This window comes from Pelecanus crispus, chromosome Z (assembly GCF_030463565.1).
Source record: "Pelecanus crispus isolate bPelCri1 chromosome Z, bPelCri1.pri, whole genome shotgun sequence".
NCBI classification, from domain to species: domain Eukaryota; kingdom Metazoa; phylum Chordata; class Aves; order Pelecaniformes; family Pelecanidae; genus Pelecanus; species Pelecanus crispus.
In genome coordinates, this window is record NC_134676.1 from 29,114,662 (window position 1) to 29,258,840 (window position 144,179).

At 42.2% G+C, this 144,179-nt stretch overlaps 2 protein-coding genes across 2 annotated transcripts; both read right to left on the minus strand.

The window, feature by feature from the left end:
* Nucleotides 1-23,250: 23,250 nt before the first annotated feature.
* On the minus strand, nucleotides 23,251-85,620 carry ARHGEF28 (Rho guanine nucleotide exchange factor 28). The gene is made up of 28 exons (XM_075726134.1): nucleotides 85,536-85,620; nucleotides 77,871-78,001; nucleotides 75,156-75,457; nucleotides 70,914-71,058; nucleotides 69,504-69,615; nucleotides 66,119-66,158; nucleotides 65,422-65,545; nucleotides 63,906-64,038; nucleotides 63,472-63,527; nucleotides 62,274-62,325; nucleotides 61,546-61,693; nucleotides 61,322-61,443; nucleotides 60,365-60,505; nucleotides 59,649-59,899; nucleotides 58,600-58,722; nucleotides 58,090-58,207; nucleotides 56,958-57,212; nucleotides 55,921-55,997; nucleotides 55,048-55,226; nucleotides 54,278-54,372; nucleotides 53,227-53,409; nucleotides 50,421-50,552; nucleotides 49,608-49,693; nucleotides 45,950-45,988; nucleotides 45,813-45,860; nucleotides 43,514-43,993; nucleotides 40,185-40,485; nucleotides 23,251-23,411 (listed from the first exon to the last, which is right to left on the minus strand). The coding sequence occupies exons 1-28, from the start codon at nucleotides 85,618-85,620 to the stop codon at nucleotides 23,251-23,253; spliced, it is 4,119 nt and encodes a 1,372-aa protein (XP_075582249.1).
* A 17,084-nt stretch (nucleotides 85,621-102,704) lies between these two features.
* LOC142596649 (rho guanine nucleotide exchange factor 28-like) lies at nucleotides 102,705-125,836 on the minus strand. The gene is made up of 5 exons (XM_075726438.1): nucleotides 125,638-125,836; nucleotides 110,252-110,435; nucleotides 108,801-108,981; nucleotides 103,973-104,045; nucleotides 102,705-102,820 (listed from the first exon to the last, which is right to left on the minus strand). The coding sequence occupies exons 1-5, from the start codon at nucleotides 125,834-125,836 to the stop codon at nucleotides 102,705-102,707; spliced, it is 753 nt and encodes a 250-aa protein (XP_075582553.1).
* Nucleotides 125,837-144,179: the final 18,343 nt, after the last annotated feature.

Genomic DNA, 144,179 nt, shown 5'->3' on the forward strand with positions numbered 1-144,179 from the left:
ATTCAATCACGTGTATGAGAGAGATATATGAAGATGTGGCAGGCTTCGTATGAGATCTCCATGCTGCATATTGCATGTAGTGTCTAATAAAATATGAAACATTTAATTACAGTGAGTGATTACTCTCATTTCTTCAGGACCCCTAGAGCTGTGGTAATTTGATGAGGGAAAATTTGAAAAATGATGCATGAGAGCAGGAATGATGAAACACACTTCATGAAAAAAACCTGCTACCTAAACAAGGACACTGCAGTACTTTTAAAAGAAACCTCCAAGTTTTGATCCAAAATAAAAGCATCCGTTAAAAAGAATTCCATGCTTCTGGACAAAGATACAACAAATGGCACTGGTTACACTTACAGGCTTCTCTGTGGATTCATTATTTTTCGGGATTGAAACAGACTTACTGGTAAAACCCAGTAGGATGTGATCTCTGTGTTTAATCAAAATTATTATTCACTTGAAAGTCTTCTACAAGGCAGCCTCACTGTATTATCTCTCCTAAGCCCTGCTTATGCCTTTAGACGATCAGGGTTACAACAAACGTGTGAGTTATTGTTCTATCACCCATGAGCATACTTTAAAAGGGAATTAAGAGAGAAGGAGTTAAACTAACAAGGAGCTAACTAGACCTGTTTGGCTCTTTTGCGGAAGAGCTGCCTCCCTCGTCAGGGCTCCGAGAAGAGTATGGAGGGCTACAAGCTGGGAAGGACACAGAAGACCACCTTATGGTCCTTTACAGAGCACTCACACTGATGTGGCAGCTCTGAGATGGCCCAAGAAGGAAGGCCAGGAAAGGGAGCCATGAAGGACGTTAATGCCGCAGTCACCTCTCTCCTTTGATGAGCTTTGCTTTTCGGTCTCCCCTCTCTTGCAAGATGCCACTAACTGATGACAGCTGCTGAACAGCAGCATAGTCTGTTTCTTCACAAGTGACTACTCGACTTATGCACATTAATCTACCACTGGGCATGTAATGGTGTAGCAGGGCAAGAACAAAAGCAGCTACAATTGCTTTCAAATGCCAGTTTGCTTATTTAAATGGGTAAAGCTTTGCATGCTCCTGAAGTAGCCAGTTTTATAAATGAGACTGGTAATGACTCAGATTTGCAAGAAATGATGCAGCTGTGATGGCATCTGTCCAAATGTCCTTAGTGCTCATCACCTAGCTACTAGTAGATCCAACCTCTGTTTCCCAGGGGGCCTGCAGGCATCTGGAGTCTAGCCCTTGTCTAGGCACCTGCCTTTTAACCCTGGGGCCTCTGGCATATGACCACAGTGCAACATCTGCCCAGCAGCCCCTTTCCTATTCTGTGTTCCTCAGGTGCAGTTCTGGCTCTTAAGCACATCCTCTTCCAAAAGGCTGAATATTCTGTCCTACAAAATATCTTTATGAAGCCTTGGACCGAGAGGAGCAAGCAGACATGCAGATATAAATAGCCTTTGCAAAGACTGGGTAAAGACATTGTTGTGTTTCCTTACAAAATAAAACACAACAGATCAGATGTCATCAGGAAAAATAACATAGCCCTTAAGTGTAAAATCCACCAGCCCAGCTACTCCCTCCTCAGAGATCGCTGGGACTCTATGAGAATCTGGCTTCTCCAGCTTAGAATGATACCCTAAGTCAAGTTTGCATGATCACCAAGCCCCCACCTGTCTATGGCCTTAGCTTCTCCTGTGTCCCTCCCAGTGACACTTTTTAGTTTGCCTCTCTTTGTCTTGAGGTTGGCAATTTTTCATTTTCTCCAGTCCTTCAGACAACAGGATGGGCCACCTCCCCACAGCTTTGGCAAAAGCACTGTCCCCAAGCCCATCATTGTCTGTAGGCGATGACAGAGTTAATGCCATCACCTCTGGCTTGGTGCAGACCTGGCCCAGCTTGCCTGTCTGCGCAGCTTACTTTGGCAGTGACAAGTATAGCAATTCCTGGGGCAAAAATCTCATTGCACCTGTCAGGATCAGGGACCACCCTGTACAAAGGGGGTCCCCAAATTGCTGCAGCAGTCCTGGTGTATTAACTGCATCTTTGCCTAAAAGGCCATAGACTCCACACATCGGTGGGATTTCTTAGCCTGCTTTTTTCATTTGCCTGTCAAATGGGACTTAACATAGCTTAACTGATAGAACTAAAAGGTAAATAAATTAAAAAAAAAATAGCATAGATGTACACCACAGGCAGTTCAACAGCTAGCTGACTGAAAGACGCTATTACAGGAACCTGAATTTGTAGTCTATTATCAGTGAAAAATACTGAAGCCACTGAAATGTTTTTATCAGCTATTTGCACGGGATTTTTTTTTTATGAGATCAAAAACATTTATAAAGCATGATCTGTCAGATCCTATCAGGTGTATTTTTGATTTGTGAATATATATCTCATTTTTATTGCACAATGAAAAAAGGCAAAGGGAAAGCATTTAAGTTTACTCTTGCATTAAGGTGAGATATTTTTGCCCATATGCCTGTGAGCATAATATAACACTCTGTATAGAGTACCCTTTTCAGGAATGAGTTTCATTGAAAAGTACCTTGTCTTCTACACAAATACAGATCAACAAACTTTTTCAGTGAGAGTTTGACATACAAATTAGATACACATACTTCAACTGTACTGTTAATATTACTCTATGGTTATTTGCTATTTGTGTTATTGTAGCACTTGTAAGCTGCAGTCCTGAAACAAGAGCCATTTGGTGGGCACAGCTATCACAGACAAGCCTTATCCCAAAGACCTGGCAAGCCAAATATAAAAACAAGAGACAAGAGACATTGAAATAGGTGCTGAGTACAAAGAAACAAGACAACAGTGTTGGTCAACATTACATACAGTGGTTGTGGCCCTCGGGCAACCTAGCAGCCGTCATGTCTTTGCAAGACACCATGGAAAAGAGGAGTTTTAAAGAGGTCTAGCCAAAATTTTAGCTTGGACTGATAGAGTTGGTTCTGCAACACAGATGTAGCTCAGGAAACATTGTAGAGCCAACAGGGTTAAATTTATGTTCCTGGCTAGGACTGCTCAGAGATAAGAGGTAGGGAGAAACAAGAAGGCAGACAAGAGCAGAGCTGTACAGGGTACTGCAGAAAGTTGACGAGGCACCAGGAGCATCCCCTGAAGGATGTACCTCACTAGGTAATTAGGGGATGACAAATTACAAGGGAATCAGAGGAGGATGTTCGCGTTCCATCATTAGTGTTAAGACATTTTCTTAAAATGAAAAAATTTAGTTTAATGGTCTATGAGGTAGTTTATTCTGAGAGTGATCTCCTCCCACAGCTCTGTGCCAGCAGGTGGTACCATCAGACACTCTCACATCAGTTTCAGGGCAATTACACAACAGAGAATAATAACCTGCGGAGATAGGCTGGTTACTTATTTTTAGCATTACTACTTAGACCGGTTAGAATGCCAGAACATAATCTCTAAGAGGGATTTTGCTATGGCTTAATCCCAAAACACAACATCTAAGGTACACACCTATTGGCCACCACGAAATTTTCTTTCTGAGCCCTACACTGCTCCCTTTTCATCGAAAATTTACAAGCTTTGTAAAAGCTTATCAACAAGTTTCAAGGTGTTGTGATTTTATAATTTGAGATCTTGAGTGCTTGGTATTTGTTAGTCATGGGCTTCACTGAGCTAAATTTGCCTTACCACAAGGAATGTACATACCCAGACGATTTCCTCCCACCTTTCCATCACACGCCTAGGCAGGCACCCAGTTTTGGGAGATGCTGAATTAGTCATGTGACGCTGCCTGTGGCTATTAGGAAATAACTCTCACATCTGTTTTTCTGGCATCAGACAAAAAAATGCACTTACACATCTGAAACCTGGCTCTTAGGAATATTAAAGGTGTGCACTGTTTTTAAACCTAACCACTGCTGTTGAGGCAGCTTTTGATGCTTCTCTTCCTTGGACTTCACGTTCCAGCTGTGTTTTTCCTCTAGTGAAAGGAAGCCTCACTCCCAACACCAGCGCCTGCTCCTATTGAAGTCAGAAAGGAACATGCCATTACCTTGGGCTAGAGTCTCAAAGGGTATAAATCAGCATAACTTCTGTCTCCACTATACGGGAGATACGCCAATACACACTGGTTGCAGATCTGCCCTTGCAAGTTCATACATCATTGGCTCTGCAGTTTGCTGATTTCCCGGATTAAGAACAGGAAGACAGGAAGACACTCTCAGAGGTGATGGGTGCAGTCCTAACAATGTGTGGCATGGCCATATTTATCTTGCAGTGTTAGACAAGCTGCAAGTTGCCAGAGAGAGAGTGATGTCATCCGGGAGTAAAAATCTGTAGGAACTTGCCAGCTTCCTGCTATATCAGAAGCAAGGGCTTGCACTTCTCTTTCAGGTTCATTCACTCTATGACATGCCAATGTTGGTAGACTTCAAAGTCTTCCCTTTTTTCTGTGGGGATCAGCAGTTTCTCAGCTTGGGGTGGGATGAGTAGTCAAAGCTTTGTAAGCATGCCATAGCATTTGCAGGGGATATAATTCATACAGAAATAATATATATATTCATGGATTTGATTTCTGAGCTTTCTGCAGTCCATATGCAATGAAAGAAGAGAATTCATATAAAACCTCACCAACCTGATGTGACGTGTTTTACAGCCAGAGCTCACTCTTCCCAAAAGTGTAAATAACTTTGTATGATACAACCAGGTGAATGAATCAGATACAAATATCTAAGAATCACTACTGCAGGCCTAAGTCTTAATGAATCCCCTGTGAATGGAGCAAACTGTATAGCTGGATCCGAAAAACTTTCTGCCTGCTTCAGTAGCATTTGCAATATAATTTCTAATTTTAAAAAATCATGCAATAAGGCACTAGGGTAAGTTAATCCAGCAGAACTGAGACACACAATGTGTTGGCCACACCTTTCCCTCAGTCCCAATGCTTGGTGTTTTTTTCCCCTGCTTACTTCATGCCAGCTCTCAGCCTTTGCATTTCCCTCATAACAGTCCCTGCTTTTCCATGGCAGTAAGTGCCAGTACTGGCAAGAGAGAAAATTTAGCCCCTTCTTCAGCACATTTTCCCAGTTCAAGCTGGCAAGATGATTCATTTTAAGCACCATATTATGCTGTCCATCCAGTAATCAAATGTGATTAACAGCAAATCTTTGCAGACTTACTGCTTTCTTTTTTTTTCCTGAAGCAGAATATGTGTGGTGACAAAAACTAAATTACTTCAGACTGGCCCTAAGAAAACTAAACACAGTTACGGTAAAAGTAAAGACTCATGTCCTGGTCCCTTATGATGATTTAACTATGTGCAGAGCACTAAACAGGGATTTTTGCCCTAAATGTGTCTCTCTCCAATTTTTCTAAGGGGGATTACCATCTTCTCAATCTATCCACCTCATTTAGGAGTTTCTCTTGCTTGGAAAGCACTGCTCTGTTTCAGTCCCAGTTCCCAAAGTAGCACAGAGAGGGGCAACTTACTTCCCCGGGCTGGAATAAACCTGGCCTGGCTTGAGGAGCTGGAAGCTGATTTGCAAAACCAGGAGCTGACCAGACCCTGCTCAAAGCTTTATCACTCCCTTTCAGGCAATGGCAAAGACCTGGTCCCCATGAAAATGAGTGGCAACTTTTCTGCTAATAATCTGAGGCCACAGTTTTAACCCAGCAGCATTATAACTGGCCATTCATTTCCTAGGCCAGCAATCAAATACAAATGCTTTGCCATGTTGTCATGAGAGGGGGAAAACTGATAAATGGATTTAAAGAGCATTCACCCATACGGAAATAAAATGTTAAGGGGCAGGCATGCATGCTGCGAGGAGATGGGTTAGAAAATGTTCAAGCCCTGCCAATACATCCCAGCACTTTTGACTCAGCTCCTGGTGCGTGGAGAATCTTTGTTATGGATTGAGGGGAGCTGATTCCTGGAGGAAAGAGGCCTCTGAATCTTCGAGGACCCTTCTTGAGGGTCTCCTCCACCTCAGGTATATCAAGAAAATCATGCATCAACAAAGCAAGAGTAGCAGAAGAGATGCCCTGAAGGCCCTGTGATCAAATTGCAGTTCGTATTTTCCAGGATTTTTTAGTCTCTTAAGTTGCCCTGGTGAGGAGGGCAAACTGGTGCTAGGCTTCTTTGATGCCATGGTACTTGTTTGTAGGGCTGTGCCAAGACCTGCTTTAGCAAACAGAAATGATCCCACAAGCAGAGGATCCCAGCCCTGAGCAGAAACTCAGCCTTGAATCCTGATGATCAAGGACCACAAGCTTACTCAGCTCATCCCTGAACCCACCTAGACTTACAGACCCTGATCTAAGCCTCCCCTCCTGCTGTTCATTCAGTTGAGCTGCAAGAGCGAAGGACCCCATATCCTGTCTGTGCAGACAGGACTTTTAAGCTGCTTTTTGCTTCCTTGTGGCTAGGCTGCTGCAAAGCACCCAGCACACACTCCCCTGGGCCTTCAGTATGCAGCCAAAGCTCCAAGTCTGCAAGGCAGAGAAACGTCCAGGTGGCCAATCTGCAAAAGAAGATTGTGAGGATGGGACCCAAACAGTGCAGGAGTTGCCTGTTTGCAGTGTCACAGCTTAGACCTTGGGGTGGTGTAGTGGGGGATGTCTGGGCTTTTTTTGTGCCCAGGAACAGCCCCACTGCTGACAGGGTACAGTCCTGCCCCTGACTCCTGCTTTTCTAGGTATTAGATGGAGGCATGCTGCAGCCCTTGACTCAAGCAATTAATCATGTTCTTTAAACAATGTCGACAGAGGCTTGTTTCTCATTAAACCACCTGAAAGCAGATCTACTGACAGTCCCAAGAGGAAAATAAAGAAGAAAGGTATTTGTTTCCAGACACAGTTCAAAGGCAACAAAACTAAGAACTGCTGAAACAGAAACAATTATCATTATTTTTTTTTCTGCAGCCTGAGATAAATTCCCCAGGCAACTTCCTACTGAGGCAGAGCAGCACAGCAGAGATACTAGTGTACTGTTTCATGTCTTCCACATGGGGTGACAGGAGGTAGCTTGAGAAGTGGCAAATTAGTGGGACAAAAATCTCACTCTCAACTCCAGAGATGTAGATAGGCATGAACTCATTGAGGTCAAAGATAGAGTTACGGGCTTGCACCAGCATAATCAAGACTCTGGTCCCACAGCTGCTCAGTGAAACAAGCAAATACAGATGTGTTTAGACATTGACAGGCAGACAGACAGACAGACAGATAGATAGATAGATAGATAGAGCAATGCATCTGAATTTTCATGTCCCCTCTCTGCCAGCAGGTCCAGCTGACCCAGTGCAATGCTGACCTGAATTAGCAGAGCAGTGAACATTTCTAGTCGGAAGCATCAGCTCTCTTCTGCAAATATCAAGTTAAAACCCTTGCAGCTGTTTGAGGTTACAGGAGGTTTTATGTTGGCTGCAAGCCTGCTTTTTTTCTTATTTTTTTGTTTGTTTATATGTATTCCCTCTATATAAGTAAAATGCACCTGTTTTTGTGAAAGGACACAGCTGTACTTCGTCAGTCTGGACTTTGAATTCATTTTTTCCCAGAGTGTATCTTATCTCTGTGCTTTCTGAAAAATTGCTGCATTCTGGCATGCCAAAGAGCTAGGCTGTGATCAGGCAGATAGGAGAGTCTTGGGAAATTCATATAGAAGAGTTCCTGGCTGTTAGCCCTTCAGTGGCCTCAGGAACTCCATTACAACTTTCCCAGGCCCTTGCTTTTCTAGCATACAGCATTCATGTCCTCCCAATGGCTCTCTGCTTGGGGAGGGTTGGCTGCATGGCCATATGATGAATATGACCAGACCTCTGAGATCAGTCATAGGTGCTGCTGAAAACTTTGTCACTGCTTGGTTTAGTAAATCAGTACTTCCTCAACTCCCACCATTAAAATGGAAATGAGCTTCCCTTGCTCCTGCAGTTGCACCCAGTTTGGCTCTGCAGCTAGGCATCCAGGTAACCCTGCAACGAGAAGGGAGACTGATCATACCCCCTATTTCCTGCAGGCAGTGAGCACTGGTGGTGGGAGAAGGATCACATGAGGATTGGCCAGGATGAGTCAGGAATGAGGCAGATGCCTCCCTTCCTGCCCTTCTTGCAGCCACAGAAAGACTGAAACCATGAGGTCCCTCATTTCACTCTAGCACATGGACGGTTGAATGACACCCCATCACTAAACCAGTTTCCCATCTTTCTCTCTTTCTCACATCTTTAGTCCACTTGGGCTTGGTGGGGAGAGGCGTGCAGCTATGTTGGCCAGACTCCCATGAATCTTTAAAGTTTGTTATTTGCTTTTGTTTTCCAAATAATTTTTCCTGGCTGTCAACAGGGAAAGTCACTCAGATTTTGATACTAGAATATCAAAAGAAGCAGTGACATTTAAGAAACTGAACAAATGGGTACATCATCCTCAGATGTGAAAGACACCAGACACACCCCCCTTATCCTTTACTCTTTCCTTTAGCAAGGCTGAAAAAAACCCAAACTTTCATGATTAATGAGAAAAAACATATTGAAAATACCAAATAATACATCATGTCAGGTCACTGCAGCCCTGACATCCTGCTCTTCATAGCGAGGAATACCAGAGGTGATTTGATTTTCCAAGAAATTTTTCTAATGGCTCTCAGTCTGTCAGAAAGCTCATTATCTCCTCTCTGCTATTATTTACTAATCAGCCACATCCATTCCTACAGCCTATCCTTAAACCATCAGCTAGGAACAGTTCAGTACCCAAATACTGGAGTCTTTGCTGGCATGCCCTGACCCTTAGCAGCATCTCTTAATGTCCATGTGCTAACTCCCAGGGTAGAAGGTGCACACTGTGGCAGGAGGAGTCTGAAAAATTTCTCCCCAGAAGCTGTCTTAACGCTTAGAGTGCAGGATGTGGCATTCTTTTTGCTGCATGGTGCTTCTCAGGCTCTGCCTTTCTAAACTGGCCCTAGGAGCAGTGGCCAAACACTTTGACCTCCTTGAGAAAGAAATGCCTCACAACACTACCTGGCTGGTCATTAATCATATGATACCATCCTCTTCTGCCAGTACTGGATGGGAGCTGGGGACCTCCATGCCACTCCTGGGAGGCAGATGCTTGCCTTCCCCCCGAGCCATGGCTGCAGGCAGCAGTCCCAGGCAGCCTCACCAAGGTCAACAGAAGAAGGACCAAACACCCCTACCCTCTTTGTCAGCCCCATGGGTGACACGCTGTGTGGTCTGCCAATGGCTTTTGCACCACTAGTGCTTCTGTCCCTGGTAAATAAAGTGACACATGTATGTCTGGCTGGCACTTTTCCCAAACACTCACAAGGGCATTTGTCCTGGGCCCGTTAAAGCCAATGCAAGTCTTCCCCTTCATTTCAATGGGTTTCTTAAAAAGCTTAAAGAAAACCCCACACAACCTCAAATTACACTTCAGTGCAAGTGAAAGAACTTGAAAATCAATTCTCTGTGTTTTAAAAATAATCGGGAGGATTTAAATGATAAAAAAGAGCCACAAATTGTTCGGAGTATGTATCATAGCTTGTGTGCAAAAATACCTATTAGAGCACAGGTTTTCAGCAGCAAATTCTATGTTAGCTAAGATTTATTCCGTAGCTTTGATAAACAACTGAAACAATGTGGACTGATGTTTATCACTATTCAGATCCTTGGTTGCCTTATGTATTATTTCTAGACAGCATATGAAGCCAAGGCTTGTGTTCTTCAGTCCAAGAAGAATATTTTAAGAAAAGAAATTCCAGCCCATCTCCTGAACCTACCGCCTGCAGAACATCTGCTAAAGTGAAGGTGAAACAAAACAAATAATCCAGAGAAGGAAAACGCCTTTTCAGTGTTATTAGTTAAGGTAACACAGTTACATATCATCCCCTACAGAGAGCACTGAGTGTGTAATAAAATCCAGGGTAAAGAACAGTGACCACTAGAATTGCATTGATAGGAAATAATTCTGTGTAATTGCGGAGTATGGAATTTGAAATAACAGTAGAAACTTGTTTGTTCACAGCAGTAAATATCTGTTACATGCTTTCTAAGTCAGAATCAGAATCAAGGAGGTGGTAAAACCCAAATGAAATACCAAGGCTCTAGTGGAGCAAAGCAGACAACAAAGCTTTTATATGCTGGTAGACAGGGTGAGATGGGATAGATTCAATAGTAATTCTCACAAAATCAGAGAGTAATTTAAGTTGAAGGAGATCTCTAGAAGTGGCTGGTCCTATCTCCTTCTCAAAGCAGGGCTAACTCCAGGTTAAGTCAGGTTATTCAGGGTCTTGGCTAGATACATTTTGAAAATATCCAAGGATGGAGATGCAACAGCCTCTCTGCACAATCTGTCCCAGCATGTGTCCCCCCACCATGGTGAAGAGTTTTTCCTTTAAATGCAGTAGGAATTCCCCTTGCTGCCATTTGCATCTGCTGCCTCCTGTCCTTTCACTGGGCAACTCTGAGAGAAGTCTGGCTCCATCTCCTCTATATCCCCCATTAGGCAGGTGAAGGCAGCAGTAAGATCCCAGCTCAGCTCTCTCTTCCATGGACTAAGCCGTTGTGGTTGCCTTAGAATCTCCTTGTATAGTAACTACTCCATCTTCCTCTGGACCCCAAACTCCAGTTTCCAATAACTGTCTTGTACTGGGTCCCCAAGCTGGGCATGGTATCCTTGAAGTAGCCTCACAAGCACTCAGTAGAGGGAAATAATTACTTCCCTGGACCTGCTGGCTCTACTTTTGCTACCACTGCTGAATTTGCAGCTCTGCCTTCCCCACTGCAAGAGTACCTTGCTGACTCAGCTCAACTGGTCCACTGGGGACCAGCACTCCTTCTCTGGGTCTCCAGGTCCCTTCAGTCTGGTTCTCCCAGATTCCAGCCTCTGCTGCTGTCTAACATTACTCCAGTACAGATGCAAGACTCTAGTTTATCTTTATTGACAAATACCCTGCCCAACTTGGTTTCAGGAGTGATAGGAGAAGCCATATCAAAAGCCTTGTTAAAGAAGTCAAGTCATAAATTCAGTAATAAGTGCTAGGCAAAGAAATTAAGTCATGAATATAGAATATGAATGCCTATCCCTGCCTTATTCAATAGTTTTAGCACCAAACAACTCCTGAGAAAGCCCTGGGCTTTTTTGACATGGGAGATGCAAAACACCTTAACAATGTCCAAGCTTAACAATGTTCAGCAAGTTAGCTTGGATACCACAAACACTTCAGATGCAGCTGTATGGCACTCACTACAGGTCATTCTCCCTGTGAAGGAGTTCAGCACATGTGAGGCTTGAGGTTGTCACAGCTACATTTTTTCTAGCGTCCCAACTAGTTGATTTATACCTAGCTGAAGGTTCTTAATGGTGTTGGTTGGTGTAGGCATATTCCAAGAATCTTCAGATACAAAAGATCAAGAGTTATCATTCAGTTATTGTTTCATGAAGCAAGACAGACAATTAAGGACCTCAGGGAAAATAAAGACTAATTTGAAGGCCAGGAAGGGAGACTGGTATGTGAAAGTCATCTAATAAGGAAGTGTAGGAAGGCTTTCATGTTAATTTAAAAACATAGCAACATTTCGCTGTGTGTTACTAATGAAAAGGAAAAATAGCTCTTGACAGAAAAAGATGGCAAATAATTGTAAGATCAGCCAACAACATACAAAACCAAAGAGCCAAGGAGCAGGGACTGGGGGCAAAATGGTATCTGGGCATCTACCTAAAACTGAGAAAGCATCTAAATTGCCATTGAAATCAAGTAGCTGATAACTAAATGCATGTGTTCAGAAACTATTATATAAGGAAAGTCTGGAGTAGTGTAATAGGAAAGTATACTCTGGATGAAACAGTTCTATGTGTCTAAAAAGACAAGTTTGCATGTACTTACAGAAATGGTACAGGTTTCATTTGCTTAAAGGTTCAGGATTGGGGCAGAGACAAGAGCAAATTTACTTGAACCAAATTCACTTGAATTTCATCATAAATCTGGGGACACTCCTGCTAGATGGTTCATTGAATTTCTGCTTTTTCCTACTGACTTGGTAGCTGAATCAATACTTCCAGTCTATTTCAGTCCTCTCTGTTTAAAAGGTTATCTATGTTTTATTTAAGCATATTCATTTGATAAAAACCACTCAGCCATTTCTGTTGATTTTTTACCTTTCTTTCAAAGATTTATTTTTTCATATTGTGGATTACATTGTACTTACTTTCTTTCTGCAAAAAAGTTTTCTAAATCAAAGTAAGAACAAGCAAGCCTCTCATTAGCAACAAGAAGAACAGAAATAAATCTAGACTCATTCAAAAAGCAGGCTGTAATCCTTTCTAATTATTTCCATAACCCTAAGGAAGCCACATTTCTCAAGAGAGCATCTGAGATAATCCTTGAATATTAAGAAACGAGAGGAAAATGCAGCAGATTTAGCAGGCAAATTGGAGAGAGAGGGGGGGGATCGAGCACCTGGGAAAGAGACATACTTCAGCATTCATTAGACAGGCTGTTGTTTCTCAAAATCCGGAAAAAAACCATCCATCACCTTTCATTCCTCAGCCACACAGATGATTCAGAAAGTTTTACACTACAAATAATTCTATTTTAAAAATAAGTATTTCAAGTACGTGATTGTTATATGAGCAGCAGACTTGGGTATGAAATTTTGCCAAAAGTGCTAAGAAAATAATTTTTTAAAATAGGATGAGAATTATGCCACAGAAATCTTTTATTTAATAGCTCTCAGCAAGTTAATATCCTTGCTCTTGCCCTCTATCTCTTTAGATGAAAATTACTCATTTTTTCTTACTACTAGGAATGGTAGGAACACATTTTCTAATCAAGAAATGCTGGACACTTGTCCTCTTAAAACATGGAGCTGTGGGCTTTTGCAAAATTTCACTTGAAAACACTACAAAGACTTTTCCTCCGCTGTAGAAAATGTGTGCAGTTCTGAGAAGCTGATTTCTTTTCAATGAAATACTTTCAGAAAACACTGTGAACACTTTTTGCATTTCTTTTTCAAGCAGCTGCAGTCTGATTGCAACCAGTTATTCATGAATCAACCATGGTTGCTCTGATTCCCACTTCCTAAAGGCTCAAAAGACCAAGTTCAGGCAATGTTTTTTCCATGGGATAGCTTACAATGTTTTTCCTCCCTCTTGCTTTTGGATGAGGCTTTGAAAATTTGAGACTGTCCACCTCCCCGTGTGAAGGTGGCAGGAGAAGAGGAACAGCAGTGGAAGAGCAGATGCCCACCACCATGTCCACATCCCTCTTTGGAGGGTGCCACTCCTATGTGCAGTGTCTTATGCCCAAAAACCTTCCCCGTGAAGCTCAGGGCATGTGCTGAAACACCGGTAGAGAACTGGGCACTACTCACTCACTGTTAGGCAAAGAGGAAAGAATTTCACACCATCTTAAAAGATCTCAAGCCCTGCTATAGCAATAGAGCAAATGCTCATTGAGCACAGGGAGAGAAAGGGGTTTGAAATGGTGTTTCAGTGCTTCCTTTGAGCTCAGCAGTACCCAACGGACTTCAGTAAAACAGCAAGGAAGCCTGAACTTTGCATACACATGCATGTGTATAAGCTATCCCCTCTCTCTTCGCATGCATAAATTTATGTGTGCATATAAATGCCCCCAAAAGCTATGATATGTTTGAGCTTTCTAGGCTAACATTAAATGCTACTCTTTAATCTTAATCTACTTCACAGGTGAACCAGCTCTTTTGAATTCCTGGATTTTGTAGGAAGAAGGAGGGAAGCTTGTGTCTGATTCTGGCATTTTCATGTGAAACATGATGACCCAGCCAGATGCTGATTTTGCTAGTCCCTTTTTTCTTTCTTTTTTAATTTGTATTTTTAGCATGTATAGAGGCATCACTTTTCATATACCAAAAATTCATTTTACCTGAAAAGCTGTCACACACAAATTAAGGCGGGTATCTCTCTCTTCCTGTGTTTCTCCCCTCCACACACACATGTTAATTACAAGCAGAAAGCACAAATGACACTATGTACTCCACAGCATCTTCTCAAGCCTTAATTAATCCAACCTTCACACAGTCCCCATGGCAACGATGCTCAACAGACTCTCCTGACTTGGAATATTCAATAGAGCATCTTACACTACATATTTTATTCAAATTATGGCCACAGAATTACTTCTGTGTTAGCAATGTAGTGTCGGTGTCGATGGGAACAGAACGAGTCCTTGCGCTACTTGACCCTCCTTATGCATTACCTCATTAAAATGTATAATAGTGTTCAAGCTAAGTCACATTAAAACAGACACACTCCTTTTCAAAGCCTAGAAAGAAGCCCATTACTACTTTTTTATGTTTAAAAGAAACTCTCAGGCTTCAGAAAATGAATAGGAATATTTTGCAGTGCTGCACCTGCAACTCATATGATAAAGGTGATTATGAAAATATCAATAGCAAAAAAGTATTTCCTTGGTGTAATTCCTATATCTCTAGTCCTGCTATCTTATCAGCTTAGGCTCCACGCATGTGTTTTGGCAAGGTGTGATCCCCATTATTTAAATCTTAATGGAGGCTGGAGTAACTGCAGCTGTTACAGCTAATGGAAGAGCTGCTTATTTCAGTGGTTGGGTGGGCAAAGGACCCCCATTCTTGGTTTTCGGTTGCACCTTCTCTAGCTGCATTGAACAAGGCACTAGACTGGATGTCTCCATCACAATAGTGTCCGGCTAATCTGCCAGCTGGGACCCCATGCTTCCCAGGAATGAAAAGCTTGTCTCAGCCTCCCGGAGAAGGCAGTCCTGATGGCCAAAGGCCAGGAGCAACCCATTGCTAACCCAGCCTCTCCCACAGCCAGCAAGGCAATGGGAGGCTGTTTGGATAAAACCTCTTAGGCCAGCCTCAAAGAGGGAAGCATGAGCTGTCCCTGCTGTTTTCCACCTCACACATGCCCAGCAAGCCCCTTCCCGAGGACTGGCTGTGGGAAGGGGCTGGCAGAGGACCCCTCTGCCACCAGGCCAGCCTCCCTTGGTGGGGCTGGAGCAGGGTGCTGCTTGGGGCCAGAGTAACACCCACCAGTTATCATCCCGTAAACCCACAAATTATCCCTGTGTAAAAAACAAAACAAAAAAAGTGACAAGTGACTCAGGAAGGGACTTGGGTATAATAGCGGGTGGGGAGGAGGCAGGAGCAGGTTGCTTCAGGCCATAACTGTGCACCAGTGGCAAGGGCATGGAGGGCACATTGGCTTGGAAAACCTTTGCGTGTTTGCATCTCATGCACTGCCATATCTTTCCTCTGGGTATTAAATTACAACTCTAAACACTGACAGCATACACACAGAGTTGAAAAGAAGTATTTTGCTGTTGTATGCAGACAACTATGTTGCTCTGAAAGTACATACAAATTAAATGTTATTCTGAGTCCAGGGATAATCTAATTATTGCTTCCTTTTGAAGTAAGAGGAACAATATTTACTGAGTAAATTATGGACCTCTAAAGGTAAAACTTGCTTTGAAGATTAAATAACACACATGTTGCTACTTACTATAATCATACTTGACCCTTGTTGCTTTGTAAAAATTTAAATGAATTTTGAATTTTCAGAGAGATGTTGCATTTCAGAAGGCACTACTTCATATCCTTGTCAAATGTCTTTTAACAGTAGCTGAAATGGCAACGTAACAGAGAGCACCAAATATATGAGAAGCTGCTTGTGTGATATGTGCAGTGCACAGCTACTCTGCAATACTGAAGAAATCCTCATTTTAGCATAGAGGGGACACTGGCAGCATGGGGAAACCATCCTCACCACCATGGGCCAGGCTTGTGGGCCAGCTCCCCACACGCTCTCACCTCTGCCCTTGGGGAGAAGAGCACAGGCCAGATGCCTGCTGGAAAGGGCCCACAGCATCCTGGTTTTGTGCTGGGGGAGCGATCATGCCGTAGCAATGGACCTAGAGGCAGGACCTGGCATCTCCAGGAAAGTTTAGCAGCTCCAGTGGGACCAGACTGCAATCTCACACTCCTCCTCTGCCAGTTGTAGATCCTCAGTCTATGAAAAGCCTTTCCATGGATGAAGATAATCCTTCCTGCTACCTGGCTGTGAATTCTTGCACCATATTGAACCCAGTCCATCATATTCAGCTTTACTTTCAGCACTAGAGCTACCCAATAATTGAATTACATACTAAACCTCAGTTAACAAAACCCCCAATCAAATAATAATAAATTATTGTTATGATAATGTCATTTCATAGAATGCCTCTATGGACTTTTTTCATCAGTAACTCCCTGAACACTGTACAGAAGAAGTGGTTTCCACTGTTACTTGTGCTGTTTATTTCCCCAGTCACTTATTTTTGAGTCCTTATCACTTTGCCTGACTGTTCATAACCTGAGTTTGAAAAACATCATGTTGTAGTGAAGCATTTTGTCTGAGTCTTTCAAGCTTGGATTCAGGTCTGCATGTTCCAAATATCTGATGGCCTTCAGATCTCTTTTATGTTCAGGCCCATCTCTGTAATTACCCCAGAATCGCTGACAGAAGTTGCAGAAATAATAGGTTGGAAACACCTGAGCAATGTTTAGGGAAATGCTTCTGCTTATCAGAAGGCAATCAGGAAATTAGGTGGTGAGCACTAATTGAGTTACACTTAATTGAAATTATAGATGGAAGGACTGCATTTGGGGAATTTCAGTCACCCAGATGTTCTGAGCTCCCAATTTCCCAGAAGGAAGAATATTTTGAGTTTGGTATCTGTAAACCATGTTCTGTTAGCCGTGTTCACAATATTGGAGAAACATATTGGAGTCCCAGCCATCTCACGGGGTTTTTAATTCATGAGACTCCAACTCAGTCCTGCCCACAGGACAAGCAGAAGTGACTAACCCCTTAAAAATAAATTAAACTGCTTACCGTCTTTTTGGCAGTCTCATGCAATGCTGCTATATCGTCCTTGAAAGTTGTTATCCTGATCTCTTTGAAGAATTGTGCTGTAAATCAAATGAGAACAGCTGGAGTCAGAATTAGAAATGGAACTGTTTCTGCTGTGCAAACCAAGATTTCCAGTAAAACAGCTGATGAGCCCTACCCTTTGTCAATAATTACTTTGAATTGTGAAATACCCTTCAGCATTCAGCATTCATTTTACATGTCAAGAGTGGTTACCCAGGGCTGTAAGCCACTTCTTGCAACCTGCACACAACCATTCAACCTCAAGGCAGGTACCGTAGGGATGAGAGCCAGACTGGGGGGGTGACCTGACTGACGCAAAGGCTCCCTGGCGCCCCACCACCCCACTGTGCAGCAAAGCAGCACTGAACATGCAGCCGGCTCCCAGCACAGCTTGTGACATCAGCTTCAGTGCTACCGAATGGCTCAGTCCTTCCACAGCTGGGTCTTCTGGATTACCAAGCTGCCAGCACTGTCCAGCTGATAGCCATATACCAGCCCCAGAGCTGGAACCTTTCCCTCCTCTATTGGGTTTGCGTGGCAAGGTTTTGGGAGCAGGGGGGCTACAGGGGTGCCCTCTGTGAGAAGCTGCTAGAGGCTTCCTCTATGTCCAACAGAGCCAATGCCAGCCGGCTCCAAGACGGACACGCTGCTGGCCAAGGCTGAGCCCATCAGCCACGGTGGTAGCGCCTCTGTGATAACATATTTAAGAAGGGGCGGCAGGGAGGGAAACATGGCGCAACTGCAGCCGGAGAGAGGAGTGAGAATATATGGGAGGAACAACTCTGCAGACACAAGGTCAGTGAAGAAGGAGGGGGAGGAGGTGCTCCAGGCTCTGGAGTAGAGATTCCCCGGCACCCCATGAAGACCATGGTGAGGCAGGCTGTGCCCCTGCAGCCCATGGAGGTCCACAGTGGAGCAGATATCCACCTGCAGCCCGGGGAGGACCCCACACTGGAGCAGGTGGGTGCGCCCAAAGGAGGCTGTGACCCCGTGGGAAGCCCGGGCTGGAGCTGGTTCCTGGCAGAACCTGTGGACCCATTGAGAGAGAGAGGAGCCCACGCTGGAGCAGGTTTGCTGGCAGGACTTGTGATCCTGTGGAGGACCCACACTGGAGCAGTCTGCTCCTGAAGGACTGCACCCCAGGGAAGGGACCCATGCTGGAGCAGGGGAAGAGTGTGAGGAGTCCTCCCCCTGAGGAGGAAGGAGCGGCAGAGACGACATGTGATGAACTGACCGCAACCCCCATTCCCTGTCCCCCTGTGCCGCTCAGGGGGAGGAGGTAGAGAAAATTGGGAGTGAAGTTGAGCCCAGGAAGAAGGGAGAGGTGGGGAGAAGGTGTTTTAAGATTTAGTTTTTATTTCTCTGATTTGACTGGTAATAAATTAAACTGACTTCCCAAGTTGAGTCTATTCTGCCTGTGACAGTGACTGAGTGAGTGCTCTCTCCCTGTCCTTATCTCAACCCACGAGCTTTTCATTATGCTTTTCTCTCCCCTGTCCAGTTAAGGAGGGGAGTGACAGAGTGGCTTTGGCTGGCATCTGGCATCCAGCCAGGGTCAAGGCACAGACCTCCGCACCCACTGTTGCTGTTAAAGGCCATCCAGAGGAACATGCCTCGTAGCTCACCTGAACCATTAGCGAGCACCTGTAGTTTCTCAAGGAGTTCACGCCCCATCCATGGATGAGCCACAAGCAAGCTTTGCCTCCTGTACCCCTGAGTTTCACCTGATGGTAAAAATTCTACTGAGCCAGACATAGACAAATATCAACCATGCCCTATAGTCTAGAGCTTTAGATGTTTACTGAGGACTTAAAACTAAAGAAAATTACCTTGATAAATCCTCCTACAGAAAGCCTGGGCTGCAACTGGAAGGTAGTCTGATATGCTTAAGACATGTTCCACAGCATTCAATAGCATCAACAGGATTTCCTAGTCTCATGACTTACTGCCCAGACATTTTGCATGGCTGTAGTCAAGATATCAAATGAAGGTCAGCTGAGGCCAGGACTTCATTTCCATGGTGGGAGAGAGTCTTCAAACCATCTGGAAGAAGGAAGGGAATCTTACTCATAGATACAACTGTGTGCAAGCTTTTTCTGTCCATAGGGTATGTAGAAGCACTGCCAGATCTCAATGTAAATGACTTATTTGATGCATGCTTCCAAGGAGGCCACAACTTAACTTTGGATCCTCAAAGTCCTTCCTTTGCCTGCAGCATTGACACTGTCCAGCCTTCACTGAGAAACAAGCTTTCCTCTTGTCCTACATTGTCCTGAAAAGAGGAAAACTTTAATTTCAAGTGAGGTGTTACTTACTTTAACCAGGAGCAACATTTTTCCTCTATATTGAGGAAGTGAAACACTCTGGTTTCACATCAGCCTGTCAAAGACAGCCTGTATGCAAAATTCAAGCCATTGAGTTCAGGCCATCCTCACAGTCTTATCTCAGAACCTGAGAGCCAGTGAGACAGGAAAACCTTTTTGGAGGTTAACATATAGCTGTCCTTATGACTAAGATGACCAAGAATAGTCACAGCTACTTTTGCACTGCTTCTACATACAGAGCTTTACTAGGGATGAGAAAACAATAAATACATCCATTTACCTTGGCAAAAAAGTCACAAAGCAACTGCAATTCCATAAGAAAGAGCAGACATCCAACCTGTTACAGTATGCTAATGCCCCATAACGAATGCTGTTTCTACCTCTGTAATACAATCTGGGCATAGTGAGGACTTTGGATGGGAAGGATTTGGAGTTGGAATTCTTTTCAAACAGGATAATCATTAGAGGGTATCCGAGCAGTCATGCTATCTCCCCATTTGTCATCAAATGCATAAGGAAAACTGCCTCACCTGCAACTCTCCTTACTTTCAAAATTTAGTCGGAGCAAGTTGTACACATTACTTACCAGAGCACAGCCTCTTTGCTTTTCTCTGAATGAACACCACCATGAACATGATTTTACCCGTGTTATGGCACATTACTACAGAATTTGCGCCCACTTGATTAAGAAGCAGTGAAAAATCTTACTCACTTTTTTAACTTAAATGGGTGACATATAAATTAATGCAGCCCACAGGGCACTCTAAGTAAAATGATTCATGTTCCTTACATGGCAAAAATTAACAGGTATTTTTTTTAATCACCTTAGTAAACAATCTTTGGGGAGTTTTGCTGAGAGCCTAATCTGTATTTAATTTAGTCATTTGAAAATTACATGGATGAGCTTTGTGAAAAATCTCTTAAAAATGCAGCTGTGTTGTTTACCTTAATAAACAGCAGCAAAGTAAAGTGTTTGCTCTATTTTGGCCTCATCCTGTAAATGACTGAATGCATAAATCCAAGGTTCTGGATCCAGCCCACTGTAAGCTTGAGCCTTTCATTAATTCCTTCTTTACCTTTTTTATAGATTTGCTGAAAAAAGCTTTGTTGTGAGTTTCCCTTAAAAATCTCTCAAAGCTGTCAGATATGAGAGCTTTACTAGCATACAACAACATTAAGGAGAAAATGCTGGATAAAGTCTAGGTATTAGAGTAAAGAAATACCCCCTTTGTTAAATGATGGAAGAAAGTTTAAAAAAGAAAAAACAAAGAGAAAGCCCAGACCAGTGCAGTGGAGATTTGCAGTACAACAGCTGCTCCTTTAATTTAAACACTGAAATGAATGACTATATTTGATTTTGAGCTTTCAGAGGCAAGATGCCTTGAGAAGCATGGCAAGAACAAAACACAATGTATGGGATGAGTTAAAAATGAAAACAACAGGCCTTGCAAATAAGCCCACTTCAAAACAATGTAATAAAGGTCAAGGGGAGATTTTCCTATTAAAAAAGAAGACGAATCATTAATATATGCCTGACAATGACTGAAAATGCAGCCTTCTAAAATGGCTGAGTCTCATTGGGGCTGCATTTAAATTCTGCTAAGTATTAAGAAATGCCTAAATAATGGCCAGAGTTCAGAGGTGCATAATACATCTTGTTATAAAGAGCACCTGCCGAGACCATACTGGCCTATAGTTTAAACATTTTCTGCAATTAAAATACCTAAATCTAGAGGCCACCTGTTTCCTGCCTTTGCCTTCCTCGAGTGCCAGAAGTTTTACTGTAAGCACAGGTGAGCAAAATAAGATGCTGTCTGATGTTAGGGGACTCAAGGAATTTGCACAACAGCTGAAGTCCCAGCCAGCCGCTTTTTGACTCCCAGCCCCTCAATTAAAACCGATGAGAGAAGCAGTATCCTCTCTTCCTCTCCCAGTGGCAAGATGCTTACATGGGAATTCCCACACCGGGCTGGGACAGCAGCTATCTATCTAGCAGCTTGGATTTGACAGTAACCAGTACCAGATGTTTCAGCGAAGGCATAATAAAATGCAGAGAGTGTAATTGTGGAGAAAACGACTCAGTTTTTCCCATTTCCCACTGGTCCCTGGGCAATACACATATCCTGGGACATACTACATCCCAAGAAACTTGTCTGGCTATTCAGAAATTGGCCAAAAAGCTGTCCAGATGGCAACCCTGAATTCAGTGCTGACTGGTAAAATAGAGAAGCTGTGGACTGTCCTTACTGTAGGGCCCTTAAGAGAGTTTGGATTCCCATTTTAGTTTTAGTCTAGCTGTGAAATGTAAAGAAGGTAAAACATTTCCAGAAATTTTAAAAAGGTTTTTTCTCTTATAAGGAGACATACTAAATAAGTGCTGTCAGGTGAGCATGAGTCTTGAAGGCTGGAAATAGAAACTTGAAAATACATCTGCAGGACCAGTCTTTCCCTGATGACTGTGGCACACCAGTTAATACCAGCTGGGAATCAGGTCCCGCTCATCAAGAAGGTCAATTGCACCATTGTTAGCCCAAGACAGCAACTGAACAGCTACTCTGGTAGCCCAGTAAGATGCAACTCAGAAAGCTCTGCTTTTGAATATTCCCAACAGCACACCAGTCCCTGGAAGAGAATCCTCTGCATCAGGGAACTCTTGCTGACAAACATCTACTGTCTAAAACTCTGCCCCCTGCAAGACATTTTGCACCACACAAGGTTTAGGGTAAAATGGAAACCATATGATGCTTGGGGCTGATCCAGACAAACATGCAGGGGCAATCCTGCGCTCCTGTGCCCTGTGAGCTGGGCAGATGTGAGGCAGCTCTGATTCAGGAGCTGTGCAGCTGCATCCCTGCTGCACCACTGCCAATACCGTCAGCCACACTAAGCAGCACCTGGCCAGTCCAGAGGGCTGCCCACGCCTGCTCAAATAGGCACGTCCTTGGTTTTGCCAGCTGAGGTGCCTGGAGCCCAGCATTGGCTGCCCTGGACCAAGACAGGCACATCTGCAGCAGGGCAGAGTGCAAACCAGGCAGAGAGATTTTTTTTTTTTCCCCCCTTGCTGTTTTCAAACTTCTTTGGAGGACCTGACAATGAATCGAAGTCACAGTTTTGCAGAAATGCACAGAACATTTATTCAATCCGACAGAAGTGTACAAATGTTTCTGAAAGACAAAAAGGCACAAAACAGGTCCTGGTTTCTTACTGCCTAGCATACAGATGATCCCGTGAACCTGAAAGCAGGAAGCTAGCTGGCTCCTACATGGGAAAGCAGTGGAGTTTCAGAAGGATTCAGTTCACTAAAAGCCTACTATTTTTCCCCTTTCTTTTCTTTTGACCAGTGAGATGGTTTCATCTGGTAAATTTTAATGCATAAGGGCACTTACTGAAATGAGGTACAGTTATAATACAACAACAAACTCATTTACAGCATCTCTGCGCAGAAACTGGCAGTAGTACCAAAATGATGATAAGCTTTGGGACATGAACAAACACTTAACAATTATGCAATTATGTTGAGACCATAAAAAACATCCTCTTCTGAGCAGTTCCTGAGCAAGGGGATAAGGAATATGACATGATAGTTAAGGGTACATAGCATATTTCAGTGAAGATACAGCCATCATTCTTACATTGCTGTCTTCTCATGTTGTATCACAACTGTTAGAAGGTTACTGATCCATACTGTGAAATCTCAAACAGCAGGCCCATCTCTCTTAGCTTGCCCTTTTAAAAAGAGGACTCAAGAGAAAATCAACACTAGCTTTCACAGTTCTTGGTGGCATCTTTACAATGACAAATGTTACATCTCCCCTGCTACCCATTGCTTCTTGCAAAGCATTTGAAATCATGTCATAAATTAAAGATTATAAAACAAAGGTTTCAAAATAACTTAATTGTTACATTTATCATGGGGAAAATCTTGCATTGAATATTAAATACTATCCTTAAAGCCATTTGGTCATACAGAGAGCAACTATGGACATTTAGAAAAGCAAATGCAATTATATTTCCGAAGTGCTACTGAGATTAGAGAATGAGCCATCAGAGGTAAACAATCTTCTCCTCTACTCCGCCTCCACTTTCTGCATCCTGCAGGCTCTCAGGCTGGTGGTTCAGCAGCAGTGCGTCCACCTGTGGTGGCTGGCTGGATGCCTGTTTTTGAATGCTTGTTTGGGGACCCTGGGTCTGCGATGCATTCAGATCTGTAACAAACGAGACAAGGACATGTGACAATGCATCTTCCGCCATGCCTGTGCCATCGTAAAGAGCAAATTCTGACTTTTTCATTAGCACCATTTTCTAGTTTGCTGCATCTGTCTAGAAAGGAAAACAATGCTGTATTACAAATTATACTACAGCCTGGTGAGAGGCACCTTACCCAAATTTACTGGAATCTGTTCAAGTCTGTCCACTGTCATCCAACGGATGGTCACTGTCACTATTTTTACAATAGAAGAGATTTATACGCATAACCAGACACACAATAATGCAAAGGCATAAATGCTGTCATAGTTGGGCTGGAGGGAAACATACAGCACATAATTAGCACCTTTATTAGTAATAATAAATTGTAAAATTAATACAGTTTCCACTATTACATGGAATTTTATTTGCAAGCCGCCCTTTTATGGATGAAAAAGAATCAACTGAGTAAACCCAGTTAAAAGTCAACTTGACTGGCACTTGCAGTCTGTAACAGATGTATAACCATTCAGCTTCTTCTGCCAAGTTTAACTGTGTTTATTTGCACAAACTACCTACTCTGTTCTTGTCTCAATCCTTTAAGTGTGACGTGGAGGTAATACCTGCACCCAAACACTAAGAAATTATTTCACAACAGTCTTCATTTGTTATCTTTCCAATTATCTCCTGCACATCCAGAGAATCAGGTACTTGTTTTCCAGCATTGAGCTCTGAAGGCTTTTGTGATGATCTGTGCACTACTTAAAAAAAAAAAAAAACAACTACGGTTGGGTTTTCTCCCTCGTCAGCTTTCTGTACCACTTCAGGCCCTCAGGAGCTACACCTTAGTAGCTGGCTTTTCTACATCTTTATTTCTGCAAAGCAATTTTTACCATAAAAACAAGCTGCATAACACGGGAGCATGTATCTTCGTACCTAGAGATGAGAAAAGTTTGCAACAGACAGGCTGTAATACTTTTCACTGCAATCTTGGCCCGACTGACCTCTGCTATTACATCAGGAGAGTTAACTTTCCATTCTTCCCCCTGTAAAAAGGACTCTGTAGGAAGAAGGGGAGCTTGGCACCCCTCCCACAACATGGGTAACGCCAGGAGCAAGCAAACCCAGCACTGGGGTCCTTTGAGCCTTGGTCATTCATGCAGAGAGCTAGAAAGACATTTCATGCCTGCTCTGGTCCCTACCCCTTCTCACATGTATGTGCAAAGAAAATCTATTATAAAGGAGTCATTCGGTTCTTTACACACCATGTCACTCTAACTCGTGGCAATTCAAAATGACACCTGCCCACATCTGGCATTCCCCCGATGCATGTGGCTTTCACCAGTCTTGTTCACTGAGGCAGGAGTTTAAGGCAAAACAAGCTTGCTGGCACCCTCCAAAGCCTAGGTTCCCCGGCTGCTCCCCGCCACGGGGCATGTGGAGCAGTGGTAGATGATTATGCGATGGGCATGTGAGAACACATCGTGTTGCTGCCTCTGCCTTCAGCGTCTTCTCCTCTTTGATATTCACACAGCTGGGGAGAGCAAACAGGCTTTGGGACTTTGGCTCCCATCATAAGCCACACATATGTTATACCTGCTGCTCAGACTGCAGCAGGAGCTGTGGCAGGAGCAAGGTATGCTTGCAAGCAGTGCTTGGTCATACTAGGATGACACAGGATGTTAAGAAAATTAATCCCAAATTCCCTTGTTTTTACTGTTTTAAACTGGATTTAAAGGATCAAGTTTTGGTCTTGGTGAAAATCCAGAGTAAGTCTTGATCACAGGTGAGTTATTTGTAATACATAACACAGCAGGATTTAACTCCCTAACTTACTCGAATAGCCCTGCTTTGTTAAAGATTACTTTTGCATTAATTTCTTTTTGATAGCCATATTAGAAAAAGATTACAATTTGCAGCAACAGAAGAAACCAGAAAGACCCTACGTCTGCTTTTCTTTATGGAAACTGTATATTTCAGTTTTATTTATTTATTAAAAAGAGCCCTACTGATGAAAGGTCCCCAACCTCAAAACACTTACATTTCGGGGTAATTTTACCCACATTAATATTCCTTTTAAGTCCTGTGAGTCTATTCACCTTAACAAAGTTATGTGCATAAGAATACCAGGCAGTAAGTACTTATTTGAAAGATCTGTTTCCAAAGTTTATGAAGTACATAATTGGAGAAGCCTAATTACAAATTTGAAAAAACCCAGAAAAGAAACACCTTACATGCCATTATTTTCCACCATCAAAACTAAACAGTAATTGCTTCACCAATTAAAACAGTAGCTGTTTCCAAACCATTTCTCATTAACTGTTACAACTCTAAGCTGAGCAGTGGAAACTGTCAGAGTTCTGGAAAAACAAATCAGATTCTGTCACTATCGAAACAAATGATTTATCACTAGTTTAGCTGGGGTTTTATTCTTTTTTTTTTTTTAAATTCTTTTTTTTTAATTTTTAATTTTTTTTTTTTTTAAATTCTGTTGCATCCAGAGAACCTGAACAGCAGGAGAGCACCCAGCAGGTGAGATCCCAGCTGCCACTAGGGTGACAAGTGGCTTCTTGGGCTGGAAAGATTGTGCTTAATGCAGCAGAGGAGGGAAAGGGCTGATTTTGGCTGTGCTTCGGGTGGCACTCAACACAGGCTCTGCCTATTAAAAGCACAATATGTCCCCGGGCCGACATAGTCAGCCTGCCGGCAGGGAGGGGTGCCTGCTGCCTCCCTGCCCGGTGCCCTGCTGGCAGCAGCCGAGCCAGGAGACCAGCTGGCATCGCAGGCGGCAGCACGGTGCACCCCAAGAGCAGCTGCTCAGGGAGGGTGGAAGAACTGCCAGAATTGGTAATAACAGCCTCAGGTGAAGGGAGAGTGGGGAAAGCAGCCCAATCTGCCAGCCAGCACTGGTTCTTGTTATGGAGAGCATCAACAGCTGCCAAGAAGCTTCCCCTGAGCTCCCCAGTGCAGCATGGAGAAATGAGCTGCCCTTGGCCCCAAGCAGGAGAATGGTGGGAGAAATCCTCCTCATTAAATGCTCTCCCAAAACAGGGATGAACCCTCCACAACCAACGTTAAAAGCATCAGCTGCTGCCTACTAAAAAACCCTGAGAGCTGAGGATGCTCAAAAAAAAAAAAAAAAAAAAGGAAACCAAACCAATTACTCATGTAGACAGCAAGGCAGAGGAGGGCTGGCAAAGGGGGTGCTACTAGAAGGCAATGGCGGGGAAGCTCTCCTGCACTCCCCAGGCAGCCAGGGCACCCCTGGGAACCTCCCCAGTCCCTCTCCAGGCCCATTCTCTGCTGCACTACGGCTGACAGTCAGAACTCAGCATGGATCAAGAGCCAGGTAAATAGGGACCATCGGCCTTTTATGAGCCTTCTTCGCTGTGACTGTAACTCACCTGCCAATATCAGCCACAAAATTTTATTATTCCTTTTCTTTAAATTCAGCATTTATTTATCCTTTCTTCTGCTCCCTTCCAACCTGCAGAGTGATGGACCGGCAGGCTGTGTTCAGCTCAACAGCGCGCCCACCAGACCAGCACCCACATCACCAGCACTCAGCAACCGTGCTCCCACTGCCCCTGCCTGCACCCCTCCTGCCTGGGCTAGGCTCTGCCCAGTGCCTCAGTCCTGCACCCCTTGCACGGAAAGGACAAGCGATGGTGACTGTATGTGGCCTCAGCCTTCCTCTTGCTTACGCCTAAGGCACACGATTTTTCCTTCATATTTATATAAGTGCAGAAAATATTCCCAGATTTCCAAAGCTTTATCAAAGCTGAACTGTAGCTCAGACCCTTCCACAGGGTCTTCTGTGAGACTCCCAGGTGCCCGATCCCTCTCACTTCTGCAGCTGCCAAAGGCTGTCAGCATCTCACCACATCCCAGCCCCTAGTTTATGTGCAAACTGAAACACCCTTTAACTGCTTCTCAGTTATGCAAAATTCATTTCTCCTACAACATTCCAGGTAACTCTTTCCTCAAGCACCAGAGCCAGATCTTCAGCTGCACCATGTATACCCTAGACAAAACTGAACAGCAGACAGAAAAATCCACTCTTTCAGCGTTGGGCTGGTCAAACTCCCCAGCAAAGAGGGATGTGCTTGAGGCTGGATGCCAGGTATTAGGTGATCTGTGACAGCACTTCAACATTTTGGGGTCACCTAGCCTGTTCAGCCCAGCAGTGCCACACCACAGCACAAAATACCACTTAAGTCCAGCTTTTTCTCCTTTTTATCTCAGCTGAGACCATTTCATTAAATGAAGAAAACTCAGGCATTCCCTGTTGTCTCCCCCACCAATTTTCTCAAAAGGAGTTAGAGGCTCTTTCTACCAAATTCTAGAAAAAATCACAAATTGTCTCACGCACACAGACACATGCTGCCAAATCCAACACTAAAAACAAATCTGATTTTTCCCCCTTTTTCCATGAGTTTAGCTCTAGTACCATAGGATAGGTATCAGGAAACTGCAGAGGGACACTCCACTCCTGCAAAATAAAAATACTTTTCTAGGAAACCTAAATATAACAATAATGGCAGACCGCAGGCCCCCAGCACATTGAGCCAGCTTTCATGGGAGTTTCTAAAGGGACCTCAGTTCTCCAAACAGGGTCTGGGTCGAAACTCAGAGAAATGACAGCTCCTGGCTAAAAACATGCTAATGTTGTACGGGAAATGGAACACAACAGGCATTCTGCATCCTAACTACTTTACCCTACACTTCCTGTAGCTCTAAGAGACAGGATTAGTGGCATCACATAAACTGCTCGGAAGGTGAAGGACAAAGCAATGGCATTTGCAGGAATCTGAGATCAATACATACTAAAACAAACACAGCCCATGCTCTGGGGGGGGTGGGGATACAAAAGCCAAGTAAACAACTCATTAGTCACACTGATTCTCACCTTCTGGCTGTTGCCATAGGATGCAAGCACTTCCACATCAAATAAATGCCATGGATTTTCTCCTTCACCCCTCCTCTCTCTCCCCAGAGGATCAGAGCTCTTCAGGTAAGCCTGGAGTGCCCACAGTGGTGATTATGGGAAGGATAGGAAGACATTATCAGGGCACTAGGAAACACTCCAGGCAAAAAAACCTTCTTAAGTCTCTGTGGTTTTAATAGCAAGCCCTCAGTTTTTCTCCTCCAGCTCTGACCCTAATTTCACAGCATCACAGGATAATTCAAGTTGGAAGGGATCTTAGGAGGCCTCTGATTCAAACTCCTCCTCAAAGCTGGGTCAGCTCTGAGGTCAGGCCAGGTTGGATACTCGAGGTTTTTTCCTTCCCAGCTGTTTCAACAAGAAAAAAAAAAGGCGGGGGGGGAGGGGACTTTGGCGGGAAGTCACTGCACAGATCTTGCAGAAACTGCATATACACACTGAATTAATTTGCTGTGACTTTCAGAGATCTGCGTCACGTTGGCCGCCTTTACAAAATAAAATTTCATTAAATGAAGAGAGAGTTATGCCACTTTTAGCAAAAAATATGTTAAGGATTCTCAAAACCATCACTCCTCTGAAAATAATATATAGAGTTAGATTTTTGATATAACCATTTATTCATAATAACTGGTACTGGTTTTTATACTAAGTTCATCTGGACTGACAGCTGACACATCAACTTCAGGCCAAAGCTATTTGAAATGGCAGAGCTGCTGTATTTAATCCCCCCACTGGCACTCATGCATAATGCAAAGCACAAGCAGACACCTAAAAACCAGTGCTAAGTCTACTGGGTCTGGGATATTCAAAGGAATTCAAGGGTAAAAGGCTCTCATTTGCCATTACAGCTCAACAGCAAACAGCAGCCTAGCTCCCATGAGCTCCACTGAAGCCCCCACCCGCAAATACCACAGCACCTCTTTGTCTCTAATGATGCTTCCAGTGGTTTACATGCAGATTCATTAGCGACAGCTGATTCCCCAGGGAACTCCAGGCACTTCAGCCTCTCTGCCTTTCCTCCTGGAGAAGGCACTATGATCGGTTTCGATTGCTTTTCTTAGTACCTACTAAGACTTTCTCAATTTGCGATGGATTGTCCATACTGCAGGTTCAGTTGTTTAGGGAGCTGATGGTTGGTGGCGGAAAGGGGAGACCACTTGGCAGCACCGGACCTGCCAGGGCAGCACAGCCCTTCACCCTGGAGCAGCCAGGACACCTGCCGTGCAGGTTCAGACCACTTGGTATAGCAAAGGCATCTGTAAGCTTCGAGGATCTGAGGACAATTCCCAGCAGTTTCACTGGGAGTCAAGATCTCAAATACCATCAAGAAACCAGGCCTTTGCACCTCAGTAAATCTGATTTCACAGTGGGAACTGAATTTGGTACTGGGTCTCAAACACCACCAGGAAAAATATTTTGACCCTAAAGCTACCAAGGAAAGAGAAGCCTAATCCATTTCCCAGCTGACTGAATAAGGCAGGAAATCAGTCTGAGAACTTTAATGCTGCTAGTTACTTTTAACCAGCCTAACCCCATGAAAAAGCAGCATTTCTTAGGCAAACAAGCACCTTCATGAATAAGAGGTCTTTTCACAAAAAGCAAATGAGCAATTAGATCATAATAGATCCTACATTAATTAGTCTCATCTGCTTCTGCTTTTTTTTTTTTGTTACTGTCTTGTAAGAAACAAAAGAACACAAAGAATTCAAAGTCTATGATGAATAAGGTCTGCAACATAACTCTTCTTCACGTCTGTACTTTGGATTTTTGATGATGGTAAAATTACTGGAAACACCATTATTCTGCATGTTTCTGTTCTTTGTTTAGTTGTTAGCTTAGGTAAAAACAACGCAATTCAGTTTTCAGGTTTTGCCTAATAATTCTTTAGAAAAGTTTGGTCTAGAGAATTTGGACCAAATTCTTGGCTAAGACAAAATTTACATTTATTCCACTGAAACTGCTTTATCATAAAGCTCCATAATGGTTCCAACTCATTTATTTGATACTTGTCTTAAAGCTTCAGGTTTTGGAGTCACGTGAAGATGCAGCCGTCTTTTCTTTTATTAAAGCCCAGTAAACACACCATTTCTAACTCTGCTGTTATCAAATAAAAGATTTTAAAAATATCTCAAGCTCAGACACTCCCAGTGATACTACTTTAACATCAAGTTCATAGTATGCCCCTAGGTTGAAATAATTTAAAATTTTAACCTACTTACATGGCTATGTTACCAGTTGTGTTGGCTTTAAAGCACACAGCTTCTAAACTATTTTTGGCATGTTGTTTTTTAATGCATATCAATAAGAGAGACTTAAAAATAGGTCTGACTTGAAATCATAACTTGTCTGTGCATTAAATACCCACAGTCTCACCTTGGCAGGGCATACTGCCTGCCAGCTGTCTGCTGCTGCTTAATATTAATTTATTTAGGTATGAATTCCCTATTAAATTGTCTTTGTGCTAAGCTTTGAAGCTTTAGATGGTCAATTACAGACACACACACAGTCCAACAGGTATTCTGCTAACAACGAACACATGTTTTATTGACCTACTTCTTTTCCAGCTCATTAAACACAGCTGCACTCAAATGATCAAGAGAAAATAACCATAAAACCCCAAGAACACCCTTCCTACAAAGGATCACAGGGAAGGTGACCAGCTGCTAGTGCGGGCCTGCTACTCCACCCAGCGCAGCAGTCTGCCCGCGCAGGGCACCTCTGCAGGGGCAGGGGCGACTCGCCGCTCCGCTGGCAACAGCAGGGAAGCACGGGGAAACTCCCGCAAGCCTCTTCATTCCCGCGTCTCATGCGGGCGTACCTGAAGTGGGCTGCCACTGCTTCCCCCTGCCCCATAATCTGCAGAAGACAGATCTGGTCAGCAGGCTGAAGTCCAAACAAACTTCAGTCAGTGGGTTAATGCTCCTGCTTGAATGTTTGCTGGAGAAACAGAAATCCCATAAAGTTACAGACCCAAACAGCATTTCCAAAGACTCGGCAAATGATGAAACCGGCCCCCCTTTCTGCTGCCAGCCAGCGCATCCCTGTGCCACCCTTGCCCGCTGTCCCAATTTGCACCAAGCAGGTAAACACTGCAGTGATGCTCCCTCTCCTTCCCTCTGGAAGAGAGAAACAGTTAGCATTAACCCTGAAAAAACAGCGTCTCTGGCACATAAATTCACTGCCTTTGAAACAAAAGGGGACATTTACACATCAAAACTATTCTTTGGAGTTCACTGTTACCACAGACAGACATTATTGTGCTGATTAGCTTTGCTTCATATTCTGTGGACGGTTTGGGGTTTTTTTAACTACAATTTTGCTTTGAAATAAACATTAAATCAAAGTCTATGGCAAACAACTAGTTTTGTCCCCAGCTTTTGGACAATCTTTCAGGTGCAACACAAAGGAGCATGCTCTGGACTTTGTCAAATATTTTCCTGAGTAGCAGAAGGGCACAACTCTCTTACAAAAGCCGGAACGGGGGAGGTCATTTATAAAACACTCTCAAGTCTCTTCCTAATTACCTCAGTTTCATTTGGTAGTTCCCCAACAACAGACCGGATCCATCACTTCTTTCTCATAAAAGCTGACAAGATCAAAACTGGAAGTAAGTGGCAGAGGAATACTAAGCCAATATACAGAATTGCTGCAGAAGCAAAAATTAAGGCAAAGCACCTGTTTCAAATCAATTACATGCTAATCTTACCCTTCAATAGAAGCTGCTGCTTATTGATTAATGCAGGAAAAAATATGGGCATTACTGTAAGAGTAAGCATCTGAGAGAAGCCTCTTATCTGATAGTCACAGAGATACTTGGTCTCCCCTAAGTTCAAAACACAGGGAAGTACTCACTAGTTTTTGACTGCAGTTTGAGTATTAGCACAGCCATTTTTATCCATTTTTAGTCAGGCTGGCAGGAAGTCTATGCACTGATGTTTGCTTCTTGCAGTCATTAGAAAAACCTCAGCAAACATTGAAAAGCTGCACATTCTTCAAGGTTTGCATTACAAGCACAGGAAGTTTCAGGGTGTGATCAAATATTTTGAAATGGGTGCCCTTTTTAATTGTTTGCTAAATGCTCTGTGAACAGTGATTGAATATTTTGAAATGGGTGCCCTTTTTGTTTGTTAAACGCTCTGTGAACATATAACTGCTGTGAAAACAGTTTGCATAAAAGCTAAAGGGAAAACTGTACATCAAAGGCAGAAAAAAGCACAATTATCAAATAAGCATGTGCCTTCATCCCTTCAGCCAAGTGCCTTCCTTGAGTGCACGGAACGTACTCGGATCCACTTCCCTTTCTTCTGCTCCCACTTCTGTCCGCTATGGGCAACACTGGTCTTACCCTTAAGTCTGAATTCATCACCACTTCCATCTACCTTGCCTTTACTACAAGTTTTCTTTGTCTCTAGTCCCACAGCTGCACCTCTGTAGACTCCAGCTCTGCTTTGGTCTGACTCTCTCCAGTGCCTTCCCACCCCCTTGCTTCATGCACCACAGCTCTGCCGCGGTCCTATCCCACCACTCCAGAGAGTTGGCCGCTTCCCCACGGCAGAAAAAAAGTGATACTATGCTTTAAAACACCCTCCTGCATTCATTTTCACCTTCAGTTCAAAACTGCCTGTGTTTAACACAGAAGTCTTTCTAAGGACCTTCACCCCCTTCCCGTTGCCACTGTGCTGTAATGGCAAGTTCCTCTGCATAGGAGAAAGCTTCTCTGCAGTTCTTGCTGTCAGCAACAACTATCCTGCAACTCTCAACCTCAATTAAAAAAAAAAAAGCCACAACTTTTCATCCTTGCCAAATATACTGGTTTCCCTATCTGTCATGTATTCTTTAACATGGAATATATTCAATGACTTTTAAAGACACACAGGTTTCTTTGATTTTTCTATGGCAGACCCTAAACAAATACAGCCAAATCACATTCATTTTGGTACTATTTATGTTCCAGCTCTAGATCAAACTTCCAAGGGACACTCAAGGAATCTCAGCAGGTGACTGCTGGAAGTCTTCCTATTTATTTAAACTAAAAACTACTTCCATACCAGCACCAAAGCTCCTCCCCTCTACTGCCCCACCAAAACTTTACACCCAAAGGAAAGTTTTCTATAGCATCTGGGGAGGCAGAACAAGATACTCCATGAAATCTCCTCTAGCAGTTTGGCTATGACCAATATAATTTATGTGGAAAGCAATTGGGTGCTCCTGTGATGAATGCCAGTAAAAGACAGACAGACAATCTTCCCCAGTTTCTCAATAAATATTTAACAGCAGGTGCTGCTGAGGAGGTTTCATATTACTAAGACTTCATTACTTTTACACAACATGCTACAGGCCATTTCCTCGAATATGTAAAGCATTATACAAAATAATTAAAATGAGATTGTACTTTTCAAAATAAGCCAGACAGATACACTTGGTGATTCAGCTACATGATTTTACAGGGCGTGTTTGCATACTCAGTATCTTGCAAAATTTGATCATCCATAAACGGCTTCTCCCAGCCATTAGGATGCATTATTTATTCATACTTGTGCATCTATTTCAGGCTCTACCTCCATTACAAAACATATACAAAACATTTTTAATGTACTAAAGCAGGGCACGCAACCAGGTCTCCACCCACAGATCACATTACCTGAGGAAAACACAGACCTCCCAAGGTATCTTCCTGACATCAAACAACAATTAGCAAGACTCTTGTTTTGTGACTGCTTTTCCTGAGAGATCACCTCTTTCCCTGAGGACTTGCTGCCAAAGTCACAGCTCTGCACAACCCTGAGCTGGAGCTGCTTCCCTACAAACCAGCTGTCTGGCAAAAGACCCCCTGCCCAGGGTCTCCTGCTTTGAAACATGCTCCTTTCCCTCCTTCTAATTCCCTGAAACCCGTATGTATCGAACAACATTACCTAAGTAAAGAATAAACCTGCATGTAAGAGATATGGTCCAAAGCATTCCAGTTTCATTGATGCCAGTAATTCCACTGACTTCAAAAAACACTGCACTGAAGTTGCTGGAACTGTAAATATAAGGAAAATGAGAAAGATTTGGCCATCATCCTGTCATTGTTTAAGAGGTCTGCAGGCAATGAAACCCTGAGAATGGTGTGCAGATTTACACCAACACCAGTGGTACCTCAAAAGACAGGGATGGACAATCTCTTCATTCCATTCATCACCTTAAAGATGTGCACTGTTTTAAACATCCCTCCTAATGAGTAAGTTCTAAATGAGAAGATATTAGAAAGAATAAAATCAGACAGGCTTTACACAGTAAATTGCATGCTTATGTTAGCGTACAAAATAAAACCAGAACATCATTAACTGCCTTAATTAAAAGATTATGTAATACGGCTGCATCTACTGTGGTTATATTCAGAAATGAGAAAAAGTATTTTGAGAATTTTGAGATGAGAAAATTAGTAACAGAACTAAAAAGCCCTAGCACTGCAGAGCTGAAAAGTAAGTGTTACTTGAAATATACTAATTGCAGATGACATATAACGACATATTTTTCACTTTGGTATCACACTGCCATGTGATTTGATCCCTTTTGCCATCTGCTTTAAACAAATGGCAGTGTTATTCCCAAGAGGAAAAAAATACTTCCCCTGTGATTCACTTCCACCAAGTATCCCACAGACACTGATATCTTACAGCAGAGCATGAAACTCAGTGTTCTGCGGTATGGAAAGGAGGCAAATTTGCTATTATCTGTTGCAGAATTAAAAGTAAGATCTTACTTGTTCTAATAAATCGATGCAATTTTGAACTTGGGAGATGCAGGTGCTGATGTTACTCAACTTCATATTCTTATATCTTTCCATTTCATTTTATTCTCATAAATTATGCTCAGCACTGAATGGGCTCTGTGTTCACCTATGCAGCCATCCATGCTAAGAGTAGAAGGGATATGTTGAACACAGAAAGTGCAATTTGGAATTAATTGCATGTTCTCAACTTGGCATCTACTCAATAAAAAAAGACAAAAAGTTTGAAGTAGCTCGATATATCACATCTGCTCAGGAGGCTCCCTGACAAACCAGGAGCTCCACAGTCATGCCATCCTTTACTTTTAAAAGATTTCCCTCCTTCTCTCTTTCTCAAGTGAAAGAACAACAGAAAGAATTCGCTCACTGTGCAGGGCAAATAGTGAAAAAATGGCACTATTAAAAATATTGTGAAACGCACCAGAAAAGCTCAAAATGGGCAGAAAAGCATCTTCACATGCCATTCCACAGGTGGTATGGAGTTGGCCTCCCGTTGGCTATGAAGGATGCTGTTTAAACAGGAGACATGTAAAGTGTGTGCTGTACAGGGCACAACTATGTTCCAGGTCAGAAGATGAGCTCGTCAGGTGTACTCAGAAGGCATTTATACAGCAGGAACAGTACAGAAATTGTCTCACAACAGTCACATTTGCAGAACTGTGAGGATTTTTTTGTGGGAGCTAGTCATTATTTAACAGGTTTCAAGTGATGAAAGCAATCTTATTCAACAAAGTCCTCAATATGTGATCCCATTAACCACCTCCAGCACTGACAGCAGTAGCTATGCTTATTTGAATAAGGTCCTGAGTTACTGAGCTTTGCCCTTTGCCAAAATCCTGTGCTGACTTGGAACCACAGGGAAACAACTTGTATGTCTTCAGATGGCTTTTTAACACTGTAGTGCAAAGTGTATTTCACTTGGTTTTTATCACACTTGCATCAGCTTTACACTGTATACCTCTTCTGACTGCAACAAATTCATCTTACACAAATATGAGAAAAGAGCCAGTCCCATATAGCACCATTCTCAACCTCCTTGATGCAAACATATGCAGGTACTTTTATACAATGTCATTAGGCCATGATCGATTTTAAGGTAGCCAAAAAACAACATGTTGTTCTAAAACTCATCTCAATTACCAATGGGAAACTAAAACAAATTAATCTGATCTGAACCTGTTTTAAAAACAGGTTCAATAGAACAGTCACCATTAGCACAATCTGCCTTAAGGAATAGGAAGGGGATTTCTTATAAAGAATAAGGAAAAAAACCAGAGTTATAGGATCATACACATTGTTCCTGGGTCTTTTGCTTTTTCTATTGCAAATTAAATATTTTACATCTCTAGAAACCACTTTCTTTGCTGAAAACCACTATAAATTGATTATTTTGCCAAAAACAAACTATGTCATTTGCTTATATGCATATATGTACATTTCTGTCCTTTAAAAAAGATTAAAATCACATTACTCATATAGAACCCTATTTTTGCTCCCTGTTTTTGCATCTAGCTGTTTATGGAGATCACAGGTTTTTCTATGTTCCCCATAAAGATTTAAACTATATTTTTCACTACATCATGCATAAAGATCCTTCATACTAGCACTGCAAATGTCTGGAGGGAAAAAAACTCCCACAATCAAATTTCCATGCAGTTTTCCAGATCTATCACTTTTCAGCTCTATTTCTGCAGCTACATCTGAATTAAAAAAATGAAAGGCAGTACCAGCAAACAATGCTGTTCACTTCAAAGCTTAAAAGAATTAAATTTGCACTGAGTCCTGAAATCAAAGAGGTGAATCCATAGGTAAATCCTTAGGCATCACTTCGGCTAGTTAACCTGACATGTCAATTAAATGCAAGAGTAATTTATTCAATTCTCAGTCTAGTCTGACACAAAACCTATACTTCCCCTGATTCCTAATTAGCCAAAGTACTTGTCTTCTTTCATGCAGATAATTTCATAAACATTAGTGTAAAGCATTAACAGATTTTTCTTTCAATCATGTTTTCCTCCTGTTGACTGACACACCTTTTCTAGTGAGTGTACTTGTGCCAGTTTCAGCTTTGTGGGAACTTGCCCCAAGGTCTTCAGTAAAGTTCCCTCCCATACACATAAAACAATGATATATAATCATGATGCTAGCTATGTGAAGAGACACATGTCTTACCTTAGAAAATATGAATGGAAAATTATGCACTAGAGGAATGTAGCCATTTCCATTTGAGTATATTTATGAAGCTAAATTGCATAGTACTTAACATATGGTAGAATGCAGCATGATTAACTCCTTGACAACATGTTCAGGTGGTGCTTCTCATTAAATAATTTAAGGTGTTTTTGACAGACCAGACTTCTTACAGGTTGCCTAATAATTCTAGGAAAATTAATCAAAACCAAGAAATTCCTTTTGTCTATACACAAAACTTACTATATGCAATATCTGGCCATATATGCATCTGGTGCATGGCTATTTCCAGTAAACCATACTCAGTATTTGTTTCTTAGTTCTATTTTGACTTATTATTTAGGATGTTTTTTCAAAATTATTATGAGGCTTTATACATAGAACTTGTTGAAAAATGCAGGAAAATGTCATGAAACATTCATCCACATGAAAATATTAAAAGTTTCAGCTAACTTCCAATTTTTTTCTAGCCTTTCCCTCATTGCATCTCTGTTAGTTTTCCTTCACAGTGATCGGAAATGACTATATCCTGCAGAGGTGTCAGGAAATGGAGGCACAAGGTCAGAGATCTTCTTAAACTTTGCTAGACTCTCTAGGGAAAAAGCACAGGAAAAAAAAAAAAAAACAACAAAAAGGAAATCAGCTCCCTTGTATGAAACATTCGTATGGCTCAGCTTGATTCACATTGCTCAGGAACAAGTGATTTACTTCATTTCCATGTGTAGAGCCATTTGCTAGGGCTTTGGATGCCATCTGTCTTTCAGGGAGAAGTTTAGCGTTCTTCTCATTCCCCACTCACCATAGTGGCACCTGATGCATGACAGAAGCAAGTCTAAATCATGCAGATTCATGCACTGCACGATCAGGGCACAAAATACTTGTCACCCTCCGAATTACAAATGCGACTGTGGAATGTGATGGCACATCTTTCTGAGGGGAGGCTCCCAGCCCTGCCTGCTCGAAGCAACATGCTGGGGGCTTCATCGCACCATCTGCCTCATCAGGATGCTGCAAGGATTTGCTGCACTGCTTTGCCAAAGGCACCCTGTGAATCAATCAAGGCAGTAACTGCAGGTTTTACAGACACGACTTAGCCAGAGAGACTTATACTAGCCTGTTACTCTACCTCTTGGGCAGGCTTCGTAGCCAGTGCTGGTCCCCAAGCTGCTGGGACTGCACTGGTGCCCTGTTACCAGAGCAAGATAACAATGTCTACACAAGAGGCAGTAACAGCAGCTGAACGCAAAGCTGGCCTGTTGTGGGTGAAGGGCATCTTTACATACAGAAGCTCCACTAGCTTATCTTAGAATCAGTGCAATTAAACTGGTACAAGCCAGTTTAATTAAACCAGACACTCTCATGTGGGCTCAACAGAAAGTATCCTGGTTAGCTTGCATCTGAACATTTGCCAGTGCAAGCTAATCCACTTTTGAGAGGTTTAAACCCACATATGTGTTCCCTTTCAAATTTGCACTAGCGTAGCTAACCTATTACTAAAATGACAACTTCAGTCAAACTAGAACAAGTTTCACCAGGCTAATTATTTAGGCATTTTTAGAAATATTAATCTCTTTTACTAATCAGCTTGGTTTGCTGATTGTGGTGATGAGACTAGCCTGCCCTACCTTTGATTATAAAATGCTATTTTGGCAATCCATGTACCAATGACTAGTAAGGCTGTAGTGGATGCCTGTTTAATACATTACAAGCAGTACTAAGGAGCAAGTTCCTTAATCAAGGACTCTTTTATTTGAACAACTTGCAGATTTGACTTAAGACAATTAAAAACCATTGTACCTGTGTATGTTTTCAATTTCTGATCCTGCTGCCCACTGGTCTTTGCTGTGACCTGACCTGCATGCAGCTAGTGGGAGGACAGAAGTCACCCTGCACTGCCAGCTGCAGAAACATGGGAGCTTGGGCACTGTTGCAGTGCTGACTTGCCCTGTCTCACCTAAATTTCACAACTGTGCAGGAAAATTCCACCAGATTACTTCATCTACTACACCAAAAGCGCACCGTTGTCCCCTAAGACCTCAAGCTGTTGTGTTTTTACATGCTGCTCTACAACTCGCACAATAATGAAAGAATGAAAACACCAACTCAGATCAAAACTAGCACTGTGCAACATGAGAAATAAACCCCACATAGTTTAGTTTCTTGTTAGCATGTTTTTAAGTCCTTCAGGGAATTTTCAGTGGAATGCAGTGCTCAGATAGGTGGCCTCTTCCACTCATTTTGGTAGCCACCATCAATAACTGCCATATAATCTACATATCTTTGGGGGTTCTGGTAAAATACAAGAATAAAGAAAGGTAATGTAGTAAGAGCTGTTTTTACTAACATGGAAACTTATTGTCAAAGATTATATTATCCCTTAGAAGTGATGTAATTTTCTTTCCACAACTACAGAGTCTTTGAAGATATTTTCATTTCATTCTCAATGAAGAAAGAAGAGGGTGTTTGACCACTGATTATCATTTTAAGATGGTAAATCAAAAGCTATTCTAACTAGAAATCACCAAGTAATGCATGTATGGTCTAAAACAGCCAATAAAATGCACTTGGAACAGCAAGAGTGACTTCAGTTCACAAAAAAAAACCCCGAGTCAAAAAGCATTGGGAAAGGATTTGGAGAGAACAACATTCTGAGTACTGTTACACAGACACAAACAGGGGTTTTGTGGTTTTTTTTGTAAGTTTTCTGTATTTCTCTTCTGCTTATTTTCTCACCTGCCCTCAACAAGCTTGCAAAGCAGAATGCAATTGTTTTAGCAAAATCTATTGCTTCCACCGCTATCAAGCTGTCTTCATTCCTAAGACTATTTGTTCTGAGAGGTGGCAAACTGCCCATACTACTTGTTAATTAAATGAAGCGTTAATTACCATTATTAAAGGCATCCTTGTTGTTTTTGCAGGAAAAAGACATCTGCTGGTAAGGACCAGTGGATTTCCACAGGGCACTGGTTAACGATGGCTGACAAGAAGTGTCCATTTTGAGGTCCACCTGATTTTCACTAGTCCTTGCTATATCAGAATTTGAGATGTTCAGCCCATGCACACCATCCTCATAAATGAGAGAAGAATCTGATCTGTTGAGACTGCTTAGAGACACACACACTACAGCTTCATTTAAGTAGAACGTGTTTTCGCCATGTAAGCTGTCCGATTGATTATGTCCCATTATCTGCAGAAGGGGGGAAAAAAAACCAGAGAACAGCATTTTCACCTTTGTCCAGCACCAGAATCATAGATTCACAGAGTATCTTGAGTTGGAAGTGAGCCATAAGGGTCATCAAGTCCAACTCCCTGCTCCTTGCAGGACTACCTAAAACTAAACCATAGACTACAAGCATCATTCTGAAGAATCCTTTTACCAGGACACAAAAAATTAACTGCCAGACAGAATGGGGATTCATAGCAAACAGTCACCTAATTTCCCAGAAGTTAACCTCAAAACATGTTAAATTGGATGCATGTATAGGAATAAACAGCAATAACGTAGTACATTTTGCCTTAGCTCCCCTCAAAACACAGGAAACCTCACTATTTATCACAAAATAGCAAATAATGAAGGGCCACTACCTGGGATGCACTGAGCTCTGCTGACTCCTTTCAGGGGGTTAATATTTTGCCCCATGGCTCAACGAGGTACCACTTCACATATGTAAATCTGTGTACATTGCAATCCAAAAGTAACACATAGAGAGGTAATCATAGAGAAAGAACTACAGCAGTCAAATTGGGGATGGCAAACAGCATTCAGCAAGCAGGCATGGCTCACAGGGGCTGAAAATCCAACTCCTGCAAAGACTCCCTGCCTGCAGCTGTTTATCAAGGCCAAGCTCACAAAAAAAACAGGAGCAGTAGTGTGAAATACCGCAACGTTTGGCCATCCAAAACATCCAAAAAACATCCAAAAAGCCATCAAAAAAAAAAAAAAAGGTTCAGTGTAATGACAAAAACACTGGGCTGGGAATACTGGCTGACTGGCAACCACTCAGCCAACTCTGCTGCTGCAAGGAGTATGATAGTGGAAAACAGAGGACAACGATGATCCCAAGACCTGGAATGCATACAAAGCCATGTAGTTTACTTGAAATAAAAATACAACTAGTATTACACATGAAATAACAGATTACGAACTACTTCTTTTTGACACTGAGCATTTCATTATTTTGCCTCTCTGCCTGTGCGATCCTGGCCATCCCTGCATCAGGCTATCGCCCTTCAACTTCCTCTCCCCAAAAGATTTCAGAAGTCCCATCCATTAAAACTGACGGGCAAGTTCAGTTTTGGCTTTATCAATCACTTCTTAAGCACTGCCAAACAAGTCAAAATTGTACTGCAAGCTATACTAGTAAGAAGTGCCTTCGTTGTTTGGGCTGGGCAAGCATATACGGATAAGTCATGTTCACACGGTGTTCACAAAAGCTGGATGAAAAGGGGGAGGTCAGAGGCCAATCCTCCACCACCTCATGCAGACACAGGCTTAGACGCTGAATGGTCACTGCCCGTTATGGGTCAGTTGCCAGCTGAAAAACTAGGGAGGTGATGGCCTGAAGAAAGGCTCTACAGATTTTCTTGTGAAAATGAAAACCTGAGGAAAAAAGAAGCTGTTTGGGTCAGTGAGCTTCCAATATACACAAAAGCCAGCAAAATGTTTTGATTTTCAGGTGCGTTAGAGAGCAGTAATGGAAATCAAGTCCGTACCCAATGAGGCAGGGACTAGAGACCAGGTCCCACCTGGCAGGTGAGCACCTAGACAGTGGAGTTCAGAGTCAGCCTCTATCCTTCACCCTCAACAAAAACGTGATCATTTTTAGTATTAAATGCTTAAGTAGCTTCAGAGCCACTTTAAATTGCATCCCCTAATAATGACCATTTCCAAAGAATTATACTGTCAGGGATGGAGCCACCAACTTCTTCCCCTAAGGAGCTGCTTGTTTCAGGGGAGCAGGACAGCAGGGCCTGACAGGTAGGGTTCACAGGAGCCTGGTGTTTCCCACTCCTGGAGCAGCCACTGTTCCTCAATGGAGACAGTGCTGTTGTCCAGGAACAATGACAGCAGCCAAAGACTTTAAAAGCTTTATACGCCTCAACCATTACAATAATTTAGCTACAAGAGGCAGGAGACACAATCTTTCTTGCAAACACAGCAGCAAAGCAGAATAAAACACAGATTCTCACACTTACAATTTCCATCTCAGTTTAATACCCGTCAGTCTGAGCTGGCTTCTGTAGGGCACCCAGCTTAAAATCACAGAATGGTTGAGATTGGAAGGGACCTCTGGAGGTCATCTGGTCCAACCCCTCTGCTCAAGCAGGGCCACCCAGAGCCAGTTGCCCAGGACCATGTCCAGACAGCTTTTGAATATCAACAAGGAAGGAGACTCCACAACCTCCCTGGGCAACCTGTGCCAGTGCTTGGTCACCCTCACAGGAAAAAAAGTGTTTCCTGATGTTCAGAGGGAACCTCCTGTGTTTCTGTTTGTGCCCATTGCCTCTGGTGCTGTGACTGGGCACCACTGAAGACAGCCTGGCTCCATCCTCTTTAGACCCTCCATTTAGGTATTTATATACATTAATAAGAATCCCCTTGAGCCTTTTCTCTTCCAGGCTGAACAGTCCCAGCCTTTCCCCACAGGAGAGATGCTCCAGTCCCTCAAACATCTTTGTGGCCCTTCACTGGACACCCACCCCACCCCCTCTATCCCCACTCCACACCCCGCCACCCCATAGCTCTATGTCTCTCTTGTACTGGGGAGCCAGAACTGGACATAGTACTCCAGGTGTGGCCACAGTAGAGGGGAAGGATCACCTCCCTTGACCTACTAGCAATACCTTGCCTAATGCAGTCCAGGAGACTATTAGCCTTCTTTGTGGCCAGGGCACATTGCTGGCTTATGTTCAGCCTGGTGTCCATCAGGCCCCACAGGTCCTTTTCTGGAAAGCTGCTTTCCACATGGGTGGCCCCCAGCATATATCAGTGCATTGGGATGTTCCTTCCCGAGGGCAGGACTTTGCACTTCCCCTGGTTAAACTTCATGAGGTTCGACAAAGCCATTGGATATGATTCTATGCCTGAACCTCAGCTTCCCACATGCTCACTCGTTATGTTACCAGCCAACAAAACCCAGACGTACTAGTCTATTCGTCAAGGAAAGTCTCTAGGTCTGCAGTCATGGATATAATTACAGTGGGGAACCACACACCTCATAGCTCTCTGTGGATGACAACAGGCTACTTTGTTGACCATGCTTCCAGTGCCAGAGGAGCTTCTTCTGCATTTTCACACTCTCTCGTTCTCTCTCCACCATTTTCTGGCCCTCCTGGAGCCTCTCCAGGTTCTGCTGGTACTCCTGCAGCTGCAGCACCAGTCCCTGTCGGCTCCTCTCCAGCAGCTCCTCCTGGCATCCGCATTCCCTCTCCCGCTGTCCCAGCTGGCCCTCCCTCACCTCCTGCTCCCGCTGCCGCTGGTCACATTCACGGAGCCACCGCTGCTGCTCTTGCTGAAACTGCTGCTTCAGTTTGTGTATGTTGGCCAGCTCCACCCTTTGTTTTTCCAGATTCCGGTACTTTTCTTGTTCCAGAAGGAGGTTTAGCCGAGCACCATGGCCCCGACTGGTCTTCTCATTCTCTTGCAGGAGTAACCTATGGAGCTCTCTGTGGCTGTCCTGGATAGCTAGTGCTGCCTAGACACCACAATAAAATCAGACACAAATGTTTAAATATTAGCATTATCCCATTTCTGTATTTTTACATAGAGGCATTATATAAAAATGCTTCAACCTCCGGTAATATCAACACTTAATGCTTTTTTGGAGGCTATTCCTCATGCAAGTAGAGAAAATTCTGTGTTCATGCCTTTACCAAGAGATACTTCTAAAAGCATTCAAGCATTGCAAGCACTTTTAACATGGCTTCTGGTTTACACTTAGTATTATTATATATGTTTATATTACATCTGCACATATGCACTTCAGTTACAGCTGGGGTCCTGTTATGTCCAAGGATGTAAGACACAAAGGAAAAATGATTTTTCATAGTTAAAGAGGGCATTGAGGCACTGGGAATGCTACACTCAACAAAGTATTACTAACACAGATGTGGCTTATACAGATAAAACTGTACTGTCTCCAGTACAGCTCACTCCAACCCTAAGGCTCTCCTTGCCAACCTGCAACAGCACAGTCCTACTAACATCAGTCCTACAGGCACCTGCCAACATAGCCATGTCATCAGGACCATACTGCTACATGCACCTGACCAAGATATTTATGCCGGCAGAAATCTGCAGCGTAAGAATGACTTTGGTTTTGATATTTCAATAGTTTATTTTAAAACCAAGAGCATTATATTCCATCCTTCACAAGGATGTCGTGATGTTATTTGCATTAAAGATTGTGACATCCTCCAATAACATAAAAATAAATAGCTGGGATTAAGAAGAAAGAAAAGCAAGAAAGCCCTAGATCTGCTAAGGCACTTACTGCACAGCCTATCTTCAAAAGCTGACATGGGAATCTACTTCAGCAGACATTCCCATGGAATTCCCACAGCCCCGTTACCCCATGCCATCCAACCCAGAAAGAGGTTTTAACTTTATGCAATGTGCAGTTCCCACTTTTCTTGGCTCTTCCTCCAGTATTGGGTCAGTTCCAGTGATTTGTAAACAGGGCCAGGACAGGATCCTCTGCTTGTTTCTCTGCACCTGTGCTGCCAATTCATGATCTGAACAATTAAGGCATGATCCTAAGCCTTACTTTACTGCCCCTCTGGTGTTAAGCTATCTGTTTTTCAATTTTTCAAAAGTTTTTCCTGAATTACAAGCTTTTTGTTTTGCTTTTCTATTGCTTCAATCCACTTCACTTCTAAGCCCAAGGTTTCCAGGATTATTATGAAATATGCTAATGTCAAGAGGGTCTAAAAATTAAACATACTCAAATAAAACATTTTAAAATAAAACTATAAAACTGCACCTAAATAAGAAAAAATAAGTTAAAACATTCAAACTTAGCATGAGAGGGGCAAAAACCTTCAGACTAAGGCCCTACGGAATACACACAATAATTAACTGAGATTGAAATATCTAAAATGTGTTGAGTTTGCTACCTAAGTGGCAGAGACACTGTTTACTGGTAGCCAGGAGAATATTCTAAACAAAATACTAAAAATTCTTCAGTATTTTGAACTATAGTTTCAGAAATCTGTACATGAAATCACATCAGTTCAGTTAGAGCCATCATTTTACTTTCCCCCTAAATTTTTGGACTGCACACACGTCCCTTTTTGGGAGGGATTGATCTCCAAGCAAGCAAGCATTATTCAGTTCTTAAAATAAACCTACCACTGATGTAGAATAAATATATATTATATGACAACTCACGCAACAGTCGGTAGAGATAAGTATCCACTGACATAATGTCTAAAAGTAGGGCAAGATGAAAACAAACCTTAAAAAGTAAATTATTAAGACTAATTACTCTACAAAGTTAGCAGTGGAGTAGTCACCTGTATGCTGTACAAGAGACGGGTTAAGTTCTGGATTGCTTGTACAATCTAGAAAATAAAAGACAAGGATTTTCAAAGGTTTGACCACTGTTAACTAAATAGTTACTACAGTGTGTCTGGGGTTTAAATAAACTCACCTCTGTCCCTGTAGATCCTGGGAAACTCATACTTCCTCCCTAAAATAAACACATGTTGCTTTAAAAAGTAGTTTTTAAATTTAGAATTGTATCATCTAGGTAATTTATTTTTTTTTTAAACTAGTGGAGACATTCATATTGCTAATACATGCAGTGCTGAATCAAATCTTTTGTGGGTATGTGAAAAAAGACAGAAGCAATAACCTATGAAGACTAATAATTCATCAATGCTGGAGTTTCCGTAGAAATCACTAGAGGTTCTAAGCACAACTGTAAAAACAAAAATATTTCATCCACAATTTTAATCCTCTTGTGACTAATGCTACACAGAAAAGACATTTCCATTCATTCTTTGTTTACTTGACAGTTTTGAAATACAGTAACCAGACTTCTGTACATACAGCACAGTGAGTTTAGATTACCTATAGTAGGATGAAACACCACAAGACTCTTCAAAAATACATATTCATGTAGCAAGAAGCTAGCAGAAGTCACATGAGTGGGTTACAGCGGATACCTTGGATGTGCTGTGAGGCGCTGAGCAAAGAGTGCGTGCCCACTATACTCTGCAAAACGCACCAGTGTGGTTACTATTGTCCACTGCAGCGAGGTTCAGCCACTTCACACTTTCCACCCTGCTCCCTTTTCCTAAGCAGCTTTCTAAATTTATGGAGTGAAGCCACCCATAATCCCTTCAGCATGAAGAACAGCTCCTCTGAGAAAGATAAGGTGAAACAGTGGAGAAATAAAACACAATCCCTTCTGAGGCTATGCTGAAAGGACTTCCTGTATGATTTTTCTCATTTTTTCTTTCAGAGGAGCAGAGGAGGGTTTGGGAAATATTTGTGCTCTCTCTGATTCTCCTAAATTCTCTACTGTGTCTCATTTTCCACCAGAGAGACCAAAGCAGCTGCTCCATTTGGCTGTGATAACTGAAAATGAAGGTGAAAAAGGCTAGGCCCCGAAACGCAGCTCAAAGCAGACAAGCTAGGGGGAAAGGGAGCACCAGCTGCAGCATTTCCTCCACTCCTCTCTCTCTCTCATTATCCCCCTTCAGTATTTCCCTCCATTCCCTATCCACATCTTTACTTCCTCCTCTGCTGCTCACTGTACCCACAAGCCACATAACTGCTCAGCTCTGCTGTGCGAAGCAGAGGACTTTGCACAGACGTCTCTGTGCAGCACAAGGACTGACACAAGGGAGCTCCACTTTGCCTTTGCTGGCGGCCAAGATGAGCACCGGGCAAGGAGGAAGAAGAGGGAGAGAGAGGAGAAGGAGATGCTGGCAGGGTGAGGGAGAGTGAGTGTACAAAGGAGAGCCAGCCCGCATGCTGAACAAGAGTGGGGTTTCTTTCAGTTTTTAAAGCCCTTTTTAATTTAATAAAGGAGGTGTACAGGGGGATTGAAGGCTTAACTGGCTTTGGCACAGCCAAGGGGTAGCCAGTGGCCAGCCCAAGCGCCTGTGGTCTCTTCACTGCAGCACCACTTGAGCACTGGGGAATAAGCCCAAGGCAGGTTTAGTCAATCTAGCCCGGGTGACAACAGCATTGTAGCTGCACCCCTGCAGTTTCAGCACAAGCCCTGTAAGTCTGGCTAGGTCTGAATCAATATATATATTCAGCTGTTCAACCTGTGTTGTGGGCCACCGTCACCTCCCTGCCACTCTTCCCTAGAGTGGTTCACAGTCATGAGCAGCACCTTGGTTCACAGTCATGAGCAGCAGTGGAGATGAGGACAGTCAGATCCCAGGACAGTCAGATCCCAGGGCAGGCTGCGTGCACCCTGCCTCAGACAACGCCCCCGGAGATGTGATTACAAGGCAGGAGCAGGGGGGAACAAGATGGGGACCACGCCCACTGCTGCCTGCTTGGGACCCCACGTGTTGCACAGGCAACGATCTTCCTTCTGACACTTGGTCAGCAATTAAAGCCCGAGCTGGGGGCTTTCATTCAGTCTTTCTGGCTCTTGGTTTCCCAGGCTAGCTGCTCTGAGTGCACTGCTGCCCCCCCACAACCCCAGGACTGCACACCCAGCGACCCAAGGCAGGCAGGAGAGCATCCTCCGCTCCTGAAAGCCCTTGCCTTGCCTCTTTTGTTTGCTCATTCTGCCACCTCCTGGTTAAATCTGATTCTGACATGGTAAGAGGTGACACGAGTCTTGCCCAAATAATACGCCAGACCAAAACAATAAGTTAGGGTGGAAGTTTGGTGTAGATCCCTCTAGCCCAGCTGCACCTTAAGGCAAGACTAATTTCAAAGTTAGATGAGTCTGCTCAGGGCTTTCTCCAGTCAAATCCAAGAAACCTCCAATGATGGAGACCCCACAACCTCTCTGGACAACCTGTTGCTGCTTGATCACCCCCATGGTGACTGTTTTTTTCCTTACATATAGTCAGAATTTCCCTTGCTGCAACCCATAACCTTGGATGCTGATCCTTTTGCTGTGACCTCTGAGAAAAGCCTGGCTCTGTCTTGTCTATAACCCCAATGGCAATGTTTTCATGTGGAGCGACTGGAACTTTTAATGGGCTAGATCTGAGCAGATCAGATTCCCTGTTAGGTTATTTTATTTCCCCTCACCTGTCTTCTGTGCTCCCTCATTTGGACTTTTGTTTTCATCCCATTTTTCCCACACACACTGTTCTTCCTACTCCCTTCTAACACAGCAGCCTGGTAAGTAAGATGACCTAGAGCTGAACATGAGGCGAGGTTGAGGTTATAGAGAGATTAGTGTATTAGCAAGAGTCTTAGAGAAATAGCTAAGAAAAAAAAACCCCAAGGTTTCAGGCACACAAGCCGTCTTTCAGTTCTGAGGCAAAGACAGTACGCTAACACCAAGTATCTCCTTTTCTAGCAAACTTTGCATTCCATGTATCTTCTAGTCTTGTCTTTCCCCTTTACTCCTTTCATGGTCCTGCTTCTCCACCTAAAGACTCCAAAATTACAATTCAGTCTATTTTCACACAGTAATTCATACTGCTCTTACTTTAACACTCTGCTGCTACATGAAATCTGCTATTCCTAATTTTGCCCAGAACTGACTTTTGATTCTGCTTTTTCCCCAGATTTGCTTGTGAATTACAGGGCTTGGAAAAACGGGCAGTTTCTCTTCTATTCTCTAATTGCTCCATTCTGTTTTAATTCAAAATTCTGAAGCAAGCTAGTGTAAGACAATCCTATTTTATGTGCTTGTTTTCAGGATGAATTTCTTCCAATGCATAAGTCTTCCTTGCATTAGCTGAGGTCTCTGTCATTGCAGAAGACTTTCATCATCCTGTGAATAGGAGGGAGTAGAGGGAATACTGTTGTCAGCTCCATGGAGATGGTTGTATTGAATGATGACAGCAGAGAACCAGGCTCCTAGGTGGCCCATAGAAGTGGTAGAAAGATAGTGTGCTGTTATTACAACCCACTGGTCTGTAAGCCTGGGAGGAAAATTGTTCTGCATTTGGACTGTTTATGATTGCTTTTTTAAAATTCATTATTAATTGCAGTGACCTCTGTTAAATTGAATTATCTGGATTTGGGTGAAATGTGCCTATCCTGTCCTTTGTGTTTTGCAACAATCTTCAGATACCCCATAAAAATTTGGACAGCATTTACATTCCCAGCACCCAGAGTGCTATGTGCAACACAGGAAGAAAAATCAGTTACAATACCTTATCCTCTAAATTGGCACCTGCCATTTCCTTTTCAACACTGAGATCAACTTCAGATGATTCTTCAAGTTCTTTTATTTCTGCATCTAACAAATAAAGCCCCAATAAAACGCAAGAGAAAGGTATCAAAGCATATTCTGACTAGAGAAACAAAGGGCACACTTTTTTTACAGCTACTCACAGAATGCTGAAAATAGAGATTTATGTAATTTCGAGTTACATAATGGTTTCTAGGCTGGGGAAAAACAAATTTGCAAGCCTGGATGGCACAGGTAGGACAATCCAGTTCTTCTATCTTAAAAATTGGTAGTGTTTCACTTACAAAAGTTTGGAGATAAGTATAGCTATATCATTAAAAATGCTCTGCAGCAATGGTTTTTATAGGACTTTATTTGCATTTTTGTTGCAAGAAATCCATGCTATACCTTTTACAGCTGAAATTATTGGAATGTCAGTCCTGGTTTTCAAGCCTTCTGACAAAAATTACCTGACTTGGGAAATGGCCTATACTGCAATATAGATTTGCTGTGGAGCTGAGCAACAATGATGAGAAAGGATATGGAGATACACAAATCTGACTCAACATTGCTGAATGCAGGCATGTGCTATGAAAAGGTGCAGTGGATGCAAACCATCCATTTACTTCAATTAAGTTATATGACAATTTATACTGTCTGAGCATTTGCCCAAAGACAACTTTTATTACATTATTTTCTATTGCTTCTGCCACAGACTGAGAAAGCTTTCCAAAAACCAATCTGGTATCAATTATTTTAGCACTCTGAATATGTAAAAGCATCACATTTTACTCACCACCAGGAACAGATTCCAAGATTTCATTAGCACTAAATCTGTGCTTCACACTTAATTCCTCAATACTTCCCTCTGGTGATCTGTCTGTTTCACTCACTTGTGATGTCATTACAGCAACATGGAGACTTTCAACTAGAGAGGAAAGCATGCAGAATTACAGAGGCCCCTTACATAGCTCCTTAATGCATAAATAAATGACATAGAATCATAGAATAATTTAGGTTGGAAGGGACTTTCGGAGGTCATCTAGCCCAACACCCTACTCAAAGCTGGCCAAACTAAACTGGGTTGCTCAGAGCTTTGCGCAGACAAGCATTTAACATCTCCAAAGATGGAGACTCCACAGCCTCTCCGGGCAACCTGTTCCAGTTTTTGACCACCCTCACAGTATATTATTTTTCTTGTCATTTAATTGATAAATTGCCCATGTCCCAACTTGTGCCTGCTGCCTCTTGTACTACTACCATGTGCCTCTGTGAAAAATCTGGCATCTCCTGTTAGGGAGCTGAGGACAGCAATGAGGTCCCACCAAGCCGCCTTCTCCTACGGCTGAACAGACCAACTCACCCTCTCCTCAGAAGTCATGTGCTCAGCTCCCTAGTCACCTTGGTGCCCTTCACTGGATTTGCTCCAGTTTGTCAATGTCTCCCTTGTCCAGGGAAGCCCAGCACTGGTCATGGCACTCCAGATAGGACTCACCACGGGCGACTAGAGGACGGATCACCTCCCTCAACCTGCTGGCAACTCTCCTCCTAATGCAGCAGTTTGGGAGGCAGTTGGCCTTCTTTGCCACAAGGGCACATTGCTGCCTCATGGTCAACCTGCTATCAAGTAGGACTCCCAGGTCCACTTCTGCAAAGCTATTGCCTATCTAGTCAGCGTCCAGCCTGTACCAACAAACGGGATTACCCCATCCCAGATGCAGGACTTTGCATTTGTCTTTTTCAAACTTCTAGTCGTTTCTCTTAGCCCATTTTCCCAATCTGTAGAGGTCTCTCCAGCACACAGATCACCCCGCCTCATTTGGTGACAGCCATGAATTTGCTAAGAGTGTATTCAATCCCTTGGTTAACTTAATCAATAAATATGTTGAACAGTATTGGTCTCAGGATCCATCCCTAAGGAAATCCCCTAAGAACAAGTTGCCAGCTGGACATCATATCACTGATCACAATTCTTTCAGCCCAGCAGTCCAGCTAATTTTCCACCCAGTTATGCAGTCTGCATCGCACCAGTTCAGCTGTAGGGACACTACAGCCAGTGCAGACAGTGTTGAAGGCCTTGCAGTTGTCAAGGTAAACAACACGCACTGCTCTCCTCTCATCATAAAACCCATCAGGTTGGTCAGACACAATTTGCCCTTGATGAATCCATGCTAGCTCTTCCCAATCACCTTCTTGTCCTTCATGTTCTTGGAAATGTCTTCCAAGAGGATTTGCTCTATCACCGCTTCAGAAATGGTGGTGAGGCTGACTATTTTATAGTTTCCTACATATCCCTATATATTCCTTCTTGAAGAGGGGTGTGATGCTTGCCTTCATCAAGTCATCAGAAACCTCTCCTGATCACTGTGACCTTTCAAAGATGATAGAAAGCAGCCTCATAATGACATTGGCCAGCTCCCTAAGCAGCCTTGGATCTATCCTGTCTCATCTCATCGATTTGTGCATATCCAATTAGGTTAAGCATGCCCTAATTCTATCCTTCTCTACTGTGAGCAATGCTTTCTTCCTATAGAGTCTGCTATTAGCTCAGGGACTTAGTATTTCTGTTCTGGAAAATGATCAACACAAATTGCCTACCATGTAAGCAACCGTAAATTCCTTACAGTGTGCTGAAGGTATCTTGGATTTCGGGACTCTTCAACATCAACATTAGCATAGGAGAAAGTGAAAATTAAAAGTGGGCAGAATAAGATGTGTAAGTACAGGTTGCCTTTTTAGCTAAAATGACATTTGCTATTGCATCACTGACTTACATTCCCTACCCAAGTTTTATCAATGTTATCAATGAAATGCTCTCTGACTTCATAATGATGATGGAGACCAACCTTTGCTGCTTTATTGGTTGAAATGTGGTTATTAGCCCACAGCTCTCAATCTATGTGATGCTAAAATCTTGTAGTCCTTCTCAAAGAGCATATGGTTCATGCTGGATATGGCTTAGTTTACCAGGACTCCTTTCAGCTGAGTTTAGCAGGAGTTTAGCTGAACTTCCAACTAGGCAAGGTATCCACAAATACCGTTCCCTTCCTTCCTTTGGAGGACAGCACTGTAGGTAGCACAAAGCTATCATCTCTGTTAGACAGTATGCAGAAAAAACACAGCTCCTACAGCAATTCTGGCAGGTGTTTCTTGGCATATCTGCCGAGATCAACTGCAGTTTGGCCTGTGTATGATCCTACATGATTCTGATCTGTCAACAAATCACCTGAGGTAGATGAAGGTCAGGGACCAGATGCAATATCATACTGCACCCTGTGATCTGCTCCACAGGGCTGTACTGCAAGGAGGACAGCTAAGGAACCAATCCTCAAGTGCAACCTAACACCATGTCCTTGCTTGCTTACTTATGATGTTATGCACTAAACATATCTCTTATCTTACAATCTGGCAGGCACCATCTCATGCATCTGAAAATTATAAACTTGAGAGACTTCTCTTCAATGTCTTCTGCCAAGTTTTGACACTGCTAGTTCTTGTAGCTTGACGGAACTGCAGCACAAGGCAATGCAGATGTACTTTGTTACCTTGAAATATCTGCCCATGTGAAGAGCCACCAGTCCACTCTTCCCATGCAAACTTACCTTCTCTGAGTGCTGCTGCCAGCAATGAAGCAGCCTGTGGAGTTTCTCCAGAATCAGGTTTGATAAGGAGGTGAGGTTCTACATGAACATCCTCAAACCCACTCATATCTCCCAGTTCTGCATAGATATGCAACTTCTCTTCCAAATAACTACAGATCTGCTGGTCCTGGTTAGTCAGTGATTCTGTCAACCAAAATTGAACACTGTATTAATATTTTCTATCCTGCAGGCAAAGCACATTCCCCATTCATCCTTCTAATCCTTACATCACATAGACATTGCTAACTCGAGCTAGACCTTTTTTAAGTAGCCAGGAACCAAATTCATCCCATAGTCCGTCCTAACAAAAGCTGGCACAGACCCTGGCAGAGGGCCAGGCCAGTGCCCAACCCTGATGAGGTGACCTTGGCTGTGCTCTGGGGCCCTCAGCTACCTCCTGTTGCACTCACAATGATCAATGCTGGAAAAGCACTTGGCTCAGGCAGCCAGAAGATGCACTGATTCAGTGCCTCAGCATCAAAGAACACCATCTACTCTCAGTGGAGGATGCCCTTTCCTGTGGCTCTCTACAGGAAGGACATTGCTGGAATTTCTCTCCTCACAGCAGTATAAAGATGTGGCAGTTAGGTGCAGGGGAACCAAAGAAGCAGAATTTATCCGTCAGCTACATTTTCAGATAAAAATAATAGCAGCAAAGGATGAAATGCCATAAACAAGCACAAAGACACACAATTATTGAGGATTTGAGGTATTTCCACAAACAGGGAACTACCTGGCCCTGATGCTAATCTGGGAAATTCAGTATTTATTCTGAAAGCATCCACTTCTCTTTTTCTTTTGTACTCATGGAAATGTAGCAAAAATATGAAGTGTTTGGAAAAAATTGGTTCTCTTTCAATAGACTCACATTATAAAATCAGACCACCCCAGCTTCCTCCCCTGTGACCCTGTCTATCAAGCCATTCTGAACACACCAGCCAGTATGGACTCATTATTCACCCTGAACTCTCAGGATGTAGGAGCTCCCAGAATGGCAGGAAAGGTACCACACCTTGACATTTCTGAATTCTGGATGCTTTGGCCTCAGCGATACGCCTGTCCTCATCAGATTCACTCATTTTTCCTTCTTCTTCTTCCTCTGGACAACTTCAAAGATGAAAGGCAAAAAAAAGTGGGTAAAGCAAAATCTGTATGTCATACATTCATACAGTGTTGTGTTCATAATAAACAGAACACAACATCAACACCAACTTTTGCTACAATCCAGGAGCATGCCATTTCTCTCCTCCTTTAAAAAGCAGTGACTGGACATAAACCAGATTGAAGGACTCCTTTTAATTCTGGTAAGACTGCATCATGCAGTGAATGGGTGGCTGGCCCTCACGCAAGTTTGCTATACTAAGCATAAACTGGGGCCCCATGAGGAGCAATGCTTTCCCTGCCATTCTTAAGGAGCTGACACCAAGACAACAGGCATGACCGGAGATTTCCCCAAAATGGTTGTACGGACACCTGTAGGACTTTGGAAAGCATCCAGTGCCAAAAGCAAAGACAAGGGAAGCTTGCAATGGATGGTAAGGACATCTAATGGGGAGCGGGAAGGGTCTGCTGATTCAGTGGGAAACCAGAAGTAACATGGGAAGTTTGGCAGAAGCAGTGGTGAGGTTTTGGGGACTGTGAATCCTGAGCTCAGAGGAAAACTCAGCCTCACAGAATGGATCCAGTGCAATGCAGAACAGAGAGCACACTGTCACTAATACCCAGCTGACCTCCCATCTGCTTTGGACTACCAGGATGAAAACCCAAAGCCTTCTCCTCTACCTTTCAACTGCATCTTGAATATGCCTCATCCAGTTGTTACGTTCCTCTTTGGAGTTGGTATGAACCTCATACATCTCAGGCCCTGCAGATGAAGCACTAATCAGAAACATCCCCCGTTCTTCGTTGGCTACTTCTCTTACTATGAGCCTCTGAAGGGAGATAACAGAAGGCTTCTGGTCCTGGGGGAAACAGTCACAGCACATGCAAACAATAAATTACTTTCTTATAAAACATCACACTTTCAGAAGAGCACGATTTTTCAATTAATTGGACTAATTCTAGTCCTAGTGTAGTCAGACTATATATATTCTCACCAGGCATAAGAGCCTGCAAGTTTTGAGTATTCAGACATCTTTTTAAACTATTTTTAAAAATACATTATAGTATTTATGAACAAGTAAAGCACTGGGTGTGTGCTAAAAAGTAAATCCCAGAGGCTCCATGATACTGAGACACAGTATTCATATAGTGTTTATATAGTTTGGGAACTTCTCTCCATGACTTTTCATATATTTTATGTGCGTTTACTACTACATTTGCAGTTAAAATTATTCTTCTGTTTTGTTTTACAGAACCAGAAGTTAAAATTTATTTCAGGTAATTGAAAGAGCTTGCTCTGCTTCCTGCCTTCATAATCAGGTGAGGCATAACACTAAAAAAATCGTTATTTTCATCCTTCTTCCTAAAAAAATTATTTCATTTTGAAAATAAACTTAATTTTCCATACACTGGCGTATTACTGTTCTGAATGAACTACCAGCATTTTAGGAAAGAAAAAATTACGTGGGAATAACCTAGAAGAGGACCTAACTTTTGAGAAATATAGAAATAAAAGTGCAACTTGTATATTCAAATATTTCACAATATACTTACAACAGCTGCAAAGATGTATTTTTGATCTTTTTCTTGTAAGAACAGTAGTACATCAGTTAGAAGCAGAGCTAAGGTGTCTTAAAATGAGAAAAAGAAAATAATGTTTTTAAATTAAAGTTATTACAATTATAGTTAATTTCTTCTTTTATCTTTAAAAAGGGAGAAGCCCTGATCAATAAATATCCCACAGAATCCTACAGTAAATTAAACAGGAAGTATCTGGATTAGCCTATGGACTGCATGAAGCAACTGCAAGCCATCACTTTGTGTCTCCCAGGAAAGACCGCACTTTCTGCTATCCACCCTCCTGCAGCACCATGCCCAGGGAAAGAAGAAATCCTTGCTCCAATGTCAGTACAGCTTCCCCAGGCCACTCACAGGCAACCTGGCAAAGACTATCCCACATAAATTTTGTTTTACCTATGCTATAACATATACTCACAGCACAGTATTACACTGGTAAAAGTATTTCTGGAATAATAATGAACAGATAGCTTTATATTGTACAGCAAATATTAGTAGCTCAAAAAACCCCCAATCCCTACATGTGATTAACACCAAAAATCACATGCTGAGCTTGCATGTAAAAATTGGGCTCCAGCCAAATCTGGTTTCAGGTTTTCTTTTTCACGGTGGATGTCACAGTAACCAGTACTGAAGAACAGCATGCGATTTTTCATGCGTTATTTTCAATAGCCAGTACTGTGAACAATATCAACGTGCAAGTCAAGACTCGATGTTAAGGGATGAAACTGCAAATCAATGAACTAAAAGGAGGGGACTGGAAGAAGAAATGCAGCTGATGGCTTTGTATGTGAACTTGTCTCCTTACCCAGATATACAGTGGATTACCCACAAAACATGGCAGCTTCTGGAACTACTCTTACAGCAATTAGTGGCATATTCTCAATACCATTACCTCAGAAATTCACGTCTGCAGTACAGCATAACAAAGTATTTTCATTCTTAAACCAAACAATCTTCACATGTTATTTGTAAATAAAGAGTTAAAGGACTTTACTGCTCAGATGGAATACCTTTGAAACGACCAGTCGCTGTCTTCCAGTACACTAAGCCTTCATGAAGAAGTATCCTCTCTTTCCTCATCAAGTCTTGCTTCCTAAAAACATGGCCATTTTTCAGCTTTGTATATGTTTTGTTTTCAGTTCTACTGAGAATTTCCAGCAGCTTTTGCTTTTTCTCATATTCATTCACTTTCAAATCTACTGTTGCAATCATGTCCTTAATCAGACAAAGGGCTTTGCACAGGTCTTTATGTTCTTCTGTTCCTTCTGTATGAAACAAAAAATAAACAACATGATAGTAGTCAGCATATTCAAGAGAAGATATCATTCCTTACTTTCTGGAAACAATCAACATGATGCAAAGCTTAAATTGATAAATATGTCATTTTAAGTTGAGCCTGGTAATCAATTTACTAGAAGTATTAGAGGCATCTACCTTTGCTTGACTTGCCTATTAAAAGATGACATGTACCTCAGACTTATACATTAGTCAAAACAACGTGTTGAATAGTTTCTGACATATTTATGAGCTGTTAGCATTTAAAAAAATTTACTGCCTAAGTAAATCATATACTATATTACTCTTCTGGCTAAGTAAAAAAAAACCCTTGAAACATGATTGCAAGCACAAAGGGTTTGCATTTGGATATGCAATTTCTACAACACTCATTTATTGCCCATTTGGGGAGCATATCTGTAAGTTATTAGTATTTCTAAAATGCTCTATGAAATTCCAGAGGTCATTCAAGCTTTGGTTGAAAAACTGGGGAGTAATTTACAAAACATTTGCCTAGCCCTACTTACGAGAGACTCCACTGGAATTACTTTCAAAGAAGGTGCAGATGCATGCCTGAATTAGTTCACATCCTCTAGCCAAGATCTTTTCCTAAAGCAAGTATGCTCTTCTGGACTTCTACGGCTTACCCAGCTGGAATATTGGAAACCTTCACAACCGAGCCCTGGCAAAGACTACATACACCAGACACCCTGTTTAGGTGACATTTGCCTGAACAGTAGATACTTTGCCCTGGTTCTCTACAGAGCAGTGAATTTCATCTTTTGTTATATTGTAGCAGTGCTTATTCCTTACATTAGAAACGTGCTAGGATTCCAGACATGAAGCAACACTTCAGCTTTTATTCACCTTTTGAGTATTGCAATATCCTTTCAACCAGAACAGGGTATTTGGTGATTCGCTGGGTGACGAGCAAAATGCACTCGGGGATTCCTCGGCGTCGTGCCAACAGATTACTATTTCTCAGCTGCACAGATACAAATATATATCTTAAGTTGCAAATGCATATTAAACCACCAATTGACTAATAAGAAATATGATCTAAATGCATTAGAATAAACTAAAACAAAATGCTGGGTTATCTGAACCATCCCCAAGGAACAGTTGCTGCCCTCAGAGATGAGGTGTACTATAACAGGAACATGTGTGTAATACACACTTGATGCCAAAGCTTTCTAAAATTGAAAGAAAAAATGTAATTTATCAGCTCACTGGTTAAGGAGGAAAAAACTTTGCCATTTTTATTAGCTATTAAAAGTGAGTTACTGAATATAATTTCAATCCTAAATCTAAGTAAAAGCTATGTATCTTTTTCCTGAGCATTTTGTCAATAGCGATCATATTTCCATGTAAACTTACTTTAATAAAATTCTGGAACTTCTTGTTTTGTTGCAACTCTTTGAAGAGATTAACAGCTTCTTTTTGATGGCTGCAAAACTCTCCATATATTTTCGTCATTTTAGTTGCATTTTCCTCTGAAAACTGAAGAAATTAATAAGTGAATTGTGCTCAGCATTGCACCTAACAGGAAAGTGTATACCTTTAGTTAATGTATTTTGTACAGATACAGAACTTTTATGCTATCTGTTTCTCAAGTTCTCTGAATTTCACTAACAGGGCCTGTCACCACAAAATGAAAATGAGCTAGCTGTTTTTAGGAGCAAGAAGAGGAACACAGGCTGGAGAGAGCACAAGCGACCTCCACTACAGTCTTGCCAATAACAGCTAGAACAATTATTATAGTAGTGTTTCTTTCATCTCTCTGCAAACACAATCCCTTTGAGGCTTACTTGCATTTTTCTGATCTCCACACCGCTTCTAGACAAGATAACAGTTCAGCTTCTTTATTTCAGTGGATTGAAAACTGACTGACCAAAGATGAAAAGCCACACTCTCCTGATTGCAAGGAACTGACCAGCAAGCAGTTACTTAACTGTTCTACAGCCACCATAAACACGCAGTGACCACCCCTTCTATAGTGAGCAGCAACTTGAGATGCACCATGCCAGATCGCTACAAGAAATGAACAGGTAGCTTCTTTTCCATCATCAGTCAATTCTTCACACCTCTGCTCAACTATTAAAAAAGTGAATCCATTGCTTCCATTTTTTGCAGTCCATGTATGGCATGATGGCAGCAGCCTTCTACTGTGAACAGGACAAAGTTCATCACTTTCCTTATCGCTTGCACCATATAGGTAGAAGTTCATCCCAAGCTCATCACAGTTACCTGTCAGTACTGATTTTTTCTTATTGCTATTTTACCCTGCAATAATCTGGAGGGGACAGCCTTTGAATTTTATGAGGCAACCATAGCTCTCTTCTTGCCCAAAAAAGTTTTAAAGTCAATAAATTGTTTAATTTGGGATCCTTGAGTACATAAAGGATTAACAGAGCTGATGCCTCTACCTGCTGCACAAGAATGTCTCCAATTCTGCTGATGACAAAATTACGTTCGCTCCCTGCCTCACATGATTCCTGCCGTCTCTCCTTCATTCTGCAGAAGAATTGCCTATGCATCTCCAGTAGCTCATCTAAGCAGGGGAATATTCTGTCCACTGTGCTGTGGTCCAGCTGCAGTTCTTCCTTCATCCCTTTCCTGAATATTTCAGACATAATGAACAGGGTATGGATGTGATGCACTTCTGTTTGCATCAGCTCTGCAGTATAAAAGAAAACAGCATAGTATCACCTGAACATTTTGAACACCTTCTAAGACAGACTTTAGCAATATTCAAATATACAGTCATAATATTTTTTTCTGTGTGAGCCTCAAACCTAATAGATTATGTCAGTGGGAAGACTTAACTTATCTGGCTCCAGCACAGTTCTCTCAACTGTACCCCACTGAACAAGCTGGGGTTGCAACTGCTTGAGCCGGGGATTGGATAAGGTCCCTTCCAACCCCAGCCATTCTGTGAACAGGGCAGACATGTCTCTGGTAGTCACTACTCTCCATTTCCTTAGCTCTAGAACACATTGTAATTTGTAACAAAAACGTTCTTTGAACCTTCTTATTATTCTGAGTTGAAGCATTCATTCTTCTGGACATCAAATGCGTAGGTTCCCTCTCTATTTTCTATGCCAAATTGTTTTTAAACCACACAAAACTTTGAAATACTGACCAAAAATTACATCCTGCCTCTTGATGACATCCTTTTCTTGCTTGCTGCAGAACATTGGATCCACAACAAGACTCCAGGACTCTGCCTCAAACTCTTGCGCATCTGTGTGCAGATCAGTCCACTGAGACAAATCCACATCATCTATGAGAAAATGCATATCTCATTAACACCAGGCATATGAACAGTAAGGGAAGTCCCTTTGCACATGCAGATCTATTCATATAGTAAGGGAAACACATCACAGGGATGAACTTTAGATGAGGCTTCTGCAAACATTGGCCTTCTTTTCTCAGATGAAATCCTTTTTATACCTCTTTGCTTGAAGAAACTTTTTAAAACTTAAAAATAAAATCCAACATTTTCAAATGTAGCTTTGGTGTCAGACAGGCACTGGCCATTTGGCAGATGTCCAGTGAGAGATATCTGCACCATCCTTTGTGAGTGAATGCCCTCCAGCTTTGAAATCCAGTCTCACACCTAGCTACAGAAAAAGCCTATTTCTATGCATCTCACAAGGATATGTAGCCATTTTAGGAGCGCAGTTCACTAGTGAGAGGTAAGATTTTGGGGCTACTGAGGAAATACAAGTGATGTAGGTTTATGTTTTGCAATGTACACTGTCAATGGAGATGATTAGATGAGTGCAGAAGAAAAGTATATTGCTGTTCTGGTTCTACAAGGATGCCACATACATTTATCCCTGTTATTCTAAAATGGCAACACCATACAAAAGTATTCTAAAGTTATGACAGAGTTAGTTACAAGGAAGAAAGGAAAAGTTGTATTTTAAGACTAATGTGCCTGTATCATTTTAATGAGGGACACAATTATAATGACCAAAAACAGGTGCTCTTCTTTTAGCAGATGAAGTGGCTTCCTGTATCAACTAAGGAGTTTTTCTATTTTGCACTTTCCAACACAGGTCATAAAATGCAACATCTGTGCAATACTTCTCACCTTCCATCATAAAAGGATCCATTGAAGAAAAGGTCCCTAATGCTTGTAACATCTCTTCAGACCGTGACCTGGACCTCCAGGTGCTAGTCTCAGACTCTTGTTCAGAAAATGGCATAGATCTTCTACAGCAGGAAAAAAAAATCCCACATTTATTTAACCGTTTAAATTTTCCTTGAAATGCTGAATGATGTATTTAGCATAGTCCCCCAGCAGCTGCCCTCTACCTTTCAAAACTGGCACTGGGGACACTTTTGGACAAGAAGTGGGACTGTTGTGAGGCTTCCCTCCTTCCAGCAGACAGTCCAATAGGCACAGAGGAAGAAGAACGCACTGGGGAAAGCACCATCTGTGAAACATCTCCAGGCAGGGAACCTGTGAGGCAAAGCACAACACAACATTTTGACAAACAATGTGGACTATGTCATCAGCAGCAGAGTTATCTGTGAAATGCTATCTGGTGTTCATGTAGACCTGTACTGGGTACCAAGAATGTCCACCTGCCATGGTACAAGACTGTGATGCTCTCCCACAGAATATAACGATAAACCTCTAGGCAAAGTGGAATAGCTCCGGCATGGATGCTGTTGGTAAGAAAACAATCTCAAATCATACATGCTTTAGCACTGCAACCTAAACATAGGAGACCCAAATATTTGTGCATACAGTAAATGACATACTCAAAAGCACAAGACCGAATTGACTACTTTGGATTTTCATTCTCACTGAAAACAAAATGTAGTAAAACTCCCACTCATTTTAGTAGAGGATTAGTTAATTCAATTGCCATTTCTTCAAGAAATCCTACTCGTATTAGAGACACGCACACTTTCTCACAGATACTGAAGTGAGAAATAGAAACGCACAAATGATGTAGTAAAGTTCGTGTTGTCAGTCCCATGATTTTTAACCAAGGCTTAACTTAGAAGCGCTAGGTTTACACCTCCTAACTTACTTGTTACAGCAGCTTGGGGTTTGTTTTTATTATGACATCTCTCCTGGGATTTCTGAAAAAAGAAGACCTTTTTGAAATTGCAAGGAAATCATAGCAGATAACACACTGAGTAGTCAAGTCAGTAACTCACTGCCATATATCATCACACAAAAGGGCTTCAAGAAAATGTTCCTAAATTATGGTCCTGATTTCTACCAATAACCAATAAATCCAAGTTTATTAGTTATTGACAGATAACAATATTCAGAGTAGAATGATATTATTTGTACTACAACACAAAACTGAATCTGTTTATTTGAAACAAAGTCACAGAGTTACAGCATTCTACTTTCTCTTTATGAATATTGCCTGTGAAGGCTGCAAGAAAAGGAGTTAACATTCAGGGCTTTATATTCAAATAAGCCTGAAGCACTTGTGGCAGGGCACTGCCTGAGGAAGCCTGGGTATCAGAGGCAGAATCAATCCCCCTTCCAAAGTCGACTTTTGCAAAACCTGTAGCAAAAGCCTGCTGTGTTTAGACATGTATTTCACTTGAGGTGGGTCAGTGAACATTTTCTGCATCTCATTCTTGTTGAGAAGACCAGGGGTAGTAGGTGCTCTTGTCTTCTCTTGACAAATAACCCACCAATCCCAGTAATTAAAACTATCAGTTCAGCTGTCCTAATGCACTAAAGTTTCCCAGAAATTTGTGCAAGGCTATGATGCAACAGCTATAACCAAAATAAATAAAAACACCTTGTTTATGTCCAGTTTAAAGCTTGTTTACCCTGAAGAGTCTGTATGGAAACACGTTTTCCCTGCAAGCAAAACCCAGCTACACCAGAAAAACACACTCCACTAATTTGAAAAAAGACCTGTACTGCTGTGGCACACTTCGCTGCAAGTCCCATTTTATTCTATGAGAGCAGAAGCCTTACACATCTACTTTTGAAAGCAACTTGTTTGTCATGATAACCTCACCATGCCTGTGTTTGTACTTAAAAGGAGACAGTATACATCAGCTCTAGCACTGATTTTGCCCTGTCTGCAGTGGCAGCTGAACACTGGGAGTGACTGCCTCAGCAGGCTGTGGAGTGTCCTCCTCCAGAAATCTGGGTCTGGGCAGGCTGTGTGTACTTTCTTTTTTCCTTCATGACGTTTCTAGACCCCTTGGAAAGCAGATATGCTCTAGTAAGAACAGTTCAGAATGGAACGTTACCTTGGTGCACACAGGAGCACACTCCCTGCAGCTCTTATGCACAATCATGTTGCAATCTGAAAGAGAAGGCACGTTTCAAAGCCTGGCACCCAACAGGGTCCCCAGCCCGCAGAATATGTTACTCTGAGGCTTCACTGCTTTCCCTCCTCCATGTCCACTTACTAAATTGGCCCTTAGGATGCTTTGATGCCAGAGCCCCCGGCTAGGAGGGAGTTTTTGCCTAGTGTACTGGCGCTAGGAGATGGCCGTGGTCCCTTCTGAAGCTGTCACCTGCCATCCTTCCTCCCACTGCCTTGCCAACCTCAGCTCACTACATAAACCAGGAATATCCAAGTCTAGGCAGGGTTTCTTCTTGAAACAAAACGCTGAACCAGGATTCCAAAGCAGGATTCGGAATACTGTAGGATCACACACAGAAGCCAGCAACTACTTACGGGAACACTGCAGTGACTCCTTTCCTAGGAGGGCCTTTTCACAGGCCATACATGGGATAACTCCTGAGAAGGTCCCATTTGCAAAATTGTGCCTGTTCAGTTTCTCTTTATCTTTGGTATCTTTATTTTTTGTCTTCATCCCCAACAGCAGAGGCAGGAAAAAAGTAAAAGAAAATGGACATTAGAAAAGAAGATAAACTGATTCAATGTTAAAAACACTAAAACATTCCCTTTTAAGAGCAAATTATTCTAAACCATTTATTCCCTGGAAGACTTCTAACAGTACTATATTATTATATCCAACACCGCTGAAGTCCTAAAATGATGCAGTCATTGCTTTCACTGGCAGCTGGCATTATCAAGGAAGCATTATCATTATGCCAGCAAGCATTATCAAGAAAGACTGGCAGAAATACATTTATAAAGCTGCAAAAAGGAAAGAAAATAAAATTTAAGAAGCGTCATTGACTCAGTGCACATACAAACAAATATCAGTGCCTACATGTCCCCGAGGCATACAAGCAAACTCACACCTCTGCAGTTAAAGCTGCAGTTATGTAAATTTAGATGACTTGTCTTTAAATCTTGGAAGACATTAGAAATAACCAATTTTGAATGAGTGTTAATGAATTTAATAAATTCTGCCTGTTTTTACAGTACTCCTGTTGGTGTGAGTATACATCTCCCCGAGCAGCACTGGTAGTTATTCTTTAGGAGACAGGCTTATGTATGGCTGCTGGTCCAGACATACATGTTTGCAGCCAGTTCTATCACTGTGAAGATACCAGCTCAGCCAACCATCCTCACATCCATGTACGTTCAGATATCCTGGGGCACGGGAGGGCATACTAGAAAGCCTGCAAAACTGCCAAAAGGCCAGATGGAAAGATCCATCTCTCAAGCTGCTAATTGATGCCATTAATCTAAATTTCAGATGTCTCAAAATTAAACCACAAATGTTCTAATCTACCTTTCACAGTATGTGTGTTTGACTGTGCAGTCCTCAAATCTGCAATTTTTTAATGCTAAGCAGTACTTACTCATGCAGGAAGTCCCATTAGCTTCAAATAAAGCAAATTCAACTGATTACATGCCAATGTAGAAGTTACGGACTCATGTACTTATTGACAGTAATTGCAAGAACAGGCCCATACCTCTTAGTTTTATTTAACAAAGAAAATTATTTCTTAAAGGAAATTCATACGTTTAAACTTTGGCTAAATCGCAAATGAGATTATTAATAACATCAAAAAAATGGCAAAGCAAATACTTGATATTGTTCAGCAAAGGCTGTTGTTTGAAAGGAAAGCTGTTTTTTAATATGAAGGCCATTTCAGAGTATCCAGCATATGTGTTAAAATTAAAAAATTAAAAGTTTCTTCTTATTACTTATGTGGTTTTGTAATAAACAGCAACTTATCTTTACATAAAATTTAGATTATAATCTATAATTCATTTAATTACAGTGACATACATATGAATTATACATATAATATAGACATAAATCCCAAATTACCTTGCCCTTATTCCGTGTGCTGGTCATTCTGTTCATCAGAAAGCTGAAAGTCCGACTCACTTTACATTTTTCGGATTCATTTTTTGAGGGTACAATATATTTATTCCATTCCTCCTCTTGAATCCTGAAACAGAGACCAGTGAAAAAAGCTTATTCCAGTGGGAACAGCCCATTAAAACAGAGCAGAATCTGGAGGGTGCTTATTTCACCTAACATTTACAATTACATGTTTTATTGTGGGTTTAGCTGATGTTATTAAAAAGACTGCAACCCCTCTTTATAAAAAGGAGTAACACTAGCACTAGTGGAGTGTTGTGAATGTGCAATGTGTTACAAGCTTGCCTAGATCACGTTTGATATCAAAAGCCCCTTTGCTTTCATTACAGTGTTTTGGACATTCCTGCAGCAGACAGGAGCTCCTATAGCGAACAGGAGCACTTCCTTACCATGCATGTCCCGCAGTGGTGCACAGCAAATCTCCACTGCAGGATGGCACAGAGAGAGCCAGGCTGAGCTCAGCACAGGGTTTAAGCACGGGCTTACAGATCACCTGGGCAGGGAGCGCTCCCCTGAATTGCTGCTAAAAACCCTGCTGCGAGGGGTGCCGAGGCCTCTTCCCCGCTCTGCTCCCTAGATGGCATTCTTGCACAGACCTGCTCCCAGCACCTCACAGCGCGGGTGCGACGAGTACCCATACCTTTTCTCTCGGGACTGCTCAGGCAGACTGTATGCTCGCTCTGCAAGACATAAACAGTTATTGGGCACTCAGATTGCAAGGTCATCAGGTTTATTTGAAATGCACGACCTCCACCAGGCCATAAGCTTGTCATTAAGGGCTTGCGATGTCATTTGAAAATTAGGAAAGCAAAAACATATATACATTAGAAGCAGCTTTTCCTAGGGTAAGACCATTGCCTAGTAAGCTTTGTGTAGTTGACAGAATCTGCCAGAACTGAGACGGGTATCAGTGAATAGCCAGTCCCTGCAAACAGACTGTTTTTAAGACTAACAAAAAATATTTCTTCTGTTTTTCTTAACAACCCAGACTTGAATGATTCACACTTCATTTTGCTTTTTACAGAATTTGTTGTAAAATATCTTAATGACATTCTTCTAATATTTCCAATTACCTGTCTTATGCAGCTTTACCTATAGTATTAACAAAATTTAAATCCCTCTACATAAAGAGGAATATTACTTATCTATGTACTGCACAGGATGTGTAATGTGTTACAAGTTTACACCCTAGAAATAATAGAGAGGACTCAAGGAGACACTTTTCAACAAACTGTCTAAAAAGCAAAATAAAATATAAATAATTCAGTTGGGATGTTTTGGAAGAAAGAAAAAAAAAACCCAACAGAGACCACTCAAACATTTCCAAATTAGAAGCCATTCAGTTTTGCAGACACTTTTTGCAAAGCTACCACAGATATGGTTCAGAAAGATACTTAACACCTGCCTAAGTCAAAGCATCAGACTATGCCTTCTTTAAAGTTAGACATGAACTTAAACATGCTTCACTGAATCAGTGCGTTTTCAGACAAATGTAGACTTCAGGTTAGTGAGAGCTAGAATATTTACCAAAGCAGCAGCGAGACTAAAAGGACATTTCACTTAGTTGCCAGGCACAACCTGTGCCGCAGGATGCTTTTGGAAGAAACAAAGGCCATGTACCCATGGGAGATGAAGACAGCCTCATGCAAAACAGCGCCATGTGGTTGGCATTGAGGTACTTACTAGAAGGGTGGAGCAGAGACACTGACTTAGAGAGTGAAAGAGCCTGAAGGAGGGATCGACCACTGTTCATGAGCACACCATCTACAGAGCAGGGACAAATCCTTTACTGTTACAGCCTGGTAATACCTTCTTGAAAAAAAGCAGGTAGTTGTTTTAAACCTGAGCATACTGAAGAGCTTCCATCAGAAATGGATGACGATTTCCCTTTTTTCTGGCACTTTGTGTGAGAAAGACTATCCTGTTGACAACCTGCATTCATCTGCTTTGGCTTATGTTTCTTTGCAACATACAAGGACAGCTGTGCCTCCCCGCTGCATAGCTCAGCGCTGGGGGAGGTGTCCAAAGTGCTGGCAGCTGGGCAGAGGGGAAGGGGCAGGTTTTCAGTGCCTGCCCCACACAGTAATCACCACTGCCAGCTGCCAAACACTGTTCAACATTCCTGTCCCTGCAAAATGCTGGCAAGGAAAGGACGGTGCAGGAGGTGCTGGTGGCAGGAAGCACCAGCAGGAATGTCAGCAGACCACCACCCTCCCTCCCAGCAGCACACTGCATCTGCGGTGCAGGCTGCAGAACCGCCTGTTTCCCAAGTGTGGACAAGAAAGCGTTTCCACCTTCTCCACAAGACAGGCAAAGGTCCAGCACTGACTGTCCCAGGAGGAAGGGGAGAGAGAATGAACAGGACATGGGCCCAAGCCCAGATCAGGTCAGAGCAGGTAATGGTGTCTGGCTGAAGCTTAACAGGCTGTGACACCAAAAGTCCCTTAGCTGCAAGGTCAAAGGAATTCTGTTTGAACTTTAAGCGCATGCTACAGGGCTTTGCTGATCTGCCGTCCTCTATTTCTGTGACATACTTCCCTCTTTTTCTTCTGCCTTGTTTTGCCAAGGACTTCTCACCTAATCTGTTGGATACAAATGGTTACAAATACATTAAGTGATGGGGAAAAATACAACACAGCTGTGTGCTGCAGGCTGCAGTACATACTCCTTCTTACAAGGGGACATGAAATCTTACAGTGAATTTGAGCAATCACAAACAAGTTATTTGCTGCATTGTTTAACACAGTTTCTTAAGGAAAAAAGATGTCTACAGTCACTGTATGCCTGCCCATCAGCTTTCTCAATTTCACCTTCCCAACAGCTTTTGAATTTGTTAACTGGTTTCAAAGTTAACGACAACATTTCCACAACTTTTGTCTGTTTTCACATTCAGTGTCATAGAATCACAGAACGGTTTGGGTTGGAAGGGACCTTCAAAGGTTGCCTAGTCCAAACCCCCTTCCATGCGCAGGGACATCTCCCACTAGATCAGGTTGCTCAAAGCCCCGTCCAACCTGAGCTTGAACACTTCCAATGATGGCGCATGCACAACTTCTCTGGGTGTCCATCCCATCTGGTTCACTGTAGCTCACTTGTCCTGCCTCTTGCTCAGGACTAGTGGAAAGCTAAAGATACACTGGAGGGAGAGACAAGCTGGAAGTATGACCATGGACAGGGTTATAGGGACAGAGGCCAAGTCTCTTGCAATGCAAGTGTTTTTTAGTGATGTGATCTATATGAAAAGCACAGTATATGTATTTCATGATTTGCATGGTTTTCAAATATAACTTGTACCCTCATTTGTGAAAAGCATGGGTTGCCTTCTAAATATGAAACTATGTGTCTAGAAATGAAACATGTTAGAAACAATTTGTAAAAAATTACAAGCTTCTTGGCAGAGACATCTCTGACTCCACTTGATGGAGAGTGTGGGTTTTGCTCCCCAGCCTGTGGAGATGACAATAGCCCATCCACATTTCAGAGATTGCCCAGGATCTATGGGAAGCTGGGGCCATCTGCCCTCTTTTCAGGACATGATTTAGTCTAGTCGGGACATGGTTTAGTCTAGTCTACCCTTGATTGGTTTAGAGTGGACTTGGTAGCGTAGGTTAATGGTTGGACTGGATGATCTTAAAGGTCTTTTCCAACCTAAACGATTCTATGATTCTTTGATGCACTTCTTCTGAGTCATCCTGAGCTTCCTTGTGGTCTCTGCCAGGCACCCAGCTGGGGTAAGGATCTTCCGAAAAGAAGATTACTGTCCTTGCCTGCATTACTTTTTCTGAGTACTGTTCTCCCAGCCCCTCCTGAGGATCAGCTCCTGTATCAGTGGAGAGCATGACAGGGCAGTAGACAGGAGAAGAGAGAGGGACAGTGATAGGGGTACCCAAAGGCAACCAAACCCTGCTTTCACATACATTAGCGAGGTCTGTGTACAGGACAGGCCTGAGTAAAGCCATCAGCACTGGGCCTGAAGCAGGCAGGCATGGGATGAGGCTGTGCAGGTGCAAAGCCAGAGCACTGACCTTCATTCAAATCCCCAACTGCAAAGTCCCGAGGTATGCGAGGCCTTCCTAATAAACCTTTGGGCGAGGAGCAGGAATAGGAGCGGGACCGAATCCCAGACACTGTGCATTCCTACAAGAAATTGCAGCAAATTAAAACTTGTGTAATTTTGAAATGAGTCAGCAATAGAAACAAAATAAATGTAACAGAATTTCTGAAAGAAAGATGTCTGACCACACGCATACGTTTTCTTGGATTCATTAAAGCTTTAAGTTGAAGCACAATTTTTGACAACTTCATTTGAATTCTTATGAAGTCTGTAATACTTCCACCATGATAAATTTCTCTGTATCGCAGGAAATAATTTGTGGGTGCAAATTAGACTCAGAGACTAAGAGAAAGCTTAAATAATTCTCCAGTTTGGTGGCAAGTGCCATGCAAATAGTGTTGTTGGCCACTGTATCTGATGACCAAGCTATCTTCTTTTACCAAGGGAGCCATTAATCTTAGCACTTTAATACCTCAAGAACATTTCATGTAGACTAACACCCTGCTTTGGTAATTATTGATGCCAGAGTTTCCAAAGAAAGGAGTTAGCCTCTTTCTCTTTTCTTTCTGCATTTTTTTTTGTTGTGCATGAAAAGATTTTCCAATCCCCAAATATGTCAATGATAAGGCTTGAAAGGAAACTCCCTGACTTTTGATACATTATTTACATTTCAACAGAGCCTACTCCTAAGCTGCTTACCTTACTGTTTTTAAAAGTAGCCCTAACAGAATTCAGTGTTTGTGCTGGACTCTTTTTCTCCCTTCGTGTAATCATTTGCTGAAGGTCAGATAACGCTTTACAGTGGCAAAAAGTCTGTCCAATAGAAACATAAAGAATCCCTACGAACAAAAAATAACTCTATGTATGTGTCTGAAGATCTCAGAAATGGCACCATGGTCTAATGAAAATTAATGTAGCCAGGATACTTCAGAAAACCATAATGAAGAGATTTGCACTGATCAGTGCATAAAACCCAGCTGAATTTCCCTGAGTCTAGCAATTGTTTTAAAACAGGCAGCAGGCTGGTTTTGTACTTTACGAAGCTGTTACCTTTTCACATAACTACAGCTGGTTAAACATTTCCTCACTAAACATATTTTGGTTAGAAAACGCTGATTCACTGAACCTGAGATACTTCCTTTCAAACATTTCTGTTAAATGATGCTTTTTTCAAAGCTGAAGTGAATCTCTGATGTACCCTTCCCGTGGCTGCTGCTGAGCCCAGCCACAACCAGGGAGCCCCATGTACGTGCTGCTCTCCAGAGGGACTAGCACTGCCAACTGGGAACTCATTTTTCCCCTTCAGGTTCAGATGTTTCTCACATGTTTTCAGTGATTTACTTAGCAGGAAAACAATACAAAACAAGATAGTATCAAATACCTTGGGCTGCAGACTGGTAGATAAGTCTAATCCGTCTCTGCTACAAGCCATGGTGTCTGAAGAGCCAAGGGGAGGACAGTGAACATGGGATCTGTCCGAAACACCTCCACTTCCACCATCTACTTCAAGGTCATCGAGACTTGAACTGAAGCAGACAACAAAGTCTTTAATTCCCACAAATTCTAGTAACAATCCACCTCAACCTTAACGCAAGAAGCAAAGATACTGCTGTATACTCTGATCAATGACAACTCAAACGCCATGATTACGTCAGGTAAGTCACCTCTGAGTCCCCTCTCAGGTTGGCAGTCACCTGGTCAAGGTTCAGTCACTCTGTACAGGACTTGTCTGACCCAACCTTGTGGATCTGCATTACAGACGTCTGCATTGCTCACAATCACACAGCCAGCTCTGGAGGATGATTTTCAGACCCATGTTCAGCATCTCCCTTAAAATGACATGTTTTATTCCATACACATATCTGTCTCTCTATATAGGAGATAAGAAGAACTGAGACAACTAGCTCAGACTTCAGTATTAAGATACGTGGGTATATATGGATATTTTGTGCATGCGTGTATTTCAAAGATATGATGTAGCTATTCACAGACATCTTTTTTTCTACATCTGTGACTTGATGGAGGATGGAAGAGAAAACTAACAGGAGATGAAGGAGGGTCTGAGACAGTTTATGAGATTAATTTCAAAAAGATATAAACTTCAAAACATATAGGACTATAAACAGACTGAAAAATCTCTGGCTAAATCAATACTTTAAACACCTAGAGACTATTTGATTGGCAAGTGTTCCTGAGTAGGAGAGTGAAGTAAGGTTTCTCAGCAGTACCAGGGCTTCCCAGGATGGGTCCCATTACCTGCAAGAGCAAGTTCATGATCTCTTCATCAGAGTGACTGGAAGGAACGGTTGACTGCTTGCAATAACATTCCAGCCTTACAACATAAAACTTTAAATTATGTGTGGTATTTCTAAATAGCCAGATTTCCTACCAGGAATAAGAGCACAACAATTCCTTCACACACCACTACAGTTCACTTTGTTGAAGGGCAAATCTATCAATACTGTCCAAAACTACTTCCTTATTACACTTCTGGAGACCATTTTTCACAATGTTTCCTAGTAATAGCCCATGTGACATCTCAGAAACAAGTTATTTAATAGCATTATTAGTTACTGTCACATTTTAAAATTGGAAAAGCAATACATGTCTATGTCAACAGACAAGCATACGTGTCTTACTGCGGGTAACGTACCAGGGAAATTTTTCTGACATAAGAAGTTGGTTTAAAGATCTGCTAAGTAACTTGCCACATCACCTCAGGTACTTCAAGGAAGGTGCTGCTAGAATTACATACTGATAAGTCTTATTTTATGTGTAATATTTGGACCACTTACAGTTGATGTATTAAGGTCAATCACATCTCTCTGAAAATTCATATATGCTCATCAAGCTCATATATAGGTACCTGACCTAGGTCTTAAAAAAGGTGGGAATATCTAAAAATGTATAGGAGAAACATAGAATCATAGAATCATAGAATCATCTAGGTTGGAAAAGACCTTTAAGATCATCTAGTCCAACCATTAACCTACACTACCAAGCCCACTCTAGACTAATCAAGGGTAGACCAGACTAAACCATATCCCGAAGTGCCACATCTACCCGTTTTTTAAACGCCTCCAGGGATGGTGACTCCACCACCTCTCTGGGCAGCCTGTTCCAATGCCTGACCACCCTTTCCGTAAAGAAATTTTTCCTAATTTCCAGCCTAAACCTCCCCTGGCGCAGCTTGAGCCCATTTCCTCTTGTCCTATCGCTAGCTACTTGGGAGAAGAGACCAACACCCACCTCACTACAACCTCCTTTCAGGTAGTTGTAGAGAGCAATAAGGTCTCCCCTCAGCCTCCTCTTTTCCAGGCTAAACAACCCCAGTTCCCTCAGCCGCTCCTCATAAGACTTGTTCTCCAGACCCTTCACCAGCTTCGTTGCCCGCCTCTGAACACGCTCCAGCACCTCAATGTCTTTCTTGTAGTGAGGGGCCCAAAACTGGACACAGTATTCCAGGTGCGGCCTCACCAGCGCCGAGTACAGGGGGACAATCACCTCCCTGCTCCTGCTGGCCACAGCATTCCTGATACAAGCCAGGATGCTGTTGGCCTTCTTGGCCACCTGGGCACACTGCTGGCTCATGTTCAGCCGGCTATCTACTAACACCCCCAGGTCCTTTTCGGCCAGGCAGCTTTCCAGCCACTCCTCCCCAAGCCTGTAGCGTTGCATGGGGTTGTTGTGACCGAAGTGCAGGACCCGGCACTTGGCCTTGTTGAACCTCATACAGTTGGCCATGGCCCATCGATCCAGTCTGTCCAGGTCCCTCTGCAGGGCCATCCTACCCTCCAGCAGATCGACACTCCCACCCAATTTGGTGTCGTCTGCAAACTTACTGAGGGTGCACTCGATCCCCTCATCCAGATCATTGATAAAGATATTGAACAGGACTGGCCCTAAAACAGAGCCCTGGGGAACACCGCTCGTGACCGGCCGCCAACTGGACTTAACACCATTTATCACTACTCTCTGGGCTCGGCCACCCAACCAGTTCTTTACCCAGCGAAGAGTATGCCTGTCTAAGCCGTGAGCTGCCAGCTTCCCGAGGAGGATATTATGCGAGACGGTGTCAAAAGCTTTGCTAAAGTCGAGGTAGATGACATCCACAGCCTTTCCATCATCTACCAGGCGGGTCACCAGGTCATAGAAGGAGATCAGGTTGGTCAAGCAGGACCTGCCTTTTGTGAACCCATGCTGGCTGGGCCTGATCCCCTGGTTGACCTGTACGTGCCTGTGGAGTTCGCTCAAGATGAACCTCTCCATAATCTTCCCCGGCACCGAGGTCAGGCTGACAGGCCTGTAGTTCCCCGGGTCCTCCTTCCGGCCCTTCTTGTAGATGGGCGTCACATTGGCAAGCCTCCAGTCATCAGGGACCTCCCCTGTTAACCAGGACTGTTGATAGATGATGGAAAGTGGCTTGGCAAGCTCCTCTGCCAGCTCCCTCAGTACTCTCGGGTGGATCCCATCCGGCCCCATAGACTTGTGAGCGTCCAGGTGGCATAGCAGGTCATTAACTGCTTCCTCCTGGACTATGAGGGCTCCATTCACATGTTTATGACAGAGAGGCAGAAGATGATTATCTATAGTAATCTACATTATTATCCCCGCAGCTAGCAAAAATAAAAGGTTTGGGAAACAAAAACTCCAAGTCTGACATTTGGTGTCTTATCTGTGTTAAAAGGTTCCTCCTAGTGGGACTTTATAGTTGCATAAGAAACTCAAAATTAAGGTAGAGAAAACGTTATTGCCCACTTTAATCGACAAGAGACAGACACTACTGCTTCCTTACTGTTTTTACATAGATCTGATGCCCTACCTCCAAGTAGTCCAAACACTCTTGAAAGCTGGGAGACCTCAAATTTCCTCCTGTACAAGAAGGAACTGATTTCACGTCTATTCTATCCAGAGAAACAATAAAGCCTTTTTATCAAGGAAATTTGCTAATTGTTAAAACCAAAAGTTATATTTTCATCTTCAAAGCTCTCTGCATTCCTGAAGTCAACCAGTTCCCAGCATAACCTAAAGCCATCTGGAGGAGGGTCCTCAGTCAACTGGCTCTGCTGGCAGCAAACCTTGTGTACCAGCAAAAGAGCAGAAAATAGTCTGAACCTATCAGAAATGCGAGCTGTACTCTGTGCTGTGTCTTCTGAGGTAAAAAAATGTATGCAATCAGGAATGAGTTGGTCCTTCTACAGGCCAGTGCAAATAATGGAAAGATTTCCAGAGAGTTCAACAGATTTTGGACTCTTTTCTTAACAGAAAATATAACTGAGGAAAACTCGGGTGGAATTCTGGTTTCTGACAAAAACACCACAATGGAAACACTTACAGTGAACAGCTGATTCTCTTTTTTTTAAAGAATACATACAAGAAAGAAGGTATAAAAGTATAAATTTGCATTAAAAATGAATTCACTTGAAGGACACCTTTTATTTGGTAAAAATATCTTCATAACTATTTTATGAAAACATTAAGACAATTTAAATATCAATGACTGAAAACAGTGGTTTTACCTCAGTAATAGTATTTATTACTCCAGATTCTGCTTCACCTTTTGAAATAAAATGTTATCATAAATAATCCTTATTCTGGCTGTATCATCAAGTCAATTCCATACCTTCTTTTTTTCATGTCAGCGTAAAGTTGGCCCCGATCCTTAATTAATTCATGGGTCTTGAATGGAAGGTATGAATATTCTCCACATGAATCTGAAGGTGTAACAGTATGTCTTAAACCTGTGTTTTCTCCATTCTTCATTGGCCTTTGATTTCCTTCATTTGGAACATATATGTATTGGTCATTCTCCTCAAGGGAGGGAGACGAAGAGCTCTTAGCCATCAGGGTTGAGTTGGTGGGATTCAGACATGTTTCACTGCTGACACCATCTCCATGAACATAGTTAGTCTTTAAATCTCCAGCCTGCAGAAGAAAAATGAATGCTGGTAAGAGGCAGTAACAAGATGTATTGTCAGGGAACAAGGACCAGAAGGACCAGATTAGTTTGCCATTTTGTTTATGATTATATGTTTTGCCTTTTTTTTTCCCTCCTATTACTTTTTACAGCACATGAATTCAAGGCAAGTTATATGGCCAAGATATTCTAGACCTTGCATTACTTTTTTCCATAATTAGAGTAGCAATGAATCAGTATTTGCAAGTCTAATGGATTTCTCACTCATGTTTATACCTTTTGTTAAATGTATCAATTCATATATTTATAGCTTTTATTAAAAAATATCCTTGAGTCAAGCAAAAAACATGCATAATAAATTAGCGTGGGAGACATATGGAGGAGAATTCAGACATTGTGCAATTTAATTTGGAAAAATCAGCCTACACATCATGCACTTTTAATTTTCCAGCACCAATTTCCTAAGCTTTGAGATAAATATACATGACCTGGAACAGAGGTTCTCCAGGGGAGGAATGGAAAGGAATCGTTATTTTTTGCCATTAGGTAATCATGGGCATGAAGCATCCCTCCTCTTGCACAAAGACAGGAAAGGAGTTGGGAATTATGTTTTCTCAGGTACAGGGATCAGGATTTAGACCCTGGTAACAAATAATTCTTTGTGCAGCTAAGGTTGAATTCTCCTGTTGACTCTGCAGAAGATATGAAAATACAGTTTCTTGTCAGTCTTTTGGCTAGATGCTACTGTCATCTATTTAGAGGCTTAATAATACTGAAAAGTCACAAGGCCAGGGAAAACACTCAACCTCCAAAAAGCACCTGTATGAAAGCAAGAAGAAAGGAAGGACTGCAAGTGTCTCCAAAGCCCTGGTCTTTCAGATTGCTGACTTCCTCCTCTCCAGCCCCACTTGAGGTGTGTTTTCATCCCCATCATAATGATGTTTCTCTTAGTAAAAGACAGAAAGAACTGCTGGAATTTTTACAGCAGCCCGTATTTGCATTCAAAGATACGGCACATGCAAGTCTGGAAGTACTTCTGTTGCATTGTGCAGATGAAACGCACAAAGGTAAAATGTTCCTCCCTTCAAAGTTATTCCTGCCCAGGCAGCATTTCCCCTGGGCACCGGAGGGACCTCCTCCAGCAGCCACTCCAGCTCCTGCTGAGTGGTGCTTAAGGGAGAATTTGGCCCCAATCAGCAATTTAACAAAGTTGAATGTGGCTATGTATTGAACAAAGGTTAGTAATCCAAGCTGAAGTTGCAGCAATATACTCAGGTAACATCTGCATCTGTAACAGAGATGCATATATAGATTCACAGATTGCATATATAGTCCCTTGCCATTTGCTTGCTCCTAGGTCATTATTTCATGCATCTCTCAGTAACCTTAGATGCATTTTGAACACGCTGGCCTCTGACTGAAACTTCCATCTCAGCTGTCACAACAAACTGGATCTGCAGTGAATGCAGTGGCTGAAGTGTTTCAGGGAATGAAAAAAAAAAGGGGGGGCGGGGAGGGGGTTAGTGGGGGAGGTGGTCAACAAAATCACACTTGCAACATCTCGGCCATCTTCTAACATCACGATCTGATCGTTTCTTACTCCTGTGTTCCAAATTTCACTCCAGGGAGAGCCCACAGCAGGTTAAAAATAAGTAAATCACTTCAACCATCACTGAAATGTAACTACATGCCACCAGAATTTGGCGGTTGTTTAACTGCATACAACCGCTATACGCAAAACTTGGACTAGCCCCCCCCCCCCAAGTTATGATATCTGAGTGTGACCATGGGGGAGGGATTTCAGGTGTAACATGGTGATGTAAAGTATAATTTGGTCTGGACACTCTGGTTCATCTCCAGTGCTGGTGACAAATAAATCAGAAACATGAATACTAAGTCAGGATCGCCAGTATCAGAATGCTCCATGCCAGTTGTAGGACACCGACTTCACCTCTTCAGCAATATCTCATTTTTGTTGAGCCTATAAGCTTAGCTATGAGCTTATAATTAACTTCTGAAATTAGTCAGCAGCAGCAAATTTGTCTCTTTTGTGAATATACATAGAATTCAGAAAATCTGAAGTGCACATCAGCAAGTTACATTGTGTTAACGTTTCTTAGAAAGAAGCATGTACCACCTAGCTCACAAACACACAGAAAAGACAGTGAGAGCTGCCTTAGAGTTCTCCCTGCATGCTAGGGAGAGTAATTCCTATCATCAACTGAATCTGTTAAAAGGGACCTCATAAATGGGTTACAATATACAGCTAAGAAGAGTAAGGTATTACTGTTTTTATTTTAGAGCTTTACTAAGTGGCCACACACCACTGCTGACAGATCCAGAAGATCCTACTATCGCAAAAATAAGTTACATTAACAGAAGACAATGAAAAAATTGCCGAAAGTTCAAACGTAAGCTTACTTGGTCTACTACCATGCAGTTTGCATACACTTCATCACTTCCACTCAGCATGGCAGAAAGTCTGGTTGCAGCAAAGAAAGTAGGTGGAGCCTTGAGTTTCCTGAGAACATCAAGAGTAGAGTGTCTCTGATCTGGAAAAACAGAAATTTTGGAAAATATGCCATTAAATCTCAAACTATTTTCTTCTCATGTACATATACTGTCACAAAAATGGTGAAGTTAAACATTAAGCACCAAATCTCAGGATTACATTTTGAGTAATATTTGTGTGGCCACTCAAAAATCTGCCCATTTTGTAACTACCTAACAGCTGCTGTATGTTCCAAGAAGGCTATAGTTGACAAGGTACCACAGAATCATTTATATAACTTAAAAAGAAGTGCTCCTGTACCTTGGTTAGTAAAACCTTCTATTTTCCACCTAAGCTAGAACTTTGTAGAGATCTGTAGTTGCAGAAGTACATAGGACAAGATTTATGGGCTGGGATGAAATATGCATGATTCTGGCCTATACATTGAATACCTAACATCTGATACATTATATGAATGGAATACTGTTCAATTGCAGTCAAATAATGACTCTTCTAAAGCACTCTACCTACTGGGAGCAACATAAACACTTAATCTTAAACCAATAAAGCAGAGTACTGTTCTTAAAACAAACAGCAACAAATTTTAAGAGGGATATAAATAAAATACCACTGATAATGCCTTCACAGGGTGACAGCTATCAATCAAGATTTGACCCATGAACAAGATGTTTGGGATGAAGACAATCTGATCTGCTTTTGGTACTGAAATGAGAAATTATGAGTTTCACCAGAAATCATTAACAGAAGTTCAGAGTTTAGTTTTCAACAGTGTGTTCATGACTGCAAACACTATAAAAAGCTGCATGTGCTGACTCTTTATTTCATGGCTTTGAGCAGCAGAAAACCTAACCAAGAGCTACAGAAACACTGTCAGCCTGTCCTGCAGGCCCACTTCTCTTAAAGCTGCTTGTAAGTATGAAGCGCATGCACAAATCCAGCATTTGAACTAATATTCAAGACCTCATACTATCTTCTGATTGTAAAAGGAGCAAAATTTGACAAAGTGGAAACCAGTCTTGTTCTAGACTGTGTGAAAACAGGATAAAAAGAATGAATCACGGTTGTAATGTAATTTTCCGTATTTTAAGATGCTGTAAGTCAAGCATTGGCATCGGAAGTGAACTGAGATAGACTAGCACAAGAATGTGATAACGTATCATACCCAGCAAAATATCTGGAATCAAAACTCTCAATAAATTTAATTCCAGTTTGGCTATTATTGAAAATTATGCAAAAAATCCTTCTTAGTCTGTATCAGAAATTTATTTTCTGCAAAGGTGGAAAGGAAAAGGTACCACTAAAGACCTTCCCCAGGCTATATTCCTAAAGTAATATAGCTGCTTTTGGAAGATGACAGAATCATACAGCATGGTTTGGGTTGGAAGGGAACTTTAAAGATCATCTAGTCCAACCCCCCTGCCATGGGCAGGGACATCCTTCACTAGATCAGGTTGCTCAAAGCCCCATCCAAGATGCCTATGGCCATCAGATTGCAAGAAAAGTTATAATGAAGAAATGGCAATGGATTAGAAACTACACTTGTCAAGGTCTAGGCCTAGGGCATTTGTTCCTTTGGGGGAAAAAAAAAGTCCCGGACCACTGCCAAAACTGCAATGCTACACCACAGCTTTTATTTAATTTTAAGATGCTATCTTGTAAAGCCCAAGAACAGTAGGCTCTATACTTAGAGAAAACTGGAAATTTCTACTTAGAAATGGCACACTATGAATTATTTGGTTTCTAGTCCTGGCAGGCCTTGTGGGATCTCATATGATGAAAACATCCTTACACTTCTCATTTTGCTTCTTCCTCCTGCAAGAATTTTAACATGATTTTAGTGACTGCCTTCTTGAGAACTGCTAAAGCTACAAACCATTTCCTTATGCCTGCCAAGATCCCAAAGCCTTTGTTTATAAATAGTATAAAAGCATTGTTTTCTACAGCAGTTCATCAGACTTCGGCAGCTAAAATCATATGGAAATGTGATTTGGCAAAACTGGCAGTACTTTCTTGTGGCAAATAAAGCTTTCCAATGGCTGGTCTTAAACCAACAACCAGGAAGAAAAAAAAAAGTCAGGCTCTCCATTGCTTCCTGTATGCTTATTACCTTCCCCAGCACACACTCTCTCTTGTACCCACTGGGTACAACTGGCAAGGGCAACTAGCTCCAGGGCTAGGCTGCAAAGGTTTAATACATACCCCTGAAAAACAGCCCAGGCATTAGGGATTCCTAAATCACAGCATAAACCCAAGCCTATGGAGACAGGTTCTTGACTTCAGCAATGGTCCCCACTGCTGAGGTCTCTACAGACAGTTAATGGACTGCACTATGAATTACACGTCCCGAGCCAGAAACAACAAAATCCCCCTATTACTTCACCTTTTAATTACTTCACCTTACATATTTATATAGCAACTTCTAATACCACATTTTACATTATTTTAGAATTCTGTAAGAGAGTAACGACCTAAGTAACAACTTCTGAAGAAAGCTGCTGCAAATACAACAAGATATATCAGATTATGTTATCTGCAGTACTTTCCATCAGTAAATCTTTATTGATTATCTCTGCTAAATGCCGTATGTTTTTCTGGTGATGCTCCAGTCAAGTCTGTCATTAAAGATGAGATGTCTAAATAAATATTTGTTGGGGTTTTAAATGAACAGACAAAAGGTAGCACGTAATGTTGGGCTTCGTGTTGCAATATGAGCCCACTGTACCTCCCTACTCCCACTCCTCCCCCCTATTTCAAACATGTGTGAAGGGACAACTACATCAAACTAGATTTGTAACAACAGAAGTATTTCAAGACTTTGCTGAATGCAGGGGAGAGCATTATTAATTACACATTGACTGTGCTAGTAACTTATTTCCACTGGACAGGCCTGCATAGTTTAAAAAGTGACAAAAATGTCGCAAACATCCACATCACATACTGCATTCCTAAAGCCCCACTAATTGCCTCCAACCTGCCTCACTGGCTACAAGTCATCTCAGTCTTATGGGGGACCATCAGCAGACCTTCCTCCGGTTAACGTGGCAGCAGGTAATAGCTCGCTGTACTGGGTACCAGTAGTAATATGGAGCAAGGCTGTCCCTGGCCTGAAAGATGAGAAGTATCAATGAAATGCATTTTCAAACAAAGTGTCTCGAAAATATCCCCTACCCATGCAAAATGCTTACTCTCACTGCAGATGCAAAACTTCAGCACAGCTTAGGCAAAGGCAGAAAAGACTGCCAAGGCAAACCGGCACTTCTTGGGAGAGTGAAGGTGTCCCAAAGCGTTTTAGCTCTGAAAGGTGTTGGTAATGGACTTGAAGATGCTCACTAAGGTAAAAATGACCCTAGTACAACACAGCTGAGTTGCTCTGGTACTGAAACAACCCAACAAGCACACCTGACCAAGCTGATCCTCCTGCCAGAGCTGAATGCTCTCTGGCTGTATACTGTGCCATGGCCACAGAAAAAGAATAAAATAAACATGTCTCCTTTAGCAGAGCCTGTGGCTCTCCGCCACCTGCCTGGTAAACTGTTGAAAAAGATGTATGTGTTATTTAGATGTAGGTGAACAAAAGCCATAGTGCTGGGAAGGATAATCTCCAAACATGGATAAAAGACCTTGACCAATGAATAACTACGCACAAGTTCTCTACATCTTCTGCCATGTTGTCATTGAAATTATACAGCAAAGGCTGCACATTTTACCAGGTGCAAAAGCTTATAAAAATACTTTAACTTTAAAAAAGACCACATGATCATCACAGCAATAATTTAAAACATGCTTTATGTTGGCGTAAGAAAATGTATAGCCTTGAATGACCTGTATCGGAAAATGGCAAGAACATAACACTTACTGGTTTTCCACAAAAATCAAAACTTAAATCCTTCTATGAGAGAGCACACAGCAAAAGAGAAGTGAAATACATGAATGAGACCAAGCTGAGAGCCAGGAAAGAAATAAAAAATTCCCTTCTCTAGATACAATGAATAGTTTTCAGACAGCTCATCACATTTACCCCCAGCAATCTGAGCAGGGGTTAATGTATAACTGGAAGTAACAGAGCTATGAAGTCAGCAAAAAATGCAGTGTGCTGGTTTTGACTGCAATAGAGCTAAGTTTCTTCATAGCAGCTAGTACGGGGCTATGTTCTGGATTTGTGCTGGCAAGAGTGTTGATAACACAGGGATGGTTTAGTTACTGCTGAGCAGTGCTGACACAGTCAAGGCCTTTTCTGCCTCTCACACCACCCCAGCAGTGAGTAGGCTGGGGGTGCACAAGAAGTTGGGAGGGGACACAGCTGGGACCAATACAACCAAATAACCAAAGGAATATTCCATACCATATGACATCATGCTCAGCATATAAAGCTGGGGGAAGAAGGAGGAAGGGGCAGATGTTCAGAGTGATAGCGTTTGTCTTCCCATGTAGCCATTACGTGTGATGGAGCCCTGCTTTCCTGGAGATGGCTGAACACCTGCCAGCCAATGGGAAGTAGTGAATGAATTCCTAGTTTTGCTTTGCTTGTGTGAGCAGCTTTTGCTTTACCTATTAAACTGTCTTTATCTCAACCCATGAGTTTTCTCATTTTTACTTTTGCGTTTCTCTCTCCCATCCCACCACGGGCGAGTGAGCGTGCGGTTGTGTGGTGTTTACTTGCCAGGTGGGGTTAAACCACAACATGCAGACAGCCAAGTGCATGGGTCACGCAGGACTGCAGAAACACTCCTCTAAATCCAGAAATGATCACCTGAATTCAGAGAAAGAAATCCACACGTTTCTGGCGAGGGGCTGACTGAAGTGACATGCACATCTGTAGATGTGGACCATACAACCAGTTTCAATGGGGAATCTACATCCCTAATTCAGGTGTCTTAGTGCTTCATTCAGACAGTGCAACTACTCATGACAGCAAAATTAAGCAAGTACATAAGAATAGCATTACACGAAGGGTAAAGCAAGGTAGGCTTTAAGGTGCTGTTGTCTTAAAGACAAACATGTAACTGTTCTAAATCTATGGAGTGGGAACCAAAGCATTGCCTTTCCTATGTACTGTGTGGATAGGATCAGGCATCTGGATGCTAGAAATCATACCACCATGTTCAAGATGTGGTCCAAAAGCAGCCACTAAGAAACACTGAGGATAAAGGCACTTGTCAATCCTTGACTTCAATCTTTGCCACCCAAACGTGTGATGTGAGAAATTGTCCCTTTCCAGCATGGGATTCACAGCTCTGCCGGAGAGGACTCGGCACTAACTCCCACCTCCCAGAACAGTGGGATAGACTTTTCAGAGACAGATATTCTCAGCACCCTTGAAGGTTGTTAAAGTCTCCAAAAAGTCTCTGAGAGTCACTGCCTCTGAACAGGTAGGACTATGCAGTGCAAGGGGAGCAGAGAAGAGAGCTGCCTTATGGCCATTTCACATTAAATAACAAAATAAATACCATTAGGGGTCTTGCAGCAAGGAACAAAACTTAGACCCCCTCACCAGCCCAATCACTAAGACACAGTCATGTTCACATTCTCTGTTGAGCCCAATTAACAGTTAATTATGCCATGCACACACAGCCTCAGCAGGAGGGAGGGAGTCTGCAACGCATGGCCCCAAAGGTGCACAGGCTGTGCTTGGCTCCTGCCAGCCCCAAGGAGTTCAGGGGGAGGGCAGGGACTCCATCACCCAGTCTGAGAGGTCCCCAAGCAGGGACAAAAGCTCACCTTGGGACATGCAGGGAACTTAAAATCTGAAAACACTGATGTGTATGGTGAAAAGTGGGGTGTGAGACTTTCCACTTTGGACTCTCCCACCGGAGGTTTGCACAGCTACCCTGCCTCCCAGGAGAGCAACCCCAGACAAAGAAAGCAACAGCCTGCTGGTTTGGAGGGGAAAGAAGGTGGCTGACATTTCACTGCCCAGATCAGCTGGAGCACCCAGCGCAGGTACACAACAATGACTTCATGACCTTCAGGGCACTACAGGTCTCTTGTTCATTGAGACCTGAACTCCTGCATGAGGGAAATGCAGCTGCGAGGTACATGCCCCACACCTGCATGCCAGGATCAACTGGCCATGTTCAGATACTACCAGAAAAAAAAGAAAGACCATGAGCATAGATCATGAGCCTGTTGTTCCTTTGCAGAGGCACTTCTCCCACCCCATGGGCAGCCAGAATTTCAATTCCCCAAGCACAAGTGAACCCTTGGACTTTACCACTAAAACATGCACATGTATCCAAGCGCAACTTCTTGCTCAAACAACGCCACATATCAGCTGTGCATAAAAGCCGCATGTGTTGGTATACTATTAACAGGGATGGGAAACAAGATGCAATACTGTAACATGCAAACACCGGATGTGTATGCAGAGCTTGACAACAGCTGACTTTTAAAAAAAAAGCTGTCTAAAGGTAAAATAAGTAACAACAAAAGTGTCACGGAGGATGGGTGTGCAGCTACAGCATTTACATATAAAAATAGTCCTCATGAGAGATGGAAAGAACACACACCATGCAGCTTGCAACCCATTTCATATTCTCTGCAAATTGCATGTGCATTCATACACATTGCAGAAACTCCTATGCACTTTGGAAATACTGGATTTCCCCATGAATAAAAGTAAAAAGTTCAGAAAGTGTTCTGCACATTAAAATGTGCATTTGATACACATTTTTCACTACAAAACTAGGTCAAAGTCTCAGTCTGTGTAAACATGATTCTCCTGGCTCATTGACTTTAATGACACTGATGGATCTTACTTCTCTTGTTTGTTTTTTTCCCTTTCTGAAACACAAAAAAGCAATTTTATGGAAGGAAGCACAAATTACATTTTTTGCCATTCTTTCTCTTCATTTGTTTGCTTTTAAATGTAGTAAAAATTTATCTCTCCTCAGTAAAGCTTTCAATGATAATTCTTCCTAACATAAACTTGCTGGTCAGTGCCTTTCAACCTCTTTACAAACCCCTTTATCATACTGACAACATTTATAATGCTTACCTCCCAAAGACTTTTCCACAAAGGACAACAATGTCTAACTGTGCAAAGGCAGTAACTGACCCTGCCACCAAAGAGAGTAACTGATCCTTTTGCTTTCTTTTACAGAAAGCAAAAGATTTCCCTCCTCATTCTGGTAAGATTTTTGTTCGTAATTTAAAAAAAATAAAAAAATCCTGTTAGCTGTTGAGACATATTTGAACTACCAAAATCTCCCTAAATGAAAACAACTGTAACCAGCAGAGCTTTCTGCAGCCGCTGCCGTGCCATGCAGCTCCCACGGTGTCAGAGCTGCTCAGTGAGAGCTACACATGCAACCAGAAGAAAAAAAAAAACCCTAAGAGAGGAAAGAAATAAAAACAATTTCAAAGAACAGAACATAACTTGGAGAAAACACTTTCTTCTTACGTAACAAATTCCAATACCATTATCTACAAAAGCAAAACTAACAGTGAGGTAGACTTTTGCTAGAAAGAAAATCTACCTCAGGGAGCTGTTTGTAGCCACCTGCACACAACCAGACAGTGAAAAAGAGGCAGAGCTATTAAGCAGGAGTCATTTAAAAGAAGACAGTTTTTTCTACCTGGTCTGGATGCCCTTCTTCGAATCCTCATTTTAGGTAAGGAAGGCCAAGAGTAATTAAAAGGTGAATCAGAGTCTGAGTCCATTTTTGTGCTAAATAAACTGAGAGCAGATTCCCAAAGTTGCACTTTGTTGTTCTCAATAGCAAGTCAAGTCTAAGACTGATGTAAAATAAGGGAATGGACAAAGAAGGATCAAATTGCCCACTAAACACAGGGGAGGGAGAAGCTGTAAATGTTTGCTCTCTTCAGGCGTCCAGGCATGTAGACAGATCAGGCTTCAAATATTAAGGCAGAAGCAAGGAGGTTAAAGTATGAGAGCTTCGAGTGGAGCTGTTGCATCGTGGTCCAGAGCTATTTGAAAGGTCACTGTGTGCCAGTGAATCATTAACTCACCTTTCCATTCTGATGTAAATGAAAACAATAGGAGCAGAGTAAGGAATGAGAAAATACATCTCAAAAGTAAACAAAGCATTGCAAGCTTTTTCAAAGCTTTGTTTCCATGTTAAAAGTGGGGTTTACAAGGACTCTTAAATTAAGGACAGGCAAAATACTGAATTAAAGAAGCTGAAGATTAACAGTAAGCTAAAAGCACTAATGAATCTGCTGGACCCTGTATTACTGCAGAGCAATACCCCTCCTCTCAGTGTTTACAACTTTGGCAGACCTCAGGATGTTGCAGCTGGAAAAGCAGTGATAACCCACTCAAAATCTGCCGCTCCCATCTTTCTAGCTCAAATGAGCTTAAAGCTTAAGTGTTATAAAGAAAGATTACACTGTCATTAGAGGAGGTCTCTTTCCAATAATATTTAGTCTGAATAGTATTTTCGCCTTCACACGGTCACCAAGTTAGTGAATCATAAGGATTTTGTAGAGCTGGCACCTTTACAGCTCTGGTCTAACCTCACAGCAATGCACAATACAGCTAGTGACTAATTTACAACAAATCCTCCATTCTTACACAGTCTCCCTGAACAACTCGTAGGCAATTAGTATTCAGTAGGAACTCATTATCCCTTCCCCCAACATCTTTACACTACACAAACTACATTTTTTTTAAACAGGCTCAAATGCGGCTATACAAGAGCCAATACAAAAATAACATGTCCACTGTTTCTTAACCAACTCCACCAAACATTTCTTTTAGTTACTCCACAATGTATGTGTTTTTGTATTCCACATAAAGGAGAAGAGGGAATGTGGATCAGCTTAAATGTCAGTTTTTGGAAGATGATGACATTTGAGCTTGTTAACATTCCTTACTTCACTTCAATTATTTTTCAGGCTGCTGAGGTCTGCAGTGCTACTTCTGTATTATGTTTCAAGTGATTCCTCAATGCACATTTCAGTTAGAGATAACAACGTATTTGTTGAAAGAAAATAATGCAATTCAAATGCAAATTTAATTCAAAACCCATTAGAAAAATATCTATCAGGTTTTCAGGGATAAAATAATTATTATACAAGCACTTCATAAAGTGCACAAATTACATAAAACACAGTTGAAACACATCATTGTTCTGCCCTTCCCTTAACTGAAGTTCTGCCAGCTTTGTTAGGCCTGAAAGAATAATTCGCCCCAGACGCTGGAAGCCTCAGACTTTCACTTTAAATATTAGACACTCCCATAGACTTTGTTTGATTTATATATATAATTAACAGCCCCAGGGAATTGCAACAGACAATGGATGACTGAAAATACAGAGAGGATATAATTCCATGCTTTAAGCATCCACTTCAAAATATCTCCACTCCCTGGAATGTCAGGTTCAAATTGCACTGATAAATCCCCTGGGCATACGGGAATGCAAGCAGTGACGTACACCTTCCCACCTGCACACCATCCAGGGCATTCGCCTGCCTCCCATCGTGGCCTCAGTTTGAGAGAAAAAGAAAGGACGGAGCACGTTTGTTGGATAAATTATTCACTTAGGAAATTTCTTCCCAACTTCTCCAACACAAAAGATTTCCCCTCTATGCAGCAATTTTCCCTACCCAAGTGCACTCTCTTGCTCATCGGATGTATTTAACACCAACCGGAACTGAAGTCTTAATTTCAGATGTATACGAAAGGCAGCGCTCCACGGGCAAACAGCAGTTTACATTTAAAGAGAGCTGTATGTTTGACACTGGCTTTAAAATTTCTCGCCTTTTGATTTTAGCAATTATTCCTTTGGTCTACTTTATGTGAAATGGTAAATTTTGCTTACTGCTGTGATATCTCCATTTGTGCATCTTTTGTCTAAATTGATCGATTCTGGCTTTTTTGACTTATACGTTCAACTAAAATACACTTAGGCACTCCCATTGGTCTTCCTGGACTTCTGTTTAGTCCAGGGAGGGTAACTGGAACCGAGCAAAACACAATGCGGAAATGCAGCTGATGTATTTAATGGTAATAAAATATTTTACATGCCGAGACATTTACTTTCCTGAATGACCTCTGTATGCTGCATAAATGTTTTCACTGACTGCTCAGCTATTGCCTGCTCCCTCCCTTAAACTAGCAGTGTTCATTTAGAACCATCTAATACAAATGAGTAATTAAGGATTGTTAAATAATTTTTCAACAGCAGCCCTATTACATAACACTCGAAGAATCCAGCTACTAAACTTCTGCTGTGATAAAAACCTGATCATTTACTCCTGCCGTTTACCCTCTATTTCTTGGCCAAGTTCTTAAGCTTTTCACCCACTTACTGCAATGTCTCCTGAATAGGATCTTGCATGGGAATTTGTCAATGGCAGTCTGAAAGCGCAGATAAATTATCAACCTTAACCCCTATTTCTGAAGGGTTAATTGAATATCACTCACATTATTTGCTCTGTTCAGGCCTTGTGAAAGGTTAGTTTTTTCTAGTTTGTAAAACTCCTTTATGCAGCCATGAAAGAATGCATGCTGCTTTTTGCCACAAAGAAGGGCTTTGCCTTATAGTCTTTGGCTAAAAATATTTTTCTTCCCCATTCTTGCACTTTGTGGGATGATCCAACCCACTTTTCACCTGCCACTCTTTGTTTCCAAAGTGGTGGTATTTGCATGCAGCTGGCAGCTTATGAGGTAAAAGGTGCTTTCTAGCTGGAAAATATTAACCTTACTTTCCACTGAAAAAATGTTTTCAATTATGTAGAACAAGGTATAGATGTGAAGATAAAGAACAAATGGGGTTTTTGTGTGCATTACCTAAGGCTAATGCTTTTGATAAATAATGTAATGCCTTAAATTCTTTCACCCAATGCTTGCCAAAACACATCTGTATGATAGAAATGTTTTTCAGAGATATTACAGTCTATTGTCTATTGTCTGACCATTCCTGCGGCTCATGGCAAGATGGAAGGAAGCAGAGGAATGTCACCAGCATCCGCAGTCTCCATGGAATGGCACTGTGGCCCCCCCAGTGCACTCAGAGGACAGCCCTGCAGTGCCGAGCAGGTGGGCTCCCTCTCCCCAAACACTGCTAAACCATGGGCTGGCAGCTCGCTCTCTTGGGCAGACCAGAAGGACACAATCCCGCTGGGCCCAGTGCCCCCTCCCCAGGTAGAGAAGGGATGTACACAGGATGCAAAGCGGTGCTACCGACTCCAGAAACAGGGCTGGAGAGGGTCGCTGTGGGACACAGGTGAGATGAGAGCTGCCTGAACAACAGCTCTGCCAAAAATGCCCTGCCCGGTTTGCTCTGGGCAGAGTCTCCCCTGACATTAGGGATGAAGCTGATTCCCCCCAGCTTGGTTCTGCCTTAGGACCAGCAGAGCCTGCAAGCCCTTCCCAAAGCTGCGGAGAAGGCTCTGACAAGGAAAGATGATGTAGGAAGGGCTAAGTGATCTTCTCCACCAGCCTCTGTGACCCACAGGCACACATGGCTTTCCTACCTTCTTCACTCCACTGCTTTTATTAATTAGAGCACATCTTTCCCACAGAGAGGATCAGCCAATGTACCTGGACAAAGTATCTGCATTACCCTATGCTAGACTTAACAACCGTGTTGAAAACTCAACAACTGCTATGTGAATTAAAGGCAACTAAAAGCAAAACGCTACCAACCAGATCCCACACACCAAGCACTCTCCAACTCTAATGCACTTTCCACCTGCCCACAACGATGATGCAATGGCTGTTTGGATTGCTGTCGGCAACAGCCTTGCAGGTCTCGTAGGATGTCTTGTCACACACATTATTTTTACCACCTCTCTTCTCTACCAAAGACCTGGGTCTTTCTTATGAAAGTTTATACTGGGATAGTCAGAAAAACTTTGCCACATCATTATTGTCCCCCTCTCCCTTTCCCAAATCACTGATGAACCAATTACTGAAAAACACAGAACCAAGCCCAGATCCTTAAGACCTTGGCAGATGATCTCCCCGACTTGTTTTTATGGTCTTCCTTATTGCTAAATTTCTGATGGGTGATTCATGCATTCGGCTTAGGGAACTGGCCTGTTAATGTCCTTATTTCATGAACAGAGATCTGTTGAGGCATCCCACAAGTAACATGGCAGTTTGGGAGTTAAACTGTTCAGCAGTGGATCCCAAAAGGTCCAGGTGGGCAGTCACTGCCTATCATCACAGCCTGGCGTATGACAGTATCGGGTGGATCCCACCTCTCTCACTAGCACCCTGCAGCAGGCTTCCCATCCCACATCACCCACAGAGGGACAGGGCTGGGAAGGGCAGGGAGCAGGGCAGGGCAAGGAGGAACGGCGAGTGTCTTGCACTGCACACTTTCCATTGCAAACACGCCTGCTTTCCACTGTTCCCAGCCTGATGAAGACACAGGTTTCAACAGGGTGAAAGGTCATTAGTGTTCAGCATTGCAGAGCCTCTTCATCCCACTACCAGCGCGAAGGGGCAGATTTTGCTCTCCCAAAAAAGCATAGTCCTGGGTGAATACAGGTATCAAACTGAGGCATGTTCTGACATGAGATTAAATGGCCCTGACCCCCCCAGCCCCAAGCCTCCCATTCACACCTCCCCTCATGCAGGTGTTCTCCACTCCTCCATTCGAACAGCTGATGCCAAAACCCATGGACACTAGAGACCCCTTTCCTGTAACAGGTGTCTCCTACAGAAGCTGTGTAGACAGATACCAGAAATATTAATGAAAAATACAAAATAACAATATGGTACTATAAATTCAGGTCAATTTTTAGGTGACTTACTTGTGCAGCTTTTTGAACACTAGCCTGGAAATGAATACAGAACAGCTGCTGCCTTCACAGACACCCTGCTGAGAGCAGCAGGCCACCCTACCCATCTCCAAAAACACTATTCTACACAGAGCCCTGAGTTTACTGAAACACTCCACAGTCATGGCAGGCTGCAGGAGAAGCAGAGTCAACTTGTGTGTGCTGTTTTCTGGACTGCTTTAAGCTAGACTGCCAGTCCAAGTGTTTTTATGCTCCACTGCATTTACTTCCACATGGATATATCCTTTTATCAACCCCAGACAGGCCACATGGAATCACAGTGCTGCTGCAAACCATCCAGACTGAGAGGAGACCATGCCATCTAAATTTATACCTAACTCCTTACTATTGCCCTGCAGGTATATTCCTAATTACAATGTGAATTATGAAATTAATTTTTAAGGCTGTTCTTGTAATGTTTTATTTGAAACCAGGGTGACAACTACAGTTAGAACAGCTGTAATAAGAATAACGCTTTCATGCTAAAAATATAGTGTTTGTGATATTCAATGAATGATGCATTATCCTACAAATAGCTATTACCAATATTTACCTCTTTCGAAAAGCAACTGTTTGTAAGTGGTGGTACTTAAATCTTGTTTCTCTGATAAACTAAAGGAGCAATGTACCTTTAAAAAAATTAAAAGAAACAGCTTTGCATAAACTATACTAGTACTGCAAGATCCTTGGAGAACACTTACAAGATTGGGATGAAGAAGGCTCAGAGTTTTTACAAAACTGAGGCAAAAACATGCCCTCTGCCCAATCCTGACTCAATGCAGCTCCACAGAGCCAGTGGGCATGCGCACTGCATTACCTCAGGCTTTCTCCCGAACTCTTCGTATTGTCCAGTTCACTGTCCCACTGTCAGGATTTCACAGAGTTCCTCCAGCTCAGACCTTTCTGATGTCTGGTTCAGGACTGATTGCAGATTTACATTTTTTTTCCTTTTTTTTCCACACCATTCACCTGACGTGGTTTAGGATAACAAGCTCATTAATACTACTTTCACATGACAGCGGTCAGTATGCCCTGACTCTTGAAACAACCACTAAGCACTTCCAACAAAGTACGTAAAGAGATAATTTGCCTAAATGCTCTCCCTGTCCAGTATCTATTCACATCAAAAGACTAGCTGGGATATGCAGTATAAATGTGGATGGAAAGCTTGTCGCTTTTTGTCCCGTACCCTGATGAAAAGCTCCCTTGAGTTTATTTGCAAAAGCTTGAGAACTAAGGGCTAGAGTCAATAAAAATCTCTTCCTGGTTTCGGCTCCACAGAGGCCTGCGCGAGTCCCAGCAACACGGAGAGCGCACATGGCCTCACATGAAAGCAAACCCAAGTTTGACTTGGACCTAGCTCCTTCTGAAGTTTCGCCAATGACTTGGTTGTTCAGTCTACACTTACGCTGGCAGCCTGCACTGCCAAAAAGTTTACCAAAGACCCATCTCATTAAAAATCCGATTTTCCATGTTTCAGGGAAGACTTCAAGGGAAGGGCTGCCTCTCAACAAGGAAGAAAGCTGAGAAATATGTTCATGTGTGCACTTTCAAGACTATGACTGTTTCCTTCACGATGTATTTCTGGATTATATTTCACATTTAAAGAGTAACTTGACATTAGATATATCCCAGATTGTTTATTTATGTTAGCGTGAAAAGAGACTGGGCAGAAGACAAGCAAAAGAGCTTATTTAAACATCAGGAAAAAAAGAGCCTCTTTCTGAAGGATTATTTTGTTGAGCAAATTTGTTTTGGATTTTAGGCAGAGGAGGAGGGCAAGTTCTGGGAAGCCAGACAGCACATGTTTGTAACTTGTTAACTTGTTCATTTTTCTTCCTGACTTCCTTTTGAGGTTAACTTGAATTATAATGTCTCAGAAAATCAAGAGTGGAGGAAACTCCAAGAAACAAGAACAAGCTTGTTTTAGTGCCTAATGCTGCTTCTTCCAGATTTCTCCAAGGCTTTTTAATTAAGCTCAGTTCAGGCTGATATCCCAGGAAGACTTTACTTCCCACATCTGCTGCAGCTCTCAACTACTCTGCAATCTTCAATATTTAGTTGTTTATAGACACTCCAAACAAATGAGAATGTTTTATCTACTGAAATAAACTACTGCCATGTTTAAGTGTTGTTGAAAGGTTGTTTCTGGCAGGACTCTGACAGATCAACCCCAAGTTAAGCCTCTCTTCTGCAAGGTGCAAGGAACCATGCAAAGGTTTTGCAAAAGTAAAAGCAGCAACATAAAGTTCTCTGAAAGCTGCAGCAAAAAAGGGCAGAGTGCAACTGTCACAGTCTGCAATAACTGCAGTTTTCTTCAGCTATTATTTTTCTCTGCAATTTTCAGATGACCTATCTTTTGACTAAAAATGAGTTTTTAAAAAAGCCTCCTTTACCACAAACTGACCTTCCAGAACTTCCTTGGCACAACCAGTCTGAGTATTTGCACATCTCCAATTGTTGAAGTATTGCAGTGCCTCTTTCTTACCCCTCTATGGTCTTCCTTGTTTCACATGAAAAACTGAGACACAGGGAAAAGATAAGGGACATGCCCAGGGTCCTACTGTAAGTCTGTTGAGACAAACTGAAGCAAAGCTCTGCAGCTCCTGGACTAGAGATGCTATGGCTGCATCACCCAGCCTCTCTCAAAGCATACATAAGGGAAAGATAGGATTGAAATCTGCCAGGCAAAGATAAAAATGACCAGAAACAGAAAAGATCTGCATAGCCTTAATCACAGGACTCTTGTAACTGTCTCAAACAGGCAACACTTAACATGTAACTTTCACATTTATCTATCAATAACCATAAAATTATTTCCTGTAGTTCCAATGTCAAAACAGGCACACTTGACTCAAAACACTTCCAAATGCAAACACTCTGCCCACCAAAAACCAAAAGCAAACAAACACTAAAAAGGAGCGAAAGATATGACTGCAGTAAGTAGAAAAACTAAACATTTTACAGACCTAACAAAAACTGCGCAAAGGTAGGACTCCGGACAGCAGGACCATGCCTTTTTCTATCTTAAAAAAACCCTACCTTTTTAAGTCTTACCAACCACTGTAAGGAAACCTAATTAAAAAAGAACAAAACAGCAACATTGAAACCAGATTTTTCTGCAGATTACAGTGCAACCCTACTGGTTTACACAGAGAAGACAATCATTATGTTCTGTTCCTTACACTGATCTGTGGTTAAACTGGGATTTCTGTGGCACCGTGAAAATCAAGGGGCAGACTCTACTAAAAATGTTTTGTAACTGCCAAAAATTCGGCATCAGTATTTTTATCTCTCAAAGTACAAAACGTGGCTTGCAGAACTTTTTCACCACCGGCAGAGCAAACCGAATAGATTAGACAGACACCACTAGATCATTGGCACTGTAACTAAGAGAGCAGGGAAAATATTTTGAAAAATTAACATCATCCTGCTTTCCTGAAGTTTGGGCTGGGGAGAAGCTAGATTTCCTTGGAAGAAATGCTGGGGGTTAGATTTTTCTTATTGGAAAAAAGAAACTTTTGCAGGTTTATAAATGGCCTTGTGCACATCCTCTTTCCAAAACAGCTATGCAAAACAGGAAGGAATTATAAATGTTTAAAAACACATGCCCAGCTAACACTGTCATATGCCCAACAGTAACAGCATTCAGCTGTCACCTCCTAGACTCTCTCCCAAAATGTACAGGGTTGCTGACTCTGAGGATGACAATGCCTGGCAATTATACATATGTTTAATACTGAAAGGAAAAAAAAAATCTGTTTTTTTGTTGCTTTCCATTTTGTTTCTTTCATTCACTCTCCCCAACTGGATATTGTTTTTGTCTCTCAATCTTTCCAGTGTGTTTCTTTCAATGAAAAAAACAAAAGTCTTTTTTTTGTTTCTCTTGTAAACACAAAACAGATCTCTAACGATTTCCAGGGAAGACAGAGGGAGGGGGAAGAAGATTGGCAGATGTGACTAGCACTGAACTCAGGAGTCTCCATACAACCCCCTGTTCAGCCTGGTCTTGCATCCTGTTGTGCCTCACAGTTTACTCCTATTCCTTCAATTCCTGAATATGGCAAACCCAAAAACCATCATCTGTAGTTCACATGGCTTCTTATTGGCCCATCCTGACCCTGATAATCACAGGGGTGGGACCCCAGGGGCTCTCAAGTGACCCTGGAGGACAAGAAGCCTCTTGTGCAAAAAATTGAACTACAGTTCTCAGAATCTGACTACAAGACTCAAATGGTGCCTAAGGCAGCCAGGTCCCAAGCCAAAGCTGAAGAATACAAGGAGCAAGGAGAGTTGGTACCCTTTTAGCATTCTACCAACTGTTGCAAGCACCCCTGCAAAGGTACTCCCAAAACTTTGTTGGGTGTGGGGAAAGAGCCAGAACCATCACTATGCTTGAAAGGGCAGGGTGGAGAAGAAAACAGAAAGCAGGAACAGCTGAGCCTTTCAGGAGCCACCACTTCTTTAAAGGTCCCTTCCAACCCAAACCATTCCATGATGAGACTGATTTTTGGTAAAGGTTTCTAAAAGCAAGAACCATGTGGAAAAAGAAGTGAGAAGCAAAGTGGGGGAATTTGTACCCATTCAAAGAGCATTCACATTCTCGCTCTTAGAAGTCCTCTTTGATTTACGCATCCAACTTCCTAGTGACATTCCAGAGTTTGCTCATTTCTATTCATTCTTCATTCAACCCTTTAGCTGTTTTCCCTCTTCCTCTCCCCCACTGACAACCATTTCCATTTCTCTCCTTATCCCCCACTGTGTGCTTTTCCTGCCAAAAACATTGCTATTTAACAACATTGCAAAGCAATCAATTTTTTAAAAAGTAGTTAAAAACAATCCAGGATCATAAAACTATGATATTTAGCAATACAGTTATATGAGTCATGTTAGGACATATTTTTATATTAAAAAAAAAAAATAAAACCAGCTTAAGTCAACTTAGAAATTTCTGGTTGTCACCAAACTCTGTTTCCATCCTTCTTCATCCCTCCCCACTTCCAGCTTCCACTGCAAACCTGATAACCCACTCACTCCCCAGCCTGCACTTCAGCCCCATCAGATCTCACACATTGTGCTGACTGGAAGCCCTGCTGAGGTCAATGGCAAAATCCCATTGGATGTCTACGTTATGAGCCTTTCAGCCAACTTGAGTACACAACTGGGAGATGGGCAAGGAGATCCTACGGTACAGCCAGCAGCAAGTCCACACTCCAGTTCTTACATAGGGCAACCAAATTCTCAGTTACAGTGACTTACTTCTAAAACAAGCAGAACCGATTTCATTGCAGCTTCTCCACAAACAAGTCAACCTCTTCAATGTACCACAAGGAAATCAAAATTTAGGGAAGACAGAGAGGGTTGGTTCTTTTTCAGATAAGAGGTACAACAGGGAATTTTTCTTAGTTTAATATAAGCTGAGCCTGTGGTCAGGATAAAAGGTATTTATATACACATGTATATGTATACCTACACATTTATATCCATATTTACAATTTTAGTTTATACATACATAAGATGCCTAAGAAAACACACTTAAATCAAATTTTAAGCACCTAAATCTTGTTCCAAGTTGTATGCAAATTCACCGTTTTTTTACCCAAAAGCTACTCTAAGAATCTACACTCTACCACTCCTGACTAACAGTATGAACCATGGTCAAAGTTGCTTGCTTGTTCCCTGCAGAGGACCCAGGATCTGACACAGCTGCCCATCCAAGCATCAGAGAGGAGACTGAGCCGGTATGAAGCCAGAAGGCCTGGCTCCTGTTCCAGCTGTCACAAGCAGCACTGTGCAAATGACACCTCAGAAGGAAAACACATTTTCAGGGATAAGAAAAAGAAGTATAATTTCAGGGTGGAGAACTTTCACTCTGTCAGCTTTTAAGCTACCTTATGTTCCCTCCAGATGGTATAACTGGAGCGGAGACTGGAGCAGATGTGGCTTCAGATTAGCAAACCATAATCACTCCCCAATGGCTCCACACCCTCCTACGCTGAGATACTTTGGTCTTGCTTGACAAAACATATTTGAGCATACAGGCAGTAACATCTCATGTATGTGCACTGCATTTTTGTGCAAGGCAAGGACTGCTACGCTGTCCTATGCTCAAAAGCACTAAAGTCAGGGTAACTGTGAATGCTAGTATTTTTGCTACTACTCCCAATTCCCTTACGCAGATCCCGTATTCCTTAGATGGGAGAGTGAGACAAACATGATTAAATGGTTGAAGTACAGGCATTTGGCATAACAATAACTAGAAAAATAGATAACTAGATGATTATTTTAATGAGAGATTATTAAAATAATCTGCCAGCTTCTTATCTTACAACTGTGTCTCTGAGTTTACATCAGCTCATTTCCCTCTAACATATACCACCCCCATTCATGCATGTATACCCCCTCCCTTTCCACACACTGTCATGGTTCAACCCCAGTCGGCAACTAAGCACCACACAGCCACTCACTTACCCTCCCCCTGACCCAGTGAGATGGGGGAGAGAATGGGGAAAAAAAAAAAAGTAAAACCCATGGGTTGAAGTAAAGGCAGTTTAATAGGACAGCAAAGGAAGAGAAAATAATAATAGTAACAACAACAACAATGATAGAGGAATATACAAAACAAGTCATGCAATTGCTCACTACCCGCTGACTGATGCCCAGCTAGCCCTCGAGCAGCGATCGCTGCTCCCCGGCCAACTCCCCCCAGTTTCTATACTGAGCATGATGTCATATGGTATGGAATAGCCCTTTGGTCAGTTTGGGTCAGCTGTCCTAGCTGTGTCCCCTGCCAGTTTCTTGAGCACCTGGCAGAGCATGGGAAGCTGAAAAGTTCTTGACTAGTGTAAGCACTACCTAGCAACACCTAAAACATCAGTGTTATCAGCATTATTCTCATACTAAATGCAAAACACAGCACTATGCCAGCTATTAGGAAGAAAATTAACTCTATCCCAGCCAAAACCAGGACACACACACAAAGAAACTCTTCATTTTGCAGCCACCAAAGTCTGCATATGGGCTGTCTGAATGCCACCATCTGGCCTGCTCTTTCTGAGCTCAGCACTGGACCACGAGGCAAGTGATGCCAGCCTGGTGCTCTCTGCCTGGCACAGCAGCTCCCACTGGCAGAGCTTAGTTACTCATTGTCTTTTTCCTTCTTGCTGTGCTTTGCATGAGATCATGTTTGCACACTGTTCTTGGAGCTTTCCCCAAACTTGAAAATACTCACCTTTCCATTTGAGTTTCAGTCTCTAAACATACTGTTTTGTGCAACTGGCTATATTCTCCTAGCACCCCAACAACTCGCTTACTGCTGTGGCATCTAAACGTTTTTACATGCTTCATTTCATCTTCAGTCATACATTTTGGCTCTATCAGAAATTATTTCAGGATTGTTGTTCCTACAACAGTTACTATACTACTGAAAAATCCTAACCTATCATGATACTGTTGAATACACCACCTATCTATACTAGAGACACTTTGAAAAAGGCTCCCCCTCTGGCACAGATATAACTGATTGCTCTTTTGCCAAGATAGGCTGCAATGTCAATGACTTTCACCTCTTTTAAAGAAACTGCCTTGTGTGTGTTTGGCTTCACAGTATACATCAATAGCTTTTGGGAAGTCAAAATGATTATTTCTTACCTATGCCCAACAGGACATGATCTTCATTTTCTTTAGAAGGAACCACAGAGTCTTGGAAAGGCTAGAAACAGAAAACTTGAGCTATATTTTTGAATACAAATAGCTGCATTTTTGCTTAGTTGCAAGCTGTGCTATAGGCTTTCAGAATTCAGTTCAAACACTATAAAGCAGCAGTCACTTCATTTTAGCCATTTTAATAAATGCAACAGATACAGCATGCCACTCCCAGATGCTAAGATATGCACATGAACCCTATAGACTCAAACTCTAAACATAATCAAAGAAGAGACCAAACCATATCTCACTTTCCCTGCAAACCCCAGTTTTCAGCCTGCTCTTCTCTTACAAAGTTTAACTGTGCCCTGACCAGCCAATATACAGTGTTTTGGAGGAAGGAGCAATATATTTCTAAGATGCCTCCTTCTCTAATGCCTGAGCTGTTCACACCTGTAGAAATATCATAGGTCAGTTCATTCTTTATAGAGTCAACTATGGCCTTTCTGCTAGATCAAAACAAGGGACAGTCAGTATGGCACCAGAACCTTTTCCCCCAGCAAGACTAATAAGCTGCAGCACTCTGCCCCAACATACATTTTCAACATAGACTTCAAAATGCATGCATACTGCAGAGGTATAATTCTGAGATGCCACAGATTACAATAGCAACATGTGAATCCCAAGCAAATGGTCAATCTTCTGCACAGCTGGCAATTAAAAAAAACCCAAAGCCTAAAGAGGTCATCACTTTTATAATAATGACCTAACTAAAGTGTCAGTCCAATAACATTCCACTAAATTCTAATGTTATTAAAAAAACCAAGTCATTGGCTATTGAGAAGATGTCACCTTTACCAGATTTGCCAGATTTTACCACATTTTGTTTTCTCAACTGAAATCATTATTTTAGCTTCATACCCAGTTGAGCTAATAATCAAGCTCCTGCTTTAAAAGGTGATTAAAAAAACACCAAGACATGGTTTTCTGATTTTGTAAACAGATACATATAAATTAAAAGCAGAATACAAGACTAGAGATCAAATACAACTGACTAACCATAATGGGACTTCTCACAAATATTGGTCCCCCCAAAAGCTGTTAGATACCTCCATGTAGAAGACAATGGGAACTGCCGTATTTTTTACATCAAACATTTTTCCAGTTAAGTCCCGTTAAGGACTCACAGCTACCCACAAGGTCTCTCTCAGAGACCAACTCCTCAGATGTAATGAATCATGCCGTCTCAAGGATGAAGCTTCTGCGAGAGATGTTGTGCTCCCCCCAGACTGGCAGCTGAGCTGTAAGCTCCCTGAAGGCACTAAGATTCACCATAAACACAAGAGTTTTCTGGTGCAAAAGCATAGCTTGCTTCTCCAACCCAGCTTTCCGGCCCACAACCACATAACAGGTTCCTTCAAATAATAATCATCTACACATGCAACTATTTCCGCGGGATAGGAACAAGCAGGAAACGTTGTCTGGCAGGCATTAGTCACCTTATTTATTTGTTAGCTCTGGGAGACGCTCAGATAGCCAAGCAGAGGTTACTGCTTCTCAACCTAAACAAAGCTTAGCCATTTGTATAAGGAGAAATCTGTACCTTCGTATCATCCTTGGACAATTCATCAGATGCCAGGTTCACAGGACCTGTAAAAGCAAAGATTCCTGCCTTTAATAACAAGCAAATTCAGGTTTGGTCTGCTTTGGTTTCTGCTGCTGGTCTCTCCTTTTTCGAATAGGAAGGGGGACAAACAGGCAAAACAGGCAGGCAAGCCAGAACAATGGACATGAGCAGCCCATGCATCTTCCCACAGCAGCGTTCCCGTGGGCAGCATGCAAGCTGGATGCACAACAAGTGCTATGTTATTGTCACAGTTATGTTCAGGCTAAGCAAGCATGGCAATTTGTCAGCCAGCTGCTGATTAACCCCCACATGCTCAGAACATCAACAGTTCTAGTGCTGTGCCTCACACCAACTCTGCAGAGCAGCTGAGCTCTGCTTCTGCAGAGGTTTCACACATTTTCTGAAATTAGACCTTGCATTGTCACCCAAAAAGTAAAAAATAACTTCATTTCTATACTTTTTTTTTTTTTAATGGCTTCTTCCCAGGGCTGTGGGGAAGGACACAGCACATGCAAAACAAGGACCATGCTTTGCAAGTTTTGCCCAAATGCATTCCAGGCTGGGAAACAGCAAAGAGGAGTAATCCAGCTACAGGAATGGAAGTGAACACCAGCATCACCCAGGCTTCCAGGAACATTATTGTTTAGTAAATATATTTTAAATAACAATAGTTATATAGCCAGAGTTATGCTGGTAAATATGTTTAATTTGATATTGGATCTTTCAACTCAAGGTTCACATCTGTTCTCAGATACACAAATCCCTCTCTATTCTCCAACTCCAGCAAATAGTTAAAGTAAATATGACTTTGCAGCCACTATAGGGTGGTTTGGGGGACTGCCTTGAGGAATGTGGGGTTTTGGGACCTCTGTCCTTTCTTGGCATTGCACAAAGTCTATAACCAAGTTTTTTTTAAAAAAAGCTGTATCAATTTGGAAAAACAATTCAAAGACAGCTGCCTGTTATCTAAATCGCACCATCTTCAGCAACAAGGACGCTACCTAACCTGCAGGTCTCTGTGAGACAAAGTTCTGGGACACAATTATGGGCCCGGTGCAGTCAGTGCGCCTGTTGTCCCTGACCTCAGCAAGTGCCCCCGAATGCTGGCAGGAATCAGGACTGGGTCCATGCTGATCAGTACCTCGACCGTTAATTTTTAATTAATCCACCTTCTTTAATTAACCTTCTGCAGCAGTCACATACATACCTCCCCTTGCATTCTAACAGAGTGCAATCACAGAGCACAAAACCACTACTGCCGTCAAACAAAGTATCCCAGGCATCACCTTTCAGCTAGAAGGAACAGACTATTTCTTCTGTAACTGTAACTGCAGAAAATTGCTTTACAAGCTTCAGCGGGAAGATATTTTTCACAGTACTGCCATGCAATTGGCATTACTACTATTCAGTTTCACAATTCTCAGAAATAAAAAGCTGTTTGCTCTATAGCTAATATTCTGTAGAAGCAAATGGCTTATTCTCCAGATAACAGTATTTAGTCAACTCATGGGCATGGAATTTCAAGGTCAGAAAACAGAAAAAAAGCACAAACTACTGAATTAGCCAAAATACCATCTATTTTACCTTTTGTTCTGCATCCTCACTGGATAATGTATCACTCCATGTATTTGAATTTAATTAAGTTGCTATGGGAGATTCACTGCTAAGCAAGTAGCATCACCTTACACTGACCCACTGCTTTGGTTTGATTGCATTTCACAAGAAGCAACATACTGCTATAGCAACCTCTACTCGGTAAGAGCTCAGGGCTTCTAATAGCTTTGTGTTTTAAAGGTCTGTTGATCTTGACTTTAGTAGTTACTACTTCTTGGAATGGCAGCAGTTTTAAAATTTGAGGAGGACCCTTTCATGACATGAATGTGCCAAATTAATGTCCTGAGCTTAGCAGCCACTTTATAAAGGAGCTCAGGGAAGGCAACTGAGAAATGTAGTAAAAAGTACTCTGTCAATCATTTCACATCATTTCTGCTTCTAGCAGCAACAATTTTAACTCAATCTTAAAAAAAGTTCTTTTGGTCTCCTGAATGCTTGCAAATGGAAAGTGTAAGACAGGCTATTAGTCAGCAGTAACAATCATTCATGATTTTTCAGTATTTGGATTTGGTGGTGGTTAGCAAAAAAGGAAAAAAAAAAAAAAAAGGTCTTGTTTATAGAAATATGGTAACCAATGACAGTATCAAAACCCAAGAAGATTAAAAAACTTTGCTGCCCATCACCATACAAACAATAGCTACAGGCTCCTCATGTCTACAAGTAGGTAAATGCAAGCATGATTACTACAGTTTGTTTGTATGGGTCCTGAATACTACCAAAACGTGGCATCATTTTCTTGCAGTTGAACTGAAATGAGTTTTTTTAAAAAAAAAACAGGCACAAAATAACTCTGATGCATAAAGGCACAGAAGTGCATAGCTTCCATTGAAAACACAAATAGGTAGGTGTGCCTATGCCAATATCTATGCCAAATATCTTTGGTGTAAAGAGAGGATGAAAAGCTTTAAAACCAGAATCCAAAATGAGACTAAACATCCTGAACTGGTGATTCTCTCTCTAGGCTATCAATATCCACTGATGTTTGCTGTCTGCTTGTCCCAAGTCAGCCTGAATTAAAACTGCTTTTAGTGAAAAATACCAAAGTAATCATCACCTAGAAGTTTTACTGCCCAAGCTACTGCCACATACAGTGATACCAATCCATTCACCTTCTATCCCCGAGGAGCAGCATAAAGATCACACTGGTCAGAGTACAGCACTCCGTTGAATACCCAGAGTCAATGCATTTGCACACCGCATCACCAAAGTCATTCACAAACCCTGTATGTTAAATTACCACTTACATTTATAGTAACGGATGATGCATAGTTTGCAACTGCTAACAACTGCTTATCATTTCTCTGCAAATTTACCTTCTCATGGCAGAACACTTCTTCCTTGAATGCTGCTGGAGAAGTTGGGTATAAACCCCTTTTCCAGCACTAACAACAGCAGCCTCCATGTTTAAATATGAGCTACACAACAACTGTGTCCCCATTTTATCCATTCACTCAAAAGTTACTAGCTGATGCCACCTGGAACTGCAGTCCCATTCCTTTCCCTCAATCCAGTCCTGATCCTGTTGGCAGTTTATGTAGGTGGTTTCATTTCTGCTGCTCTCAGTAGGGCTGCCTCCAGCAGAGCCACTGAGCAAGACCGAGCCTCTTGCAGAACTCACAGTTTTCAGCTTGTTGCTTCATCCAAATATACAGCACCAGCCACAGAAGCAAACGGCCAACTGATGAAAATTTTTAATAAATTCCTAACAATCATATGTAAACACCATAGGTGTTATACTTCTGATGCTGAAGAATGACCTTTTTTGTATGATTTTCTTTTCAGCTCCAAGAGATGTTTGCTCTGAGGTACACAGGGATGTATTTTGGTAATGAAAGAGCTTTCTCACCAGCAAGCACAGTCCTGCAATCCTTACAGAGGTAAACCACTCACCAAAATATTGAATGTCTAATTGAAACACATGGGAGTTTTGCCACATTAAGAAGTCTGGGCTGGATCCCAAAACTATTCATACAAAACGTTACTCGGCTCCTACCTTCATTAACTTGAGTTACTTGGCTTTACTGCAATTTGCAGGCTGGAGCATTCATTCAGTTAAACACTGCCCTCTCCTGGAACCTTCTGACATTTTTCTGGCTCTTACAATAAAATTAGCTAAGGTTTTTTCAGTCACTATAAATGACATAATATTTTGTGAACAATTTCAGTCTGACATTGGAAAACCGATGCTCTGCAGGGAGTATCATGATTTACACAACTCTGGTAGTGTATGACTTGCAGTTCCTCTGTTGTCTACTTACAGGTTTCTAATGTCATATGAAACATGATCTTTCTGAATAAATAAATAGTGTATGAATCTGTGCCAACTTTCCAGAGCTTTTAAAGACTGCAATATTATGGAATAAAAAACTGTACCTTCTACAGAGTTTGTAGTACTGCAGGGCATTTTTGGACCTTCCACTGTCTCAACTTGGTTTGAATTAATACTCTATAAAAAAAAAATCAAAATTACAGTAACTGTATTTGATGCCCATGACATTTATTTGAAAACTCAAAAACAATATCAAAGACTAGCAAACAAATATGTTATAAGCAACACTAAAATGATTGATAAAGATTCCACAAAGTATTTTATCGGTTACCCTCCAGAGGAAACCAATAGCAATTCCTCAAGAGGGAAACCAATAAAATATTTTCAACTACAGAAAGAAGTTACCTCCTGTTTACATTACATAAGGCATCTAAAGGATCACATTCAACATTTGTACTTAATTGTTTATAACCTTCTCCTCTATGAGAAAAGCAGCACAGCAGCTTTGCACAACAGCTCTGTTCAGAAGTCTAGTTAACCTTCAAAGCAACCCTATAAAGTAAGTCGTTTTGACAGATAGGCAATACAAAGAGCCTAAACCAGGACTGAACACTGACTACCTGGTAAACCCAGCCTGGAAGGCAGAAGCCCCTCCATCCCCACATCCATGGTCCCTGGCTAGGCTGACCCCTCACTCAGATACACACACTGACTATATCACTCCTGCTCAAAAGGAAGAGGTGGCTGAGATCCAGTCCCTTATTTTAGCAATTACCTTCAAAGATTATAAGCAAAGGGGGTGGAGAAGAGAATGTCTCCCTTTGCATAACTTCATCTGCAGCTCTGCTTGCTTCTAGTCTTTTCCTCTTGTTAGGTTGCCTGTGTGTTTGCCACCTACCAGAGCAGCAAACAGAGAAAAGGCATGGTATCCTGAATACGAAAGAAAAACTCAGGGATGACTCTGGGCTGAACATTGCAGCCAAACTGATTTGGAAGCCACGTAGCTGTGAAGCTAGCTATATCACCCACCTCTGTGGGGGTAGTTGCATTTTTCTCTGCTTGTCTGTTGGTGTGAGAGACACTTTCCTACTCCCACACCTACCAGGCAGAAGTAAGTCAACTCCTCCTTGGGAAACTGCCAAATCTGTCCACCATCAGGCAACAAAATTACTTAAATTATCATAAATTATCTTAACAATTTTGAATGATTATATGGTTTGGCCTTTCTTTTTTTTTTTTTTATTACCCTGACACCGTTTCACATGTGTCCATTAGTCCACGGATTTCTTTTCTTCTCGTAGAGGACCTCTCCCCCGCACTGGCTGTGCTGTCTCCAGCAACTGAGACAGCCAAATGGATCACCCCCACATGCTGCTTAGGGCTCTGCTGGAGGTGCACAACAAACCACACGGCCTCACTGATGGGCATTGCTACCACCACAGCAATTTCTGCCCCAAGGATGTTGTACAGAGTTCAAGCAATTACACACTCTTCCCCACCATCTTCAGAAAGCTCTTCTCTGTATTGCCTAGCACAGCCACAAAACCTGTGGGTTTACACTTTTTGAACTGCAAAGCCCCTGCACGTTTCCAGTGGAGGCATGGCTCCCGTATGGGTAACTCTAGCTTACCAACAGCTTGTTTGTTTTAACTTTTCCATTACTCTTTCAGACTTGTAAGGAATAGTCAAGGGACTAAAAGAACCCACAGACCACGGACTGAAGAACATACTTGAGAAAGACTGGGATTTTCTTGCATGAATAACTGCAAAAATAGTTTGTGCTACTCCCTAAGTCATCCATTTCACACACACAAATCCAATGCTGCATGCCACCATAACTGAGACAAGCTCCTTCTCTTTAGTCCCTGTCTTTCTGACCCAAGCCTAAAATAGCAATGTGGTCATTTATGCAGTCTCAAGATACAATAAACTAGATGTACAGTCTTAGTCTGCTGCAGATGAGCTGAATACTCCAGTACAGCAATAAATTCTACCTCTAAATTCTACTGACCTGCCAGCCTCACCTCTGTGCCTGGTAAGATCATGGAACATACCCTCCTAGAAGCTATGCTCAAGCACATAGAAGACAGGGAGGTGATTCGAGACAGCCAGCACAGATTCACCAAGGGCAAGTCCTGCCTTGACCAACCTAGTGGCCTAGGAGTGACTGCATCAGTGGACAAGGGAAAAGCAGTGGATGTCATCTATTTGGACTTCTGTAAAGCCTTTGACACAGTCCCCCACAACATCCTTCTCTCTAAATTGGGGAGATATGGATTTGATGGCTGGACTGTTTGGTGGATAAGGAATTGGCTGGATTCTTGTATCCAGAGGGCAGTGGTCAATGGCTCAATGTCCACATGGAGACCAGTGACAAGTGGAGTCCCTCACGGGTCCGTACTGGGACCAGTGCTGTCTAATATCTTCATCAATGACATAGACAGTGGGATTAGAGTGCATCCCTCAGCAAGTTTGCAGACGACACCAAGCTGAGTGGTGCAGTTGACATGCCAGAAGGACGAGATGTCATCCAAAGGGACCTGGACAAGCTGGAGAGGTGGGCCTGTGTGAACCTCATGAGGTTCAACAAGGCCAAGTGCAAGGTCCTGCACCTGGCATGGGGCAACCCCCAATATCAATACAGGCTGGGGGATGAAGGGACTGAGAGCAGCCCTGCGGAGAAGGACTTGGGGGGACTGGTGGATGAAAAGCTGGACACGAGCCAACAACATGCACCTGCAGCCCAGAAGGCCAACCGAATCCTGGGCTGCATCAAAGGAAGCGTGGCCAGCAGGTCAAGCCTCTACTGTGCTCTGGTGAGACCCCACCTGGAGCACTGCATCCAGCTCTAAAGCCCTCAGCACAAGGACATGGAACTGTTGGAGAGGGTACAGAGGAGGGCCACAAAAATGATCCGAGGGCTGGAGCACCTCTCCTACGAGGACAGGCTGAGAGAGCTGGGGTTGTTCAGCCTGCAGAAGAGAAGGCTGCAGGGAGACCTTATTGCAGCTTTCCAGTTCTTAAAGGGGCCTATAGGAAGGATGGGGAGAATCTTTTTAGCAAGGCCTGTTGTGACAGGACAAGGAATAATGGATTTAAACTAAAGAAGAATAGATTTAGACTGGATGTAAGGAAGAAATTTTTTACAATGAGGGTGGTGAGGCACTGGAATGGGTTGCCCAGAGAGGTAGTGGAGGCCCCATCCCTAGAAACATTCAAGGTCAGGTTGGATGGGGCTCTGAGCACCCTGATCTAGTTAAAGCTGTCCCTGCGCACTGCAGCGGGGTTGGGCTAGATGATCTCTACAGGTCCCTTCCAACCCAAAGCATTCTATGATTCTGTGATTCTCTATTTTAAAAAGACTATGTATTGCAAAATCTCTAACGCCCACCTTACGCTTTGAATCCAACTAAGGGCTGCAAGTCCTTATTTGCAACAGAAAGAAAATCGATTCTTACCTTACCTTTTGGACAGAATACACAGTCTAAACGTGACAGTTTGATCATCCCCCCACATACGCTCCAGGATGATATCTGGTGTATAGGAAATTAATTCAACCATGTGCTCTTCCCAATTATTCTGGCTTAGTTCTGCTTTATTTAAAGTAGTTCAACACTGATGCTGGGCAGGGGGTGAATAGGGTCCCCACAACAGAGGATCTAGACTGCTGCAACTAGAGGAATGAGCAAAAGGGAAACCCACAAGTGAAGGGTAGTAGGATTTTTCCTGAAAATACCAAGTGCAGAATTTTGCACCCTTTGAGAGTCTTTGTCTCCAAGAGCCACACAAACATCTAACATACCACACTTCCTTTTTCCATTTCAAAGACTGAAAGAACAAGAATTTGGTGAGTGCAAGAAAAAGCCAATGATATAAAAACCAATGCATTCTTCATTACAGTCTTGGTTTTGCTATTCGGTTTAATATTGTTTCCATGGAAAAGCTACAGACAAATGGTAGGTATTCTGCAAGCTACAAACATGGAATAACTTATTTGTATTGGAACAAATCAAAATCTTGGCAGTGTACATTGTACAGTGTACACGACATTATACATAAGGACCATATAAGACATCACACAAGTTTCTGTGTTAAACATAACACGTGGATCACATTCTAATTTAAAAAAAAAAACATGCAGAATGCAGTAAAGATAAGGAAAATCAGTGCACAGATAAGGAAACCTGAAGTTAAGCATGGAAAAGAAAAGCTGAATTTTAAGACCAGAAAAAGAAAAAAGCCTATTTTTAGTGTGGTTTTAGTTCACTAGTTTTATATAGTCATGCAGTGTCAGTCTAAAAACATAAATGACTACCTGCATTGCTATTAAAGAACTTGTGCTTTCAAGTGTTCTCCTCCTTACTTTACTGAAATTGAGAGATGTCCTGAAGAATATCACAGAATATCACAGCAGTGCTCCAGACACCTTACAGTAAAATAAGACCTACTACACCATACCTAAACTCTACAGCAAAAGTCCATACTCTGTATTTCTGCTGTAAATTATAGACTGGGGTTGGCTTTTGATAAAGGCTCCCAGGCATTACACTATTAGTTAGACAAAAGAATGGAACTAAATTAAATATTTCAAAATACCAACGTGAATACAATGGCAATGCAATTAAAGACAGAGTTTTCAGGGAAAGATATTCACTGTAGAGTCCGCAATGATTCAAAAACAACTTGGGAGGTAAAGCAGGCTTTGATAAAGTTCTCAACATTTCTTAACCTCCAGCTTCATATGTACAATGTGCTACACTTACACAAAGTAGAAGTCCACAACAGTAATCCTGCAATTACACTGGCCATTAGTGACATAGGCAGCTTAAACTAAAAGGCTACTCAAGAAAAACAAATCCTACCTGAAAAGTCTATAGCTGGAAATTATTAAAGAAAATCTGTGAAAATGCCGTGAGCTAGATAGGTACCTACCCGGTAAAGAAGAGATCTGTCCCAGAAGTATTTTCTGAAGAGCTTAATGTCTGACTCCAGCAAGTGCTGTGCAGTGTGTCTAAATGTCAGCGTCAGAGCTCCTGATGAATGAACAAACTGCAAGCAAGCACCCTTGCTGATCTCTGCTCTTGAAATGTCAACCGAGTGACTACCCTGGAAACTGGAACGACACACTCTTTAAACCAACGCAGATGCTCCGCGCACAGGTAGGAAAAAAAACACAACCACAGCAAGCTTCCTGATCACCTTCGGCACAGCCCGTGAGGATCCCAACGCACCCGCTGCAAAAACCAGAGGCAGAAAATCTGAAACATCCACCGAAAATACAGCTGGGCAAACAAATACTTACCAATGACTCCGTTCAGGCCTAAGAACACACAGCTTCTTCTAGCCATCGGCAGGGAAAAAACAATGTCAGCTCTAGATGGTTACTCACTAGTAAAATAAGCCGGAAAGAGCAAGCTGTGACAATACCTATTTCTCCTTATTGCTGTAAATTAGCAGTAGTACCTTTTCCTGTTAATGTTGCCATATATAGCAGTAGGACACGACTGGCAGCTAGCAGGTTTGTTATCCCACGACAGTGAAAAACAGAAAGTATCTCAAGGGAATACAGCATTGCTTGGACGTTACAAACAAACGAGACATTCATAACATAATGTACTGTACCATGTTGAAAGTATTTTTTTTTCAAACTGAAGTACGGATAAGTCTCACATAAACTATACGCTGCATGGAACCAGAACCAAAAGAGCTACATACCAAAATAAAAATGTAACCCAATTCTTGCTTATTTCTATTTGCAAAGAAAAGCCAACAGTGGGAAGAGGCATCTGATGCTGAACATTTGGTACCCCAAGACACACACACACACACACACACACCATACAGCTCCTCAGGTCCATACAGAGGAAACTCTGGACAGCTGAAACGTGCCAGAAAGCATTTGTCTTTTAAGTCATTTGACAGTAAGGCAGTTCTCTGGCAAAAACAGAGTCATAGCTGACTCTCCCTTATTCCTTCAAACCTGAGCTTTAGAGAGGTCACAAAGTCTGCTGAGGTTTTGTGAAAGTCAGGTCCTATGGTTGTGTTTATATCTAAATATTTCGCTATATATATTTTAAGGGGTGTCTTTACTTGTTGGTAACATGTCAGTATTCAGCTGCAATAGTGCTGGGAGAGGTACCTGATGGTGCATCTGGTCCTCTGTCACTTAATTGACTATTAATTGACTTGCAAATGTAACGAAGGATGCACATCATACACTTCCTTTAATTGTAAATACAAGTTTATCACTTAAAATGGTAATAATGGCAAAAAGCAACAGAAACCAACACAAAATAAGCAACTTTTGAGAAAAACAACATTACTCCCCACACCCCCTAACTGGTAAGAGTTTTTCAGAGGAAGCAGAAAACAATTATACTTACTTTGTGAAGACCTCAACAAGTTTGAAGTGCCTGTTTTGTAAAGCCAAATCTAATGGTGTTGCTCCATCCTCATTAGGTAATGCTAATGCTGATGACCCTCCAGGCTGGGCTGCTAAGAACTGGGAAAGCTTAACCAAGCCCAATTTCATCACAAGGTGGAGAAGAGTTTCTTTATGTTTAGGCTCTGAAAACACACAGCAAACAAACCAAATCATCGGTAACAAAACCCAACTTTTTATTTGCTAGGAAGCACCAAAAGAACCTTGTTATAGTCTGCAGAAATATCACAGCTCAAGTTCAGACTTACAAAAGTACTTTGGCAGAATCCGTCTTTCACTGAAATCAACAGAGTTAGATACTTAATTGCATCTGTGGAGCTAAACTAGGATATCCGAATACCATGTAATTTCAGCAGTCAAAGAAAACAGACTGAATCAGAAAATCTCAATATTTCTCTTTCTTCTACATAGTATAGCATTCAGCACAAGAGATGCCCCAATATACTGCAGAACACAGTTAAGAGGCAATTTTCCAGCTGCTTTGCATTGCTTCAGGAACAGAAGACATCTGGCAGCATGGCCAAGTATCTACATTTTTAAAAAAAAGAAAAAAAAAGGGTGTGATTTTTCAAGGCAGGCTGCTTATCAGCATGGTAAGAGATCCTTAGCAGCACAGCAAGCCATAGGCTAACACACATGTGGGTAAAATATACAGGATAATTCTTGTGTCTCTCTTTTCAGAAAGATGGTCTCACCTGCCAATACTACATAATCATCAAGCTCAACAGGATGAAGCTTAAAATAAAAGAGTACAGAACGACAACTTAGTCACTAGGTGCTGATTCTCCACTCAAGCCCTTCCCTGGCCTTTATTCAAAGAATGGTTTATCTGTCTACATACATTCTCAAACACAAAGCCTCTGCAATTCAGAGGTAATAAATAAAATAAAGCTCAAGTGCCACTCAACCTGTTCATTACACTGTTATTTTGATATGAAGTTAAACATAAGGGTACTTTCACAAGGGTCAAGTATTTAAGGACAGTTACTCTACAGCTCTCAGAACAAAAAATCCATTAGGTTCCCAGTGATTTGTGACATTCCATTGAAATTTATCATATTGATTCAACAGACTTTTTCTTCCTGGTTACCCAATCAGTTCAAAACACATTACTGAAAATTATAAACTCCAGTGGCAAAGGAAAGGTGAAGCTCCTGAAGCATATGTAGGTACGTGCACACATTTGTGTAAATAATACAGTTAAAATGTACAGCAAATTGCTGTCAAATTTCCTCTCTGCATCAATATTTACAAGATAAAACTGCCTGATTGTATTGGGTTTTGCATGGCAAGGTTTTGGTAGCAGGGGTACTACAGGGGTGGCTTCTGTGAGAAGCTGCCAGAAGCTTCCCTATGTCCGACAGAGCCAATGCCAGCCGGCTCCAAGACGGACACGCTGCTGGCCAAGGCTGAGCCCATCAGCCACAGTGGTAGCACCTCTGTGATAACATATTTAAGAAGAGGGGGAGAACACGGGGGGGTACCGATGAGACACAAACTGCACTGGAGTGAGAAGTGAGAACACGTGAGAGGAAGGACTCTGCAGCCACCAAGGTCAGTGAAGAAGGAGGGGGAGGAGGTGCTCCAGGCACCGGAGCAGAGATTCCCCTGCACCCCATGGTGAAGACCATGGTGAGGCAGGCTGTGCCCCTGCAGCCCATGGAGGTCCACGGTGGAGCAGATATCCACCTGCAGCCCATGGAGTGGAGGACCCCACGCCGGAGCAGGTGGATGCGCCCAAAGGAGGCTGTGACCCCGTGGGAAACCCGGGCTGGAGCAGGCTCCTGGCAGGACCTGTGGAGCCATGGAGAGAGAGGAGCCCATGCTGGAGCAGGTTTGCTGGCAGGACTTGTGACCCCGTGGGGGACCCACGCTGGAGCAGTCTGCTCCTGAAGGGCTGCACACCGGGGAAGGGACCCATGCTGGAGCAGTTCATGAAGAACTGTAGCCTGTGGGAAGGACCCATGTTGGAGAAGTTCATGGAGGACTGTCTCCCATGGGAGGGACCCCATGCTGGAGCAGGGGAAGAGCTTGAGGAGTCCTTTGCCTGAGAAGGAAGGAGCAGCAGAGACAACGCGTGATGAACTGACCCGCAACCCCCATTCCCCATCCCCCTGCGCTGTTCAGGGGGAGGAGGCAGAGAAATCGGGACTGAAGTTAAGCCTGGAAGAAGGGAGAGGTGGGGGAAGGTGTTTTAAGATCTAGTTTTTATTTCTCATTACCCTACTCAGTTTTGATTGGTAATAAATTAAACTGATTTTCCCCAAGTCAAGCTTGTTTTGCCCATGATGGTAATTGCTGAGTGATCTCCCTGTCCTTATCTTGGCCCACGAGCTTTTTCATTATATTTTTCTCTTCCCTGTCCAGCTGAGAAGGGGAGTGACAGAGCGGCTTTGGTGGGCACTTGGCATCCAGCCCACGTCAACCCACCACAATGATGGAAAGCAATCCCCTAGCAGAGAGAGCAGTTATGTAGCCAAAAATCTAATAAACATGTTTTTCAGTAACACTTATGCACTGAGCAAAGGTATCGTGTAGTTACATGCAAATACAGTGGTTAACAGCTGACTCCTGTTCAGTTTAAGTACTGATGGTACTACCATCCAAAAAAAAAAAAACAAACCCTTGAAGAGTCCTCAAGAGGTCTCTAGTCCACTCCTTAAGGCAGGATTGGCTCAACCTAAATTGCTTGTGACAGATGTCTCATCTGTTCTAAAAATGTTCCAATAACAAGAGGTTTTCGTAACCTCCATAGGCAATCTACACAAGGGATAATTTTACCCTCACAGTTACAAAGATTTGAAATGCCTAACCTAGCTCCCCCTTTCTCTGTATAAGCCTGCTGCTTCTTGTCCCATCCAAAACAGACATGAAAAACACTTCACTCCTTTCCCTTCGCAGCTTCCTTTTACATAATTGAAGGCTGCTGTCATGTCTCAGCTGACTACATCCTCCCCGGACATCTTAATGGGAAAGTTGCTTTCTGCAAAGCTGGACCTTTTGGAATATCCTCTCAGAGCTGGAGGGCAAAATCATTAGTCTTCTTTGAAAATGTTGGACTTGAAGTGTTATAATATGAAAGAAACCTGTATCTTCCCATCTCATAAAGCCAGAATGGTAAGGAACCTAAGGAACTTGCTCTATCACTCCACAGGGAAAATTAGTGTGGGATCTCTACTGGTAATCAGCTTTTGCTCTGAATATTTAATGGCAACCCATCCAGGATCTTTTACCTTTCTGTTTCACGTGGAATCAAAAACTTTCAGACACAGTCAAATCCCAGAAAACCAGGTCAAACTTCCTCCAATAAATGCTACAAATTCCAGACATCAGATTAAAGGGGAGCTTCAGGACACAGACTCTAGCACTGTGCCAGACAGCAAACCTGCATGTAGTGTCTGAAACCTTTATTTCACTGCAGTTCTAACACAAGCAGACACATTAACAAGATGCAGAGGGGATTCTTTAAAGCAGAATATCCCTAAACATATACACAATATGTACCTAAGTATTTCTAAAACACACATATGAAATGTCATGTCATTTTTTTTAAAAAAAATTCATCTTCAAACTTCCCTCCTACTTGTGGCTACCCAACATGTGATCTGGTGCATTAGCCTGCCCATGCAATGCTTATTTTCTCCCCAGGTTTTGGGCAATAAAATTGTTTCTTGATCTCCCGCTTTCAGATTCTAGGTAAAAATGTGTCCAGCTGGACACAGGATCTGCTGCAGAATGCTAGGCCACAGAGGAAAGCAGTGAACTATGGGTTTTTTTCCTCAAAGGTCTGCTAAATATTTCTAATTTCAGTCTTTGGAGACAATGATCATTGCTGCATTTTAGTTACAAACATTAATCATTAATGGTATGAATTATAGTGTTTACATATCTATTAAGCAAGATGGCATATATGTTTCAAAGTTTTCAAGTACATGTAACCTTTAAGTCCACTGAATCCAACTCAAGCATTTGCAGAACTGCTTCACTAAAATAGTGATATGGAACCATAGAATGGCTTGGGTTGGAAGGGACCTTTAGAGGTCATCTAGTCTAGCCTCCCTGCCCCTCTGCTGATCTTTCAGCAGATCAGCTTGCCCAAAGCCCCATCCAACCTGACTTTGAACACTTCCAGTAATAGGACAGCCACTTCTCTGGGCAACCTGTTCCAGTGTCCCACCACCTTCATCATAAAAAATTTCTTCCTTATGTCCAATCTAAATATACCCTCTTTCAGTTTAAAACTGTTGCCCCTTGTTCTGTTGCTACAGGCCCTGGTAAAAAGTTTTTCTCCATCTTTCTTATAAGCCCCATTTATATATTGAAAGGCTGCAATAAGGTATCCCCAGAGCCTTCTCTTCTCCAGGCCCATAGGAGAGGTGTTCCAGTCCTCTGATCATTTCTGCAGCCCTCCTCTGGACCCACTCCAACAGGTCCATGCCTTTCTTGTGCTGGGGACCCAGAGCTGGACGCAGTACTCCAGGTGGGGTCTCACAAGAGCAAAACCCACGCAGTGACTCAGTGGCTGGCTAAAGTCAGCCCATAGGGAATATGGAGGCATGAGGATCTGACTCCAACCCGCAGCTTCAGAGCCTAACCAGGCACTACTCATCAAACACCTCGGTCTGCCTGGATCTAAGACATTCTTGATGGAGGAACATTTAAATGAGAGGGCTCAGACTTCCCAAAACCTGTCCAGAGATAGTGGAAATGATGGCTGATATGCCACTTAAAAAATGGCAGACCGCAGTTCAACTTCTTCCTCAGCCAGGTGGGATTTGAACCCACACACATCTTCAAACTTCCTCTGACCACCCGTCTGGTGGGAGTACGCCCTGTCCCCTCCATTGCAGAGTAACCGAAAATGGATTACGGTGCAGAAGGAAACCTAAGGGATGCGGGGCAGAAGACCAAGAAAGCAGCTTGGTCTTTGAGACTAAAGACTGACTACAACACAACAATCAGCTGGGAGAAGTCTCTGCTGTTTGGACATGGATGCATTTCTCATCATACTGTCATCAGATGTGAAAAATGATTTCTTAATAGAGATTGATAACATCATCTGTGCTTTGCACTGGCCCCAGTGCTATTTCTGTACTTCAGAGAGTGTCCCCCACAAGGACTTTAGCAGACTCAAGGCTATGCCACCAGTCTAGACCCCAGCAGAGCACAGCCAGATGCCAGGCACCAGCACTCCCTTTTCTGGCATGTTTATACGTACACTGGGGAGTTCGAGTTTAGATGCCCAGGAAATGCTGTGGTCCAAAACATAGCCCCTGAACAAACATTGTGCATTTCCAGGTTAAAACATTCACTAAAAAATGAGCTTTCAGAATTGCTCCTTGGTCTGGAGTACTTAAATTCTGCTAAAGTCCACTTTAGACATCAAAGTGAGTTCTTCAGATGTTTCCAACTAGACCATTTTTTCTATATATAGTGTTAATAAGCAGCCAGCACATAAGTCCATCTAATTAAAACACATGCAAATATATCAAGCAGTACTAAGCACACTAAGCATCTGATTAGATACCAACCACACCCCAACCGTTAGATTAAAAACACAGAAACAAAAAGGGAAACTTTACTCTGAACTCCATCCTCTGATTAAAACTTTGGCCTGCGGCCACTGGGTTTCAATGTATATTGTAACACTGTAAAAAAGCCAGATAAACTTGCTCTGGGCAAGGTAAGATTAGGACTTTCCTGCTCAGCAAAAAGGGAGGCCTTAGGAAGCCTTCCCTAATGAGGGACAGCCTTCTCTCCACTCCAACACTGCAGCAAATAAAGTTACTCTTCTGTGGCCAAATCTTGAAAACAATGCAGTATGATTAAGTCGGCTACAAAAGAACCTAGGTTTGAAAATAACTAATAAACAGTAATTAATCTTTGTGGTCTTAAAACACCACCTACAATAATAACTTCTATTATCTCACCACAAATTCTCTAGCAACTACTTTTTATCAGCCCAACCTAACAACCTTCATCTAACCTTAAGCTAAATTTGTTCATGACTAGCTTGAATGCATATGGTAGGAGAACCACCCAGCAGCTCCATTGGCTGTTTTTACCCCTGATGCACTTAGAAACAGCACTTGCATTCCTCCCCATCCTTCACCTCTACAGACTGTGTGTTTGCTGGGCTACTCTCCTCTTGCTTCTCCCACCTGGCTTGCCCAGGAGTGAGCAGAACCTGATGACATAAAGCAATTACTAATAGCTTCATGATACTAAAATCCAAAATACAAATTGTTGGAAGGATAAATGGAAAGGTAAATGTGTTCTTTCAAAAAAAAAAAAAAGGAAAGTATTTTTCACCATGAGGATGATCAAACACTGGGACAGGTCACCCAGAGAGGTTACAAACTGTCCTTGAAGGTGCTCAAAATCTGACTCTGAGGAACCTGATCCAACTTTGAAGCTAGCCCTGCCCCAAGTGCAGGGTAGGACCAGGCCACCTCCGGGGACCCCTTCCATCCAAATTCTGCTGCGGTTCTATTCCAGGATCAGCAGTATCAAAGCAAAAAAACCAAAAAGACATGGATGACTGATGATAGGCTTTTTAAATAGACCTGTCTAAAAAGAAAAGATTTGCACTAAAAAAAAAGGTAAAGTTCTGAAACAACTGGTCTTTAGCATTTTTTTTTCTTAAGAACAATGTCCAGATCAGTTCTCCTCATTCACCACTTCTTACAGCTCCTCACTGTGACAGAACACATGGCATTTTCCCACACTTTTCACTTTCTTTTCCCCTTCCCTTGAGGAAGATTTCAAATGTGGCAAAATGGGGGGAAGGAAACAAAAAAAAAAAAACCAACAAAAAGAAAGCTATCAAGAAATTAAAAAAAACTATGTTGTGAAAAAACAACATAATTAATTCAACTGCATTCAGTGGCAAACAGGAGGAAAATAAGGAAAAAATGAAAACACAAGGCTTCTTCAACATACTCGTACTTAAATGGTATAAAATACCATTTTCCATCTAGACACATAACCAACAACTCCTAAGACCTGAAAGATGCACTGCTGGCTGATTCATACAGAGCCAGCTACTGCAAGGCAGGTGGTGCTGTAAAAGATATGCACTATCAGGACACTGTTTTGCGTGGCATCCCAATTCTCCAGGCCAAACACTCTGAATTACACAGAGCTGAGCCAAACACAGTCTGTTTTAAACATTATATAAATCCTTTTGTTCTTCCTTGCACCTGAATCCCTTCCTATGTTCAAAACAATAAACTAAAACCAAATATTTCTCTCTGACAGAAATGACTAAGCCCTTTCTGGGCTGTGAATCTCATTCATTTCCTGGAAGGAGACTAAAAACCTCAAGACTTGTGACTTGAAAAGCAGGGGGAGACATCAAAACTGGCTGACAAATTCCAATTTTTCCTGGCTATGTACTTTTACACATTACTGTTCATTTTTTCATTTTTCTGTTAGGTGTCAGATTGTTTATAAAGCCGTCTTCAGTGCACCCCTCTGCTGCAAAAACACACACAAGTGGTTTTGTGAATAGATAGTGGCCTCAATGCACAAAGTCAGGTACATGACAGCCCATCTGAGGGCAGGGCTGTGGTGGCATCTTCCCTTTCCACTTACTGAATATCTGGAACATCCCTCTTTTCTTTAATTAGTTCCCCTACTCATCATACCTTTATCAACTAACACATGGAGGCTGGCACCAATGCTGCAGAAGAAAAGGAGGAAACGGGAAGGTTAAGCTCCATCACAAAGGTGGACTTTAAGGAGTCTTGCCCCAGCAGTTTTAGCAGCAGTAGGGTTAGAGAACACTCCCATCCACCAACCCTGGCATGGTGCCACCACCTACACCATCAGGTGAAGTTTCAGTTGACTATACTGCAAGCAGTGACCCCAACAAAGATGCAAAACACTACAGGAGATGGTTTCTGTTACAGGGATATTCCTTATTCTTTTGTATTGCAGCCAAACACTCCCTCGAGCTGTTTGGTTTAAGACACTTGTTTATTGAGCACAATGGGAGTGCTCAACACCAGGCGGGGACACTCAGCCAGGAGCAGAGAAGGACTCTCCAGCCTAGTGCTGACCCAAGGCTGGGTCAGTCCATAGCTTCATACCTGTGTCTCTCCACCAGCAGACCAGGCTCCTGAGCCCTACTACTTATATATTGCCTTAAATAGGAAACTTAATCTCTTGTATCTCTTACAGTACTTGCTCTGCTGTCACTCTGCATATCACCATCTCCTCCAAGTGCTAGAGGCTTTTCCCGAAAAGCCCCTTCATGTTGATAGGGATCTCAAACATCTCTCTGCTGTTATTACCACTGGCCGGGAGATGAGGATCATACACTGGCTGGGGACCCGCAGGCTGAAGCGTGCTTGCCAATATCTTGCCTCATGCCGCAGGTTTCTTGGTCAGCAGCAGTCACTGGAAGACACTCCTCTGCTTTTCGATGCCCAAGCTACCATCCACCTCCCTCTGCCCTGCACAGTTTCCAAAGGGGCGAACTCCTACAGGGCCAATGATTTGTCTGTTTCTCTAACCCCCTAAACTGTCTGGTCAAAAAATATTACCTCTCCTCACAAATCTCACCACACCTAGAAATATTTATCCGCTGTTCCCAGTGTTTTCCTAATTCCATGAAGGAGAACAAGCACTTTGCCCCCCTCTCCCTTTCCTTCCACAGGAAAAAAGAAAACTAAAATTCCAACTGAGGAAAAAGCACAGACAGAATTTTCTTTAATTTAGACCAAAAATACGACACGCATCAGCCAGGTTTGAACTGGTGCAGCTCAGCAGGAATGTGTTTAGCACCAAGTGGAAACAGTAACAGGATTTACAAAGAAAAGGGCGGGGACAGGGCAATAAAGTAAAAAATGCCACAGAAAATGGAAGAGTGTTCCCCAAAGGCAGACTCTAAAGCTGCGAGGTTGGGTACTACAGTTCACTCCACAAGACCTATTCCTAGAAAACAATTATGAAGCATTTATGAAATAAAATGGAAATTCTTGTTCTTCATGAAAGGGAATTAAATAAGCATAGACATTGTTCCCTTCCCTATGACCTACAATTAATTTTCATAATTCAGGCTGTAATTCTATTGCTTCTATTAATAGCCTCAAACCTAAAAGAGCACTCTTCTTGAAAATAACTAAATAGTGGCAAAGCCAGCAGCAACTGTTCTTGTTTGATTAGCAGCACCGTTAAGTCACCCAGACAACCTGAACTCACCCTCCCAGCAATGCCCTTAAAACAACCAGAAACTGAGATGCTCTCAGCCTCCTGTACATAAAGCAGACTCCCTTCAAGGTCCACATTCCTGTGCTCCACTCCCCCTCTGACAGCCAAGGAACGTAAGCCTGAGTGTGTCAAGGGCAAAAAAGTTGCAGTGAAGATGCTGAACCTGTGTCCTTGCCAGTGTCCTAAAAGACTACCCTAACCTGATGGTACTAAGAGAGGAAAGGTTACCTGGAAGCATTTTTCTCATCCAGATCAAACCACTCCATTTTTCTTTCTTCTTTTTTTTTGGTACACTGAAAAACTGTGGGAAGAATCTCCTTTTTTTGAGCAACTTTAACGAGTTATTTGGCTTAATATTTAATACCGATTACCTCCATAAATTGAACAATACAATTTTCAGAAGGAAAATACCTTTTATGAAGGTAACAACCAACAAGAAAATCAGCTTTTCCCTCTCCCTCCTCCCTACCCCTCCTTCCCCTTTCTTCAAACCCACTAGCAAATAAATGTCTAAGCATAGCACTACTGTTGGGTCCCTAGTTTCCTCTAGCAGCAAACTGCTTATGTGCCCAGTGATCTCAGCATCTGACAAGTTTGTGTGAGTGAGCAACTCCTGACATGGTTGTCACACAGGCACTTATTACAAGTGAGGATTACCAAAAGGTTCATGCTTTCTTGTTTCTTTTGTTGAACTTTAAATAATGTGGCTAACAAGTCCTGACCTGTGCAACTGCACTAAATTCCTCAATTATTTGCAATGCTCCCTAGACAATCCAGGCTCCCTCTTTATCCAATCCTTTTAATGCCTTATAAAGGGAATACAAACAGTTTTTCTGAATAGCAAAACTCCTATGAATAAATTATTCTTCTGTCTCTCCATCAACCTGTACGTCTCTAAATCCTCATAAAAATGAATGAGGTCCAAAAACACCAGATGGTGCAATAATTTTCTCCAGTGATGTGTCACTAAAAAGTAATTTTTTTTCCAATATAAATAGCCCAGCAGCTCTGAAAACTGACAGAAGCTCACAAGCATGAGGTCCTAACTAGTGATGGATGATAGCACCTACATCTCTGACAACACTGATACTAAAAAGAACATCCTGACACTGTCAAGGCAGGAAGTTGCAGAGACAGCAGGTAGGGAAAGAAGGTCTCATCCTCTTTCTAAATCCTCATAAATCCCCTGTTTCTCATCCATTTTGATCTTTTTGGAGCATGAGGAAGAAATGAAGTGCTGGGACAACCCTTTATCACCTCATGGTGGAAAATGAAGAACCTTCTCCTCCTCTTCTCACCTGTGCTGAGATCTGAAGCACTCCTGCCCTAGTCCATCCCCTTCTCCCTCCCTCTCCTTCCCCTGCATGCACAGGGCTCCCTCAGCCACATACAACCCCCAGCTGTGCTTGGCCTCTTGGCTTTGGGGACAAAAATGCAGCGATGGGGACAGCACGAGGAAGAAACATGAGTCAGTGCTTCTAGGAGTCAGGTCTGAGACAATATGGCTGTAAGAAGAATCAAAACTATACTTTCAGAAAGGAGAGAGAAAGGATACAGGAGCCAAAGAAAAATTATACAAACTGCTTAGAGGATACCAAAATAGATGTCAGTCCCAGATCAAACCTGGACCTCAGAGAGAGAGACAAAGGGAATGACTGACCTCCCTCGGGCTGAAGGAGAAGCTGTCCAGAAAGCTTTCAGGAGCCCCCCGCTCAACGAGGGCGGACAGTAAGCACTGCCCAGGCAAGACTGCACTGAGAGCTCCTCACCATGCGTGAGAATCATAGAATCACAGAATGCTTTGGGTTGGAAGGCACCTTTAGAGATCATCTACCCCAACCCCCCTGCAGCGAGCAGGAACATCTTTAACTACATCAGGTTGCTCAGAGCCCCATCCAATCCGACCTTGAACGTTTCTAGGGATGGGACCTCCACTGCCTCTCTAGGCAACCTGTTTCAGTGCTTCATCACCCTCACTGTAAAAAATTTCTTCCATATATCCAGTCTAAATGTACCCTCCTTTAGTTTAAATCCATTACTCCTTATGAGCATCGCCATCAGGCCCCAGGAATTTGGATCAGTTTTTGTTTTATTCAGAAACAAGGGGAAAGATCCCAGCTTCATTTAAGAGCAATGACTGGGGTACAGAGGGAGATGTTACCTCTTCAATGCAACAGTACCCATGAGGCCACCACTAATGCAGCATGCTCAAGACATGCTCATCTAACATTTCAAACGTTCACAGAGACTTTGTATAGTGACTGGATCACACATACCTGCTTTTCTGCTGTATTCAAATTCTGTTTATGTATAATATTTAAGTCTGAAAAGTGAACAAAGTATGAAAAAGACAGAGCAACAAAAAAACACAAGTCCTATAGAAGACTCATGAGGGCAACATACTCTTTTCCATGCAAATGTTGCAGTACACCTGAAAATTAACAATTAGCATAACTAAAAATTTTTTAAAAATTGCTATTTGGATAGCAGCTGCCCTGGTAGAGCTTAGTCTGGTGCCAGCACAGCTGATCTCTGACCCTCCAGAACCACAACACTCCCAGCATAAACTTCCCATGTTTCAAGCAAGCAGGTACCCGGTTGGCTTTGCCCAAGCATCCCTCAGTACCGCTGGTATCCTGCTGATACTTCTGGGTTAGGCTTCAATTGCTTTTGATCAAAAGCTTAACCAAGTCTGTGAACAAAACTACAGCTGATTTCTTCAGGCTTTGAATCCAGGTCTTCATTGCTAAGGTCCAATGGCCATTCCAGCAGTTGAGTAATGTGAACACATATTTACTACATGCCAAAATGAAACAAGTAATGTGTTGGTTTTTTTCTTCTTTCCTGTCTAGCCAATATTTGAATGAGACTTGGTATTTGTTTTTACATCTTTTGAAAGATCTGTTTACAACAGATAGATAAAAACCATCCTTCTCCTGAGGAAGGCAGTAGCAGATTTAAAGCTATCTGTCATTAAGAATTAGAAAGATTTAAGATGGGAAAAAAGCCCTCACCAAAAGAAATGAGCTAAGTGCTGTGTTTTTACTTCCCAAAAGCTTGCATGAATCTCTGTTTCAGTTTGGCTCTTATGGAAACTGCCTGTCCTCCAATTTTTAGTAGTTTGAAGTACTAAGAGGAAAACAGCCAAAAGTACCAAATTTTCAATGAAAACCATGTGAAGCCATCAAGTTTAATACTGTTTCCAACCTCAGCTATAAATCAGCTGGGTCTGCAAAAAAAATTATACTCTTCAGCAAAACATAACTACAGTTTTCTGTTTGCAATGAGACCTGAAACCAGGAAAACTTCACCTGATTTTGTTACAAAACTTCTCATAGCACACTGTAATGTAAAGTTTCATGTATATTTTTATCTCACTTCCTCTACAATGAAAAAAAAAAACCACAAAACTTTTTAATGATACTGTCCCCAAAGAATTATCATAGTCATAAATAAAGTATAAACACTGACAGAACCATGATAAAAATTATATTTACTCTGTACATCAGAATGCCTACAGTAACACATTCTTCTGTTCTAGGACCGTCTCCTTTTTGTCTGAGTAATTAAAACATCTCACTTGGTTGGAATCATGGCAGCAATATTTCACTGCTACAGTTCTTGCTTTTTTTAAACAGGCAGCTCTTTAATCTTGCAAAGGCAGAGTCTATTTATAAATAAAGAACTGCATTCACAGTGAGTCAAGGCACAAAAAGCTTCTGGAGAGATTGAGTTACAATAACCATTATTATCCTTTTTAAACCTCTGGGCACAAACGAAATCTCTGATCACCCCTCTCATACTTGAACAGTTTTTCATCTTAACCACAAAATAAAGCACAAGGGTTGAGAACCTGAGATAAAACAGTGAGATACTCTGCTCTGAACTGTGCATCTAACCACCATTAAAAGCTTTCTAACTTAAAATAAATCCTTACCACCTTCTGAGCAGCTTCCAAGGATGTTCCAGGTTGATGGCAATTCTTCATGAGCAATAGCCATCATCAAATCATTATCCAGGGACTGCAGATCTTTTATCCTTAGCCCAAACTTATCCAGCAACATCTTGTGACTAGCAGCAGTGACACATTCAGCGTGATCGACCAGAAAGCGAGACAATTTGCAAGACAGATTCTCTCTGTAAGTGATGAGACAGCTGCCAAGGACCACTGGTGAGTATCCCCTTGTGTACATTAACACAGAGACAGAAACTGCTTCTTGGCATCCATGGCCTGTAATTATAATGTAAATTAATCACTAACATTACCTATGTTCAGAAAATACATTCATTTTTCCGCATTCCTCCCCACCTCTAAAAGCTGTGACTACTCATCCAGAATTATTTTATTCTTCCCTCTAGTTACACCTATTTGTTGTAGGGCATCCACCAACCATTTCCAGTGATGAACTTGGATTCAACTAGACTGTGAACTGCCAGTCCCCCCAGTTGTACTGACATAATTAATTCTAGAAGCAGTCTTTCTAGGCAAAGGTTCTTTAACCACAATGGAAAGAAAAGGTAACCTCATCAGGATGAAATCCCACAAATCAAAAGTCTGAATGTTCTTGGATAAGAATTAAGAAAAATGAGATGCTTGTGAAAAGAGTGGCAGAGTGGCCTTCCACACAAACTCTGAGTAATACATCTATTTATTAACACCCATTTTGTACCTACCCAGTGTCTCAATGTAGGCCAAAACCCAGAAGCTTTTAACTAAAGCATGCTTCATGCTTTTGTCAGACTTGATTAAATGCTGTTATCAACTCTCTAACTTAAAGCTGGGACTCTTGAGGACCAAGGGAGTTTGTCTCTCAAACCTCTTAAGCACCTTGTGCATTCCTTCTCCTCCTTTGCCATCTAAGTGAGGGTGGATGTCATACATCTAGAAGAGGTGCAAGCTGTACCTCTCACTGGAGAGCTAACCATGACATACGATGGGTGCAAATCTAAATTTTCCAAAATATCCCTGAATAACTACAAGTATACATGCAATCTGGTAACTGCAGAAGGAAGCATGTACTTACGACATCTGTGGTTGTTTTTAAAGCACTCTGCATTCTCTTATGTTTCATTTGGCCACTACAAAACAACACTAACATCAGCAGGGCTATATTTTAACCTCACACTTTATTTTCATCTGTTCATGGCTTCTGTTGGGAACAGGCAGAGGATTAAGTGTTGCCTGTAGCCTCCTGTTTTTATTCCTAGCCCAGAAGCAAGCACTTAACAGTGTCATTTCAGGCCTCTTACCAAAAGGAAAAAAAAAAAAAAAAAAGAAGACTTTGCTACCCTGGAATAAGCCTAGCATTGCATTTTCTCCATGACAATTATTTACCATTTTCAGGATCAAAGAAGCCACCATGTAATGGCAGCAAACTTTCACTTTTTATACTCAGCAGTTATTTTCAGACTCTAAATCCCCTTTAGAAAACAAGAACAAATAACAAGCAGATCCTATTGCACAGGTACATCATGTCTATAGCCAGCTACTCACACAAATTAAAAGGTCACAAAGCACACAATAAAGGTGACAACCAGGGTTTATGTTACATCCATGAGGGGGACAGTGTCAAGGCAAAAAGCCGGCTGGGAGGCAACACAAATCTCCCGTTTGCAGCGAGACACCCTGAAACTGTTTTCCCAACACCTCTGCACTGTGTACAGCTCCAGCAGATTTCCAAGCGTCACACACCTCCACCATGAGGGCCTTGCAAGCCAGGCTGACTGCTGCACCCAGGGAAGGCTCAGACAAAAACATGACTTTTGCAGGTGTTAGGATGCCCAGAAGTGAACCGTTGTGGCATAGAATTAATTCATGTTAAAAATGATGCCCTCCCTGAAAATTGCACTTTAATGCACACCCAACTATGAAAGCCCAGTAGCACTGTCTATGCCTGATACTGTGCTGGTGTGGATTGCTACAAAAGGCAGGGTCACCTATGGTCAGTCAAACTCAGCCTGGATCCTAAAGGCCGTGATTCAATTCCTGCATTTCCTCCATTACAGAGCCATAAAACAGAGTTATACCAAATCGTCCAGTTGTGCCCAGCTTTGAAATGGGGGTGGCGTACAGCAAAGAGTTGAAAAACGTAAATAGGAGTTAATTCTCACCTGGAACAATGGACCGAAGAGCACTGTCACTAACTCGCTCAGCAAACATTATGTGCCTCTTCAGGGATCCATCATAAACAAAGTAAAACTCAGCGTCCTCTGGGAGGTAAATGTCTCCATCAAATTTTGCATTTATAGTCACCTGTCCCTGAGAAATGAAAGTGCTTTCAGAAACATCCAGTAAATTTCTCATCTCCATTGACATATACTTCAGATGCAAGTTTATTATAACCTTTTCAACTCTACAGAGGCTGTGATCCAATGACAAATCTGCAGTTTTCTAGTTCCACTTAGAAAGTAACACTGGGTTTATGCCTGCAAAAGCAAAGGTGATTCAAAAAACTGCGTTTTAAATAATGTCTTTCAACTAACTCCTTTCATCCTAATATAACTGACCTTTTACTTAAAACCCATCAGAATAAGCGACTCAGCGAACCAGAGTATTTTGATATTTACAAAAGCACACTTTGTGTTAAAAAAATCTAAAAATTCAAATGTAGTTGAAATGATCTTAGACTCAGTTTACAAAACAAAATCATGTAATTCTACAACTGACTATGCTGGTTTCAAAAAAATACTAGTTCCCAGATATCTGCCCGTGGGTTTCTTTATAGTAAATAGAAAGCAACCAGCCAAGAAAAATCTGTCATACAATAGCTTCAAAAAAGAACAGGAAAGGGATCTGAGAAGCAGCAAACAATAACAAATGCGTGACATGTCTGAGGGAGGAAATTTAGATGAAGTTGCATTTCCTCGAAGAGGAGGACAGTGTGCTCCACCACGGTTCCTGGCTGCCACAGTTGCTCTAAATAAGACAGAATTGCCCCCACATCTGGCAGAAATGCTGTTTTCTGGAAAACACGCTGCAGAAGACTATCTCAGCCATTCACACTTCCAAATGATGCCTGCCCTGCCTCTCTTCAAAACAGTTACCACAGCACTGACTCCACCAGCTCCATGAACAAGTCTGTGAAAAACCCGCACCAAAGCACAACACAGCAGCACAGACATTTCCATGGCTGAAAACCGCAGTTATGCCCCCAACCATCCTGACAAGCATCTGGCTCCTTCCCCTGTATGTGGCAAACATACCCTGCACTGCAGTGAGACTCTTGCCACCCCCCACAACGTCACATCTTCGCCTGCCTTCCCCAAGGACATCTTTCTCGTCACTCCTAACAATGGGAATCCTGCATTTGTTTTCCACTTAAATACAGGTGGGTCTATTGAACTAGGGGTGAAGAGGCAAAGGCTAGTTTCAGGCACAAAATCTTCCTTAGATAGGATTGTTCCTGTAAGGATAGACATAAACATTAGGAGTCCAGTATCGAGACCAAACATGCCTGTCATCCTCAGAAACTGGTGACACACCACTTTTTAGTAGCCTGAAGTATTATTATAACTGCCAAGTGGTTTCTCCTATTACTCTTCAAGTTTTGCACCATTATACCCAGAATTTACTATTGTTATTGTTGTTGCTATTATGAGTATTAATTTATCATCTTCTTTTTTAAAATCTTTTTATGTTAGTTGTGAATAGCCCTTTTTATGAATAGCTCTTTTTATCTGTTGAGTAATACTATGGATGGCTATTTTGTGGAGATAGGAACAGGGGAAGTCCCTGAAGACACTCAACAGACTGCTCCAGTGGGTGCTTAGCTGACAGCAGCCTGATGGACAGGAGCACATCAGAATTTCTTCCACACGGGCACTTGTGGCCACAACTAAACAATCTCTATACCCTCTGGAGACTAAAGCTGAGGGACTATGTAGCCAGCCAGCTTTCACGTTTTCTTTGCATTAACTACATGAAACAAGGGAGATATTTTGTGGCAATATTTCTCATTTCATAAGCCTACTCTTGAAAAAAACAAAAATCAAGCTCAAATTATAGCCATTGGCTTATTCTGCTCCTTTTTAAAAAATGTTAATTTAGACTTAGTAAGGATAGAGGAACATCTTAAACTGATCACACTGCATAATGTACAGGCACGAGGGAGAGTTTCACAACTCCTTGTCTTACAACAGGTGAAGGAAAAAAGCAAGAAAGGAAAAGACAGAGTGGAAAGTGTAAAATGTGTATATGATAAAAAGCAGGTTTTTCATAATCCACTCCTTACAACCCTCCAGAAGAAGAAACTGCTGGTAATTTAAGCAAAGATTTTACAGAAGGAAGGCAAATTGGCAGCTAGCTTGTATCTGGCCAAACAATTAAATGATTCATTTGGAAAATCCCACATGATCCAAACAGACTGTTAAACCCTGTATTACTAGAGAGGAATCAAAGATAACAGAGAAGGTAACTTTCACAGAGGAGCACTAAGCTGCACCTTTTTTGATGCTGGATGGTTACCACCCTGGCATCAGAAACAGTTACTTCACAAAGGACAAGCTCCTATCATCATCTCCAGCACTCCCCATTTGCCATCACATCCATCCTGTCTTCAGACATTCTCATTTCATGTCACTCAATTCCGTCATCTTCTTCACTACTGCCACTACTAAAACATGCATCAGTTTGCTGTTCAGGCTACCAAAAATGCCTTTTGCTCTAGCTTCAAAGTATCTTTTTTCTTCTCACCTACTCCTCTCCAAAATAGCTTTGGTGCAGTTATGTGATCTCCCCTTCTCACCACCTGAAATTCTTTTACAATTGCATGCTACTACTGCTGGAGTTCACCCCTACACTTTCATCCCTTCCTGTCCCTCCACTGCTTTGCACAACACTTGTCCCACCCAGCCATATCCTGAGCCACCACACTGCTGCCTGCACTCTCACAGGACAACGCCTCTTCCACCACACATCAGCCCTTCTGCCCCCCTCATCCTCTCCTCTGAGCTACAGCCTTCACCCTGGCTTCTGATCTATACATGGCAGAGCCTGTCTTAGCCTGTATTTGGGAAGGCATACTACTGTACTTTGGAGACACTTTAATACCAACCTCCGTGGAAGCTTTGATCCTTATAAGGCAAGATATGCTAGCCACCCTTTGGAAAAGACATGAAAAAAAAAAAATCATTCTTGCTAAAGGGAATGCCATGGCTGTTCAAAATGTATCTGATACTACATTTAAACCTGAATATTTAAGCATCTCTTCCTTCAGCACAGTCTTCCCTTAGCATAGAATTACATGTATTTAATGCCAGGTTTGAATGTAAAGCAATACTTCTAATAAAACCATTAGGGTTCTATATGCTGCCAAAGAAATGGAGTTCACAGGACAGAGCGAAACCAGAAAGAATAACCTCATACTATGTTTGATCAACTCCTTTCCTACATTTGCAAAATCTTTTTTTTAGATTTTAATATAGTTATTGTACGGTTAATATAATTATTAGACAATATGTTGCATATGTAGCATACATACAATCTACATCCTTACATATATATCCACTAATAAAAAAAAGATGCTGTAATGCAGCTAGACAGTATCACAAACAGATGTGACTCTGATGGAGATGGCTGCACCCACAATCCATTTGCACTGCTGGTACAAATGTGGTCTTTCCCACCCTTATGACCACTTGCAAACATTGCTGACAGAGGCTCATTCATTACACACATGAAAACAAAAATACCACTCAATTCTGAGGATGCTTTTATTGCTGCTGTGAGAGGAGTCCCTGTGTATGTCTATGCACACATCAAGGGTGTTTTCCCATTCCTTATCATAGCTGTGAAGCAAGCTGCAGTGAGACAGCACTGTAATTAGCACACTGTTCATTTCCTCTGTGCAAAGCCAACTTTGTTACTGGAACTATTTAATTATTTTTTTCTTCAAACAAAGATCACCTGAAGTCCATTCTAGAAAACTCCTAGGTAGAAAAATACTTAGAGAAAGTGACACATGTTGTGACCCTCCTCCAGACTCTGCAGCTGGAAAAGGCAGAAGGATTCATCCAGTTCCCGAGCCAGATCAAAATGCAGCCTTTCAGGGAGGAGAAGGAGGAAGAAGAGATGCGGGAAAAGTCTGCCAGCTTATTTAGTTCTTGCAGAGCTCTTTGCCCTGGTTTTGGATGTATAACCTTGCCTTTAACTGCATTTAAATGCAGATCACTCAAGGGCATTGACTTTACCATGCCATCAGCTCTGCACACAGGCAATCCACCATTTTATTGAGAGCTGCCAATCTTACTGGTAACAACTGTACATTTCTTCCACAACTTTGATCAACACATTGAAGAGCTTTGGGCCAAAAACTTCTCCCAAGGATGACACACCCCAGCATTTGTCACATGAAGGTCTGGGGAAGAGACTAATGCAGAGAACTTTATTAGAAGGAAAAAAAAAAACCAACCCAACCCAAAAAAACCCCCAAAACCCCACGGTGTCCCAGGCCATGTAAGAACAGCCTGGAAAGACTAATATACAAAGTGTTGAAAAATATATATGTTGTAAATAAAACAAAATTTCAGTGCCACAACTACTTTGGTGAAACACTGGAACAGGCTTCCTAGAGAGGTGGTTGATGACCCAAGCCCATCAGTGTTTAAGAGGCATTTGGACAAGGCCCTTAACAACATGCTTTAACTTTTGGTCAGTCCTGAATTTGCAGGCAGTTGGACTAGATGATTGTTGTAGGTCCCTTGCAGCTGAAATAGTCTATTCTATTCTACTCTGCTTTGGATTATTATTTTTTGTACCAATTGTTAAAGCTCAGTGTTAGAAAAGTACAACAGAGCTTCAGAAACGTGTACAAACTTGATCTCTCTCAGCTTCTCTGCACACACAAAATAAGCTCACCTAGGCAGAAACCCAGAAGCTGTACATTATTTTATTAGCCTAAATCTGAGGGATAATTTATATCTTTCCATTATACCCATTCCTTGCAGAGGTATTTATTTCCTGACTCCCTTGAGCAAGGCCAGCCCAGCCCAGGGAGCAGGCTGCAACAGAAACTAGCTGAACAGATCTTTCCTCTGCAGGGAAATTAACTCGGAGAGTGACAGAATTGGGAGCAATTCCAGCTCCATCCTCCTCCTCCTTTCCTAGCAAGGCACACAGGAAGGAGGGAAGTGGGCTGGATCTTGCAATGAGACTCAGTAACATATTCGTCCACCAAAGCAATGCCTCTACACTTCACAATGCTTTCCCAGAGTTTTTTGGGGAGATGTTACCTCTTTTGTACCAGAGCTGCTTCTTGGCAGAGGCCAAGTGCTCAATTTAGGCTCTCAATCAAAACATATATTCACTAAACTATTACAACAATTAAATAATGTAGGTAAACAACAGTGAAACACATTTCCAGGAGTTCCATGAGAAAGTCATACGCACAGAAAACACTTGTTCAGTATCACTCTCATCATTCTGGTAAAAGCACTCCTCCACTGCTTCCCACCCCCTTCCGCAAGGCACAACCAAAGCACCGTCCCAACTCTGCAAGAGACCTCTGACACTGACCCATCACTAAAGCATGAAGAGACTAAAATTATGGTTATCAGCATTTAAAAGTAGGTAGTTAAGCCCTAATTCATGTATCAGTACAAAAGAGCAAAACCAACAGAAATAAATTATGATATACACACTACCTGGAATGGGGACTCTATGTTCCTACAGAGCAATGTTTGACCTGAGCTCATTCCAGGCACTGAAGCTGGAAACACATCCCAACTGGCATATTTCTTCCACGTTTCTAAATATAGAACCAACTTACGCTTAACACTTATCCTCTAGGTACCAAAACCCAAATTAGGTAAGTCATACAGGCGCCTCATCTTCGGACAACCGGCCAAGTGGCCTGAATACAGGGCAGCTGTGAGAGCATGGACCCAGAAGACTTTGTTGGGCCAGATTCCTGACAATCCACCAGTTGCTAGGTGTCTTTGACACTATTTTCACAAGTTCATTTGTCTAACAACAGTTCAACGTCTCTCCCATTCTTTTCTCTCCCTAAAAAGCTTATTTATATCCTCATGAACTTGGAAAAATGTAACAGGGAGTTACAGCTTTATTTCTGTGTAGGTATGCTTAAGCATGCTTCTCAGGGACCATGTGGACCTCAGATAGTTCAATCCCCACTTAATAAAACCAAGGGGAAGGATGTGCCACTTCACCATCTCGACAAATAAACACAGCCCCTGGTCACAGCTGGTTTCTCAGGCAGATGCTGGGGAAGGTCCTTGCCCTCACGTTCACACAGTACTGATTCCGAGGGACTTGTGGAGGAAGCAGATTTTAAAGTCAAAGGGCACTTATTGAGACCAGCCAGCCATTATCTTTCTTAGATCTACACCTGAGTGGCTCAAAACAAGTGCCTCAGCTCTACCGAATCACCACAGGGACACACAGGAACCGGAGATCCCTCAAACACCACACAGGCCTGTAACAGCACAGAAATTCAGGCAGACACATCAACATCTCCAACTGCAAAAAAGATACCAGAAATTGTACAGAAGAAAAAGAGCATGGGAGAAACCCTCAGTCCATTGAAGCTAGGAGGAGTTCTGCCACTGAGTTAATGAGAGCCAAGATTATCATTGCAATCTTTGAAATAAAAACCAAAAAAGCATGCAGGAGGATCAGCGAGAAGAGACTGCAGCTACGGGGGACACCATAGAGAGACACCGACCGAATTCTAAATGCATTAAACCTGTGGCTGAGCAAGTGTTTAGCAGCTTTGATATCTCTGTGATCCATAAAGGAAAGCATACCTTTTATTACCAGTGAAAACGCTGCCCTGGCACCATCGCCAAGGAGGAGATTAGGGAAGTTTGTGCTTTTAACAGGATTTATAGGTCTATGCACTCTTTCAATGTAACCAAACAGTTCTTCAGACATATGTTTTCCTTTGGTTTCTCTCAGGCACTGGAGAGCTGACCGGGTCGGGCACACAGCATCAGGGTCCCCTGAGCCCCACGTCCTGGGTGGGGAGCAGCAAAGACCAGACTCCCCATAGCCCCAGGAGAAGAGCTCCCACCTCCAGCCACACTCTGACCCTCTTCTGCAACCCAGCAAGGGACTGGGGCAGGCTCCCCGTGAGGAGGAGAGGGGAAGGGAAGTAGCAAACCCTCATGGCTTAGACACAGCAGCATCCAGCCAGGCAGGACAGGTCAAAGGGGCAACCTTGGCGCTTCCAATGTGCCTGATCCCTACTCTGCTGCAAGTCATCCTGCACCCTAATAAATAACCGTCCCTTAACCTGAACCAAGCTTCTTCCACTTTGAATTCATTTCAGTAACACCATCTTCTTCACCAGCAACCTGCGCCAGCAAAACAGGTGCAATGCAAAAAGACCTTTAGTGAGCTTCCAGACCCAGGCCATCGCGCTGGCTAACACTTAATCATCAACGAATGGTGGTTGCTATCCTTGCATACACAGCCTGGATAAATCTATTTTCCCAACAGCTTTTTACCATAAAAATAATACATTCTAAAGTACACTAAAAACGTCTTAACCAAGCTATTTAGAGTAATTACACGCTCTAAGAAAAATATCTATGTGCAAGGGTAAAAAAAAAATTGCTTCTTTGTTCCCAAAATGCAAGTCCCAACATCTCTCAGTAAATGCTAATCCCCAAGTATTGCTAGCAATAATGGAGCTTTTTTCCTCTATGTAAGCTGCCACTACAATTTAACATAAATATTTCTTCACTGTTCAAAAGACTCATTTCAGAAAATCTTTATGTTTTAAGGTGAATTGTTTAAACGTATGTTACATGTGCTTAGACAAGAATAGTGGCTAGATAATTTCCCTGAGCAGCCATACAGTTTTAATGACCTTTGCTGCAACTTAGCTGCAACTACGAACAATCCTACCCAAAAGATGGTAAAAAAGCAGTAGGGAAATTGTAAATAAACACAGAACAACCATACTCAAATGATTAAAAATGAGGACAAAGTTATAAACATGCCTTTCTAATGTTCAGTGATACTTTTATAACATCCACGAGACAGTTCTTGTCAACACATTGCAGTAAACATTGTCATGGACTTGCTTAAGAAAGCATGTGCCCTATTTGAATGGAACACAATGGGATTCAAGGCTAAATACACAATGAAACAGCAATTACTCCCAGGGAAGGCAAGGAGTAACAAATAGAAAAACAAAATAGGAGATAAAAGCTGAATATTTCTCCATAAGCATTAACTTTCTAACTGCAGAGCTAATAATATCTTAAAGGAAAATAGGGGGGGGATTCCCCAACTGAATGACTTAAGAGAAGAAACAACCGAGTATAATTACTTTCTTTTCTATCCAGAGTAACAGAACAGGCATAATTCCACATACAGACTGGAGACAAAGTATGTGATGATATGGTCATATTTAGTATTACACATTGACCAAAAGTCTACACATAGCCTTTTATAAAAATTAAATATGCACGCACAGTTGCTTTGAGAAGAGCCAGTCCTCTGCTGATTTACACTGCTGAACTCCACCAGCACTCTGAGAACCTCACTCATTCGCACCAGGTAAAACACCGGTCTTCAGCTGCCGTGGCTGCGCTCAAGACACTGCCTGCAGGTACTTTTTCAGCATGAGGCAGGTTTGTGAGAGATGCAGAGGAAGTGTTTGCACAGACACCTCTGGGAACAAGTAAGAAGCATCTCCCCCACATTCCCTTAGGGCGAGACAGCACAAGGGAAGCCCGAAGAGCAGCTGGGGCAGCCCTCCGTTATTGTCAACAAGAGTGAGAACAAAGGGTTCAGTGACCACTCGTGTCCCAGAATATAACCTGAAGGATGCTTCTAGCAAGGTCCCAGCACAACCTTGAAGAGAAAAGCACTAACAGAGAAATTTCCTAATGAAGACCAATAAGCTGCCCTCTTTTGATATGAAATATCAGCAAGTTCATCACTTTGGTTTAGATGCGGTGCCTTTTTAAAAGGAAAAGTAACTGTTAGTAGAAGCTATTGCCACCTTTTTGACTGCTAAGTAGCCCAAATAAACTGGAAAAAAATGAAGCATTCTGTTACATCCAAACCAATGACAAAAGTACACTCCAAGCAAAAAAGAACAAGAAGGATGGAAGAGATCCTGAGAAATCAACTAATTGACTCCCCTGCCTCAAGGCAGGATCAACGTTGCCCCAGTTATTCCTCAAAAACGGGGTTTGTCCACCCTGTTCTGAAAGCACCCCACACACAGTCACCTAATGTACAGCACTGGGAACTTCTTCCCACCCAAAAAATCCCCTGCCCAGCCCCTCCCACCTTCCGCAGCTGGTAGGTATTTTGGCTTTTTTCAGGGCCTAACAAGACTTTGGCCTCAATAACACGATAGCTGGGTGCTACGAAATGGCCAGCAACGCACCAGAAGGCTGCACTAAATAATTCAGTGCAGCCTCCATTTCTGTACAGCTGTTTTCATGCACAAGCTGAGCTCTAGCCTGTTGATGACTTCGGAGATGGATTTATTTGTTTGAAGAGGAGGCAAGATTAAGGGTTGTGTTTTATTTTGTTGGGTTTTAATACATCAGCCTTAAACCTTGTGGGTTTTCAGTCAAGCTTATTGCAATACTCCTCTCTCAGTGACAAACTGAAGTACATCTGCTGTATTGGGAGTTTCTGAAATTGCATACACTGGCATTTTCCCAAAGCTGATGCCTCAAAATAAGCTAGACCTGCCTCCTCACTAGCCTCAACATAGGCTTACTCTCTTCCCAGACACAGGCAGAACAACAAGTTTCTTGTTGAGAACTGCAAGATTTGGCCCCAGGAAAAGGAATTAGAAATCCAACAGAATTAAAAAAAAAGAAAAAAATACAGGCATCTAAAATACTGCTTATTTACTGCAAGACCAAATACGATTCCTCTAAAAAGAAGAAACCCAGTAACAGGCAATGACATACATATGTCTGCAAGTCTCTATGCTGCTCTGCACTGCTGCTCTGCACTGCTAAGTTGCCTCTAATGCTATCCACTTTAAAAAAAGAAACACTTATTAGACATACTGATGCATTTCATTCCATGCACGTGCAATATGCCCAGACACTTCCCAGGTCCTTATTTTCTATAGCATCATCTTATCACAAAAAATTGCCCTCCTCAGTCCTGTTTCTACTGTTGCACCCTCTCAGTCAGGCCTTCATTTTTTGTTTAGCTTCCATGTCACAAATGCAGGTTTGTGAATCCTGCTGATTATGTCAATTTACTGTGAATGAGTGACTTTACACAGTTTGATTTAGTAACAGTTAGAATTTACTTGTAGCAAATCACAGAATTTAATTGTAATATTTTTAATAGCACTCAATCATCAATGATTAATAAAGTGATTAGACAAAATTGATCAAAACAGTGACTTAGTTACAGATTCGAAGATGGCAAGGTTCACTCTATTACTACGTGGAAGTGCATAAAGGAAAATTAAATTACACTGAGTTGGAATGATTCACAAAGGGATCGCGTATGTAGGGGATATGGAAGCCCTCCCATTGAGTCACGAGGTTCAGAATAGACCCCCTTGCTTTCTAAACTCCTTCTCAGAGAGGAGTCTAGGTGCGGCTGGGCCCACTCTTAGTCTCAGACTTGGTCAACGGGTTATAAGAATAATGCTATAAGAATAATGCAGCAGTATAAGACTCCCTTTGAAATTCAATCACACATCTACAGACTACTTAAACTGATTCACACATGCATACACACAAACATGAATGCATATATAAAAATGGTATACCTGTTAAAAATTCCCCTTGAGTTCAGTGAAATACTCACGTCTAATGTCTTGGCATTTCTCAACGGGCAAGGGTTGAGCCTCGAGGAGTGAAGGGTTTCAGCCCAGGCTCCACTGTCAGTCTTCGGCAATGGATTTCTGGTTGTAGCAAACTTTCAGAGTTTGCTGGCTCTGAGAGGCGTCCCGCTCAGAGGGAGATGCTGGTGCATCCCGCGGCAGTCCAGGAGAGCTCAAAGGGCCTCCCCTCCTAAGGGACTGCTGTTTATAGGATTGTGAGATGATTGACTTCAATCACCAGTAAATTTCCACCCGAGCCACAGTTCAGATCGGTAGTTGCTGGAATTCCACTAACGATGATACCACTCTGTTTCAAGGCTGTCAGGGGTAGCTGTTTGTTCTTGCTCCCCTCGTTAGTCATAATACGAAGATTTTGATAAGGACAGGGCCTCTCTCTGCTTCAGCCATGTAGGAGTTTCTAGTACAATTAAGGGGCGCTTAACTAACTTGCTACACAAAAGCGGCAGCCTGGAATTCCTGAATTCCTGAGATCGTAAAGCCATTGAAGAAAAAGAGGAATCGGGGGCGGGGGGAGGGATGCACCACCACATTCCGTCAGCTCTTCCAGCTTGCATTGCTTTCATCCCTGCTGCAAACCACCATCCCAAAAAGATGTCAAGCACAAACACAGCAGGAGCGTGCATTTCACCAAGGCTGGGACGGAAGCCTGGCACAATTTTAGGCCACAAACAAACAGCATGGCGTGCAGCAAGGAGGCAGTCAAAAAAGCATAATACTGCAATGCAGGTGTCACATAAAGCTTTCACACTGTACTGCTGTACTGGTATACAGGATCATGGCAGGGCAAAGGAACAGCTAGGGTACTGAAGGTATTAACTCATAACGGAAGATCAAAAGATACATAAATATAGTATAGCTTGAACGACCAGACATTTCAGAAATAGATTCTAGTGCAGAAGCTCAGACGCTTTATATGATCACACGCAGGTGGCTACAGGAACTCAGCCAAGAGCGAGAAACCCCCCAATGACTCTGCAAATCATAAAGATGAACAGAATGAAAGCATCCACTAATTTCTTCTTCAGCACAGGCTGGCAACACTAATCTCTCATTTAAAGGTACAGCTCGCAGCAAGACCATTTACATGTCGCCATGAGCAACACCCAGCCACACTAACATGACCCATCCCAGACTTGGGCACACAATCTCATTTTTGTTACATTAGTGAGAGCACACAATACGGAGCTTATGCCAGCTTTGTTCTTTTTATGCCTGTTGTATGTCAGCAGCAGGAAAAGAGACACTACCTGATCTGGCTGCTGGTGCAGAGTTAATCTACCAATGTTTTTAAACAATCTGAACCAGAGAGCAAGTTGATAGCAAACCAGCACTTTGCATCACATGGCCAATATTTTCTTTAACTTGTCACCAGCAGTCCTAAAGCTGTGTTTAGTGCACCATCAAACAGTGACAACAGGTAAATTGGACAAAAGTTTTCAGTCTCCCATATGGCAAAGTAATCAGTATTTTTCGAGAATGGGATATCTTCTAATTCTGGAACTGCTGGATAGAAATAAAAAATAGCTTTTATAAAAAAGAAGGCGGAGGGGAAGGAAGAAGAAAAAAAAATATTTTCAAGCATTACACAGTACTAAAACATGTATTAACATTCGTGCTGGTCTCTCGTTAAAAATATCATTCAGTGTTTTGCTGTCAATGGCAACACAATTTATGTCAGTGCATAAAATCATACAGGGGAATTAAGAAGCTTGGGAATGAGTTGTTCACATACACAGATCAAAAAACTTCTGTAATAAGGCATATTAATAGAAAGTGAACATCCATTCTGACATGTAACTGTTAACTAAAAAAAAAAGATTTATCTCTTTCAGCTGACTTGATTTAAAATATGTAAATTAGATTACTTTTTATTCTGAAGTCCTATGTGACATCAGGGTTTCAGACGCTACACAAATACATGTAAGCACAAAGTCTCTGCCCAGAAAAATCCCAATCTAAGGACTGAACAGGAAAACAAAAAATGGAGGAAAAACAATACACCATGGGAGCAAAATATGATCCGATTCCTGATAGATATGCTTTCAGGTACCCACTCTTTTCCTTCATATCTTTTAAAATAGATCCCATTCTTTCACATGTATTTCCTCAGTCTCATCCTGGCAGCAACTATGCATCCAAACACAGGCCAGCCTGTGCACACTCTTCTGTGTGCCCCCATGCAAGCCGCCCATGATGGACCTGACCAGACTCCCGCAGGCACCAACAACAAAACACTCATGACTCCAGCCAGCACTGGATCATGGCCAACAAACACATTTCAATTCATTAGCAAATGCACACTGGAAGCCCAACACACATTTATATTTTAAACCACATTTCTCTTTTGTGTTTTGAAATGACCGTATAAACAAGACAGTGGTTTCAGCCTGGCTGAAGGCACACACTAGCTGGGGATATGGCCATCCCTACCGCAACAGCAAAGAACATGAAAGCACAGGATGGGCAAGACAGGCTAGAAACGCTTCTTTCCACAAAGTGCTGGCTAGAAGAGACTGAACACATGGCAAGAGCAGAAAATCCAAAAGCTGTATCCTACTATGGACAACTCTATCCCTTTCCACCCCTCTTCCCACCTCTACTCTTCTTAGTTCAGCACAGAGAAACCGGGAAGGCACACAGTTTGGCAAGGTAGATGGCCAACTACTCACTTCGGGATCAATATGTAAGTCCTACTGCCACTTCCTACTCATCATGCAAAAGCATGCTGTAATCATATATCAGTTTGAATTTCACTTTAGTCATTTAGAAAACAGAATGACATAGTTGAATTATTTCTGTTAATTCTGTTTCCCAATTCTCATGCACATGAAAACCATGCATTTGTGAAGAAGGTAACAATTACAGCTCATTTGTCCCTCTAGCTCTAACTAGGCATACAAATAAGGTACTTTAGAAAAAAACATTTGGAGTTTCTTTCTGCCAAACAAGATGATTCACAACTTCTCACCAAGTGTTTCAGAGTCCCTTTGCCTATGGACCTCTGAACATTTTCCAGCAGATGTGCTCAAATCATTCCTGGACACACTGCTAGAGTATGAATAAAACCATGTTTATTCAATCAACTTTTGCATGGGCCTCAGTGCAGAACTGAAAGTTTCAGAGGCATTCAAGATTGTGTGAATACCAGAGGGCACTTTACCATTGCCTTCAGCTGGAGCAACATCAACCAACACAGAGCACTCTGGAAAATTCTCACCTTTGAGGTACAAACAGCCCAGACAACTAGAAGTTGTTGACAGGGTAACGAAATAACCCAATCCCTGGATAAGCATTAAAATCTTCTTTTCAAATTGAACTGTCTACCACCCTTTGCCTTCTGATCTTTTCAACAGGACTTTGACCCCTAATCTGAAACTTTTGTCTTTACTTTCTTCTGCTGTAGAACAGCCATGCATATCCTGAAACTGGCCTGGAAGTAGTTTATGCAAACATTCATTATGAAGCTCTGTAATTATTTTTCCCCTTTCATGCCACTGCTGTCAAGTGTGCAGATGGTACAACAGTACCAGGGTTAATTCAACAGGGGAGCATGAAAGCTAGCAATGGGGCAAGGCAGGATGACCCCTGGCAGCTGGCTGGAACGGAGCTCCTTTGCTTCATTCCTTGGCCAGTGCCTACTGCCTTATGTCTTTTTTTACTGGATAATGAAATTAGCTTATTTGTGAACTAAAACATTTGATAGTTAGTTCTGCTTCATCATGTTTCTCACTCACAGAAATCCAGGTAGTTACATTGTCCATCAGTACAGCAGGCTTTGCTTTGCGGAACCTTAAAAATCAGTCCAGGAATTTGCTGTTGTTGTCTGCACCCCTTGGGTATGAAATACGTCCCTTATTTCACTTTCTCCTCTCTGTGCCTTACTCAGATACCTTCTATGGCCAAGGCACCTGTGAATAAGCAGCTGTGTTTTCAACTGAGTCCCAAGGAATTATGCCAGCTCATCCCTGAGGAACCACAAGATCGCAGATTAAGAAAACAGAAGTTGCTAATGAACCTGGCTGTAGCCCAGGTGTTTGCCCAAAAACTCCTGGAGGGAGGGTATATCCTTCGAAAAAGTAACAAAAGATCAAAAGAACTTCAAAATTGTTACTTAATGACAGAAGGAAATAAAACAGCATGGATCCAAGGGATAATTAACTGAGGTTGTAATACAGACATGCTTTTGTAGGGATAGGCTACAGGTATATTGCATGTGATAAAAAAGCTGCCAGACTGTCTTGCCCACACTAGCATTTAATCTCCAGTTTTGCAATCCTACTCTCTCTTAAGACAGTCAACCTCTTGGGCCAGCAGTTAATGCGGAGGCAGCAGGGAAGCTACACTGTCATCTCAACTTCCTCGGAGCAAGTCCACCTGGAAGGCCAGCCATAGCCACCTGGCTGCACTCGCTCCTCCTCCTTCACTGCCACCGGGGCTGAGCTCCAGCGGTACAACAGTGAAGAGAAATACTAGTGTGGACGGGGCCCAGGTTTGCAAGTGTGTATGAACTAGCACATGAATTCAGGACATGCTGCCTCAAGTGCTCCAAACCCTCATAGCAACAGCCCTCGGCCTCCATGCCTCCCACTTCACTATAGAACAAGGGGATGAGGGTCGAGACATGGTTCCTCTGGCTCCCATTTATTCTCAGAGGGGAGATGGCTGTGAATGCAGAGTTGATGCACCTCGCTCTAAAGCAGCTGCACTCCTTTGTTTGGAATTGTAAATGACATGGAATGCACTTGCATCCCATGGAATGCACCTCCCCTGACGGATCATGCCATGAGCAAGCTGCATTAGAAGCAGTTTCCACTTACTGTCAAAGCAAAGCAAGCGACCATGCACAAACATGTTCTTCATACAGACATATTTAACTTCTAAACAGGTTACAGAGGAAGGATGCTGCCCCATCCTAGCATCCTAGGTTAGGATCTGAGAAACCTGGATGGAAGAGTGTTTCACCACACCTTTCTTAGATTTTAGGCATGTTGCTGCACTTATATCACCTCAGACTTTCTTTTAAATGAAGTGAAACAACATCTCCTGACTACAAAAGAGCATTGTGAGGAACGGTGCACTACAAAGATCACCAGGCACTGACATTATTACAGTGATGGAAAACATAGGCTCCTAAAATAGAGAGCATTAAGCCAATATCACATTACCTAGAGCAAATCAAACCCAAACAAACAAACAGCCAGACAAGCAAAGAACAAGCATGACCATGTAAACTCCGTAAAGACCACTAAGAGGAAACATGCTGAACAGAAAAAAGTTGGGGAAAAAGAAACCCTAGAAAACTTGACATGCTTGGCACTCTGCAGACCCAGCACAGGCAAAGACCATCACCGAGCTTACCCAAGGTGGCAGAGTCTCCAGGCGCTCAGATGCTCTGTGGCTGCAAGCAGCCCAGGCTACGTTCTACCCTCAGCCCTCCCCGACCCAGTCAGAGGAAAACCTGCTGAACCCTCACTGTTTGTAGGAATACTTCAATACATTGGTATTAAACAGTGAATACGTAAGCACCCTCCCTCCTTGGCACCTGTGCTTTACCAAAGAAGCTATAATAGTGTCAGAAACAAAACCCGACCCCAAACAAGAACAAACCAGCAGTGACACTTAAGAGGCAGAGACTTGGTGTAGCAGAATACAAGAGAAGTTAATTAAGCTTTGACCTCAAGCACTTTTAGTCAACTCCAGTGGTTGCAGGCAGGAGCTTGTGATACCTTAGGAAAGTGCATTTCAAGAATAGTAAGCAATGTACAGTACAGAACAGTGGAAGTTTTATTTTGCAGGAGATTTTGAGTCTTGAAGCTGGGAGCCCGTGTTTCTCCTCTTATACTCATTTGGAAAGACAGAATCGACACATAACCTCTAGCACCATCTCCTTGGGAGATGAGGCCCCTCCAATGTCTACAGGGAACTGCTGTGGATATTCTCTGTGGCTCAGCATCTCTTTATTTCTCTCTGCTGCTGCCATGGGAAACATTCATCAGGCTCTCAGCAGAATAATTTACAAGCTTTTGAGATCGCTTATTTTCTGCTCTTGAGAGTTGACTACTCCCACAGTATGTTTGCCCCATGGCAGCAAGACATTTCTTTGCTAATGTCAAAAATCAGTGTTGGTCATCAATAACATTTCTTTAAAACCAACAAAAAAACAAACAAAAACCAGTCACCTACCATTAAATAAGAAGGAAGGATTTTCCATGAGAGATTTGTTTTTCCACACTAGAAACTGCTTTCAATAGGAAGAACAACTGCCATACATAAATTGCTAATATCTGAAAAGTGCTTCATCAAATATTTTGCTTTTTATCTTTCCTGGGTAGTCTTTTTTCCATCTACAGTGAAACCACTGGCTCTAGAAGATAGCATGGTCTTATTCCATATACTGTGTTTAGTACACTATGAAATGAAAAGACTCAGCTTGCTGCTTTCCTTACAGAAAGAAATGGATAAATATAATCTTATTTGTATCAGTTAAACAAGCATAATTTAAGAGAGCAAAAGCTATTTAAATTCAAGTTCTACTTACTTAAACAATGTATTATTAGCATTGAAAGAAGAGACAACATGTATGATGTTTCAGTTTATCCTTGGCTAGTCAATCCTTAAAAGTAGACTGGCTTATAAGGAGTAATTTTATTATGTGGTTAACAGTATTTTGCTGTCTAGAAGCCGGAAACAGGCTCCTCAAATTAACTGAAAAGCATGTGCTTCAAATATTTAATTTTCTGTTTCACTACCATTTATTTTTTAAACCATGACATTTATGTGTGTTGTAATTAGATTTTAATCATATTGCTGCCACAAAAATTACATATAAAGAGAAGTGTATCAAAGTAATGCATTTTTGAAATAGAGTAATTTCATAGAGCATTTTTAAATTATATTTCACAAAAATCATATTACCCAGCAAGGTCCTTGAGCTTTCTGAATGCATCCTCTCCTGTGTAACAACTGAGAAACAGCCGTCACTTGGCCAACCAGATTACACATGCTATTTTAGATTTGCAAAGAAATTCAGTACTGACAAAGTGTGACAGTTTGAAGTAACAGCACTGTACGGATGCATCCTCCAGCTCTGTAACAGCTGCTCACATACAGCAAGTCAACAAAGTACCTTGCATAATCTTTAAAAAGGTGTATTATAAACACAGAACTGCAGTTATTCTCAGATAATGTGACATGAAGGACAAGCCTCTCAGACAGACATTCTTGGAATAAAGAAGCGTGTAAAATCCACTTGATACAGATGCTAAGCATGTTTAAATACAGTATGAAAAGCATCCTAATTTTGGACCTAGCATACAGTAGATCTCTCTCTCAAAGAACAAAAACCTATGCTTTCACAGAGCCTGGAAAGAAGGGATTAATTCCTACCTTTTGACCACTTCCACTTTTCCTATGGAAAATAATGTGTTATAATCCTATGCTGACATTTTTAAAGTTGCACGTGAACAGTATGCAATTGCCATGACATGTTATTCTGTAGTTCCACTGTGCCCTTTAAAAGGGACTGGAATGTATCAGAGAAGTACCTGAATTCACTGCAGTGCAAATATTTGTCATGTTCCCTCAGCCTTCCCAAGAGATGCTTTCTCTATCCCTTCTTATAGATGAAGATTCAACAGATTTTAGACAAGCTCAGCTAGCCAAAGAACTGCTTAACTGTCTAAGAAACTGCACAACCAGAAAGGACTTTCACATCTAATTTACATGCTGATTTAATAGTGTTCTCCAGCAAAGTCATGCAAATAAAGCAGAGGCAGTTGGAAGGAGTTTCCAGAACTGATGAAGTAATTGGACCCAACTAAGGGAAAAGAAATGCCTTGACTCAAGGACTGT

Excerpts from the sequence above, each read along its gene's own strand:
- LOC142596649 (XM_075726438.1), bottom strand. The coding sequence starts at position 125,836 with ATGGAGATGAGAAATTTACTGGATGTTTCTGAAAGCACTTTCATTTCT. Across the intron at positions 104,046-108,800 it reads ACAGATCTCTTCTTTACCGG|AGTATTAATTCAAACCAAGT; the intron begins GTAGGTACCTAT and ends TTTTTTTTATAG. Across the intron at positions 102,821-103,972 it reads TACTACAAACTCTGTAGAAG|GGTTTGTGAATGACTTTGGT; the intron begins GTACAGTTTTTT and ends TTTAACATACAG.
- ARHGEF28 (XM_075726134.1), bottom strand. The coding sequence starts at position 85,620 with ATGGACTCAGACTCTGATTCACCTTTTAATTACTCTTGGCCTTCCTTA. Across the intron at positions 55,227-55,920 it reads AATACATCTTTGCAGCTGTT|GACCAGAAGCCTTCTGTTAT; the intron begins GTAAGTATATTG and ends TGTTTCCCCCAG. Across the intron at positions 45,989-49,607 it reads GTGCCAATTTAGAGGATAAG|GGAGGAAGTATGAGTTTCCC; the intron begins GTATTGTAACTG and ends TGTTTATTTTAG.